The sequence below is a fragment of the Eschrichtius robustus genome, chromosome 6 (genome assembly GCF_028021215.1).
Source record: "Eschrichtius robustus isolate mEscRob2 chromosome 6, mEscRob2.pri, whole genome shotgun sequence".
In the NCBI taxonomy this organism is placed as follows: Eukaryota; Metazoa; Chordata; class Mammalia; order Artiodactyla; family Eschrichtiidae; genus Eschrichtius; species Eschrichtius robustus.
In genome coordinates this window covers 49,989,800-50,116,261 of record NC_090829.1, presented here as the reverse complement: position 1 = coordinate 50,116,261, position 126,462 = coordinate 49,989,800, and the positions used below count along the sequence as shown (strand labels likewise).

General features: G+C 38.8%; 2 protein-coding genes across 3 annotated transcripts; both read right to left on the bottom strand.

Annotated features, from left to right (window-relative positions):
* Nucleotides 1–44,033: 44,033 nt before the first annotated feature.
* Nucleotides 44,034–72,898, bottom strand: SEC62 (SEC62 homolog, preprotein translocation factor). Of its 2 annotated transcripts, XM_068546227.1 has the most exons (9): nucleotides 72,825–72,898; nucleotides 63,934–64,042; nucleotides 62,784–62,889; nucleotides 56,868–57,072; nucleotides 56,530–56,622; nucleotides 53,632–53,692; nucleotides 49,284–49,403; nucleotides 44,953–45,456; nucleotides 44,034–44,399 (listed from the first exon to the last, which is right to left on the bottom strand). In XM_068546227.1, exons 1-8 carry the CDS (start codon nucleotides 72,858–72,860, stop codon nucleotides 44,987–44,989), a joined length of 1,200 nt encoding a protein of 399 aa, XP_068402328.1. In that variant the 5' UTR covers nucleotides 72,861–72,898; the 3' UTR covers nucleotides 44,034–44,399; nucleotides 44,953–44,986. The 2 variants fall into 2 exon arrangements, with proteins under 2 accessions (XP_068402328.1, XP_068402327.1); XM_068546226.1 differs by having other exon boundaries at nucleotides 44,034–45,456.
* Nucleotides 72,899–94,627: 21,729 nt separating this feature from the next.
* SAMD7 (sterile alpha motif domain containing 7) lies at nucleotides 94,628–111,576 on the bottom strand. Its single transcript, XM_068545434.1, has 7 exons — nucleotides 111,476–111,576; nucleotides 110,118–110,242; nucleotides 106,354–106,432; nucleotides 104,623–105,251; nucleotides 103,492–103,613; nucleotides 97,734–97,844; nucleotides 94,628–94,822 (listed from the first exon to the last, which is right to left on the bottom strand). The coding sequence occupies exons 1-7, from the start codon at nucleotides 111,574–111,576 to the stop codon at nucleotides 94,628–94,630; spliced, it is 1,362 nt and encodes a 453-aa protein (XP_068401535.1).
* Between the last annotated feature and the right edge of the window lie 14,886 nt (nucleotides 111,577–126,462).

Here is a 126,462-nt window from a genome sequence, read left to right as displayed (position 1 = left end):
TGTGAGGTGTCTTGCTACTGACAGGGCTGGAGGAGGTGACTCTGAGGAACCAGCCTGCACTTTTAATGGCTCTTTCCAGGCCAATCCAGGAGGCTGAATTATCTTCAGATGTTCTCAGCATCCTCAAGTATCCCCAGGTGCCCACTGCTGTCTCTCCATTCCAAAGCCTGTGTCAACAACTGCCCTCAGACCCCCGCCCGTCTAGAACAGATGCCAGAGTATACGGTTGTGTACACCAGACTCTTTCCCAAGGGGAACTCGGTTTCAGGGGCTGGTGGAGGGACTGTGGAAGAGCCCTTTCTTGTTCCCTAATAGCCATTCTCTCCTTCTTCCATAATAATAGAATTGAAGCTGAGCCCAAGCCTGCTTAGAACAAAGACTACATTTCCCTTCCTCTCTTGCAGCAAAATATCAACACATCAACAGTGGTGCCCAGAGCCCCTAGAATCCATTTGATTCAGCAGTACTTCTGAGGCAGCTGTTTCCTCCCCAACATCTTTGATCTGTCAGATATTTTTCATGGGGCAGACACTGCTTACTGTCTCCTCAATATCCAATCCCCCTTCTTCCTTTCGAAGAGAACTCGGATTTTGTTCCAGGAGGCGATGCGCCGGGCTGAAATGCTCACCTTCCCAGAAGTCCTTGCGGGGCAGTCACATGGCTCGACTGCTGAGGTGGAAGGGGAAGTTGCCTAGAGAGTCCTGAGAAGGTTTTTGCTTTCCTGAAGCGGTCACCACCGCTTTTCTCCTCCTGTTTTATTCTGGCTGTGAGGTTGCTGTGAGCTTGGAGGGCGAGCAACCATTTGATGACCACAGGACAACACACAAGAGAAAAGGAGGAAAAGCACCTGCTGCAGACTGCTGAGCTCCAGACTTCTTATTACATGAGAAAAATAATCCCCTTACTTTTTTTTAATATAAATTTATTTATTTTATTTATTTTTGGCTGCGTTGGGTCTTCGTTGCTGCGCCTGGGCTTTTTCTAGTTGTGGTGAGCAGGGGCTACTCTTCGTTGTGGTGCGCGGGCTTCTCATTGCGGTGGCTTCTCCTGTTGAAGAGCACGGGCTCTAGGCTCATGGGCGTCAGTAATTGTGTGGTGTGGGCTTCAGTAGTTGTGGCGCACAGGCTTACTTGCTCCGCGGCATGTGCGATCTTCCCGGACCAGGGATCCAACCCTTGTCCCCTGCATTAGCAGGTGGATTCTTAACCGCTGCACCACCAGGGAAGTCCCCCCTTACTTGTTTAAAGCACTGTCGGTTAAGGTTTATTGCAAACAGTTGAATGCAATCCTAATGAATACACTATTCTTTCCAAAGAAAAGCCTCAAAAATCAATCCGCCAACCCTACCTAATACAGTGTGATAGCAGAAAGAGGGTGGGATTTGGCGTGAGACAATCTATGAGTTTCAGCTCTTCCACTTATTTAGCTAATGACCTTGGGCAATTTTGTAAAATTAGATTACGTATTGTAAAATTAGAAATTGTCATCAAAATACAAGGCATAGTGCTTCCTGGCATATGGTGAGTGATTAATAAATGATCAGTTTAGAGCCTCCACCAAATGGATGTCTGGCCAATATGTAGATTCAGAATCATATATCCACTTACCAGTTTCACCCCTTAGACAAATCTTTTGTCTATTCAGCTCTTAGATGCTTTGTAATAGCAAAGTCAATCTTAAAGTTTCAGTAAAAACCAGCCCTTGACTAGCATCTGGTTTCCTCATCTCCTAGACAATATACGCTCTACCAAAAATTTTTAAAAGGAAAAGAATAGAAGCATAGACTTTGTAGTGACCAGCCAGGAATTACTGGTACACTAGTTTAGCAGGTACATATGCATATTTCTGTTTGACTCTCGTTTTTTAAATAAGAAACTCTAATTTCAATGCTTTGAGGTTTGTATTTTTAATTACCAAGCAAGATGTTTTAATGGTCCAAAAAATATGCATTTGTTGAAACTACAACTTATCCCTTTATGCTGAAATTGAATAACATTAAAAATTACTATCATTCACTTTGGCTTTTTTTTTTTTTTTAATTTATTTATTTTTGTCCGCGTTGGGTCTTTTGTTGCTGCGCGTGGGCTTTCTCTAGTTGCAGCAAGCGGGGGCTACTCTTCGTTGCCGTGCTTGGGCGTCTCATTGCGGTGGCTTCTCTTGTTGCGGAGCACGGGCTCCAGGCGCCCGGGCTTCAGCAGTTGTGCCTCATGGGCTCCAGAGCGCAGGCTCAGTAGTTGTGGTGCATGGGCCCAGTTGTTCTGCGGCATGTGGGATCCTCCCGGACCTGGGATCGAACCCATGTCCCCTGCATTGGCAGGTTGACTCCTAACCACTGTGCCACCAGGGAAGCCCTTGGCTTTTAATTTTAAAAATAATACATTCTTTCAATCACTACAGAAGTTTTTAAGTTAAAAAAAAAAAAGTACCATAATTTATTTAACCTGCCTTCTATAATGGACATTTAGGTTATCTCTAGTTTATCTCAGTTACAAATGACATTGCCTTGAACATCTTTGACCCTACACTTTTGTGCATTTGTGTAATCTGACCACATCTCTCCACTTCACAGCTTGCTCCCCAGGTCCAAGCCCCCATCCATCTCTTGACTGGATTGTTGGAATAGCCTCCTGAATGGTTCCCGTTTTTGTCCATGTCCTCCTTCAACCCATCTGCAACGCAGCAGCTGGAATAGTCTTTTTTTTTTTTTGGCCGCGCTGCACGACTTGCGGGATCTTAGTTCCTCGACCAGGGATTGACCCACAGCAGTGAAAGTGCGGAGTCCTAACCACCAGACCGCCAGGGAATTCCCTGGAATAGTCATTTTAGAATGTAGGTCAGATATTGTCCCTCTCTGGTCAAAACTTTCCAGTGGCTTCCCTCCCATTCAGAGTCAAAGTCAAAGTCCTTCATATACCCTGAGAAAACCATAATTCAAAAAGAGTCATGTAGCAAAATGTTCATTGCAGCTCTATTTACAATAACCAGGACATGGAAGCAACCTAAGTGTCCATCAACAGATGAATGGATAAAGAAGATGTGGCACATATATACAATGGAATATTACTCAGCCATAAAAAGGAATGAAACTGAGTTATTTGTAGTGAGGTGGATGGACCTAGAGTCTGTCATACAGAGTGAAGTAAATCAGAAAGAGAAAAACAAATACTGTATGCTAACACATATATATGGAATCTAAAAAAAGAGAAAGAAAAAAAAATGGTCAGAAGAACCTAGGGGCAAGACGGGAATAAAGATGCAGACCTACTAGAGAATGGACTTGAGGATACGGGGAGGGGGAAGGGTAAGCTGGGACAAAGTGAGACAGTGGCATGGACATACATACACTATCAAACATAAAATAGATAGCTAGTGGGAAGCAGCCGCATAGCACAGGGAGATCAGCTCGGTGCTTTGTGACCACCTAGAGGGGTGGGATAGGGAGTGTGGGAGGGAGGGAGATGCAAGAGGGAAGAGATATGGGGACATATGTATATGTATAACTGATTCACTTTGTTATAAAGCAGAAACTAACACACCATTGTAAAGCAATTATACTCCAATAAAGATGTTAAAAAAAACACACAAAACCAAAGTCCTTACAATGGCCTATAGAGCTACACTGTCAGCCCCCATTGCCGTTACCTCTCTGTACCATCCCCTTCCATACTCCCCTCTCTGCTACAGCCAGATCAGGAGCTTCCTTGGTGGTTTGTTTGTTTTTCTGTTTTAATATGCCAGGTAGACTTCTGCCTCAGGGCCTTTACACTTGCTATCTCTTTTTGGAACTCTCTTCCTCCAAATAACACATGACTTAATCCTTCACCTTTTTCAGGTCTTTACTTATTTTTGTTTTTAATAGTTAACAATTATGGAGAGGTTAACATGGCGAGGCATCTGGTCCTAAGTGTTTTACATGTATTACTTCATTTAATCATTACAACCACCCTAAATTTTATGATCCCCATTTTATAGATGAGGAACTTGAGGCACAGAGAGATGAAAGAATTTGTCCAAGACACACAGCTCGTAAAGAACAGAACCAGGATTTGAGTATTCAAAGCCACTACACTTTACCATACTTGTGGTAAACGCAGAACCTCTCAGGAGCTGCTAACGTCCTTTCTGCTCAAGAATCTTGCTCAAGCAGGGCTTCCCTGGTGGTGCAGTGGTTGAGAGTCTGCCTGCCAATGCAAGAGACACGGGTTCGAGCCCTGGTCTGGGAAGATCCCACATGCCGCGGAGCAGCTGGGCCTGTGAGCCACAACTACTGAGCCTGCGCGTCTGGAGCCTGTGCTCCGCAGCAAGAGAGGCCGCGATAGTGAGAGGCCCGCGCACCGCGATGAAGAGTGGCCCCCGCTTGCCACAACTAGAGAAAGCCCTCGCACAGAAAAACGAAGACCCAACACAGCCAAAAATAAATAAATAAATAAAAATAAAAAATGACTAATACTCTTAAAAAAAAAAAAAAAAAGAATCTTGCTCAAGATCTGAAGAGCCACATTTCTTCGTCGCCTGGGTTTTGGAGGTTGTAGTTATTTCCTTGCTTATATAGATGGACTTGTCTAAGCTTTTATTGTTGTTTTCTCTCGTTCATTTCAGTATATTTCCTGGAGAAGCCCAGCATTACACACTGTACTTCAACTTTACCAGAAATCTTTAGTAGCATTATTTTCAAGAAAATTGCAAAGTAGCTACTGACTCCCCTACCCTGGGCCCTGTCCAATTCAGTAGCCACTAGTCACTTATGACTATGAATTAAGTCCTTAAAATATTAGTAGTCCAAATTGAGATATGCTGGAACTATAAAATACACATTGTATTTCAAAGACTTAGCACAAAAGAAAGAATGTAAAATATCTGGATAATAATTGTTTATATTGATAACCGTGTTGGAATGATAATATTTTGTATACACTAGGTTAAATGAAATATAATATTAAAATTAATTTCATTTGTTTCTTCTTTTTATAAGGTGGCTACTAAAAAAATGTAAAATTAATACGTGTGGCTCACATTATATTTCGATTGGGCATTGCTGCCCTAGGGTTTCCTTTCCTACAGCTATGGTTTAGGCAAGCAGGGGGAGGGCAACATAGACGCACAAAAAAGTGATTTAATTATACTGGCGGAGAACTTGCTGAGAGGGAAACAAAAGGCAGAGGTAGTATGCTCGAGACACAGGACAGACCCATCACATTCCCTCAAAACTTTCCCCACGTGGGCGCTTTGCTTGCCTGTGCCAATGCCGGCCGTAGTCCATGCTAGTCCTCCTGTCTTTTCTGTGGTCAAACCACACAGCCTATTCTTCTTTCTGGTTCCTGTGTCCCCAGGGACCTTGCTGACCAAGTCATAGTTATTTATTCTATTGATTCCATATATTCTTTACCAACAGAACACAACATTCAAAATATCCCCAAACATGTTAGCTTCAAAGTAAAACCGGGGTGGGGGAGGGGAGGGGGTAGAAGTCGATGGCAATATAAATGAAACAGATTGGCTATGAGCTGATCATTGTGGAAGCAAGGAGATGGGTACATGGGGGTTTGTTGTTACACTATTTGGTCTACTTTGGTATATGACTGAAATTTTCCTTAATAAAAAGTTGAAAACAAATTCCCAAATATGCATAATTAATACAAAATCTCTTTTCATGGTTCAGGGTCCACACATGTAATTTACCCTAACAATTTCTCCCTTTTAAAATGTAATAAATTTCCTTTTGGTCGGAAACCATCTGCAGGAGGTAAGCAGACAAGATACGGTGTACAAGGAAGGGAGCAATGCAGAGCTTTCAGTTTGGCTGAGAAGACAGACTAAGTTCATGGCAGGCAGTAGCTTCACAACTTGAAAGTTTCCTGTTTATATTTTTTAAAGGAAATCTTTGGTACAAAGTCCAGATTCAGTGGCTAGTGCCTTGGGCCCAGGTTCCTGATAAGGAACCTGGCCTTATCAGTAACAGGTTTTTCAACAGCTGCTGTTTTCCCATGAAAGTGTGCCCACATCGCTTCTGAAACCAGGACATCAAGTGGAAAGCACTGATGAATTGGAAAGCGTTCTTTACTGTATGTTTCCTGCAGCACCACTCAGCCCCAGCATAGAGTGTAGGGGTGTTCCCTCTGAAGTTAGACTCCCCGGTTTCAAATCCTGGGTGACTGAGGGTTGCCTAAGTTTTTAATGCCTTGGTGGCTTTTAAGGTAAATCTGTAAAATGGGAATAATAAGGCATATCTCAAAGGGTGTTGTAAGGATTAAATGAAATCATGTGTGAAATAATGCTTTATACCATACCTGGCCCAAAGGAAGGACCCAGTAAATGGTAGCTGTTGTTTTTATAGCAAACTCCTGTTTATTCTTAGCTGTTTGACACTTTACAAATTGTCTAACTAATTAAATATTCTGGTTCCTATATATAAAACATGAGAAATTACCAATTTTTAAATAGTTAAATGACTGTCTTTTCCACTAGACTCGGCTCTCTGAGGGTAGGATCCATGTATTATTCAGTTTGAACCCTCAGTGTCTAGCATAATGCAGCTCATAATCTTTGAAAGACATCACATTGAATATAACAAAATACACTTACAATTTAAGGTCTAAGCATTGCTCTTACGGTTATAAAATGTTTAGGACACTGGTTTATAAGCAATTTATAACATGAAGTGGATGTGGCTTTTGTGTTTACCTTTCTTGGGGACCTCATTCAACAAATATTTATTGAGTGCCTCCTGTAAGGAAGAGATCGTGTGCCAGGTGCCTCATTAAGGAAGAAGGCAGACACAACTCTTATGCCTGGAATTCATTTTTAACAGGGGAGACACCTTTGCATGACCACTTACAAAATTACGTATGTATAATTGGAGGAGAAGCACAGGGGACTGAGAGAGCAGACAAGGGGGCACTGAGCCTTAGCGTGGGGACCTCTTGAGAAGTGATGTGCAGGGTGATGGCAGAGCAGGAGTAGCTGAAGCTGAGCAAAGAGGGTGAAAGAGGATAAAGAATGGACTTTCTGGGCCCTGAATACAGTCCAGCCTGAAGGCCTCAGGGTCATAAGGAGACAACATAAAATGCTGGAGGAACTGAGAGAGGCTGGTATGACTGGGTCTGAGGAGGGGGAATAGCAAATTGTGATCTGAATTTGGAGGAGTCAGCAGGGATCAGATCATGGCAGTTCACTGGAAGATTTAGAATTTCCTTCTGAATGCATGAAAAGATCCTCCCTAAAAGCTATGACTTCTGGAATTCGCTTCAAATAACCCAAGAACATTGGAGAAAGTAGGTGGGGTATATATGAAATGAAATTGGCCATTCATTGATTTGTTGAAACTGTGTGATGGGTATATGGAAGTTTATTATACTCTATTTTTGTGAATATTTAAATTTTTCTATAATTAAAAAAAAAAAAAGAAATCCCTCCAGCTACAATAAAGAGAAAGGATTAAGAACAGATGTGAGGAGACCTGACTTTGCTATAGACCAGGTGAAAAAGAAGACAGTCTTGAACTAAGGTGGTAGCAGTAGGATTTGAGGGAAGTGAATAGATTCTAGTGATAATCGAGAACTCTAATAGATGGAGTTTGGTGATTGATTAGATGTGAGGGAGGGAGAGTGGGAGCTATCATGAATGGGTCCTTGTTTTCTGCTTTGAGCAATTAGGTAGAGAAGCTCTCCTGAGGATGAGTTGCCTGCAAAGGGAAGATTCTGGTAGAGTCTTAATATTTCCTCCCATTAACTCCATCTACCTTCTCAAGGTTTAATGTAATTCAACAAACATTTGCTGCATTCCACGTGTTAGGCACTATACTGGGAGGTGTGGAGTGGGGTAAAGAGGAATATGCAATTATAAAAACAATAAGCTACCATTAACTGAGTATCTGTGATGAGAGAGGCATTTTACACACGTATCCCATAATCCTCACAGCATCCCTGCAAAGCAGATATTATTAGGCCCATTGTACAGATGAGGAAACTGAGGTCTGGAGAGCTTATATAACTTGCCCAAATTCACAGCAGGAGTGAGATGGAAGTCAAGTCAACTTTTTTGGGTCCAAAGCCTGTGGTCTTTCCACTACATAATACTGCCTCATGGGAGTGCTGAAAAGGCAGCTGGAGACGTTCCAAAGACAATTCTATCCACATCACAGTTGTTTTTCTCAGACTTGTACAGTTTCATGATTCAAAGGGATTACAATGCTAATATGCTGCCTGGAAATTAGTGTATGAAAATTCTGAGATAGGTCAAGCCAGTTCATCACCTCCATCATAAAGAATCCACAATGATCTCTTAATCAAGTTCCACTATCTTTTCCCAGATGATATCTTTAGCCCTTTGAATCCAGTTACTGGAATAATGTTCCAGAGTTTTATGTGTTTCTTCCCTGGGGGACGGGACAATTATTGTTTCAAGATGAGCAGCAGGCAAGATATCTAGTACTTTCTCTTCCCTGCTGTGACTTCAGAGACTGTACAAAATGTTTGTCAAATGTTCCTATGCCTGCATTTATTTATTTTTTAAGTCTAGGCAATTATTTAGGCAGCAAAATATATGCAAAAGTTAAGTTTGTTTCAGTGACATAAGGCAAAATGTGGAGCCTTTTTACCTCTTAACTTTTTTTTATTATGGAAAATTTTAAACAGGCCAAAAAATAGAAGATTATAGTGAACCCCCATGTTCCCGTCACCCAGTTTCAACAATGATTAACTCACGGCCACGCTTGTTTCATCCGTACCCACCCACTTCCTCCCACATGCTTGTTCAGAAGCAAATCCCTGACTTGGTATCATTTCATCTGTAGATGTTTCAGTACGTACCTTTAAGAGATAAGAACTCTTTGGGGGCTGAGTGTTTTGTCGAGCATTTCCTGAGACTGGTTTGTGGGAACATTTGCCAAGAAAGGGCTCAGATGTTTTCCAGAAAGCTGCACTGGGAGAGGTGGGGAGCGAGGTCAGAGGAGATGGCTGGTGGGCAGGGAGGCTTCAGGGGAATGTGGGAGCAGCCAGGGCAGCACCGGGGCCCCCTCAGGGAGAGTCACTTCTTCAGCTCTCGGCCTCCACTGTTCATTGTTAGCTCTCTCCATGTTTGGTGAATTTATTGATGTTTCCTCCTGAGTCTTAGTTAGTGGTTTAATGACTCCCATGGGAGAAACTCAGCAGAGGTGACAATTCAGTAACTGCCTTTTGAAGTACCTGTCTCATCTGCATTGTCCTTTCAGTATGGCCAGCTTGCTTTAATGGGACCAGTAACATGGCTCTCCAGGAAAGCCGACTGTAAACTCCCTGAGGGTAGAGTCTGGATACACAGTTTTCTCCCCATAGTACCTGGCAGACTGTTTAGCACGTAGTGAGTGCACAGAAAATGGTTCGCCAATAAAGGAAGGGAGGAAGGAAGGCCTGAACAACTAACTGAAAGAATGCCAAAGTTTTAGAAATGGCTAAAGGTGACAATAAACCAAGCAGCAAGAAAAAAAAAAAAGAAAATCTATGGACAGTGTGGTAGGCAGAATCATGGCCCCCTCAAAGGTGTCCACATCCCAATCCCCAGAACCTGGGAATACGTTGCCTTATTCAGCAAGAGGGACTGTGTAGATGTGAAAGGTTAAGGATCTCAAGGTGGGGAGATTATCTTGGATTATCTGGGTGGGCCCCATGTAATCACCAGGGTCCTTAAAAGGAAAGAAGGAGGCAAGAGAGTCAGAGGAGATGTGACAACGGAAGCAGAAGTTGGAGTGAGGTGAGTACTGGCTTTGAAGATGGAGGAGACAGGCAGCCTCTGGAAGCTGGAAAAGGCAAGGAAACAGATGCTCCCCCAGAACCTCCAGAAAACAGCCCTGCTGACCCCTTGATTTTAGCCCCCAAGGCCCATGTCAGACTTCCGACCTCCAGAACTGTGACCTGTTTAGAATATGTTCCTAAGGCAATCCTGTTGTCTCTACATTAAAAACATATTCTGAATCTGCCCCGTTTCCCGTCTCCACGCTGTCCCCTAATGCACACCACCCTCCTCTCCTGTGCTACAGCCTCCTGACCGCAGTCCACTCTCCACAGAGCTGCTGGGGTGAGGGTGAGGCTTTCCACCAGCGCATAGACTCGTCTGCACCTGGCAAACAGAGCCCTTCGCCGGCCTCTCCCACCTCACCCATACCACGCTCACCTCACTCACAATGCCGCATTCTGAGCAAAGTTCCTTCCTGCCTGCGGGCCTTGGCACTGCTGGTCCCCTGTCTGGAGCCATTTCCCAGGATCTTTGCGTGACTGGACCCGATTAGGTGTCTATTTAAATGTCACTTCCTCCAAGGGACCTTCCCGAAGCCTGATCTGAAGTACTGGCCTCGCCCTCCTCCTGCTCTCTGTGCAATCTTAATTTCTTCAAGAACACATTGCTCTCTAAAATCATTGTTTGTATGCTTGTTTACTGTCTATTTCACCTCACTGAAAAATAGGCTTCTAAGGGCCTGGGGGCCTTGTCTGTCTTGTACTCGCTGTACCCACAGTTCTTGGAATTGCCTGTCTCATTTGTATTTATCAGCGATTTATATTGACTGAACAATGGACAGATGGATGGATGGATGGATGGATGGATAGATGATTGGCTAGTAGGGCTGAAAGTGGACCAGAGATGAAGATCCTCATGTGACCGGGTAGCCTTTCGAGGGTACCTGATGAGCAAGGAACTCATCATGCACACAATACCTGGGTGGACACTGGTGTCAGGGAGAGTGTTGGATGCGTCCCTACCAGTGCCGCTCACCTCACCTTCCAGACCAACCTACCAGGTGCCTGGTGTCCCCTTCCTGTAAAAAGAAGATGGCTTATGAAACAGAGTCTGTTGGTGACAACTGACTGAACCGGAGAGAAGGAGGTTCCCAGGGGTGGAGCAGTGACAGCTGGAGCCAGGCAGAAGGGCAGCCAGGGCAAGACAACGTGACATCAGGAGGGTGACGACAGGGGCAGGAACTACGGCAGGAAGGGTGACAGCTGCATAGCAAGGAAGGGATGGGTATAGAGCGTGGGTGGTCCCTGAGCACGGGTGAGGGGTGCAGGGAGCATGTCAGGGTCACAGAAGGACCACTGTGGCCACTGGGGAGCATTTGTAAGCTACCTTAGGGAGTCCCTGAACAAAAATGAAGGATCTGGGGTTGGGGTCCAGGTAGTTTTGGTGATTGAGTCTGCACCAGACCCTATCTGCACTATGATTGTGATTTTAGCCCTGGAATGAGAAATGGGGTGGAAGAGGGGGTCCAAAAACCAAGCACAAAGGCTTTTGTAGTGGGGCTATTTGTCATGTCAGAAATCTAAGCTGGTTCTGAGCTTTTGGTTACTGAAGTGGATGCTGTAATTTTGTGAGCTAGGACTGTTTGATCAGGAGGGTTGTGATCTCTTATTGCTTGGAGGAGAGGGTGACTTAAAAACAACAAATCCTTCAATGTGGGACATGTCGTAAGCCAGCTTGTCTTCCATCTGAACATCCAAAGTCTTAGAGGTGACTACGTGTTTTTTCCCCCAAAGACAGGAAGTTACTATTTCAGAGTGAGAGACCCAGCTGTTTGAATTTTCTGCAGCAATTAAAGACACTGGCTTGGGACAACACCGGTTCAACCCAAGTCACCTCCAGTATACTTGCTTTTGTTGGCAGCAACCCTGGAGGAATCATCTCTGGCTTACAAGAAACCAGTTTACTTGAGATCTGAGCTACTATCCAAAACCGCGCTACTATCCAAAACCGCACTAAGGCAGCTAATGCAGGCCAGCTACGCTAAGGAATCCTGCAGCTAGGCAGCTCTTCAAACATTGATCCTGTCATTTTGGAGAAGTCTCATAGCTGGTGCTCTCAGACCTCCACCTGAGTTGAGCAGCAGGCCCTGTGGATATCAGTCATTTCCTTATTAATTAGGTACTTCCTATGTGCTCAGGACTGTGCTAGATGCTCTGGGTAGAAGTATAGTGAAAAAAGCATTAGAATGGGAGTTGCGTAACCTGGGTACTATCCCTCTGGCTCCCCCATTAGCTAGTAGCATGACCTTTGGGAAATCCATGTAACCTGTCTGTGCAAATGTTTCTTCACGTGTAAAATGAGAGAAGCAGACTCTGTCCCTTTAAAATCTCCTCCAGTTCTTCAATTCTATATTCTAAGAAGTAGAAAAATCATATCTAGAGATTTTAATTGAATACCCACTAAGTGCAGGAGACTGTGAAAATGTTAGATTCCTCCAATTCCTTGGTTAAAACAGTAGGTAATATTGTTTGTGAGGTTATAACATAAAAGGGACTTCCAAATTATGTGACTTAATTAACAAAATGTTCCACCCGGAAGAGACTTGACACAGGAGTTAGGTGTTGTGTCATTCTAGGACCGCTGCTAAAGTGAAGCAGAGGGCTGAGAGTCCCCACAGCTGTCCTGCCCATGTCTTGGAAGTCATATCTCATGGATAATTCAGTCTTAAATCTCTGGATTCATTTAAAAAAATCAATAACCAACTCAAGTTGAGTTAAGCAAGAAGGTGAAATACTTTGGCACATGACACTGAAATGTCAAAGGATTGGCAGGGTCTGGCATAGTTTGATCCAGGAATTCAGTGATGTCCCCAGGACTTGGCTTCTCTCTATCTCTCTTGTCTGCTCCTCTCCACGTTGGCGTCATTTTCAGGCTCCATATGTTGGCAAGATGGTGCCAGGAGCTCCAGCCTCAGTCAGTCTGCACTAATAGCTGCCACACAGGTCCTGGAATTCACCCTGGTTAGACTAAGTTGGGAATGACTTAAAATAAGAAGTGACATTTGAGCTGGAACTTAAGTGAACTGTGAGAACTTATGGGTCATTGGTGGGACAGAGAAAACAGTCCAGGCAAAGGCAGAAGAATATATGAAAGCTTGGTGTGTTTAGGGAAATCCAAAACTCCAGTTCATCAGAAGCATGTGTGGTGGGCCTTAGGGGAAGTGAACAGTGACGTGCCCAATTTTTATCCAGAATTTTAGACAGCATCCATACCCAATTCCTTTCCTTCTGATCTACCTACATCACTTGAATTATTTTTATGAGTTGAAAACGTCACCGAATAAACTACAAAAGCTTGACTGAAAAAGACTGCCACCCCCAGGGTTAACAAGTTATATTAAGTTTTTAGGAAAAGTAGGCAATGAGCTCACATTTCCAGTCCAAACCCTTGGTCCTTTTTGAAAGGGAGAGTTTCATTGGAAGTTTCCATCCTGTTGGACCTGGGAGTGATATTTGCCTTTAAACCTATTAAGGCCCTGATTGATTTTCTGTCTTGTCTTTGGCTCCCCTGGAAGCAGGCCCTGAGATAAGGACTTGAGTGTATGTAGTTCATTGGGCAGTGATCTCAGGAAACACCAACTGGGGAGTAGGAAAGACAAAGAAGGTGCTATGCGTTGAATTGTATTTCCCCAAAATTCATATGTTGAAGTCCTAACCCCTCCATACCTCAAAATGCGACCTTATTTGGGAACAGGATATTGCACATGTAATTAGTTAAGTTAGGATGAGGTCATATGAGGTAGAGTGGGCCCTAATCCAATATAACTGATGTCTTTATCAAAAGGGGAAATTTGGACACAGACATGCACACAGGTAGAACACCATGTGAACATGAAAGCAGAGATTGGGGTGATGCTTCTACAAGCCAAGGAACACCAAAGATTTCATGCAAACCACCAGAATATAGGTTAAAGGGATGGAACAGATTTTTTTTTTTTTTTTCTTACAGCCTTCAGAAGGAACCAACACTGTTGACATTTTGATCTTGGACTTCTAGCCTCCAGAACTGTGAGACAATACATTTCTGTTGTTTAATCCACCCAGTCTGTGGAACTTTATTATGGCAGTCCTAGCAGACTAATACAGAAGGCAAGATGCCAATAAAGGATGTGTTATCAGGCAAGTTACCAGTGTGACCAAATGGAGAAAGAACTCTGCAGACAGTGTAGAACTCAAAATTATCCTGCCAGATACAACTCAACAATAAAAGGACAACTCAATTTAAAAATGGGCAAGGATAGATATTTCTCCAAAAAATACATGCAAATGGCCAGTAAAGTACAAGAAAAGATGTTTAACATCTGTCTTAGTCTGTTCCAGCTGCTATGACAGAATACTATAGACTGGGTGGCTTAAATAACAGACGTTTATTTTTCACAGGTCTAGAGGCTAGAAGCCCAAGATCAGGGTGCCGGCATGATCAGGTTCTTGGAGAGGACCCTCTTCCTGGTTTACAGATGACTGTCTTCTTGTATCTCATATGGAGGAGAGAGAGGGGGCTAGCTCTCTTCCTCTTCTAATAAGGACGTTAATCCCATCATGGGACCCCACCCTCATGACCTAATTACCTCTCAAAGTCCCCACCTCCAAATACCATCATACTAAGGCTTCAGTATATGGATTCTGGGGAACACAAACATTCAGTCCATAGCAACATCATTAGTCATTAAGGAAATGCAAATCAAAACAGCAATGAGATACCACTTCACACCCACTAGGATGGCTAATGATAAAAAACATGGCAAGGACTTCCCTGGTGGCGCAGTGGATAAGAATCTGCCTGCCAATGCAGGGGACACAGTTTCGATCCCTGGTCCGGGAAGATCCCACATGCCTCGGAGCAACTAAGCCCGTGTGCCACAACTACTGAGCCTGCACTCTAGGGCCCGCGAACCACAACTACTGAAGCCCGTGCGCCTAGAGCCCGTGCTCTTCAACAAGAGAAGCCACCGCAATGAGAAGCCTGCGCATCGCAACGAAGAGTAGTCCCCGCTTGCTGCAACTAGAGAAAGCCCGCGTGCAGCAACAAAGACCCAATGCAGCCATAAATAAATAAATAAATAAAAATTTAAAAAAAAAAAAAGAATCTGCCTGCCAATGCAGGGGACACGGGTTCGAGCCCTGGTCCGGGAAGATCCCACATGCCATGGAGCAACTAAACCCGTGTGCCACAACTACTGAGCCTGCACTCTAGAGCCCATGAGCTACAACTACTGAGCCTGCGTGCCACAACTCCTGAAGCCCACGCGCCTAGAGCTTGTGCTCTGCAACAAGAGAAGCCACCGCAATGAGAAGCCTGTGCATCGCAACAAAGAGTAGTCCCTGCTTGCCGCAACTAGAGAAAGCCTGCACACAGCAACGAAGACCCAACACAGCCATAAATAAATAAATAAATAAATAAATAAAATTTATTTTTAAAAAAGTTTATTCTTAAAAAAATATGGCAATAACAAGTGTTAGGATATAGAGAAATTGGAATCCTCATATATTGCTGGTGAAACTTTTAGTGCAGCTGCTTTGGAAAACCAGTTTACCAGTTTCTCAAAAAGTTAAACACAGAGTTATCATATGACCTAGCCATTCCACTCCTAGGTATTTACCCAAGAGAATCAAAAACATATGTCCACACAAAAACACGAATGCTTATAGCAGCATTATTCATAATAGCCAAAAGTGAAAACAACCCAAATGTCCATCAATTGATAAATGGATAAACAAAATGTGGTATATTCATAAAATGGAATATTATTGAGCAATAAAAAGAATGAAATACTAGTATGTGCTCAACATGAATGAATCTTGAAAAAACGTTAAGTGAAGGAAGCCAGGCGCAAAAGGCTTCATACTGTATGATTCCATTTATATGAAATTCCCCAAAAGACAAATCCATAGAGACCAAAAGTAGATTAGTGATTGCTAGGGGCTGGAGAGAGGATGGGATGAGGAATGAGTGTTACCAGGTACTGAGTTTCTTTTTGGAGTGATGAAAATGTTCTGGAATTAAATAAGAGTAATGGTTGCACAACTGTATGATTATACTAAAAACTACTAAATTGTACACTTTAAAGTATGAGTTTTGGGACTTCCCTGGTGGCGCAGTGGTTAAGAATCTGCCTGCCAATGCAGGAGACACAGGTTAGAGCCCTGGTCCCTGAAGATCCCACATGCCGCAGAGCAACTAAGACGGCAAGCCACAACTACTGAGCCTTCATGCCACAACTACTGAAACCCGCACGCTTAGAGCCCGAGCTCTGCAAAAAGAGAAGCCACCGCAATGAGAAGCCCACACACCGCAACGAAGAGTAGCCCCCACTTGCCGCAACTAGAGAAAAGCCCGCGCTCAGCAACAAAGACCCAACGCGTGCAAAAATAAATAAATAAAATTTAAAAAGAAGTATGAGTTTTATGATGTGTAATTTATATCTTGATTAAAAAAATGAGAGATAAGATCTTTAAAAATACCGTCCTGCCTGAGGGAGGAGGGAGCTGGAATATTTATCTACCTGCTCCCAGGAGTCATCGGTTGAAGTCTGCCCCTGGGATGTATTTAACTCCCTGAAACTTGTGGCCTGATTCATATGTGGACTCCAGGAGCCAGAGAGAGCCTGTGCAAGAGTTGCCACTTGGAAGTTGGGCCTAAATATTTTTAGGAACTATCCATTCCGAAAGTGTGGAGAGTTCCCTATGGGCTCACCGGCCAATGCTACTTGCCTTCCAGGGTTATACAGTATTGACTTCTTCCTGCTCTGTCCTCACACAAGTCAAAAGTAGTCCCTCAACTTGGAAGATGAAGTGTTATGTAGTGAGGGCTTTCCATGAAGTATTTACGATTTAATTCATTTTGAGATTATCCACAGTCGTTTTAGCTGCGAACAATGGAAACCAACCCAGGCTAGGATGGCTGTACAGCAGTAACAACAGATGGACAGCAGCAAGTGTTAAGGAGGTCATGGAAGGTTGGAACCCTCATTTGTAAAAGAAGATGAAGTGATTGTTAAAGTCTGAGTGGCTCTGAGACTTACTGGAAACACTGGAGGATAAGGCTCAAGCAGTGAGCTGCAGCCAGAGAAGCCACGCGTTGGAGCCAGGGCCAAAGTCACGGAATTTTGCTTTGCTTCCAAGGCACACACTTTCAGCAGGTCAAGCTTGAAATGGTTAAGATCACACAGCGATTTCTAGAGGAAGGCAGGATTAGACAGGATTGTGAGTCCAGGGCTCCCTGAATCCAAAGTCCCCCGTTCTTCCTTCTGCAAGTTTGCAATTTCTTCATAAGTAAAAGGACTGATGATGGCAGAAAGGTAGCCGTGAATAATGATGCTACCGGGACCTGGGCAGTGTCCCTCTGTGCCAGATGCAATTTAAATGGGATTGTTATTAAATGCAGCCACAATCTGCACTCATACATGTGTCTCAAACAACTAATTGCTGAAGGTGCCTGGCAGTTTTGTTTGCTGGGTGCAACTGGTCCACGCCGAGCAGGTAAATGATTTACACCCCAGAGACAATCTCCTCAGGGCTTTTAACCCTCCTCCATTTTGTGTAAATCTCCAGCTTGGATTTTCTGGTCCTATTCTGTTTGCCTCCATTTCTAAAGCCCTTCCTTCATCCTTTTTTTTTTTTTAAAACCCACATGATTCTGTGTGTCATCAAACCCTCTTTATTTTCAGTCATGTTAGTCCAAGGCCTTTAAATGCTAAGCTGCTCTGGAATAGCAGCTCTCACACCTATTGGTCTCTAGAGTCCTTAAATACTCTTTTCACAATTATTGAGGATGCTAAAAAGCTTTTTTTGTGGATTATTTGTCAGTATTTTACTACATTAGAAATTTAAAAAACAAAAATTTAAAAAATAGTTATTAATTAATTTAAAAATAACGATGAAAGAGATTACAGGTTAACATAAAATGTTATCATGAAAAATATATTTTTCAAAACAAAAAATTTGTGAGGAGTGACTATTTTACATTTTAAACAAATCTCTTGAATGTCTGGGTTAATAGAAGAAACTTGGGTCTTATATCTGCCTCTGCATTTATTCTGTTGCCAAATCACACTGGAAAATTCCACTATACACTGTGAGAGAACGGGCATGAAAAGGCAATAACTTCTTACTTAGCATTATTATGAAAATAATTTGACTTTGCAGATCTCCTGGAAGGGGACAACCAGGAGTTCCCCTGGACCATACGTTGAGAACTGCTGCCATTTTTGGAGCTCATCATTCCTTTGTGTAGATCCATACTTCCATCTGGCATCTTTTCATCCCATGTGAATAATAACTTCCTTTTACATTTCTTGCAGTGTGGGTTTATTGGTAATGAATCCTTTCAACTTTTTGTATGTTTGAAAAAGTGTATTTTGTCTTAGTTTTTGAAAAATATTTTCACTGGGGTAGTAGAATTCTAAGTTGACAGTGTTTTATTTCAGTATTGTAAAGATGTTGCCCTACTGTCTTTTCACTAGCATTGTTTCTTTTTTTTAATTAAGGTATATTTGACACGGATCATTACATTAGTTTCAGGTGTACAAATTAATGATTTGATATTTGTATATATTGTGAAATGATCACCACAATAAGTCTAGTTAATGTCCATCATCATACATAGCCACATTTTTTTTTCTTGTGATAAGAACTTTTAAGATCTACTTACTTAGCAACATTCAAATATTCATTACAGTGTTATTAACTATACTCATCATGCTGTTTGATAATAGCCATTCCAACAGGTGTGAGATGATCTCTCACTGTGGTTTTTTTTTTTTTCACTGTGGTTGTGATTTGCATTTCCCTGATGATTGGTGATGTTGAACACCTTTTCATGTACCTGTTGGCCATCTGTATGTCTTCTTTGGAAAAATGGCTATTCCGATTCTCTGCCCATTTTTAATCGGATTGTTTATTTATTTATTTATTTTTTCTATTGAGTTGTAATCGTTCTTTGTATATTTTGGATACTAACCCCTTATTAGATATATTATTTGCAAATATTTTCTCCCATTTGGTGGGTTGCCTTTTCATTTTATTGATGGTTTCCTTTCCTGTGCAGAAGCTTTTTAGTTTGATATAGTTCCACTTGTTTATTTTTGTTTTTGTCTTCATTTTCATTGTTTCTGATGAGAAATCCGATGTCACCTTTATCTTTGTTTCTCTGTATGCAATGTGTCTTTTTCTCTTTCTACATTTACGATTTTCTCTTTATCCCAGGTTTTGAGCAATTTGATTATGATGCACCTTGGTGTAATTTGTGTTTTCATGTTTCTTGTGCTTGGTGTTTGTTGGAATTTTTGGATCTGTAAGTTTAAAGTTTTCATCAAATTGGGAAAAATTTGGCCATTATTTCTTCTAATGCTTTCAGCTCTCCCTCTGCAGTCCCATTCAGGGATTCCAATTGCACATATATTTGGCTCCCTGAGGTTGTTCCACAGCTCGCTAGTGCTCAGTTCATTTTTTAAAAAATTATTTTAAACTAAGTATAGTCTCATGGGAAGTTGCAAAAACATACATAGAGTCCCTGTACTCTTCTTCCAGTTTCTCCCAGTGGTATAACTGTAGAGCAGTATCAAATCTGAGAAAGTAACATTGGTACAATTCTGTTAATTTACCAATTATCTGTATCTGTTAAAATACAGATAAGGTTTCGTTTTCACCATTTTTAACATACATTCATTTGTGTTTGTGTGTATAGTTCTATGTATTTTATCTTATGCATAGATTCATGTAACCACCACCACAATAAAGATATAAAACTGTTTCATCACCACAAAAGAACTCCCTTGTGCTACCCTTTTATATTCAACCACCATCCCTGTCTCCTGGTAACCATTAAACCATTCTCCATTTCTGTACTTTTGCATTTTGAGAATATCACATAAATGGAATCATTATGTAGATAACATTTTCAGATTTACCAGTGAAACCATCTGAACCTGGAACTTTCTTTGTGAGAAGGTTTTAAAATACAAATTTAGTTTTTAAAAATGGATATAACAGTATTCAGGTTATCTATTTCTTCTTTTTTTTAAATAGATCTTTATTGGAGTATAATTGCTTCACAATACCATTTAGTTTCTTTTGCACAACAAAGTGAATCAGCCATATGCATACACATGTCCCCATATCCCCTCCCTCTTGAGCCTCCCTCCCATCCTCACTATCCCACCCATCTAGGTCATCGCAAAGGACTGAGCCGATCTCCCTGTGCTATGCTGCTGCTTCCCACCAGCCAACTATTTTACATTCGGTAGTGTATATATGTCAATGCTACTCTCACTTCGCCCCAGCTTTGCCCTCCCACCCCATGTCATCATGTCCATTCTCTGTGCCTACCTCTTTATTCCTGCCCTGCAACTAGGTTCATCAGTACCATTTTTTTGTTGTTAGATTCCATATATATGCGTTAGCATACGGTATTTGTTTTTCTCTTTCTGACTTACTTCACTCTGTATGACAGACTCTAGGTCCATCCACCTCACTACAAATAACTCAATTTCATTTCTTTTTATGGCTGAGTAATATTCCATTGTATATATGTGCCACATCTTCTTTATCCATTCATCTCTTGATGGACATTTAGGTTGGTTCCATGTCCTGGCTATTGTAAATAGTGCTGCAATGAACATTGTGGTGGATGTCTCTTTTTGAATTATGGTTTTCTCAGGGTATATGCCCAGGAGTGGGATTGCTGGGTCATATGGTAGTTCTATTTTTAGTTTTTAAAGGAACATCCATACTGTTTTCCATAGTGGTTGTATCAATTTACATTCCCACCAAGAGTGTGGGAGGGTTCCCTTTTCACCACACCGTTTCCAGCATTTATTGTTTCTAGCTTTTTTGATAATGGCCATTCTGACTGGCGTGAGGTGATACCTCATTGTAGTTTTGATTTGCATTTCTCTAATAATTAGTGATGTTGAGCATCTTTTCATGTGCCTCTTGGCCATCTGCATGTCTTCCTTGGTGAAATGTCTATTTAGGTCTTCTGCCCATTTTTTAACTGGATTGTTTGTTTTTTTGTTATTGAACTCCATGAGCTGTTCGTATATTTTGGAGACTAATCCTTTGTCTGTTGTTTCATTTGCAAATATTTTCTCCCATTCTGAGGGTTGTCTTTTTGTCTTGTTTATGCTTTCCTCTGCTGTGCAAAAGCTTTTAAGTTTAGTTAAATCCCATTTGTTTACCTTTGTTTTTATTTCTGTTACTGTAGGAGGTGGGTCAAAAAAGATCTTGCTGTGGTTTATGTCAAAGAGTGTTTTTCCTATGTTTTCCTCTAAAAGTTTTATAGTGTCTGGTCTTACATTTAAGTCTTTAATCCACTTAGAGTTTATCTTTGTGTATGGTGTTAGGTAGTGTTCTAATTTCATTCTTTTACATGTAGCTGTCCAGTTTTCCCAGCACCACTTATTGAAGAGGCTGTCTTTTCTCCATTGTATGTTCTTGCCTCCTTTGTCGTAAATTAGGTGCCCATATGTGCATGGATTTATCTCTGGGCATTCTGTCCTGTATCATTAATCTATATTTCTGTTTTTGTGCCAGTACTATATTGTCTTGATTACTGTAGCTTTGTGGTATAGTTTGAAGTCAGGGAGCCTGATTCCTCCAACTCTGTTTTTCTTTCTCAAGATTGCTTTGGCTATTCATGGTCTTCTGTGTTTCCATATGAATTGTAAGATTTTTTGTTCTAATTCTGTGAAGAAACCCATTGGTAGTTTGATAGGGATTGCATTGAATCTGTAGATTGCTTTGGGTAGTGTAGTCATTTTTCACAATATTGATTCTTCCAATCCAAGAACATGGTATATTTCTCCATCTGTTTATGTCATCTTTGATTTCTTTCATCAGTGTTTTATAGTTTTTTGAGTACAACTCTTTCACCTCCTTAGGCAGGTTAATTCCTAGGTATTTTATTCTTTTTGTTGCAGTGGTAAATGGGAGTGTTTCCTTAATTTCTTTTTCTGATTTTTCGTTGTTGGTGTATAGGCATGCCAGAGATTTCTGTGCATTAATTTTGTATCCTGCAACCTAACAAAATTCATTGTTTAGTTCTAGTAGTTTTCTGGTGGCATCTTTAGGATTTTCTATGTATAGTATCATGTCATTGGCAAATAGTGACAGTTTTACTTCTTCTTTTCCACTTTGTATTCCTTTCATTTCTTTTTCTTCTCTGATTGCTGTGGCTAGGACTTCCAAAACTATGTTGAATAAGAATAGTGAGAGTGGACATCCTTGCCTTGTTCCTGGTCCTAGTGGAAATGCTTTCAGTTTTTCACCATTGAGTATGATGCTTGCTGTGTGTTTGTCATATATGGCCTTTATTATGTTGAGGTAGTTTCCCTCTGTGCCCATTTTCTGGAGAGTTTTTATCATAAATAGGTGTTGAATTTTGTCAAAAGCTTTTTCTGCATCTATTGAGATGATCATATGGTTTTTATTCCTTGATTTGTTAATGTGGTGTATCACATTTATTGATTTGTGTATACTGAAGAATGCTTGCATCCCTGGGATAAATCCCACTTGATCATGGTGTATGATCCTTTTAATGTGCTGTTGGATTCTGTTTGCTCAACAAAATGTTGAGGATTTTTGCATCTATGGTCATCAGTGATATTGGTCTATAATTTTTTTTGTGATATCTTTTTCTGGTTTTGGTATCAGGGTGATGGTGGCTATGTAGAATGAATTTGGGAGTGTTTCTCTCTCTGCAATTTTTTGGAAGAGTTTGAGAAGGATCGGTGTTAGCTCTTCTCTAAATGTTTGATAGAATTCGCCTGTGAAGCCATCTAGTCCTGGACTTTTGTTTATTGGAAGATTTTAAGATATGGTGTCAATTTCATTACTTGTGATAGGTCTGTTTATATTTTCTAATTCTTCCTCATTCAGTCTTGGAAAATTGTACCTTTCCAAGAATTTGTTCATTTCTTCGTGGTTGTCCATTTTATTGTCATATAGTTGTTTGTACTAGTCTCTTATAATCCTTTGTATTTCTGCAGTGTCAGTTGTGATTTCTCCTTTTTCATTTCTAATTTTATTGATTTGCATCCTCTCCCTTTTTTTCTTGATGAGTCTGGCTAAGGGTTTATCAATTTTGTTCATCTTCTCAAAGAACCACCTTTTAGTTTTATTGATCTTTGCTACTGTTTTCTTTGTTTCTATTTCATTTATTTCTGCTCTGATCTTTATGATTTCTTTCCTTCTACTGACTTTGGGTTTTGTTCTTCTTTCTCTAGTTGTTTTAAGTGTTGGGTTAGATTGTTTATTTGAGATTTTTCTTGTTTCTTGAGGTGAGATTGAATTGCTATAAACTTCCCTCTTAGAACTGCTTTTGCTGTGTCCCATAGGTTTTGGGTCATAGTATTTTCATTGTCATTTGTTTCTATGCATTTTTAAATTTCTTCTTTGATTTCTTCAGTGATTTCTTGGTTATTTAGTAGTGCACTGTTTAGCCTCCATATATTTTTGTTTTTTACAGCTTTTTTCCTGTAATTGATTTCCAATCTCATAGCATTGTGGTCAGAAAAGATGCTTGATATGATTTCAATTTTCTTAAGTTTTCAGAGGCTTGATTTGTGACCCAAGATGTGATCTATCCTGGAGAATGTTCCATGTGCACTTGAGAAGAAAGTGTATTCTGCCACTTTTGGGTGGAATGTTCTATAAATATCAATTAGATCTATCTGACCTATTGTGTCATTTAAAGCTTGTGTTTCCTTATTTATTTTCTGTGTGGATGATCTGCCCATTGGTGTAAGAGGGGGTGTTTTAAAGTCCCCTACTATTATTGTGTTACTGTCGATTTCTCCTTTCATGGTTGTTAGCATTTGCCTTATGTATTGAGGTGCTCCTATGTTGGGTGCATGAACATTTATAATTGTTTTATTTTCTTCTTGGATTGATTCTTTGATCATTATGTAGTGTCCCTCCTTATCTCTTGAAACAGTCTTTAATTTAAAGTTTATTTTATCTGACATGAGTATTGCTACTCCAGCTTTCTTTGATTTGCATGGAATATCTTTTTCCATCCCTTCACTTTCAGTCTGTATGTGTCCCTAGGTCTGAAGCGGGTCTCTTGTAGACAGCATATATATGGGTCTTTTTTTTGTATCCATTCAGCCAGTCTGTGTCTTTTGGTTGGGGCATTTAATCCATTTACATTCAAGGTTATTATTGATATGTATGTTCCTATTACCATCTTCTTAATTGTTTTGGGTTTGTGTTTGTGTGTCTTTTTCTTCTCTTGTATTTCCCCGCTTAGAGAAGTTTCTTTAGCATTTGTTGTAAAGCTGGTTTGGTGGCGCTGAATTCTCTTAGCTTTTGTTTGTCTGAAAAGCTTTTGTCTTCTCCATTGAATCTGAATGAGATCCTTGCTGGGTAGAGTAATCTTGGTTGTAGGTTTTTTCTCTTTCGTCACTTTAAGTATATACTGCCACTGCCTTCTGGCCTGCAGAGTTTCCACTGAAAAATCAGCTGATAACCTTATGGGGATTCCTTTGTATGTTATTTTTTGTTTTTCCCTTGCTGCTTTTAATATTTTTTCTTTGAATTTAATTTTTGTTAGTTTGATTAATATGTGTCTTGGTGTGTTTTTCCTAGGATTTATCCTGTATGGGACTCTGTGCTTCCTGGACTTGGGTGACAATTTCCTTTCCCATGTTAGGGAAGTTTGCCACCATAATCTCTTCAAATATTTTCTCAGACCCTTTCTTGTTCTCTTTGTCTTCCGGGACCCCTATAATTCAAATGTTGGTGCATTTAGTGTTGTCCCAGAGGTCCCTGAGATTGTCTTCTTTTCATTCTTTTTTCTTTATTCTGCTTCTTGGCAGTTATTTCCACCATTTTGTCTTCCAGCTCACTTATTCGTTCTTCTGCCTCCATTATTCTGTTATTGGTTCCTTCTAGTGTATTTTTCATTTCAGTTATTATGTTGTTCACTTCTGTTTGTTTGTGCTTTAGTTCTTCTAGATCTTTGTTAAACATTTCTTTTATTTCCTCAGTCTGTGCTTCCATTCTATTTCTGAGATTCTGGATCATCTTTACTATCATTACTCTGAATTCTTTTTCAGGAAGATTGCCTATTTCCTCTTCATTTATTTGGTCTTGTAGGTTTTTACCTTGCTCCTTCATCTGTGACATATTTTTTGTTGTCTCATTTTTTTTTTTAATGAGTGGGAATGTGTTCCTGTTTTACTGGTTGTTTGGCCTGAGGCTTCCAACACTGGAGTTTGTAGACTATTGTGTAGAGCTGGGTCTTGGTGCTGAGATGAGGAACTCTGTGAGACCTCACTCCAATGAATATTCCCTGGGGTCTGAGGTTCTCTGTTAGTCCAGTGGTTCAGACTCAGAGCTCCCACTGCAGGAGCTTCCACACGACCCCGGATTGCAAATCAAGATCCCACAAGCCACGTGGGGTGGCAAAAAAAACAAAGTAAAAAATAAAATTAGACTAGGAAACTAACAGATATGTTAGAAAGAATGTAAAAATAAAAATATAGATGAATCAACAACTGGAAGGTACATTGGTGCCACAGTAGTAAAAAAGAGGAAGGAAAAAAAAATGCGGTGGGGGGGAAGGCCTTGGCTGTGGAGAGCAGGGCCTAAGCAAGGGTGAGGTTTGGGCAGTGGGCTGGGCCAGTGCTCAGGACCCACAGGGCTGGAAAAGACCATGGGGGCTGTGGGGGTGGGGCTTAGGCTCAAGGAACAGAAGGGGCCCAGGCGTGCCCCCCACCCCTGGTCTCAGAGGGCAGGGAACCTCACCTGGGAGCCCAGCAGGCTTCCTGGGCTCGAGTGGGTGGGCCAAACACCCTCCTCTCCTGCTCCTCGGGTCTGGGGTCTGGGAGGGCCCCTCCCTCCTGCCTCTCCTGATCTCCCTGGCCTCCCTCCTATGCCCCCAGGACCAATGTGGGTGGGGGTGGGGTGGGAGGGGGCACCTTGGAGGGCAGGGGACTAGCTTGGGAGCTCAGCAGGCTCCCCGGGCTGAGTGGGTGGGGCAATCACCCTCCATTCCTCTCCCACTCCTCCCCGAGGGCCCCTCCCACCTGCATCTCCTGATCTCCCCTGCTTCAGGGGAGATCCTTGGTGGTCAGAGTTCGCCACCAGTCAGTGGCAGTTGTGGGGAGACGCTAACTCCACGTCTTCCCACACCGCCATCTTGACTCCTCCCTATCTATTTCTTTTTGAGTGGGCTTTGATCATTTGCATCTTTCAAAGAATCTGTCCATTTCATCTAATTTATCCAATTTATTATATAAAACAATTTAAAAATTACTATCTGTTTAATGTCTGTAGGCTCTCATATTTGTAATTTGTGTCTTTTTTCTTTCTCTTGATGAGTTTGGCTAGAGGTATACCCTTTTAAAATATTTTCAGAGAACTTTGGTTTCATTGATTTTGCTCTGTCCTTTTCATTGATATCACTTTTTCTATTTATGGTTTCCTTCTGCTTGCTTTGGACTTAGTTTATTTGTTTGTTTCTAGTTTCTTAAGGTAGCAGCTTAGGTTCTTAATTTGAAAACCTTCTCTTTTTCTAATGTAAACATTTAGTGCTATAAATTTCTCTCTAAGCACTGCTTTGGCTATATGCCCAAATTTCCCATATGTTTTGTCATTATTTTCATTTGATTCAAAATACTTTCTGATTGTCTATTTGACACCCTCTTAGGCCCATAGGTTATTTAGAAACATGTTGTTTAATTTCCAAACATTTGGGGATTTATCAGATACCTTCTATTTTATATTTACGTTTTAACTGTTGTGATCAGAAAATTTTGTACAATTTCAATTCTTTAAAACATTTTTTATGGCCTAGGATATGGTGTATCTTGGCGAATGTTTCATGTGCACTTGAAAAGAATATGTACTCTGATGTGATTGGGTAGCACGTTCTATAAATGGAAATTAGGTCAAAAAGATTGATAGTGTAATTCACTTTTATATCCTTTTTGATTTTTCTGTCTACTTGTCCTGAGACAATAGTGTTAAAGTCTCTAATTGTGTTTGTAGAACAGTCTATTTCTCCTATCAGTTCTAATAGTTTTTGCTTCTTGTATTTTGAAACTGTGTTCTTAGGTGCATACACATTTGGGATTATGTTTTCTTGATGAATTAATGCCTCTATCATCATGTAATGTCCCTCTTTATTGTTGTCCACTTTGTTATAATAAAGCCACTACAGCTTTCTTTTGATTTTCACTCGCATGGTATATCTTTTTCCATCCTTTTCTTTTTAGCCTATCTATACCTTCATTTTTATCCAATTTGGCAACCTCTGACTTTTACTTGGGGGTGGTTCTTAGACCACTTACTCTTAGTGTTAGCCTTAAACATACCATCTTTCTGGTTGCTTTCTGTTTGTCTGATCTGTTCTTAATTCATTTCCCCTTCTTTCCCTGCCTTTTAATTTAATCAATTGAGTATTTATTATGTTTTTATTTAATCTTCACTAGACTTATTAATCATGCATTTAAAATTTTTTTTTGGTGGATGCCCTAAAGTTTACAATATAGATCTTTAACTTAACACAGTGTACTTTCAAATAATATTATGGCTTTTTTGTTGCTGCTGCTATTGGTCTGCAATCAGATGAGGTTTGCAACAGAATATAAATCAACTGTATCACTAAGCACATTGTTTAGTACCTGACTTTTTTTCAGATCAAGACTTTCTTGATGAAGTAAGCAGTATGTTGACTACATTCTTGCACAAGCTTTCTTTGTTTTTGTGGTCTAGTAATAAAACCGTCACAGCCCAGCACCACTCCTCAGACCACACTTTGAGTAGCACACTGGTCTAAGCCATAGGCAAGAGTATCTTTAAGGATAAGGAGGCATATGTCTTCTTCTACCAGTGCCTGATGCATGATCTAGAGCCCAGTACCTTCAAGGAAGGAGCAGTCCATTCTTTTCTCAATTATCTCAAAGTACATAAAAGATATCAAAGTAAATAGCCCATTGCACCTTTGACTAAAGACTTCTTTTCTCAGATACGTGCACCCCTATGTTCACTGCAGCACTATTCACAATAGCCAAGACATGGAAAAAACCTAAATGTCCATCAACAGATGAATGGATAAAGAAGATGTGGTACATATATACAATGGAATACTACTCAGACATAAAAAAGAACAAAATAATGCCATTTGCAGCAACATGGATGCAGCTAGAGACAGATAAACAACAAGATCCTACTGCATAACACAGAGAAATATATTCAGCATCCTATGATAAACCATAATGGAAAAGAATATAAAAATAGAATGTATATATATATATATATATATATATATATAACTCAATCTCTTTGCTGTACAGCAGAAATTAACATAACATTGTAAATCAACTACACTTCAATTTAAAAAAAGACTTCTCATATTCTCTAACTCTCCACAATTTTTGTTTTTGCTTTACTTTTTATTGAAGTATAATCTACATATAGAAAAGTGCACATATCATAAATGTACAGCTCAATGAATTTTCAGAAACTGATTATACTAGGGTAACCAGCACACAGATTGAAAAACAGAACACCACCAGCACCAAAGAAGACCTCCTTGAGCCCCCCGCCCTTTCAGTCACTGTCCCCTCATCAAGGGTACCACTATTCTGACCTCTAACAGTGTACCTTAGTGTTGCTTGTTTTGGATACTTATATGAATGGAACTGTACTCTTTTGTGTCTGGTTTCTTTTGCTCAACCATTATGTTCATGAGATTTATCCATATTGCTGCCTGTAGTTTTAGTTCATTCATTCTCACTGCTGCAGCGTTCCATTGTGTGAATATCTCACAATGTGTATATCCAATCCACTGTTGATGGACATTTGTATTGGTTCCAGTTTTTAGCTATCACAAATAATGCTGCTTGCATTCATCTTAAAAAAGAATTTGTAAACATCTTTTGATGCATTTCTGTTTGGTATATTCCTAGGAGTGGAATGGTTATGTCATAGAATTGGCATGTGTTCGGCTTTAGAAGATATTGCCAAACAGCTTTCTGAAATTATTATATCTATTTATTCTCCTGCTGACAAGGCATGAAAATTCCATTTGCTTCACAACTTCACCAACACTTGAATTTTCTGTCTTTTATCTTAGCCATTCGAGTGGTTATGTAGTGGTGTCACACTGTGGTTTTAATTTGATGACTACTGATATTGAGGATGTTTGCACATGTTTATTTGAGAAACATTTCATATGCTTACTTGAGAAATGCTTGTTCAAATCTTTTGCTTACTTTTTATTTGGGTTATCTGCTTTTTTCTTACTGATTCATAAGAGTTCCTTATATATTCTGGATATAAGTCAGATATAAGTACTATATATATCTTCACTTACTCTGTGTCTTATTTTTTCACCTTCTTAATGGTATCTTTTGATAAACAGAAGTTTTTACTTTTACTGTAGCTAAATTTATCTTTTTTTTTTCCCGTTATGGTCTGCATGCTTTTGGTGACCTGTTTAAGAAATTTTTACATACCCAAGGTCATGAAGATATACTCCTCTCTTTTCTTCATAAACCTTTATTATTCTACTTTTCATATTTAGACCTTTAGTCATCTGGAATTCATTTTTGTGCATGACATGATGTAGGGGGTCAATATATTTTTTTCCATATAGATATCCAATTGACTCACATTCACTCCCCACCAGACTAAAGGATCACCTTTATTGTAAATCAAGTGAATATAAACATATGAGTATTAATCTTTTTCAAGGATGTCTTGGCTATTTTTGGCCCTTATATTTCCATCTACATTTTAGAATCAGCCTATCAATTTCTATTTAAAAAATCCCTGTTGGGATACCGATTAGAACTTAACACATAAATCAATTTGAGGAGAACTGAAATCTTTATAATATTGTCATAATTCAGGAACATGTTATATATTAATCCATTTGTGTCTTCTTAATATGTCTTAGTTCATCTTAATATTTTCAGTTTTCAGTGTAGAGAAGTGTTATTTCAGCACAGTAACATTTTGTGCACATTTTGTTAGATTTAATCCTAGGTAATTTACATTTTTTGATGCTATTGTAAATGGTATCATTTAAATCAATTTCTACTTGTTTGTTGTTTGTATATAGAAATTCCATTGAGTTTTTAATCTATGTTAACCTTTATCCAGTAGCTTTCCTAGTTCCAGTGGCTTGTCTGTAAATTCTTTTGTATTTTCTTTGTATATAATCATGTCATACAATTTCTTTCTTTCCAATTCTTATGCCCTTTATTCCTTTTTCTTTCCTTATTGCATCAGCTGGTACTTCTAGTATGATATTGGATAGGAGGCCCTCTTGTTTCATTCCCAGTCTTAGTGGCAAAGTTTTCAGTAATTCATCTTTAAATGTGATGTTTGTAACAGACTTTTGTAGGTACTCTCTATCGAATTTAGAAAAATTTCTTCTATTTGTAGTTTGCTTCTGCTGATTATATTTCAAGTCAATCACTTCAAGTCATCAGTCTAGGAAGTGAGAGAGAGTTAATGTCTAGAGCTCAGCTCTGCACTTCTGGAGGACACCAGATCCACCTCTGCATTTGCCTTTAGCCAATGGTGACATTTTCCTTTTGCTACACCTGAATCAGCCATTCCATCCCAGTCCTCCAAACTCCCAAGTTTCTGACCACTATCAGTTTTGTAGGTCTGCTGATTTCCTGCTGTTAACCCCCAAACAGATTTTTCTACACTTTTGCCACTCTACCCCCAACAGGCATTTATTCTGAAAAGTGGCAGCATCCTGTTTTCTCATGTGGAGAAATAATCTTTGATGTGTGTTTAAATTTCAGTTATTCTTATAGCTGATTTGGAATAGAGAAAAGATGAGAACTGGTTAATATTTCCAGCAAATTGCTCTCAAACCTGCTGTACTCAAAAAATGAAGCACCTAAAGAATATACAATGGAGAAAAGACATCTCTTCAGCAAGAGGTGCTGGGAAAGTTGGACAGCTGCAGTAAATCAATGAGGTTAGAACACACCCTCACACCATATGCAAAAATAAACTCAAAATGGCTTAAAGACTTAACCATAAGACATGACACCATAAAACTCCTAGAAGAGAACACAGGCAAAACATTCTCTGACGTAAATCATACCGATGTTTTCTTAGGTCAGTCTCCCAAGGCAATAGAAATAAAAGCAAAAATAAACAAATGGGACCTAATCAAACTTACAAGCTTTTGTACAGCAAAGGAAACCATAAACAAAATGAAAAGACAATTTACAGAATGGGAGAAAATATTTGCAAATGATGCAACCAACAAGGGCTTAATTTCCAAAATATACAAATAGCTCATACAACTCAACAATAAAAAAACAAACAACCCAATAGGAAATGGGCAGAAGACCTAAATAAACATTTCTCCAAAGATGACATACAGATGGCCAACAGGCACATGAAAAGATGCTCAATATCACTAATTATTAGAGAAATGCAAATCAAAATTACAATGAGGTACCACCTCACACCAGTCAGAATGGCCATCATTAAAAAGTCTACAAATAACAAATGCTGGAGAGGGTGTGGAGAAAAAGTAACCCTCCTACTTGTTGGTGGGAATGTAAGTTGGTAAAGGCACTATTGAAAACAGTATAGAGGTTCCTCAAAAAACTAAAAATAGAGTTGCCAATATGATCCAGTGATCCCACTCCTGTGCATATATCTGGACAAAACTATAATTCAAAAGATACATGAACCCCTATGTTCATAGCAGCACTATTCACAATAGCCAAGACATGGAAACAACCTAAATGTCCATTGACAGATGAATGGATAAAGAAGATGTGGCACATATATATTATACAATGAAACATTACTCAGCCATAAAAAGAATGAAATGATGCCCTCTGCAGCAACATGGATGGACCTAGAGATTGTCATACTAAGTGAAGTAAGTCAGACAAAGACAAATACCATATGGTATCACTTGTATGTGGAATCTAAAATATTCACAAGTGAACTTATCTACGAAACAGAAACAGACTCACAGACACAGAGAACAGACTTGTGGTTGCCAAGGGGAAGGGGGGGGTGGGGGAGGGATGGACTGGGAATTTGGGTTTAGCAGATGCAAACTATTATATATAGAATGGATAAACAACAAGGTCCTACTGTATAGTACAGGAAACTATATTCAATATCCTGTGATAAGGCATAGTGGAAAAGAATGTAAGAAAGAATGTGTATATATATATATATATATATAAATATATATATATATAAATAACTGAATCACTTTGCTGTAGAGCAGAAATTAACACAACATTGTAAATCATCTATACTGCAATTAAAAAAATGTAGTGCCTAAATATTATGGTTGATGGGCAATTCAACCAGACTGAATGAAAAGACACGTATAATAAACTTTTCAGGCATTTATGACACCAGCATGTTAGGAAAATACTCTTAAAATAAGGCAACTCTCTTATCATATGATCCAGCAATCCCACTCCTGGGCATATATCCGGAGAAAACCATAATTCAAAAAGATACATGCATGGGACTTTCCTGGTGGCGCAGTGGTTAAGAAAACGTCTCCCAGTGCAGGGGGCATGGGTTCGAGCCCTGGTCTGGGAAGATCCCACATGCCGCGGAGCAACGAAGCCTGTGCGCCACAACTCCTGAGCCTGAGCTCTAGAGCCCATGATCCACAACTACTGAGCCCATGTGCTGCAACTACTGAAGCCCGCGTGCCTAGAGCCCGTGCTCCGCAACGAGAAGCCACCGCAATGAGAAGCCTGCGCACTGCAACGAAGAGTAGCCCCCGCTCGCCACAACTAGAGAAAGCCCACCTGCAGCAACGAAGACCCAACACAGCCATAAATAAATAAACAAACAAACAAATAAATAAATAAATTTATTTTTTTAAAAAAAGGTACATGCACCCCAATGTTCATTGCAGCACTGTTTACAGTAGCCAAGACATGGAAACAACCTAAATGTCCACTGACAGAGGAATGGATAAAGATGTGGTACAAATATACAATGGAATATTAGCCATTAAAAAGAATGAAATAATGCCATTTGTAGCAACGTGGATGGACCTGGAGATTATCATACTAAGTGAAGTAATTCAGACAGAGAAAGACAAATATATGATATCACTTATATGGGGAATCTAAAAAATTTGATACAAACGAACTTATTTACAAAACAGAAACAGACTCACAGACTTAGAAAACAAACTTATGGTTACCAAAGGGGAAAGGTTGGGGGAGGGATAAATTGGGAGATTAGGATTCACACATACACACTACTGTATATAAAATAGATAACCAACCAGGACCTACTGTATAGCACAGGGAACTCTGCTCAATACTCTGTAATAACCTATATGGGAAAAGAATCTGAAAAAGAATAGATACATGTATATGTATAAATGAATCACTTTGCGGTATACCTGAAGCTAATATAACATTGTAAATCAACTATACTCCTATATAAAATAAAAATTAAAAAAATAAGGCAGCTCTCTACTATCCAATGATATGGAAAGTTTTACCAGAACATGTTTGTTAAGTGGCAAAAAGTAAGATACAGAAGAGAGGATATAGTGTGTGCCTTTAGGGTAAAAACAAAGGGTAGGAGGGAGTGAAAATAAGAACTTTTATTCATACTTTATTATATATGCATAAAGAAACTCTGGAAGGATATCTATAGGGGAGGGGTTGGAGTGGGACGAGAAAATGGGCAAAGTTAAGAGAGAGATTTTGTATACCCTTTATAACTTATGATTTTTGAACCAGGTGAATATAATACAAAATTAAACTTTAAAAAGAGAGAAGAAAAAGAAGATGCTCTTGAAGACCCTGAAGTATAGAAGCTGGTGAGCTCCCACATAGGGCTCCCTTTTCCCCTTCTGTCTCTCTAGGCTGTGGCTCCAGCAGTCAAACCCAGTCCAGATCTTCGATGCTAATCAGGAAGCAGAATGGCAGTCAAGAGACCTTTTAAATATTTCAGTAAGTAAAGGGACACTTTTGAAATAGAATGGACAGAATTTGGTGGCTGACTATATATGGGGACTGTGGATGACTGGATTTCTAGTTGGGCCAATTGTGACTTGAGGCCAGTAAGGGGTGCAGCCCTGAAGTTCCATTTGGGACACACTGATATTGAGGTGTCTATGGGACTTAAGCCCAGAATGAGAATCAAGGGTGGAGCAAAAAATTTAGGGTCACATTTGGAGCCAAGGATATAAATGTAATTTCCCGAGGGAGTGTATATAAGGAGCGAGGACAAGGAAGGGATTTTGGGAGCCTCAACACTGAAGAGACAGATAGAGGAGTAGTGGCCTGAAGCAGAGAAGAACCAGGAAAAAGCCATATCCTGGATGCTGAAGGAAGAGGGAAGTTTAAGAAGGTGGGAGGTGGAGGACTGGTGGCTGATGGTGATGAATGATGCAGAGATAAAGTGGAATGAACGCTCAAAAGAGGCTGTTTGGCTTAGCAGTTGGGAGAGGTTGCACTTATTCAAATAGCTTACTATTTTGGAAACTCTGCCTCTCACTAAAAAGCTGATAAGGGTAAATAGTTCTCCTCCCTGACTCCTGGGTGAGAGGCCAGACCCCTGACCCAAGGTCAGCCAGAAGGATGCTCCCACCCAGGACCTTGACCCTTGAAAGAGTGATGCAAAGAGTTGGGGCGGTCAGATCAGTCAAGCAGAGGTGTGATAGGAGGATTCAATGGCATGGAGACCTGAGTAGCCTGTTCTGGTGGCTGGGTTCTAGGTTGCCAGATATTTCTTTGTTCCTTCCTGTTTTCTAAGCATACTTTTCCAGTTTTCCCTTCAATCTTGGGAGCCACTCAATATCCTTCCCTGTAAATCCCATTTCTCCTTCCTCTAGCCAGAGCTGGTTCAGTTCTTTACAACCAAGAACTCTGAGACATACAAAGATCTCAGCAATAGTTAATTTTGGAAGAATGTTCGATAGAAACCAGCTGGCAGTGGGTTAAACTGAAGTGGAGAATAAGACTCTTAAAAAGGACGAGGAGTGAAGGGAGGAATAAAGATACTTAGGAGAGAGGAAAAGTGGGCAGAAGTTGTTAGAAAAGGGAAGTCTGAGCACCCTTGTAGGCTGAAGGGCAGAAGCCAGTGGAAAAAGCCACTGGAATAAATTCCTTCCTTACCTTGACATCTAAGGCCTCCTGCAAAATGATTTCCTCCTGGCTTTCAAGACTCAATTCCTGATAAACAACAAGGTCCTACCGTATAGCACAGAGAACTATATTCAATAAACCATAATGTAAAAGAATATTAAAAAAGAATGTGTATATATATGTATAACTGAATCACTTTGCTGTACAGCAGTGATTAACACAACACTATAAATCAACTATACTTTAAAAAAAACCCTCAATTCCCAATATTCCCTATGATTAAGACAACTGGGTCACTTACTACTCTCCACAAAGTGATCCTTATCTGTCTTTGTTTTTTGTTTTTACTCAGCATATAGCCTTGGCCTGGAGTCTTTCCACAGATCATCCTATTGATCCCATTGGGCCTCCAAGTCTTGAACACCATTGCCAAGTCTTTTTCTGATCCCTGAGTGTGATTTCCTCCGACTTTAAAACTCCCAAAGTACCTTGTATTTCTCTTATCACCTCTAATCCGATTGAGCCCTTGAATGATAGTTACTGGTGTACTGTCTCATTGCTCCCATTGCATCTTCTTGGGATTGTTATCCCTGCAGCATTCACACAGCACAGGGATTTACACATGGGGTGGGGGGGGCTCAGCAAATACTAGTTGAACTCACAGTGAAGGGAACAGAAGAATTCTTAATAGGGACTGAGGTTTAATGGTCAGAGGGTTCTCAGGAAACTGCTCTCCCAGCCAGGAATCCACCCGCAGTGGATAGTGGTGGCTCTGTGCGTCCAGTGTTAGCCTGCGGAGACGAGGCAATGGCACAGCACTTGGAGTCCCAGTCTGAGGGAAACCTCCACTCATCTGTGTGGTTCTCTCTCCCATCCAGGAGGTGACTAATCATCTGTGCAAAGTGACGCAACTGTTGCTACATACAATATGGATCTCCCAACGTTGAAAAGTCCAGCATAAAAGAGTACATAAGATAGTTCCATTTTATATGATGTTAAAAACAGGCAGAAGTGAGCATGGTGGGGAAGGGAAGAGTCAGGTGGCTGGGGGCGGCACGGGGGTTTCTGGGTGCTGGTGTTCTACTTCTTGGTCTGACTGATGTCACGTGGGTGTGTTCACTGTGACAATTCACTGAGCCATACACTTAGGATTTGTATACTTTTCTTTAGGTATGTTACACTTTATTTCAAAATTTTATTTAAAAAGATTTCCTGTGCATGTGTGCATTTCTTAATTATCCAATTGAGCTGTTCCAGCAAGAGAACGTTAAAAGGCAACAGGAAGTTGGTCACACACAACATTAAAGCAAACCCCCTTCTCTAAATGCACCATTCTTGGCTGCCTTGATCTGCAGGGGGATCTTATGTTGCTGCAGTAGAGACTGAATTTTATAGTACACATCTGTTTGAAAAAAATGCCCCTAATTACATGTTGCATCAAGAAAAATAAAATCAGCCAACAGGAAGGAAATGGAATTGTTCTCAGCAGCACAGAACAATGTCTTGGGTTGCTTCCTCTTTGTAGTGCAGCATAGGGTAAACAAAATGAGCATCCTGGTGGATTTTATTTTAAGCAGGTTTAACTATGATAAGCACAAGATACTTAAGAAATAAGTGGAATGCTTGTTTGACATTGTCCCAGATGTTAAGGCTGTGTACTGGAAGCCTCCATCACAGAGGCCCAAGGAGTTATTCTTTTGTTCCTTTCCTTTCTACTCCAACAGTTTGCGGTTATTTTTCACTTGGATTTGTAAACTCCTGGAGGGCAATATTCCCAATTCTGGAAAACATCTGTTGATGGTAAAAAGGAAGCACAGGGAATGAGTGATTGCAGCGGTAAAACCCTTGCTTGTTGCAGAAGCGCTACCCCAACCGTCTTCCTTTTTTGCCTCCCCAGTCTTTCCTTCATGATCTAAGCCCCACAGCACCAATGTTTTGTCTCCATGGCACACAGGGTTTGACTCTGTATTTGCCTTATCTTCCCCCACAAGGCTGGAAACTTTCAGGTGGCAGAGACTGTGCTCTTAGGGTAGAGGATGGATCTCCTTCTGCACCGTGTTTGCTCTTGTATGGGCAGAGGCTTGCTGCATGCCCCTTCCCTGGGCTGTGAGCTGCTTGGGGGCAGGGGCTACAGGTTCCTCATGTTGTATCTTCCTTGTTTGGTACATAGTAGGGGCTCAGTTGGCCGAACGAAGAAAAGAAGGGAAGGTGGATCGGGTCTCCCAGTTTCAAGATTCTTCAGATGACCATCTTCCTGAGTGCTGCAGAAAACTGTAATTGCCTCGTAGAAAAGCAGTCTATGGTCTATATCGGGAGTCTAAATGGCATTCCTTCTGTCCCTACTGGTCACCACACTCCTCTTAATCTGTATAGGGTGGAATAAAGACTGTGAGTTGTGGGAATTCCCTGGCGGTCCAGTGGTTAGGACTCAGCACTTTCACTGCCTGGTAGGGGAACTAAGATCTCGCAAGCCATGGGGCATGGCCAGACAAAAAAAAGAATGTGAGTAGGCAACGGGGCTGAAAATTTGAGCTTATTTCCTAGGAATTGGTCCCCTTGCTATAGGGAAACTGTTTATAATTGTGCCTTGGCATTGATGGAAACTTTAAAACAAACATTCCATGCTGCCTTCCAGTACTGTTATTTAATAAGTCACTTTGGTTGGAGCCTGAGGGAATCACTAGACATCTTCAGAGTCCTTGCATATGCTGTTTTTAAGAAATAAAATTTACAATCTGTCCTTAGGAAAGAGACTGAATTGGAGGCAGGCTGGAAGATGAGGTAGAAGCAAATGTATAGGAGTTTGAGAAGTGGAGAACTCTGAGGGTTCTATTAAACAGTGAGAACAAAGTTATTAAGAATAAGAGTTTCAATCTTGTAAACCTTGCAGAGTATATGCAACTAGAGAGCAGGGATGGAGATGTGATCTGTCTTACTTATGTAGCATCTAATAGCTCTTTCTAGTCGTGAAGTCTGACAGATATTGTATAGACGATATATTCAATAAATGCAGACCAGTTTCTACATACTCATTGCTATTTTCTTCAGTTGTAGACTAATTTGTTTGTTAGTAATCTTTACTTTTTCTTTGCAGTACAAACTGCTATAATTGTAAGAGGTAAAGATATGGGTAAGTTAACCATTAAATCTTCCTCATCTAAATCCCTCTTATGTTCATCATCAAACACATCCTAATGTGAAATCTTTGTAACATGCATTTGGCATATACTTAGTCTCAGGTTAACATTAAGTTCACAATTTGAAGCTTGAAGTTGATGAACAGAAATACAATTTAAAATCATAAGCTGGTCAATGATTTGTTCTTCTGGAAAAAATGCTAAGTCTGTAGTTTTGCACATGTTCTTTTTCCAGATCAGCAATTTTTGCATATTCTAAGTGCAAGGTACTTGCACTTATTTAATACATTTTCCCACCTCAGTGAACTCACAGTTACACAGGTAAGAGTTTAGAAGTATAAACGTTAAGTTTTAACAGTGGTTGTCCCTGCAGGGTAGATTTGGGGGTTTTCTGTTTCCTTATTTTTGCTTTTAAGTATTTTCTGAGTTTTCTGTAATAAGAAAATAATCTCTATTTTAAAACAAGAGGGAAGTTTTGGTTAGAACACGTAAATTTAAGAACTATTAGAAATATTCAGAGAATCTGATGGTCGCTCCAAGAGCCACATCTTCTCCTTCCCTCTAGACTTGCCCCTCATGAGCCCATTTCCATGTGGTTAGTATAGTCTAAGATGCAAATTTGATTGTGGCATTTCCCCACTTTGAGTTAATTCCCTCCAACAGAACTTCAGTGTCACTGTTCATACTTATTATCCCGTGTAAGTCAGTCATCTTTCAGTTCCAAGGGATAGAGCCCCACAAAATAGTTTAAGCAAAAATGAGGAATTCATTCACTCATGTAACTGAAAAATCCAGGCAGGGCTAGATCTAGGAGTTCCAAGATGGCATTATGTCTTGTCTCTCCTGGTTCTGCTTTTTTCACATTGGTTTTATTTCTAGGCAGGCTTGGTCCACCTGAAGGAAACACAGCCATTGGTGCCTCCAGGCCCACTTGGTCCTTAGAACTCTAGATCCTGAAGAGAGGACTTGGATTGGTCTGGGTTGGGTCATGTGCTCTTCCATGGGGCCAGTCACCCTAGAATGGAATGAGGAGACTACAGAAGAGGAAGGAGTGTTCCCCAAAGGAAGAGCTTTTAAGCAAACCATGACCGGGCTCCAGAACCATCACTTCCGCAGGGGTGCGTAATTGAGCAGCTTCTCGGTCAGGTCCGTGTGGGCCAGCGGCACGCAGCACTGCAGGGAGCCCTCCTGGGTGTACGCGGCTTGCAGCAGCCCCAGGCAGGCGGCCCACTTGTTGCTGACGATCCTGCTACACGTGAAGCAGTGCACAGGTATGATCGTGGCAACAGCACAGCATCTGGCTGGTCCCGAAGGCTGTCCCACCATGGAGCTTGCTAAATATGTGTTAATGAAGTAGACATGAGCTGTGAATCACATTAAATACTAAATTATGCTAAATTAAGTATCACTGGCCTTTGAATATAATGTTATAGTCTCACTTGATATTGGTGTATCTGATTAGCTAGGTAAAGGGGTCTTACCTTGGAGTCCACAGACCTCTAAGGGATTTGATAGAATTCAGAGGATATGTGAACTTGGATGGGAAAAAAATTACTTTTTTTTCACTAGACTGTAACTGAAATTTAGTATTTCCTTTGATTATAAATGCATACAACAATCCAGAGTTGTTTTAGGCAGTAACGTGACTTCGTCACTAATGGAAATCAGGTCTTTTGATATCACATTACAGTTGCAGAGATCTCAATATATTGTTCATGCTACTTCAATGTCATAGCAGTTATTAAACTCTCTGCTAGATCTGGCTATTAAATGAACATATATTACTGTATCACACATGTACATATTTTGATAACTTACACTTCAACATAATTGGTTTTGTAATGCTATGCATTTTATTTTCTGAACTTAAAAACATTATTCTGAGAAAGGATCCATGGCACAAAAAGTTGAAGTGATCTAGGTATTCACTTAAAACAAGATGAGACCAAAGTGTGATGATTTGACTCCAGAGAACCTTAGCCCACTCTACTCTTTCGACTGCCATGCTGAAATAGAGATGACGAGCCTTTTGGACAATCCAAAAACTACAGACCTATGTGTGATTTACTTTAGTTTCAGAGGGTCTCTGGGCTAGGTTAGAAGAGTGGAGTAAATGCATTTGGACCTACTCAAAAACTTATAACTAAATGCTGCAGACATTGGCTTAGGAGCTTGCTAAAGAAGACAAATTTGTTTCTTTGTGTGGTTATCTGCATAGGTATCTACCAGAATAGGATTTTGGTTATCAAAACTCTTAGGGCAGAAAATCTACAAACAACAAATGATGGAGAGCGTGTGGAGAAAAGGGAACCCTCTTGCACTGTTGGTGGGAAAGTAAATTGATACAGCCACTATGGCGAACAGTATGGAGGTTCCTTAAAAAACTAAAAATAGAATTACCATATGACCCAGCAATCCCACTACTGGGCATATACCCAGAGAAAACCATAATTCAAAAAGACACATGCACCCCAATGTTCACTGCAGCACTATTTACAATAGCCAGGTCATGGAAACAACCTAAATGCCCATCGACAGACAAATGGGTAAAGAAGATGTGGTACATATATACAATGGAATATTACTCAGCCATAAAAAGGAACGAAATTGGGTCATTTGTAGAGACGTGGATGGACCTAGAGATTGTCATACAGAGTGAAGTAAGTCAGAAAGAGAAAAACAAGTATCGTATATTAACTCATATATGTGGAATCTAGAGAAATGGTACAGATGAACCAGTTTGCAAGGCAGAAATAGAGACACAGATGTAGAGAACAAACGTATGGACACCAATGGGGGGAAAGGGGGGGCGGGGGTGGTGGTGGTGGGATGAATTGGGAGGTTGGGATTGACATATAGACACTAATATGTATAAAATAGATAACTAATAAGAACCTGCTGTATAAAAAATAAATAAAATAAAATTCAAAAAAATCCCCCCAGAAAACAAAAACAAAAACAAAACTCTTAGGGCATGCTCTGTAAGGTTGTGAGATACTTTCTAATAATGTCTGGGGACAAGGACCCATCAAAGAGGTAAACTCTTCATCAGAATTGTTCTCTAGGAATTTCTCTGGTTTACTGGTCTTGCTTCCCAATAGGAAGCAGATGGTTCTTAAATTAAGATACTTTGAGGAGATACTAACAAAGATGTGGGGTGTAGGGGAGCCACAAGAGGAGGCACAATAGCTTCAACAGCTCCAGGCTAGTATCAGCAGAGCTGACATCACCCCTTGGCCAGAAGGGAAGAGAACAGGAAGTGGCAACTCGAAGGAAAGGAGTGAAGAAAAGTTTAGAGGAAGTGGTAACCTTTGACTATTGAGGCAGCCCATAGTGGGAGAGCAGAGAGGTTACCCTGACCATCCTCAGATCTCCAGCTAGGACACTCCTTAGCCACACCCACCCAGAAGCCAGGAGGTGAAGCAGCCCACTGCCGTGGTCCACTCATAAGTCTCTTGAGGGCAGAGAGCAGAGTGGAACTGGAGAGGTAGAGATATTCAGCACATTTGGCAAATCCCTACCATAGCACTTTTCACACTATCTGATGGTCCAAGAGGGCAAAACTTTTTTTAAAATTCATGGCTACACCTAAAATTCTGGCATGTTGTGTTTGGTATTACTGAACAAATGGACAAAGAACTGAAATACTGCTAAAACAAAGAGTAAAAGGAAACTACTACATACAATTAGGAACTAAGTATTTACTTTCAGACAGAATGGATATTTAAAATGTTATGGAAATACTGGAGCATGATTCAGCAATAAATCCTATTCTGTAGATCAGACAGATATGTCACAGCTTTATAATACAGTTAAGTACAGTTGATCCTTATTTGTGGATTCTGTATTTGTAAATTTGCCTGTTGTTTAATACTTTTGTGGTGCTTTCACAATCATGCATAGAGAGGTGAAAAATTTGACTTGCCCAATGCATATGTTCCCAGTTGAGGGTGACAAGTTGACATGCTGTCTCCTTGGTTCAGCTCTCTTAAACAAGCATCCTTTGCTCTATTTAGTGCATTGTTTTTTGCATTTTTGTGCTTTTTTACCAGTGATTTTACTGTTTAAAATGGCCCTCAAATGTAGTGCTGAAATGCTGTCTAGTGTTCCTAAGTACTCGAAGGCTGTAAGAGACCATATGGAGAAAGCACGTGTGTTAGATAAGCTTGGGTCGGGCATGAAGTTATGGTGCTGTTGACCATGAGTTCAATGTTAGTTAACTCAACAAAACAGAAAGACACCTAAAACAAATTTATGTATTGATTAGTTGGTGAAAATGTGGCCAGAAGCTCACACAATAACCCCAGTATTTCCCCTAGGAGCAATGATTCAGTATTTGTTAATTCCGTGTTGGTGGTGACTTTACAGAACCTAACTACACGAATAATGATGATCAACTGTACTTATTGTTTTCCAATTCCTCATAAAGATTCAAAAAAGAAAATTCAATTTACAAAAGACACAAGATGATTCTTCTATAGTTAGCAGCTAATTGGTACTCATAATGTAAAACCAGAAGGGGGGAAAACATTAAAACCCATCACCACTGCATAATTTTAATGTGATATATTAAAATTTATTACTTTTTGATAGTATTTGGCTAAATCCAAATTATTTCAATTAAAGTCATCTAGAAGGCCATATAGTTTGAAAATTAAAGAAATCAGTGGGATGGAAAAGGAGAAACAACCTATTTAATACATTGACTTTACAATCACAAATGCATTATTATTATTATCTGGACTCAGTTCGTTAATTCAATCCTGCTTATTAGTTAAGTCAATTTATACCCACTCCACAGTAAATCCTACATTATCCAAAAGCTTCATGCTTCTATTTACAGTAGCATAGCAAACCTGAAGTTTTTTTTTTTTTTTAAATCACGATTCCAATGACTAATGTAAACAATTTTCCATGTTCTGGCATAAGAATATTTAATGTTAGTCAACAAAGACAGCCATCTATTATTCTGAGAAATATAACCAGTGGCAGTCTTTTGATTTTTTGTTTAAAGTATACAACCTTGAATAGTAAAAGAGCTGAAATTTCGAACTTGCTTTCTAACCATAGTAAGAATGACATTTTCCCCCAGGGACCACCTAATATTTATAAAAATTTGTACTAACATTCTTTAAGAATCCACACATATCGGTAAGAAGCTGACTTTCCTGCCATGCTCCAAATGTCTTAAAGGTTAGACATAGTACATATATTATAAAGAGCTTAAGGATAAATATTGAGTGCCTGGGCATTATCACAACAGTAAAGGTTAAATCATTTTTATTTCTGAAAGACACTTTTGGTACCATTATCATATCCCAAAATAGGTATTAATGCTACTGGTAATTAAGAAGCTCAGAAGTTATAATTACACATCCCTTTTGGGGAAATAAAGCAGAAGAGCTCTGAAAATGTGAGGGGAAAACACCCAGGCACTTAAACCAATGAACATTTGCTAGGAGGAAACTTAAACTGATTGACTGCAGCCTTGATAAAGTTGCATTAACATCAAATAGCCACATTTCTGTCCACTTAACAAGGAATACTATAAAGAAGCAAACAAGCCATGTTTAACAAAATGTGTCAGTATACAGACAGTGTACTTTTTCACAATTAGGAAAATTTAACATCTTTAGTCTAACACTTAGGTGGGAAACTGCCTAAAGAAAAACGAAGACCTATACACACCACCTATTTCAACTACAAAGCAAACTGCTCTCACTGTGACTGAAGGAAAATAATTTAATATTCATTATCATTTTATAAGAGTATAACTCCAAGGAATGATTATGCTCATAGGTAAACACATGATTTTTCCTAAAGATTTGTAACTAAGGTTTGCAAGACATGAAATCAAACTGCAAAACTAGTTTAAAGCAATTAGAGTCCAATGGTTCTCTTATGTTTTCTTTTAAGTTCTTTATTTTAAATTGATATTTTAGAACAGTAAATTATCTTTCATAGCAGTCCTCCTGGTCTGATAATACAGCACCCCATTTCTGAATGTAGATATTTAAGATAAATCAAAATGAACATTAAGGCGTACAAACAGCTACTTTAAGTCTGCTCTTATTTAATAAGGATCATTTTAATTCATATTCAAATACATGGAATGTTGGCACAAAACTGAAGCTGCTGCAGAAAGATCACAGATGTTTTCTGGGTTATTGAAACTTCCGTTTCTCTAAAAACATACGCTTAAATCGTCTTAATTTTACAAATTTAAGTGTTGAGAAAATGTCTAAATAAGAAGTCAATTAAAATAAAATGTTTATTTGTAAATTATGTACAGAATACATTTAACTTTATGACAAGGAAATGGGAAGAAGAGCCATCACCTTCCAACCAATGTTGCTTGCTTCCTCTGTTGGAGATGACCACCTTACTCTGACTCGGTCGTACAAATCAGTTTGGATTTCCTAAGTTGGAAAAGGAGAATTTGTAGTTAAACTAAAAGTGTTGCTGCATTATTACTAGTTGGCTTGTTTCCACAAAATGCTTTTGAACCCTGCTAACTCAGAATCTTGGAAATTTTCTGGTATGATTTTATAATCAACAAAAGCTAAACTATCAAGAACAATAATTTAAGCATTTCACCTTAAAGAAACTGTGAAATGGCTACCTAACTATGCATAATCTGAAACGTTGGTGTTTGTTTTTATCCCTTTTAGTTATTTTGATTAGTCTAACAGTAAAAAGCCATACAACTATCAAAAACTGTCATTAATGTAAATGTCACTGTGGAAAGTGCACCTTTGATAACTATCAAAATAAATGAGACCTATTTACTGTAAAATTATCAAATAGATAAAACTTACAAATGGCTTTAGACTGTACCAATAATAGTATTACATGAAATGAGGGGCTGAATATAACTGCTTGGATGTCAAATCCACTTCAGTAAATGGATTTAAAGAATGCTACAAATGTCATGTGTACATTATGATGATCAGCCAACCTAGAAAATCCAACCTCTTGCACTTCTTTAGTCCCCAAATTAGTCAGATTATGATTTTTCATGTGAAGATTTAGTTGTTTCTCCATCATTGTCTTCTTCTTCCTCCTCTTCACAATCCCCATCTGTTTGCTGTTCCAGTTCCTCTTTTGTGATCATTTCAAAATCATTCCCATTTCCACTACTGTGTTGGGATCGGTCATCTTCTCGCCTGTCACTGTCTGTGTCTGAATGCCGTTCTCCACCTGAGCCTTCTGTTCCATGATTTCCTGGTCCTACTTTTCCTTCCTCATCTTCCTTTTTCTCACTGTCTGACTTTTCCTCACTGTCGGACTTCTGCTGCTTTTTGGTTTCAGACTTCTCATCTTTCTTTAAGTCTGCTTTTGGTCCTTTATATTCATGTGTGTACAGAGGCCTGAAGGAGTCAATGAAGCCCACGTCAGCAGTCAGATTTGGCAAGAACCAAAAATGGTGCCTTCCTCCAGTTATGAGCCAAATGATGAGAAATAGAATGCAACGAGCTGTGGGAGAAAAATTTCTCTAATTGAATAATTCAAGCATTGACTCAGAAAGCACAGAATATTTGTTAATGAAAAAGTGGGAAAACATTCAGAGTTTTATTATTTGCATATTACATGCACCTTAAGTATAAACAATTAAATCCTAGTTTAGCAGCTATCAACAGTATTCTAGGCACAGAGCATTCTTCTCTGAACTTGAGGGCATAATGCTACAATGCCATTCAAAAAATTGCTTTTATAGTTTTTTAATTCGGGTGCTGTTTCATGGATATACTTATGATTTATGCACTTTGCTATGTTATAGTTCAATAAGCACAGCTGCCAGTTGGACCCTGAAGCACACATGAGACCACGGTAGAAGAAAAAGGAAACAAATGCAGGATGAAGGATACCTTAAGCAGCCTTAAAAAGGAGAAAGCAGGGCTGCACCATGACTTCCCTAGACCCCAGACACTTTTGCCTTTGTAAGGCAATTCCTTCATTAAAAAATATTAAAAATTCTGCTTTTCCGACCATACTGGTACAAATACAAATATAATCCTGTGCAGGTTCACTATGATATACATGTGTATATATTATTACTTTTGATTTTAAAAGAAATGAAAATGAAACAATTTCCGTGGGCCCCTAAATGTATCATGAGTTCAAGGCATGTGCCTACCCTGCCTAAAGGATAAGTCTTCTAAGAAAAAATACTTTTGAACAATATGATAATGTTTTACTAAAAGTTATGAGTTTCTTAAATAAGCATATAATTTCTGTTTATTTTGAGGACCAACCTTCTCTCAATATTAGGAAACATACAATGCTAATGAAAGCCAAATTGCTTCAACAAATAGGTTTGAAGTTACTCTTTTAGAGCAATATATGACAAAACTGGTTTAGATAATGGAAGAAATTGAGAATTTTAAAGTTTATAGTAATGAGCTATCACAAACACAAACCCCAATATTTCATATAGTTTTCTCTTATTTATCAAACATATAGAAGAGCTGAGTGAGTGATTTGCCTGGTTTTTCTTTTTCTTTTTTTTAAGGTCATGATTATGTGAATGTTATGGACTAATCAATTATGACAGGTTTTTTAGTTTTATTTTAGTTCTTGTTTTCTTTACTGATAATTATATCATTGTTTTCAAATAAGACCTGAGAAAAGCTCATCTATGTTTCTTCCATTATATTGCTTTGGACAAATAAAATGGTTATAGCTCCCTTGACTTTTATAAAGCAGTAATTTCTATTTTCACAAAAGAACATAAATATTCTGAAAGACTGTGTGTGTATACATCAGTATCTTTTGTGGTACAAACAGAAAAGGCAAATATGCTTTGAAATTATGGAATAATCAGTGAATAAACCCCACTGATAAAAATAAATAATGAACATCTCTTAAGGAGGCTGCATATTTTTCCCTCCAAATAGAATTATGATGTTATGATAGGCTTTGAAGGGTTGTAAGACAGACAGTTCATAATATGAAATCTTGCCTCAAATCCAAGAAAGAGCAATATCGAAATGGCAAATAAAATCTAAATTCTAATGTCATATATAAACTGGGTGTAGCAGAATTCTAACATTTTTTACAGTTTTTCTCTATGTGGCAGTAGATTATCAGGGGCAAAAGGAGAGGAATCATGAGAAAACCGCTGTGATATGTATTGTCATACCATTTCTATACTAAAAGTGACATATTTAGAAAATCGGCAAAGATCTTATTTTAAATGGCAATACTAAGAATATGTATTCAAAGTAGCACCAAATATAATTTTGACCAACATATAATACTTCATGAGATAATATTAAAAAAATCTCCAATTTATAAGTGGGGTACAGATCAAAACTATCTGAAAGTATATTTGGAATCTTCCAAGAGAAACAACATTTTCTAAGAGAAGCAACGAAAACGTTGGGTTTATTTTCTGATTTGATTCACAAGACTATTTAATGCACAATGCTATTTAAATCCATGGTGTATTTAAAATGAAAAATTATAGAAAACATTACTGAAGAAACAATACTTTAAAAAGCAAAACAAGATAATAACCATAAATTACCATGAATATTGGTTTAAATAAAAGATAACCAAGTGGGTTAATTCTATTCAGTGGAGTTAAACCTTTGCTGAAAAATTTCAAAGAGCTTCTAAATTTTCAGAGATTTGGGAACCAGAAGACACCAACTTGATTCGTATATCTAATGGCAGATAAAAGTTTATGGCTTCTCATTCTTGATGCAGGTAGTACACTACCACGAATTACCTGCTTCACACTCTTAGATATTATTTCTTGGCCTACAAGTGTGCTGTTACATGCAGAAACTTCAGGGGCTATTTTCAAGGTGACTAAGCTAGAGGAAGGAAAAACTGAAAGGTGGATGAAAAAGGCTTCACACACAGTCAGAGATCCCAGAAAAAAATGGAGGCCCATAAACAAGATGAATTGAATGAAAATACTCAATGAATTCCTGGGTCCATGGGTGGTGGCACCAACTCAGGACACTTTGATGTCCAGGGTGAAGGGATGTGCAGAGGGGAACTGCTTAGGGCTATAGCAGTAATGTTTTATAAACATAAGAATCTATTACATTATATATCATAGAATCTCAGAATAACACACACCCTCCTCAGATAATCTTGGTCAAATCATGTCCTCTAAAAACAGATATTAAATCATTAATGTGGATATTTAAAAACATTTCTATAAAGAAGTACTCCTATATGTCGTAGTGGAAAAGCTTGTCATTTGAGGAAAACGATCAGAACTTAGTACCATATACCAACATAAACTCTCGATGGTTCAAAGAATTATATGTAACGTTAAAAAAAAAAAATCACTAAAGAGCTTTAGACAAGCATAAAAAAATTCCTGTTTCTTTCCCAAAATGAAAGACTAAATTAGACCAGTTTACCCTATACAGGAAAATCTTCAAAGACTAGAATTTTAAGCAAAATAATACTTGTTTTTTCTCATAGTAACATGTTCATTGTAAAAAATACAGACAAGTGTAAAGAAGAACATTAAAATCATTCAAAACTACCACCACCATTTATATTTAGGCATATTTCCTTATAGTCAAACCCTCCTTGGCACTATTTCCATTTCAAACAAAACAAAACAAAAAAACAAAAAAAAGTTCCTAATTATATAAGTAAAAAATACCTCATTATCTTAATTTTATCATTTGATAACTAGTGATGAGCATTTTTCATATATTTATTAATCAATTGTTTTGAATTTCCTCTTTTGAATTGGGTTATTTTTATACTGTTATTTTTAACTATGAAAGACCCCAATCAACCAGAAACATAAAATAACATTATTTACATTTTCTTGTTGATTTTTAAAAAGCATTTTACAACCTGTTAATGCATCAAGAATTTATCTTGGTACATGGTACAAACTGATTTTTACTAAAAATGGCAAATCAATTGTTTACAATCATTTACTGTATAAAATGTAATGTTTAAAATAAATTTCATTTGTCTTAAGTAAAAAAAAAAAAAGTGTTTACTGAAAGTATTATGTCTAATAAATGATCAACCACTGTAAAAATACTGAAGTCCTTGTGGTAGTTAAATCTTAAAGCATAACTATTTGCAGATTGAGACATATTAAATCCTTTCATCACAACAGACCAAATCTAATCAAGCACATATACTACTTCAAGCCTGAGTCAGTTTTGGGATATGACCCAAAAAGTAGGCCCATATACTTCTTGATTCACTTACATTAATTTTGCTGTTAAACTTTACTGAAGCTCCAGATTACAGTCCAAACTGCTCAATATCTACCTCTTACCGAGGTCAGTCTTACTAATAACAATACTTACCAACAGCAAGGAGAAGAATGCTGGCTACAAAACAGCCTGCACCCACACTGAGGTAATAAACACCTACTCTCATTTCTGCTGGCCAAAGAGGGAAGAGGGTGGCTGCTATCACTGCAATCACTGGAACAAGAAATGAAAAAGTTACATACATAACCTTTAGGTTAAAATTTTAAATGGCTTAGCTGCCATAACAGTGAATATACTCCTAGGGGGAGAAATAAAACATAACCATATTGAAACATATAAAATTGCCATTTTTACAGGTAAAAAATGGTCGATTATCAACCATTTCATAGTTCAACCTAATAGTTTAACTACTATTTTTAAATCAGATTAGGATTTTTCTAGTATAAATTATATGTGATTAGAAAAAAGTGTTGTCTAAAAATGTGAGACTGTTAGCTCCTTAAATGATCAACTGCTGCTGCTGTCAACCTTATTTTTGACTATATCTGTCTATCAAATAGGGAAGCTTAAAGAAACAACAACCAAACAATAGAAATAACCAAAAATGATTCCAAAGATCCCTCCCTGCAGATTGGTTCTGGGGTGAAGCTCTGACATCTACCAAATGAAATGCTCACCAGGAAATTCTGATACAGATCATTTTTGGTAGTTAGGGAAGCTGTATACAAGCATCTCCAGTTTTTTTCTAAGTACAGTGGGACCACATGGAATAATCAAAAGAAAGACCTGGTTTTTAGGTATTTACAGCAAAAGAGATCAGGATTCAAATTCAAATTCTAGCTATTTCATTTATAAGCTAAGGATTGGATTTATTATTTTGAATGGGGTCCTATGATCATATTGATCAAACTTGTTTAACTATTTTTTCTACTTGTTAAATCATTCCCTCCCTCTGCTCTATACCCTCCCCTCCCCCCCACCAAATTTACAGGAATAACACATACCTATGGTAACAAAACAAGCAAAAAAACCCCAAAACAAACAAACAAACAAAAACCCAAAACAGTAAAGAAAAAACAATAAAAAACCAAAAGGTATAACGTGAAGTCTTCATCCAATTCTTGGTCCATTCCCCAGAGGTTAATTACTATGATTTATTTGTACTCCCAGAGACTGCCTATATACAATTAAAACTAGCTACATAGAATTTTTTTTTTTTTTTACAAAAATGAGCTTATAATACTCTTACTCTTTTACAGTGTTCATTTAATCTATTCTAGATATCTTTCCGTGAGTACTAATAAGAATTAGTCTTATCTAATTCTTTAAAAGCTGCATGATATTCTGGCACGCAGTTGTACTGCAATTTATTTTACCATACTCCTACTGAGGGACTTGATCTGTTTCCAGTTTTATCCTATTATAGACAAGAGGGCAACAAATACCAATGTACATGTACATGTGTGCAATTGTGATTACAGCACAGGATAAATTCCTTGAAGTGTAACTATTAGGTCAAAGGGTAAAGGCATTTAAAACTTGAAAGATGTTTGCAGGTGACATGATACTATACGTAGAGAATCCTAAAGATGCCACCAGAAAACTACTAGAGCTAATCAATGAATTTGGTAAAGTTGCAGGATATAAAATTAATGCACAGAAATCTCTTGCATTCCTATACACTAATGATGAAAAAATCTGAAAGAGAAATGAAGGAAACACTCCCATTTACCAGTGCAACAAAAAGAATAAAATACCTAGGAATAAACCTACCTAGGGAGACAAAAGACCTGTATGCAGAAAATTGTAAGACACTGATGAAAGAAGTTAAAGATGATACCAACGGATAGAGAGATATACCATGTTCTTGGATTGGAAGAATCAATATTGTGAAAATGACTATACTACCCAAAGCAATCTACAGATTCAATGCAATCCCTATCAAATTACCAATGGCATTTTTTATGGAACTAGAACAAAAAATCTTAAAATTTGTATGGAGACACAAAAGACCCTGAATAGCCAAAGCAGCCTTGAGGGAAAAAAACGGAGCTGGAGGAATCAGACTCCCTGACTTCAGACTATACTACAAAGCTACAGTAATCAAGACAATATGGTACTGGCACAAAAACAGAAACATAGATCAATGGAACAAGATAGAAAGCCCAGAGATAAACCCATGCATCTATGGTCAACTAATCTATGACAAAGGAGGCAAGGATATACAATGGAGAAAAGACAGTTTCTTCAATAAGTGGTGCTGGGAAAACTGGACAGCTACATGTAAAAGAATGAAATTAGAACACTCCCTAACACCATACACAAAAACAAACTCAAAATGGATTCAAGACCTAAATGTAAGACTGGACACTATAAAACTCTTAGAGGAAAACATAGGAAGAACACTCTTGGACATAAATCACAGAAAGATCTTTTTTGATCCACCTCCTAGAGGAATGGAAATAAAAACAAAAATAAACAAATGGGACCTAATGAAACTTCAAAGCTTTTGCACAGCAAAGGAAACCATAAGCAAGATGAAAAGACAACCCTCAGAATGGGAGAAAATATTTGCAAACAAATCAACGGACAAAGGATTAACCTCCAAACTATATAAACAGCTCATGCAGCTCAATATTAAAGAAACAAACACCCCAATCCAAAAATAGGCAGAAGACCTAAATAGACATTTCTCCAAAGAAGACATACAGATGGCCAAGAAGCATATGAAAAGCTGCTCAACATCACTAATTATTAGAGAAATGCAAATCAAAACTACAATGAGGTATCACCTCACACCAGTTAGAATGGGCATCATCAGAAAATCTACAAACAACAAATGCTGGAGAGGGTGTGGAGAAAAGGGAACCCTCTTGCACCGTTGGCTGGGAATGTAAATTGATACAGCCACTATGGAGAACAGTATGGAGGTTCCTTAAAAAACTAAAAATAGAATTACCATATGACCCAGCAATCCCACTACTGGGCATATACCCTGAGAAAACCATAATTCAAAAAGACACATGCACCCCAATGTTCACTGCAGCACTATTTACAATAGCCAGGTCATGGAAGCAACCTAAATGCCCATCGACAGACAATTGGATAAAGAAGTTGTGGTACATATATACAATGGAATATTACTCAGCCATAAAAAGGAACGAAATTGAGTCATTTGTTGAGACGTGGATGGATCTAGAGACTGTCATACAGAGTGAAGTAAGTCAGAAAGAGAAAAACAAATATCGTATATTAACGCATGTACGTTCAACCTAGAAAAATGGTACAGATGAACTGGTTTGCAGGGCAGAAATAGAGACACAGATGTAGAGAACAAACGTATGGATACCAAGGGGGGAAAACCACGGCAGGGTGGGGATGGTGGTGTGCTGAATTGGGCAATTGGGATTGACATGTATACACTGATGTGTATAAAACTGATGACTAATAACCTGCTGTATAAAAAAATAAATAAAATTAAATTTAAAAACTAAAAAAAGAAAAAAAACTTGAAAGATATTTGCTAATGGCCCTCCTAAATATAGTCTGAGGGATATGGATTAGAATAAAGTGTCAATGCATATTTCTGAATAGATACTTTGTGCAACTGTGTTAGGAACAGCCATGAGATAAATTCCTAGAAGTAGAATAGTTGAGTCAGTGTGTACACATTTAAAATTTGGAAGATATTGCCAAACTGCCCTCCATAAAAAATGAAACAACGGACATATCATCAATTATTGGAGAGTATTGGTTTTTCTTAAGTGTTGGACCTTCACTAAGAGTAGGTACTATTAAACTTTATAATTCTCTTGATAATCACTGTTACTTTAATTTGTAACTAATATGAGTGTGATTAAGTATCACTCACAATTATTGGTCACTGTATTTCTTTTTTTAAAATAAATTTATTTATATTTTATTTTTGGCTGCGTAGGGTCTTCGTTGCTGCATGCGGCTTTCTCTGGTCATGGTGAGCAGGGGTTACTCTTCGTGTGGTGAGTGGGCTTCTCATTGCAGTGGCTTCTCTTGTTGTGGAGCATGGGCTCTAGGCGCGTGGGCTCAGTAGTTGTGGCTCACAGGCTCCAGAGCACAGGCTCAGCAGTTGTGGCGCACAGGCTTAGTTGCTCCGTGGCATGTGGGATCTTCCCGGACCAGGGCTTGAACCCATGTTCCCTGCATTGGCAGGCGGATTCTTAACCACTGCGCCACCAGGGAAGTCCGGTCACTGTATTTCTTTATCTGTGAGTTACCTTTACCATTTTTCTAGCAGGTTGTTAATCTCTTAAAGATGTAGTGCAAATATTCTCCTCAGTTTATCATTTATCTTCTGGCTTTATTTAAAATGTACTTAAAAAAAATAACTATTTTATGTTAAACATTTTCTTTCTGGCTTCTGCATTGTTTATATTCCTTTCTAAATTTTAGAGATTGTACTTACCAAGAATTAATCCCATGACAAATGTTTTAAAGTGAACTGGGTCATAGATCCACACAAATACCTAGAAGAATCAAGAAACCTCAGTGCTTAAAGTTCTAAGGTTACATTAGAACAACAGTTACTTCCAACCTCTTAACATATAAGAACTTCCTTTAAAGGTTAACAAATTCCAAAGACTGTTCCTTTAGTAGCAGTGTTTCCTTTGGTATCCATTCAGTTAGAAAACTATTTTAAAAACTATAAATTACCTAACGCAGTTAAGTACATTTCTATGTACCTGCATGCTTTTAACAGTTTACTCCTGTGTGCAAACCATTACTTAACCATTACTTATTCAACCTAAAGACCAGCAATTGTACAGCCTTTTTGCCCCTAATGTAATGATGTATACTGGCATGAGTAGAGTAGAACCAACCAGTCTAAGAGCACAGTTATGATAGATTCCAGTCAGGCCCTATTAAAGATCCAGCAGCTCTCAATTCCACCCAACTGATGAGAAGCAAAGAACCATTATTAAAGATCTCGCTCAGTGAACATAAAGATTCTATGACTCCCTGCAATAATTTCATTGTCAGCTCCCCACGGAGGGTCTGTAGCCGCAAAGCTGGGAACCACTGCTTTAAAGCTTACTTTATAAAACAGAAATTTACTTCATTTAGAATAATCAGAACTCTGTTCATCATCCATAAAACTCTTAGTTTTATCTCTTAGTTTCTATAAATAACAGTACTCTTCCATTTCCTGGTTCTATTTTGACTAGCACTCTTGGTTACTGCTTTTTGATTTGCTTCTATTTCTAACATTCCTCTTTTTTAATGCTGCACATTTATCCTGGAAATCGGATCCACAGACATCACTTCTGCCATTTAGCATTCTAAAGTAACAAGTTTTTAAAGACGTTTCCCATCTTTAAAAGTTTCAAAGCCTGCTTCTTTCTGCAGAATAAAATCTTAGCCTTTTTGGGAATGCAAGCACCCATGCTTTTGCTCAGGAAAAAGCTTCCTTTGTCTAACAGACCTATAACTCCTTTGCAGTGTACCTGGCAATCTACCAGTCATCCTTCAAGGCTCAGGTCAAGTGTCCAGAATCTCCAGACCCTCCTTATCCTCTCTTGATTAAATTACCTATCCCTAATTGGTATTCTCCCATCATAATACTCACCATGCTGTAATATAGTACAGGCATGTACTATATTATACTGTACTATATAATATATACAGTGTACCTCAGAGGTATTTCCAGTTCAGCTCCAGATCACCGCAATAATGCATTTTTTGGGGGGTTTCCCAGTGCATGTAAAAGTTATGTTTACACTATACTATAGTCTATTAAGTGTGCAATAGCATTATGTCTAAGAAAACAATGTACATACCCTAAGTAAAAAATACTTTATTGCTAAAAAATGCTAACCATCACCTGAGCCTTTGGTGAGTCTTAATTTTTTTGCTAGAGGAGGGTTTGAAATATTGTGAAAAATACTAAAACGGGACAGACACAAAGTGATCAAATGCTGTTGGAAAAACAGAGCTGATAGACTTAATGCAGGGTTGCTGTAAACCTTCAATTTGCTGAAAACAAAAAAACAAACAAAAAACTTTATCTCTGAAGCACAATAAAGAGAAGTACAATAAAATGAGGTATGCCCATACCATGTTTAAACGCTTGTATGCTTGCTAGACTGTAAGAGCTTCCAAGAAGATAATTTTATCCTATTTATCATGTTATTCCCAACACCTATAAAAACGACTTCGCATATAGCCAATGCTTGATGTTTAACTGAAGGTATCTGAGCTTTCACATTAAGAAAGACCTGTGGTCTTCTATTACATTGGTTCTTAAGCAGGGGTTCACATCAGAATCACCCAGGGATACATTATACAACACACACACACACATCCATACACACACTCACTTACTATAGATTCCACCCTAGAGATCCTCATGCAAGTATGCCTGGAATGAGCCTAGTGCACATGTTTTGTGAAAAGCCTTCCCAGATTTTCAAGCTCATAGCTCCAGGAAACACTGCTTTCTATTTATACTACTTTTGTATTAGGTATAGCAAGAAATTCACAACTCAATGGCCAGTATATAAGTAAATGTTTTTGTATTGGTTAAATGATTAAATTAAGTGGTCTTCACGGAAGGCTACAACCATACAAATAAGCCACTAAATAAATAAAAATGATCTCCTTGAGTAAAGCATCAAGTAATGTTGAAAATTTTAGACCCTTATAGTCGTGTGTCTAACTAGAAGAGGCAGAAACCTGTAGGTGTCCCTCCTTAACCATTGTACTTTTTTTCCTTTGATTCTAATGGAAATCTTATATTTTACTGGGCAAATGACCATCCAGTATAAAAAGCATATTTCTAAGACTTTACTGCAGGTAGGCATGACCATATGAGTAGGTTCTGGCCAATGGAATCCATGCAGAAATAAAATCGCCAGCTTCCTGGAAAGTATCCTTAAAAAGGAAGCATGTCTCTCATTCTCCTTCCCTCCTCTGGATGCAGATATAAGGCTGGCAGTCATTTTGCACCATGAGGTAATCTTTACTAACTGCCTCACACAGGCGGAAAAGTTCAGATCCACCATGGAGCTGTCGTATCTGCTTACCCTCCGATTTCATTAATGAGAGAGAAACAAGTATCTGTTTTGTTTTAAGCCACTGTTATTTCATGTTTCCTATCTATCATAGACAGCTGAACCCGATTCGGATTGATTTAAAAAATTTTTTATAAATCTAAATTCAGAGACATTCACTTTTAAAAAGTAGATTTTGTATCTACATGGTTAAATTTATCTAAATTACTTCTTTTCTTAGTGAAGGCATCAAAGATAATTCTAAAAACTCCTATGGAAAATTGGATTTCTACTTATAAGCTAGATACTCTCACCTCATTTCCATCCAGAAAAACTTGATCATCATGTGGCTCAAGCTTGAATTTTTTCTTAGTTTCCTTCTTTTTGGGAGTTCCAGGAGTTTCCTCCTATTAAAAAACAAGTTGAATAGAAGAAAACACATTTGCAAACAAGCAAAAAGCAATGTAACATCCGTACAGTCAAAGTTTCACTATATGAGACACAGAAATCAAAATTCTCAACCACGGTATTTGTAAGAACCCTAATGCGGTTTAAGTGGTTGTTGCGCAATATTTTAAAGTGCTGATACACCAGTAGTGCTAATGTGCAAGTAATAATTTTTTGATTTTTACTTAATTTTAGTTGAAATCACCTTTTTGGATTCTTCCTTTTCACCATCTTTCTTTTTTTCTTTTTCCTTTTTTGTCTTTTCATCCTTTAGATTTTCTTTCTTGCTCTTTTTATCTTCTTCTTTTCCACTTTCAGCTTTTCCTTTCTCTTTTTCTTTTTTTATGTCTTTCTCATACTTCATTTTCATTACTTTTAGTGCCCGATGAAAAAACTGTTTCTTTAAAAGCCTTTGAAAACAAAGATATGACATTACATTCCCTATACGTTATATAGATACAGACTAAAAAGCAAAAATATCAAGACCTGAATAAAATGAGCAAAGGAAGACATACACTGGCAACTCACAAGAGAAATTACAACTAGTAAGCCCACTGAAGAACAATCAAAAATGTCTAACTGAAAACCTGTGCAGCCAATTTGATTATATGAAAGTTGTCAACCTAATTTTCATTTTTTAACTGTATAATTTAATGAGATTATAGGTTTGGAATTATCCTTAAGTTTTTCTCTAGGTTCATTAGGAGTAATCAAGACTCTATTTAAAGTTAAGTCTCAAATTCAAGAGCAGACATAAGTGGTTTATAAATATATGGGGAAAATAAATATAACAGTTTAAGAAATGTTAGCAGATTAAAAATGTGCCCATGATCTGACTGATCCAAATCGTGTCTTCAGCTGTCCTTCTTGATGTATTTTTCTTCTCTCCATGTACTTCACTATTCAGCCTGTCACTACAATGAAATATCTCCAATTAACTAATGAATAATTAAATATGCTAAGGTGAGATTTCTGGACTCTGAAAACAACTCTTCACAGTATCAAGTTGAAAACTGTACAATATATGTAGCAAAACAACACCATGTGTTCCTTGCTTCACTAATTTCTCTCAATAAACTGATCTTTCTTCTATTTAGCAGGGGTTTTTTTTGTTTTTTTTTTTGTTTTAATATTCCTACTTCAGGGCATTTCCACTGGCTATTCCCTTTACCTAGAATGCTCCTCCCCCAAACAAGCATGTCCTTTTGGTCTACTTCCTCACTTCTTTCAAGTCTTCCCTCAAATGTTACCCTCTCTACTAAGCCTACCCTGTTTAAAATTATAAATCTATCACCCATCCTTCCTCCTGTTTCCTGTTATCCTATCCACAGCATTTATTCTTTTAGTTTCATATACAATTTATAACATGCTTGTTTGCCTCCTTCACTAGACTGTAAACTTCTTAAGAGTAATATCCTTGCTTTATTCACGTCTTTATCTGATGAATTTAGAAGCTCAGCTGACCCCAAATTAAGTCAACCTTGGCTGACTCAATCTTTTCTAATCCTACTCAAGAAACTGGTTTACCCTTACCTTTGTCATCTAAAAGCCATCTTTTCAAATCTTATGTTCCAGTTTCAGAGTTCCTGATTTCTTTATTCCTGCCTTGATAAAGTACAACTACCAAAACACAACTAGAAGCTAGGTCTCACTGCCACCATCTGTGCCTGTTAATGTTAACTATCCACCTTTCTATTCAATACCTTCACTGGTGCCTACTCCAGCACATCATACCACTTGCTAACTAGATGCCTCCTTCTTGCCTAAAGACCACTTATTTCTGATCATTATCTTGTGCCCACCTGTGTTTTGACCTGCTTGGCTGGGCTTCTTTCTGCTGCTCAATTAGGTCCACCCTATGAACATCTCCACAAAGCTAACTTCTAGGTCTCCTCATTTGGACTTTTACTTGTTCATAAGATCTATACAGCATATATAATTATGCCACTGTCTGAAACGCCCCCAAAGAATCCATCATTAATATCTGCTACACATATACATATATATATAAACAAGCAAAAATCTGAAATGAGACCCTTAATAATTAACTACTTATGAGTATAAAGTGAGACTTAAAGAGTAGTGGTGGGTATTTGAATATGAAGGGGGATCTTTAATTTTTACTCTACTTCAGAACTTCTTACAAAAATTTATAATGAAAATATTCTAATCTCTTTATTTTTGCACTTAGATGATTTCCAGATTTTCTATCAGGATCATTCATTACAACTTCACACATTACTGACCGCAGATGTATTAACACCACAGGCATTAGTTTCCGCAAAACCCCCCACCCCAGTCAATAATGTGTTAATATGAAAACAAAACTACATCTTATTCACTGTATGTTAATTGAAAACCAGCATTTCATACTACAGTTCATATTATAGCTCTCCATATATTAAGAGTACATGTGCACACACACAGATACTTGAGTATATAGTCTCAAATGGTAATATAATTATCCATGAGGCAACATTATTAGTAATTTGGATTTTCTTCATTTTCTTCATCATTTTCAAAATTTTCTCAAATTTACTTTAGTGAAAATAAATGTTCTTAATAAAATAAACAGTTAAAAAAAATAAACCACAGAACTTTAGGAGAAAAAAAAAATCCTTCCCTTGACCAGCAGATACAGAAGAGCACAGAATCAGCAGGAACACCTGCTTCTGTTACTCCTCCTGTACAGCTGCCCCAACCCCCTGAGAGAAAAGAAGACTATTAACCAATCAAATTGGTCTTGAGAAGTTCACATTCAGGTAGATGGGTTCAAATATCACCTCTACCACTTAACGAGCTATGTAGTATTGGGTAAGTTACTTAATTTTAGTGTATTTCTAAAATGGGGTATAAATGAGAAGCATGTAGATTGTTTAGTGCGGTGCCTGGCATGCATGTTCTCAATGTTAGCCATTACTACTGCTGTAGCAAAATCCTGAATTTCATTTAATATTGATAGTTATGGAAAACACAAACACATTTGGTTTTATAAATAGTTACATTATACCCTCATTCCATTCATTAATAAGTAGAATCATTCACTTATTCCTTGACAGTTCCTTAGAGAATGTCTACTTCAATTCATTCTATGCCTCAAAAAATGAGATGACATTTACTATTGCAATAAAATCAGTGCCTCCATTTATTTAGCTTTAAACACACTGTACAGTACAGATCATCTACATAAACTCTGACATTTTCACAGACTACTCATACTTTCCTATCTCAGTATGTTCTGTGCCCTCTGCCAGGATCAAATGTCCACTCTCCTATTGTTTGCTGGGTAATCACCTATTTCTGTTTCAAAATTTGATTAAAACATTTTCCCTGAGAGGCCATTCTTGAAGTTTCCCCATTTCTGTGTTTCTTACAGAACATACTGTATTGTAAGTAGTCACAAATCTTCTCTAACAGATGATAATATGTGCTTTGGAGGCAGGAACCAAGTCACAGTTATCTCTGTATTCCTGAGGCCTGGCCTATAATAGATATTTGATAAGTATTTCTAGAATAAATGAATGGATTAAAAGCAGCTTGTAAAAAGTTATTAAATTGCTTATTATTTTTCTTCACCTCTTAATTTTTTTTACCAGGTTTAATAAACGTTTATTAAATGCCAGACATATGTTTAGGACTTTCACTTATCTGACAATGGTGAATGCCCGCATTGTGCTAATTGCTGTGGAGTTACAATAAAGTATAAAACAGTCCTCCAATTGCCTTCAGATTTAGCGGGCAAGAAATTTAGAAAAACTAACACACATGCAACAATTCTATTTAAATAGTTAAGGACTAAACTGTATGCTATTACCTTTATAAATTCTGTAGAACATTAGATTAATGTGGGCTAGAGGATCTGGGGAATACTAAATGGTAGAGATGGAATTTGAGAGATATTTATATTGAGAGGCAGGCAGGATAGAGCAAGAACTGTTTGCGGAAAGTGGCAGGTTATTATCAAAGAAAGACCAGAGGAGAGAATGAGTATGGTATATGAATGAGAGTGAGAAGGACACTACTGGACTGGGGGGTTGGAGATGCAAAGTCACTAGGAGGGTTAGGATGATGCTAGATAAAAGGTTGAAGAGTCTGTACTTGAAATAGGCCATAAAGAGGCACATCCTACAGTTTCCTGTTTTCTTTTGTTTTTCCTTAGACTCCCTCAAGACCACTTCAGAAAATGAGACAGGACAACTGTCCCTTTGTGGTTTTGCCTGTAGTCAGGCAGGAACCCATGAGGGCTGGCCATCATGAGGTCACCATGGTTATTATTAGAAGTGGCTTTGAAAACTTTAGGTAGTTATGCTTCTCTATCTTAGTGCAAAAAGGACACAAAAAGCTTGATATGAATGGGAATAACATATACAACAGAAAGTGAGTGTATTGCTAGGACAATCTCTGTACTCAGGTTTTTTTGGCTTTTCATATAACGAAGTATCAAGTCTCCTAAAAGGCCAAGTGAAGTGTATTAATACTGGCTGCTCTCCTCAGAGACTTGGGCTCAGATTTAATATTCAAATAGTATTGACAGGTTAATCCTTCATCTTAATTTTTGCTTCATTAAATGCATCATCATTTTGGAGGAGATAGTATAGTGCAGTGGTTAAGAGCATGGACTATGAAGTCAGATTGTTGGATTTAGAATTCTGGCTCAGCACTTACTAGCTGTGTGACCTTGGGTAAGTGATTTAACTTCTCTGTTTCTGCATTTATAGCATCTTTTAATTTTTACACTATTATATAAAAAATAAAGTCTGTTTTGAGGCAGGCAGGGAAATTTGCACTTTGGAGTTCTAATACACAGATGGCTGTAAAGGAAAATACCGACTACACCACTGTTAGCTAATCCCTGCCCCGACAATGAAATTTCCATTGTTTCTGAAAGGTCCATTAGTGACTCTAGTTTACGGCAGCTAAGAATTTTTTTTTTGGCTGTGCAATGTGGCTTGTGGGATCTTAGTTCCCCGACCAGGGATCAAACCTGGGCCCGTGGCAGTGCAAGCGCGGAGTCTTAACCACTGGACTGCCAGGCAAGTCCCTGGCAGCTAAGAATTTTAAGAAATAGTTAATAATTCTTCAACTTTACAGCTTTAGAAACCAGGTTGTAAAATAGTGGTTTTTAAGAGGGGTCTCATGTGGCTGATACTTTAAATGCCATTAAGCAATATATTAGTAAATGCTATGTGCATCTCCCTGCTAAGCATATAAAATAATCTAAAATGTCAAATTCCCACCAATTATAAAATTTAGTGTCACAAAAACAAAATTTGATTTACTAACATCTTAATAAATATGTTTAAGTAGTAAATAAACCAAGGGAAAAATAAGAGGAAAAAAAACAAAAAACAAAAAACCCAGCATACTTCTTTCCAAGAGAAAAGTGATTTTCTTTTTGGCTGCGCCGTGCAGCATGTGGGATCTTAGTTCCCTGACCAGGGATCGAACCTGTGCTCCCTGCAGTGGAAGCGAGGAGTCCTAACCACTGGACCACCAGGGAATTCCCCAGAAAAGTGATTTTTTTGTACACCATTCACCATGAAAAGTTTTTTCCAAAGGAGAAGTACTTATTATAAAAAACATGGATATGTTACTGAACTGTCTATACTTCATCTTGGAATGAAGAAAAGACAGATGTTTCAGCTGCCTTGATTTCACAAGGAATATATTAGCAATCACAAACAAAATAGGGAAGGGTACCTGGCTAATGGCTCAGTAGGCACTGAAAAAACAAAACAAAACAGGGACAACGGGTCTATTAGGAATCCCTGACAAAGTTTTGGAAAAGATTCCCCAACTTTTGCTCTAGAAAAGAAAGAACTTTTTGTTCACGACAGGCACTGGTATATGATTTTTATTGCTGATCCTTCAGTTCAGTCAGCCTGGCAAATATACAAATGTAACAGAACACAAATAAATGTTATAAAAATATGATAGCCTAACACCAAATAAATGCATTTCCAGAGGTACTGAAGAAATCCAGATTACATGTAAAAGCTATACTTGAGCTATGCTGTAACAGCACTATACTTAATGATGAAATAGGGAAGGAGCTTCAGGACCATGGAGAATATTTTTAAATTACTATTCATATTATCCTTCACTAAGAAATAAAAACTACCTGTTGCAGTAGTCAACCACAGACTCCCTCGTTGTAAATAAAGCTTCCTCTCCTTTCTTGGCCTTCGCCCACTTTGAATCCAAAAGGCAATCCACTGCTTTTGAAGCTAAAGAAGAAATTTATTATTTTAAATTTAGTATACAGCAGAATTTGTGTCTATCTAAACAATATTCTATAAGGCAAATTTCAACATTCTGGCATTGGAAAATAAAACCAAGTTCAACAGAAAATTTAAGTCTGACATAATCATAACAAATAGTTCCTCAAAACCTCAATTTGTGAAACATACTGATTAAGCATCTTTCTTAAAGTAATGCTGTGAAATAAATGACATTCAAAAATATTAACTAAAGCAAGATAAATTAATGAGAAAATGTTCTTTAAAAAATTCAAAATAAATGTAAATAACACTCTTATCAAATAATCATAATATAGGATAAACAAACCAAAAATCTTCCTCTACCACAGTAACAGAAATTCTGTCACCAAGCTTTATTGTAACCCACCGAGGAATAAGCTCTGTGAAACGAACTACCGTCACTGGAAGAAGCTAAATATATGAGATGTGAAAAAAACAGCATGTCTATTTTTATAAACTTTTAAGGACTATCAAAATCATTAATCATAACACTGAAGAGAAGATAAATAAATTTCTTCCCAATAATGGTAATTCAACCTTAATTGATCAGACAGGCAAACTCAACAACTATTGATTTATAAGCTATGGGGCAATATTACAGATAATATTAGCTTATTATGAAGTTGTTTCGATTATGTGAAGAACAAACACTCCTAAGTTGGTTCTGACACACTTGTTTCACACTGAATTCTATGCCAGAGTTCTACAAAGAGTATCGTTAAGTACATGTACTATCTGAATAATAAGTGTTAGTACTGAAAATAAATGTTAGTACTGAAAATAAATCCTATTTTAAAAATTTCCAAGAAACGTTACTAAAAAGCACTTTCTTTTATTTTTATTGACATTTTCAATCATAAAAGGAAAGAACAGGATAATCAATTGTCATATGCTCATCACCTAGCTTCACCAATCATGCTTGGAGAGCATTTAAAAAATATCTACCTATCCCCAAATTAGGTATCTTCATAAGATATGTACACAAATATAATTTTATTGATGTAATCCTACCAATAAAATAATCAACCCGGTGACCCATCATATTGGTGGACTTTGTTGGACAGTTGAATCGAAGAAACTTGGCTACAGCCTTCTCTTCTTTAGATGGTTCACCAACTTCCTGCAAAGTAAGAATATTAATTTAACGTAATCATTTACTTGTGACATTGATACACTGAAGAATAATTTACAGATCTCTTCTGAAAATCTTTTTAAGTTTACTACAGGCCTTTCTTTCAAGCTTTTTCTGGAGCAGACCTGGTAATGTATACAGAAGACAGAATGGAGATTTTTAAAATCACGTTTTTCAAATACAAGTTGATAGGGCCCAAACCTGTCTGCCTCTTGGCCTCAGCTACAAGGCATTTATTTTCAGTTGTTTTTCCAGTATGGTAATCATTTTGTACCAGTTCACCTTCACTCTTGCCTGGTCTCTTTTTATTTTTTTTAAAAAATTTTTATTGATTTGTTTTTGTTGTTGTTTGTTTCTAGCTTTTTTTAAAAAAATTATTTATTTATTTCTGGCTGTGTTGGGTCTTCGTTTCTGTGCGAGGGCTTTCTCCAGTTGCGGCGAGTGGGGGCCACTCTTCATCGCGGTGCGCGGGCCTCTCACTATCGTGGCCTCTTGTTGCGGAGCACAGGCTCCAGAGGCGCAGGCTCAGCAGTTGTGGCGCACGGGCTTAGTTGCTCCGCGGCATGCGGGATCTTCCCAGACCAGGGCTCGAACCCGTGTCCCCTGCATCGGCAGGCAGATTCTCAACCACTGCGCCACCAGGGAAGCCCACCTGGTCTCTTTTTAAAAGCCGCAAGGCAATAATTCAAAACTTTAAGAGGTTGTCAATAGTGAGTGCCCAAATGTCAAAGTAAGTAGAAACAGGTGCCATAAATAAATGTTAAATAACAGCCAAAGCCATGTACCTTGAACAATGGACAACAGATTGCAGGAGGAGTTCTCAAATTAACCAAAGACAGCTGTCCCAGTGTGGTCCCAGATACAAACTACTATCAGAGATGCTGAAGATTTGTATTCCCTTCCCTTTCCCCTGTGGTTACAGATTCTAGATACTGTCAGGGAATCTTTTCTCACCTTGCCTTTCTTCTTTTCTTTCTGAACGGGGTAGAGCAAAAATAAAAATGCAATAGACAAATAAATTACAATCTCATTTAAGAACTGATTAATGGAAGGGCACAAAGAGTTTTGGAAAGGCTGCTTTGATCCTTCCTTGTTTTCTTTTTTCCATTCCCTCCTCCAAACTTTCTACCACCTTCATTGTTTATCATTCCCCATCTTGCTTTTATTTCCTTACATTCTAAACTTATGTTCCTGTATACTTATTCTCCCCACTCATATACTGAAGAAAATGAGGTCAGTCTATGTTTGCATATATCTTTTATATATATACTTTTAGTTGTCTTATTGCTGTAAGCTCTCGTAATAAAAGTACTATCTTTAATTACATGTTTAAGCACAGTACATAGAGCACTCAAGCAATATTTCTAGCAATATACAATTTAAATGTGAATGATTTCAGGAAGGTCTATTTCTTAAGATGAATAAAGTGCCAAATAATAGTAAAGAATTATCTGCCAAGAATCTAGTCTGCTGAGAAAAATTAATGCTGAAGACAGTTATGTTTTAGGCAAGACATTCTAATAACACAAAACAGGAAAAATAAACTCTCTAAATCATCTATCTTTACGTCAGTTTTCCCACAAATTTCAAGTTAGTTTGCATTCAGTTATGTTTGTTGAAAATAAGGGACAACTAACAAATCAAAGTTTCAGCTTTAATTTTATTCTGAAGAGGAGTAATTTGTGAGATGAAGTGAAAATCTGTGTCGTGGTTGCTGGGTCACCTGGCAGCTACTTCTCGTATTTCCTTCTTTGCACTTCCCAACTTCTCTACTTCCAACAGCCAATTAACAATGCATGATTCTTGTACTCTCTTACTACCCCATTTGTGGGTTACTATTTGTGACAATAAAAATTAAAAGCCTGCACAACATTGTATATCAACTATACTCCAATATGCAATAAAAATTTTAAAAAAGAAAAAAAAAAGCCCAAACCATTCAATCCAATGAAGACTATAGTAAAAACCAAATATTTATGTGAATAAAAAAGCTTTAGTTTTATATATAAAAACACATATCACAAAAAAATAGAATCTTAAAAAACTGTAAATTCAAAATTTAACACTCCAAGTTCAGTAACATCTACAATGTTCATAATTATTTAATCTGGGTCCTAGTCACAAAATATAGTTTCTGACAAACTAAAAAGTAAAAATTCTATATTTCAGTTTTTGAAATCACACTAAAATTATTAACATATATGTTAGTATACGTTAAACAATAGCATTTAATTATGTCTGTGTAACGCACTGCATTTCTAGGAGCCTTATCTATTAGTAAATAATATCCTATATATTCACGTACAGCCAAAAAAGTAGTACTATATAAATAGTTGGAAATAATGAGATACTATAATTGGCTTTATAGAAACCAATTCTATTTTATAATCACACCCATATATGTTCAATTTTTCCCTCAGTTGATACAACTGTTGCCAATTTAAAGATTTATCCAATTAACTGATAACTTGTTACTGGGATATGCTTGATTAAAAATGGTATGTGGGGGAGAAGTCTCAATAAACATAAATTGTTCAAATACATACTTACTGAGTGTTTACCCTATAATAACTTTGGGTGCTACCTTTAATACCAAAAATTTGTTAAGGCATGATACCTACACCGTTACAACCTTCCAAAACAACAACTGTTATTTTCCAAAATGAGTGGTAGAAAAAATATTTTAGGAGTACAAAAGGAGTGAGATTATCAATGTGGATGAGAATAGCTATGAAAGACCTCTTGGAAGAGGGACCTGGATTTTGAAAGATGAACAAATTTGGGATAAGCTGAATGAATAGCATAAAAATACTGTGGCTAAAAGAGCATAAAATTTGGCTCTAGTAGAGACAAGTTAAGAAGAATTGTGAGGTTAAGTATGTATAATAGGGCTAAACAGTATTCAAGGCAGTCTAAGAAATTTCAAATTTACTCCTTAAGTCACAGAAACTAGTTTTTGAATAGAAGGAGGACATAATGAGAAAAAAAAATGACTTAAACACTATTTTGGAGCCTGTATGTAGAATGAACTGGGGGAAAAAAGCACAAGGCAGGGAAACTACTTAGTATTCAAGTAAGATGTGATGTGATACTAGACTAGGAATGGGAAGGATTTTGACGTTTGAAACATTTCAAATGTAGAACAGATAGGACTCAATGATAAAAGATGAATGAAATGGCTTAGTAAAAGATGTTAGATTTCTAATTTGATCAACTGAAAGGACAGTTTTTCAATTAACAGAAATTTGGGAGGAAGGTGATTCTGGGGGAAAAACAATCACATCAACTTTAGGCATGACAAGTCTACACTCATACTAACACTCAAACAACTTACTGAACACAGGCATACAGGTACTAATCTACTGATTGTTGATAAGAGGCATCAGACGTAAAATCTATTAGAATACCCAAGAAACTGAAAAGTCAGTTCTATTATGATATAATACGGAATCTGATAATACATGAATCCACATCTTAAAATCTCATTTTAACAATTAACTTCAAGTTCACCAAACTCTTTTCCACAACTGCAAAAACAGACTCAAGTATTCTATTTGCATTCCCTTCCCCTCCTTGGTAAAGGCACTACAAAGCAAGAATGAAGAGAACAGACCCACAAAACATGGACTTGGATAATCTCTCCCAACCAGACACAGAGTTACTTATTCATTGATACTTTCTTAAAGTATCAGTTAACTTCCCTTAAACATCTGACTAGAAAAGTAGTGAATTCCATCAACATATTGGTACAACAGAACTGATTCCTTCCTTGCTCCTCCTTCAAGTTCAAATCCTTAAAAAGTTTCTATTATCCTCTGTGAAATATTATGAAATATTCATTATACCACATATAAGTCATACATACTGTAGACTGCCTCTAACAGTACAGGATTTGTGCCCTCTGCTGGGGCTTTAAAGCCAGAAAGAAAGATTGCTACAGAAGAGCACCAAGAGAATATGACCTGGGGAAGCTAGTAATATAGAAGAGCCTGCCAAGGAATCTTCATTCTCACTGCTCCCCTGCTGCAGGCTAAAACAGTCTTATCCTCTTCCTGTTTATACATTAGACTATAGTACCTCCCCTCTTTGTTCCCTTTTGATGTGAAGAAATCTTCAGAATATTTTCCTAACTTTTCTAGAAACCTTCTGACAAAAAGTGAAGGCCTTTTGCGAATAGCATCACCCACTAATAAAGAGAAACCAGCTCATCAAGCCTTGAATAAAGAGAACTTTGTAGCTCAATGAATGAGCTCAAATGTCTTAGAATGAGGAAGCAAAGAACCAGTACGTTTTGAGGCTGGACTGCCAACCGAAACACCAAGATGCCGGGTGTTGCAACTCTTAATCCAAAATTACAAAAATTGAAAGTTTGGGTAGAACATTCTTTTTAAATTATTTAACAAATACTATTTTTATTTTAGAATACTTCAACACTCAAATACTACAATGAAACTGGGGTTACCATTTCTAACTATATATTATTTTTGGTACTTAAGATAATCTTTTTGAGAATAAAAAATATTAGATCAAGAGTCAGTAAGCCATGGACTTCAATCTTACAGAATTTTTGACTTAGAATTTTTTTCCCCATCCTCCCACCCCCAAAAACAACTAGAATTTTTAAAAACTGCTATATTCAATAGAAATAAGCTTAGGTAATAAATAAGCTTGTTGAATGAATTGAGCAAAAGAAAAAGATTAGTTCACCAACTGTCAATTTGTATCTTTATACAAACAGTATAAAATATTTGTGAAAATGCAAATAGGTTAACAGGTTAAAATCTGAAAGCTGGAGATCTTAGATAAATCATTTGCTTAAAGTCACACAGTATGTTACTCATAGAGCTTTACAAGAGTCTCTGTATCTTGTCTTGGGCAATGCCCTTCTAAAATCCCCCACCCCCTGCCATTGTAAGCCCTTCATTAAGCCTCTGGGGGGAGTTTTCACTTAGGACTGGCTTCCTGGGTTCCATCTCTTTCCTTCAGAAAGTCCCAGAGTCAGAGCGCATAATCCTAAACTTTCCCTTTTCTGAAATTAAGCATATTGGTTCGTAATATGTCAGGGTTTTACTGACAGGGAGACAGATGGGTGCAACAAAGTTAATTGAGATGCAGGTATTATAAAATTTCTAGGAATGAATAAGCCATTTCAATGTCCCAAAACTCAACTAGATACCTTACACGTAAGCAGAATACTAAATGGGATGAGTCTCTTTAGCAGGGACAAGTCTCGTTAAGTCTTTGTTGTACAATTTAATATAAAGATTGCAAGATTAAAGTATGTCAAAACAATTTATTTTTATTTTTTATTTTATCAATGGTGCGGTGGAATGAACATTCAACTGGAATTAGAAGACTTGGTCTAAATCTGGTTTTACTATCTTGATGAGTGACCCTGGGTCAAGCCACATAACCTCACTGAACCTCAGTGTATCTGTAAAATGATGTTAATGGTTTAGATCAATATGTTTTATACCTAGTAATACTTTTAGATCTAGGTCCTAAAAGTAGCTTAAGGATGAGGAATAATGGTAGTGAAGTAGTGGGGTACTGAGGTGATAGGGCTTTGGGCCCACCCCTCTGCTTTTACATAAGAGCTGCATTTGTGCAAAAGGATTCCAAAAACCCCTACTATTTGAAAATCGTTTTCAACTCTAAAATTTTATGGTACTAGGATTCTCAATTAACCCTTCTAGTAAGCAGCACTTTGTTAACCTATAAGCACTGATTTTAATGTTCTTAAAAACTTACATAATTGCATTTCTTAGAAAACTTACAATTATTTACTTTCAAATGTTTTATTAATTTGAATTGAGATCACTCTCACTTGAGAATCTCAATCATGAAAACTTCGCAATATAACGTCAGTGAACACGTAGCTCACTTTTGGTTTTCAGTGACCAGTAAAGTGAACCCAAGAAGGAAATGTGACAAAATAGTCTTCTTGCTTCCAACTTTGATGGAATACCAGAATCTAAAATTAGGCTACATTAGAAAAAGCATACAGGGCTTCCCTGGTGGCGCAGTGGTTAAGAATCCGCCTGCCGATGCAGGGGACATGGTTCGAGCCCTGGTCCGGGAAGATTCCACATGCCGCAGAGCAACTAAGCCCGCGTGCCACAACTACTGAGCCTGTGAGCCACAACTACTGAAGCCTGCATACCTAGAGCCCATGCTCCGCAACGAGAAGCCACCACAATGAGAAGCCCGCGCACCACAATGAAGAGTAGCCCCCGCTCACCGCTAGAGAAAGCCCGCGCGCAGCAACGAAGACCCAACATAGCCAAAAATAAATAAAATAAATTAAAAAAAAAAAAAGAAAAAGCATACAAATTAACTACTTTTTAAAACCCTGAACTTGTTTGTTTGTATCAATCATTTCCCCCAATATACAAATTACAATTCAAGGTCAGTAAATCTACTAAACATAAAAATCTTTTCTAAACATGAAACATCAAGTAGCAACAGGAAACTGAGTTAATATTACAGATCTTTTTGCCCAGAGTCTCACAATAGAATTTTTTCTGTAACTTCAACTCTGAACTTGGTCATTATGTTTGATCTTTTTGTCTAAAGTAATGCCAATATCATAGAGTTTCTGATTCTCTGGAGGGAAAAAAAACCAAGGAGTTTTATAAGATATTGTACACTTTTATTAATTTGTTGACACTGCACAGTAGTAGTCCAGGTAGCACTCCCAAGATCTCCACAACATTTTACATAGCACAGCTATGTAGAGAACTTGGAGGAGGTGAAAAATGTTATTTATTTTCACTTAGCAGTATAGCAACTTGATTTTTAACAATCAGATCCTCACACACTTATCTAATCCTCAACTAAACAACAGTAAGTAAATAGCCATTCTTTACGGAACTCACAACTCAAAGGTTTATTTACTGAATAGATAACTGTTAATCTTTCTTCAGCATATCAGAGTGCTTAACAAAAACCAAAACAAATTATCCTAAAGCCTTCATCCTTGGGGAAGGGGAAAAAGGAGTTATGTGCTAAGCACTCTTTTAATAGCTTTTATAACCTTTAATAACAAGTCACCCACGCACCTATTTTTTCCACAACAACCCAATGAGGATATTTAAGGTAAATATTCCTTCTTATGGATTTGGAAATAGAGGAAAAAAGTTAAGTAACTTGACCAAAGTTACACGGCCAATAATTATTGACACTGGGGTACAAACAGGCACAAGTTTTAGCTCCCAGTCACTACCACTACTATACAGGTTTTTGAATCTATCTTTCTGCTTAATATGAGATCACAATTGAAATAGAGCAGCTACTCAAAGTGAATTAGGATCACCTTTACAACAATATTAAAGAACAGTTGAAACTGTAAAAACAATGTTTATTTAAGGCCATAAAATGTACCATGTGTGTAAATGTAAGTCCAGTAAGTCCTAATTTGACAACTTCAATACAAATTCTAATAAAAGTATATTTTGTATCCATACCTGACCAATAACACTAAATTCTGAAAGACTAGAAATAGTATAATTAGAAACTTCTTCCATAATAACCTTAAGCCTTGGTTTTATGACCTGTCTGAACTTGGGGGGCAATTGTCTCTGGTCCCCTTCTGCACTCTTTTTGAAACTACTTTCTTATTTCTGCCTAATTCTAAAATTCCAAATTTACTGATCACCGGCATCGGTTTTTTCCCTAGTACTTCAAAGTTTTCAGGAGAATTAACTCGCATAGCTCAAATCACCTGTGGTGTCAGTCAGTTAAGTGATAAAAATGGGGGAAAAAAACATTAGAAAGTCATCTAAGCAATGAAATAGTAAGGAACAGAAAGACAATGACGAGTGTAACAATTTGTGATTAGTATATTAACAGTTTACAACACGCCATCAATTTATGACGACATATGAAGGTTTCTAGGCACAGGAACTAATAAGGAGACAACAAAACATCCTGAGTCTAAGATGTTCCCCATATTTAATCCTCTCGGCAAAGAGCAAGAACAACAGGGGGGAAATTGCAAGGAAGAAATACACAGATGACATGCATGTGGAATGAGGGAGGGATGCTATGTAGGTTATGAGGATGACACACTGGCATGTGAAAGGTTTCTGGGCGGGACCCGCTCGTTGCAGTACCAAGGGAGTTTTGTTTATTTACACTGTGTCGCTGAAAGAAAGCCGGAAAGCTTCAGTTGGACGCTTAAGTTAATAACTGTGAGGAGAAAGGAGGCTGCACGCAAACGAACATCTGGATACGCAGATCGCCGCCTGGGCCCCTGGGGCAGCTGACCAAACCCCGATCACTCCCCCCTCTTACGGTCCTTCAATCTGCGCACAAAGAACGGGCAGCTTTAGGTCAGTCCTCCGCCTCCTTCTACCCTAATTATCGCGGCCTTAATTTCGGGACAGCTAAGGCGAAAGGATGGCGTGGAGAAGGGAGGGGAGGAGGCCGGGGAGGGTCGGTGTCTGCGTTCGGAGGACGCGGACCTCCCAGCACAGGCCCAGGCCGGCAACGCCGCCGCCGCCGCCGCCACCGCCGCCACCGCCACCGCCACCCTGGGCTGGCGGCCACTCCTCCCGCCTTCCGCCGCTGCCCCAGCACCTCCGCCTCAGTCTCCGCCGTCGCCAACACCGCCCTTCCTCAGGCCCCTCACAACGACTCAGCCCGCAACCGGCGACCTCGCGGGGGAACCCCACCCCACCTCGTCCTCGATTTCGCCCGCCCTTCCCGGGAGCTTTCCCTGCGTCTTCCACTTCCGAGAGTCCCCTATCCCAGGACTCGGCTTTGCTACCTGAATCCGCTTCTTGTGTCGCCTGCGTTCCGCCATGTTGGCCGCTCCGCCCGGTTCCCTCTGACGTGGAGGTAGGCGGGGGCAGTGGAAATATCGCGAGAGCGCGCCGCGGGGCTGTTATGTAACCTACCGGCTAGCGCCGGAGCGGGGAGGCTGGCAAGAGGCCGGTACGAGGAGGGCTCGGCGGGTGTTGGCTGCGCTTTCTCTCCCCTCTTTCCTTGGCTCCTTTTGCTGCAGGAACTGGAAATCTCTGGGACCAGAAGGAAGTTGAGAAGTGGATCAAAGAACAGGAGGACTGGAAAGAGTCCTTGGTTCTCAAACCTGACTGGGCATCTGAATCACCTGGGAAGCTATTAAAATACAGATTCCGGGGGCCCCACGCCCCTCGGAGACAGTAGGTTTGGGGTGGAGCCTTTTACAGACGATTTCCTGAGACCTATGGAATTCTAGACATCTCTAACTGTGGCACCCCTTTTCTTGCCAGTGAGCCCTGCATCATCTATTCCCCACGTGTAAATTCTCCTAATCCCATTTTGAAGATGGGAAAGCCGAGACAGCTGAGGTGCAGCGATATGAACAGATTTATCTAAGGCTCCACAGTTGGTAGATGGCACAGACGAGACCAAAGCCAAATTATCTCCCCGTACAATATAGGGGGTAGTCGGGCTCATCTGAAACAAACTTTGGATTCCCCATTCCATTCTCCACGTTGCTTCTCGAAACGCACCTTTAGAATCCGAGTCAGAGAGAACTCAGGGAAGTACAAGCAACTAATACGATGAATAAGGAGAGAGATTCTAAGAAGTTGGAATTAAGAAGACTGCAGGGTACTTGGAGTCTGGTGAATTACTATTATAACTATTGTTATTTTAGAGCTACCCAGATCAAAGAGAATGGGCTTAAATTGCTAGTTAGTGTTTTTAGATAGAAATTACCATGACTTTAATGGAGATTCTAAATAATAGAAAATTGGGAATTTACAGAGAAGATGAAGGAAATAAAAATCCCTAACGCTACCGTCCAAAGATCTGTTAACAGTTTATTTTCTTCTAGTATTTATTCATACTTTGTGTGTATATATTTCCCCCTTTCCCCCTAATTGAGATCATATTGCATAATATGCCTTTTTCACTTAAATGTTATGCTGAGCATATATTATATCTTTAAAAAATTCTTCATTTCCCATATATATGTAACCTAATAGCAATTAAATATGTAATTAAGGCAAATAGTGGCATCTTGATGCCTAGTCTTTTATAAAGTAACAGCTAAAGTTCATTTTTGGACTATGCAATTCTGCAGTCTGGGGACAGGATCAGCAAGTCATTTGGTTCCTTTTCCTTCTATAATCTACAATCAGGGTGTGTGTAGTCAGAGAGGGGTGAGAGAAAATGATGATTCTTACCAATTAACCCAAAACATAACACAGAATATGAAATGTGTTTATTTCCTTCAGTCCTCCCCATTCAAAATGAGGGTAGATCTGTTTTGTACTGTTTTATTTGGAGAACACTGGATTCTCTTCATAGGAAAGCTAGTTTATAAATGAAAATATTATTGCATTTAATAGATGTTGAGTGCCTACTAGATGCAAAATGCTAGGTTAGGACTATGATGGGGAATGAAAGCCCTTCGTGGAAAATAACTACCTCTCTAGCTACTGCCCTACCACCTTTTTCTTCAGAAGAGGTTTAATTTACGCTCCCCACGTCTCACTGACATTCACTCCTTAGACTACAACAATTTGGTTTCTACCTCTACCATCCATTAATAATTCATGTGAAATTGTAGCATCTTATTAAGGATTTGACAATATTGACCATGCACTTAATTTGTTCTCCTCCTTTGGCATTCATGGTATCAGGTTGTTCCTTCTGATTTCTCTTTGGCTCCTCTCTCTTTACCTAGCTCTTCAATGTTCCTGGCCACCATGCTTCCATTCTCATCTTCTTCCCTTTTCTCCCTGCATTCTGGGGATTCTTATTCATGTTTACAGCTTAATTCCAAAATACTGCATAAATGTTTATTTCTGGTTGTCTTCTGGATATCTCCACTGAATGTCCAACTAGAAATCACCATTCCCCCCCCCCCCACAAAACCTGTCTCTTTTACTGTATTTTTAAACTCTGGTAACTGCATCACTGTTCACTTAATCACTCATGCTAGAAACCTTGGAGGTATCTCAACCATGCCAATCAGTAAGCAATCCTGTTGACTCTGCAACTGAGATGTTTGGAATTCTTCCCTTCCTCATCATTCCTATTGCCATTGCTTTGATTAGGTCTTTATCATTTCCTACCTGAAACGTTGTTGCAAAAGCCTGCTAATCGTTCCACCCCAACTCTACCCTCTCTACGCTCCAGACCATCCTCCACTTCCTTTTTAACCACCCGCCAGGCACCATTGCTCCCCAGAGTGTACAGCAACATTAAGGATGGCTACTGTTTGCACATATAACCCAAACGTCACGTTTCTGGGTCCTCCCTCCATTTAATATTTATATAAAAATAGCTCAAGCACTCTTCTCATCACCCCATTTATATCTTTGATGGTGGTAGTGGGGAGTCTCTCCTGGCCACTTCTTGCTCTGATTTCCTTATGAATTTGCAATCTCATTCCTGTCACTTGACTTTTATTTCTCACCCAATCGAGGCACATTGCCCCTCTCCCTTTCTTTTGCCAAAGCAAAACTTCTGTTTATCCCTGGACTCTGTCACTACTTCTCCCTGGGGCTGAAACTCAGAATTTTTCTTGCCATATAGAGTAGAGAATTTGAGGTCTTTACTCTTTACTGGATTCCTTAGGCTGCATAAATATATAAAAACTCATTACCATGCTGTGCTAAACAAAGGGTTCCCTGATCTGGATCCCCTCGCTTGAGGACTGATGATTAGGTGGGGACTTGAAAAAGTCAGTTTCCTGGGATCTACCATCCCAGTAAGTGGAATAGAATAGTATATAGAAATGTATTCCCATTGATCAGACTTATCCAAACGGGAAACTGATACATTTAGGTTTTTGTTTTAAATAACACTTTCTCTGGGTCCATCTTGTATGTTAAATATATATGTGTGACTAAATTGAAAAGAAAAAAATTGTAGGGAAGTATAGCAAATAATGCCCAGGCCTTTTGGGGCATTATTTTTATAAAAGCACTTTAAAATATGTTAATTGACAATGTCAGTGACTTAATGCTGTTATCACAAAGAAAAAAAATTTAATATAGATATGTTTAATATAAAATAAAATACAGTAAACCTAATTTTATTTAAAATTTCAGTTAGTGTTTTAAATTGAGTTGATTCTTTAGACTTCCACTCAGGAAACAGCATAAATAAGACAACGAGTATGTATTATTGAAAAATGAGTGTAAATATTTTGTTTTGAAAAAAGCACAATACATGAATTTTTAGTACGCTAATATTAGACTAAGAACATTTTTTAAAGTCACTTTGACTTTTTAACCGAAATGGTAATTGTTTTGTCATTCCCCTAATTAAGTCCTTGTTAAAATACACAGATTAGTTTCTCTTTTTTTGCACTGAACCCTAACTAATAGAGCAAAGATAAGGAAATCATGAGTACCGTGTGTGTGAATGAAGATGGTACTACGAATGTTGCTGTTTGTAAAGACTTAATTAGGGGAATTAGATGCTTCCAAAATCATTGAAAGTTTGCAAGAGCGGGATCAAGCCTGGGCCTGTCAGACCCTGCAGAACTAACCACTCAGGGGAATCTCTACTTTGGAGGAGTGAGGAGTCCACAGTAGCAACGCTGAATTCAAGAAATTACCAGATAGCTGTGATCAACCTGCCAGGAAGCCAGGATCAGAAGGTGTTGCCAGCACTGCTGCAACTGCCTCTTAACTCCCACAATCAAGGCTGAACACTGGAGCTGTAGAAGAACCCTGTGTCGCCATGACCTTGCTTGCCAGCAAAGTGAAAGCCAGCCAGCAGCAGAAAGATGGCTTCCTCATCACTTTTGTCCTTCTGATGTACAACCAGTGCATTGAATTAGAACCAGACTCTAGCTGCAAGGGAGTCTGAGAAATGAAGACTTTAGCTTTCTATCCTTTGCCATGTGCCAGCTGACCATATCCAACCATCATCTTCTTCCTTAGAATCACCTGGTTTCTAAGAATCACTCCTTTCCTGCTTCATCTTTAGTACTGTGAGACCACACTTCTCCTCCTACTCCCCCATCCTGCCAAATGCCTTTTCATACCCACATGTTTCCTTTTTTTTTCTTCCCCTTCTCACTTGGCAGATCCTTCAAGGGTCAGGAAACCTAACACTTCCACAGTGAAACCTTCCCTGAATTCTTTCTTCAGTAGAATTAGCTGTTCCTTTTTCTGGGTTTCTGCAAAATTTCATACAATCAGTGCTATAGTATATATAATTTAATATAGTTTTAATATATTTATATGTAAAATAATTATATAAATTATTTTTATATATATATATAATATATATATAATACAATTTAAACAACAAATAGTATAATTTGTTGTTTTTCTTTCTACCAGACTGTGAACCTTTTAAAGGCAGGTACCATGTCTTATTCTGCTGTTCTCAATATCTAGTCCAGTGCCTGGCTTAGTGTGAATGGGTGTCAATGGAGTAAATAACGAATGATGACAATGACATAGTCCTTATCCTCTGCAGCTTTCGTAAATGGAGAGAAATATACTTACAAGATGGACAAAATTATGTTAAGTCTTCATTATATCCATGACCTCTATTATCTCTATAGTCCTCTATGAAATTAGAAGAAACCGGTTTAATAAGCTTCCCTAGATTTGATGGAGGAAGCACTTCCTTGTGCAAGACGAGAGACTCTAGCTTTCAGTCACTGTGCTTGGTTTCCTGTATAATAGTAGTCTTACCTGAGAACAGAGACATGTAAGGATCCACCTTCTCAACCTACCTCCAACCCAGCAATTTGAGAGAAAATACAGGGTTTGACAAAGCAAAAAATCCCCCACATTAAAACCTTTTGGACAAGGAAAGAAAGCTAAACCTCGTAGGTTATTAATATACCTAGAGCTTGTTTTCTGTCCAAACCCAACATCTATGAAGATGGGAAGAGAGGAGAGGGATGGCAAGGGTGAGAACAGAAGTTCAATTGGCACAGAATTCATGGAACCTGAAGTCAGGAGGGCCAAGAAAACCAGGGCATCTAGACCTGGACCTCACATGCAGATTGGGAGAAAAATCCTAACATTTTTTCTTCTTGTTGATTAAATAAAATTCATATTTTATGTCAAGACAAGAAAAACTTAAACATAAAAATTTTTCTTTGCCTGTTTGGGCCTCCTACCTTCCCTTTAGTGTGTACTGTGGATCTGCATTATTAACCAGCCCTCCTTAGGAAATAACATTCCTTCTTAATCTTGTAACGAACATGGGGCTTCCCTGGTGGCGCAGTGGTTAAGAATCTGCCTGCCAATGCAGGGACACGGGTTCGAGCCCTGGCGCAGGAAGATCCCACATGCCGTGGAGCAACTAAGCCCATGCGCCACAACTACTGAGCCTGCACACTAGAGCCCACGAGCCACAACTACTGAGACCATGTGCCACAACTACTGAAGCCTGTGCGCCTAGAGCCTGTGCTCCGCAACAAGAGAAGCCACCACAATGAGAAGCCCACGCACCACAACGAAGAGTAGCCCCCACTCACCACAACTAGAGAAAGCCCATGTGCAGCAACGAAGACCCAATGCAGCCAAAAAAAAATTTTTAAAAAACAAAAAACAAAAAAAGTTAGCATGACCACTACTTGCTTTGTATGTGTAGATCTGGATTATGTAGATTGTCAATAGTCATTTGACATATAACCCTTTGTCTCAAAAACGTATATAACTGTGTTTTGATCTCTAATGGGCAGAACAGTCTTCAGAGCTTTCTGAAAGACTGTCTCCTTGGTTATAATCCTCAGTTTGGCTCGAATAAAATTTTCCATTTCTTTTTTAGATCAACTATTGATTAATATTTTGTTCACATTATATTGGCCTCAGAAAATTTTCAGACAGCACTTGTGCTCAAGAACTGGTCCAGTAATGCTGATTTCTCCGAAATGAAAAGAACAAAAGGCCAGTAAATCTTACGGAGTAGATATGTTAACTTTTAGGTAATTATCTAAATAATCTGGTGGAGGCTGTGGTAATTATGGGTCTACCCCCCGTAGTTATTCAATTTTTTTGTATATCTATATAAGAAACTACTAACTATAACATTTTATATTCCTATGTGACATGTAAAATCTTCTGCTTCCCATGACTGCACTTGCCTTTCTTTTTATTCCCCTACAGGTTGCTTCTGAGTTATGCAGGGTCACCCCTACCCCCACTGGAAATGAACTCAGTGCATTTAAAGTGCTATATTTCAGAGCAAACAGCAAAAAAGTACTAGGCTCTTTTCCTAAGCTCTACTTCCTAAGGAGAGGGATTTGGGGGTCTTGATTTTTCATCTGCCAAATGGAAAACTTTCTTCTTCTATACATCCAGGAATTGCTGACCTGAAGATTAGTGAATTTAGTGCTCGGTTGTCATAATAAAACAGTTCCCAGCAGAGGTCTATTGATATTGTAACAAGGACAGACCAAGATTATCTAAGTACTTTTACATACAGTTGCTATACTGAACTTCAACTTTTGGTAATAAAGTATATGCTGAGAGTTTAGAGTGTGATTTTAAGAAATGCCTGAATAATTCTACACATGACTAATCAAAGAAAAAGCTTTCTTGTCTAGTCTTAAACTCAAGAGTGAAGATATTTCTTTTAATTAATATGTATTTTTTACTCTGTCCACAAACCAATATTATAAGTGAATTTTTCTCAACCATGTTTTTTAGAATTTATTTTTAATTTTTTCAACTATTCATTTTGAAATACTTTCAGACTTATGAGAAAGTTGAAAAAAATAGAAGAATTCACATATACTCTTCACCCAGCTTCTACAAATGTTAACATCTTGTGTAACCACAGTACCATTTTCAATACAGGAAATTAACTTGACAGAGTACTACTAAGTAATCTGCAGACCTTTTCAAATTTTGTCATGTCCTACTACTTTTTTTGCTCAGGATTCAATCCCAGATCTTAAGACTGCATTTAGTTTTCATGCTCTGTTAGTCTTTAATCTGGGCCGGTCCTCAGTTTTTCTTTGTCTTTCATGACAATGAAACAGTAGTTTTTCTTTGTCTTTCTTTGACTCTTTGAAGAGTATTGGCCAGTTATTTTGTAAAATGTTGCTCATTTAGGTTTGTCTGATGTTTCCTCATGATTATATTCAGGTTATGAATTTTTGGCAAGAATGTCACAGAAGTGACATCGTGCCCTGCTCAGTACATTCTATCAGGAGGAATATAGTTGATGTGTTCCATCACTGGTGATGCTAACCTTGATCACTTAGTTAAGGCGGCATCTGCCAGGTTTCACTACTGTCAAGTTACAGTTCTTCCCTTTGAAATTAATTAGCATCTAGTAGAGGATACTTTATGTAAATATCCTGCTTTTCATCATACTTTTGCCCACTCATTTTAGCACTCATTAATTATCTTTGCCTGAAATAATTATTTCTGTTGCTAAATGCTGATTTTCTATTGTCAACGTTCCTTCTACATATATTAATTGGGATAATATTGTAAGAAATAGTTTATTCATTCATTTATTATTTGTTTATTTTAACATCTTTATTGGAGTATAATTGCTTTACAATGTTGTGTTAGTTTCTGCTGTATAACAAAGTGAATCAGCTGTACATATACATATATCCCCATATCCCCTCCCTTTTGCGTCTCCCTCCCATCCTCCCTATCCCAACCCTCTAGGTGGGCACAAAGCACTGAGCTGATCTCCCTGTGCTATGCAGCTGCTTCCCACTAGCTATCTATTTTACATTTGATAGTGTATGTATGTCAATGCTACTCTCTCAATCCCAGTTTACCCTTCCCCCTCCCGGTATCCTCAAGTCCATTCTCTATGTCTGCGTCTTTACTCCTGTCCTGCCCCTAGGTTCTTCAGAACCTTTTTTTTTTAGATTCCATATATATGTTTTAGCATACGGTATTTGTTTTTCTCCTTCTGACTTGCTTCACTCCGTATGACAGACTCTAGGTCCATCCACCTCACTACAGATAACCCAATTTCGTTTCTTTTTATGGCTGAGTAATATTCCATTGTATATATGTGCCACATCTTCTTTATCCATTCATCTGTTGATGGACACTTAGGTTGCTTCCATGTCCTGGCTATTGTAAATAGTGCTGCAGTGAACATTGTGGTACATTTCTCTCTTTGAATTATGGTTTTCTCGGGGTATATGCCCAGGAGTGGAACTGCTGGATCATCTGGTAGTTCTATTTTTAGTTTTTAAGGAACCTCCATATTGTTCTGCATAGTGGCTGTATCAAAAAAATCTACAAACAATAAATGCTGGAGAGGGTGTGGAGAAAAGGGAACCCTCTTGCACTATTGTTGGGAATGTAAATTGATACAGCCACTATTTATTTACTTTTAAAATTATCAGTTTGGCTTGACTCTCTAGAGACCAGCGGTTAGGAATGGTTTGTGAATGAGAATTAATATGACCTTTGGGTACTGTAATCTCCATTCCGCCCCCCACCCCCCCAAGAACTGCTTCCTTTTGTGATATCTGAGGAGCTGATTTTTTTTTTTTTAATTGGGGCTGATCTGGAAAAGAACTTGTATGGTTTTCTAGAGAGGATCATAGAGAAGATTCATCTCTCACTATGAATCTGTTTGCATCCATGGATCTGCACTGGGGCTGAACATCTTTCCAAGAAAAAGACCTTGAACTCTGTGAAGGCATACACAACATGTGTGATGGATGTGGTCCTCATGGGGACCAGAGTTTTGGAAGGAACAATGTGGGGCATGAGAGCAATGGGAGCTCCTGATAAGAGAAAAAGGAGCCTCATCTGGTAAGTCAGACCCAAACAGAGTGCTAGCTTCAGAGGAGGTATAGATTTTAGATCACTGATGTAGCACTTACCTCTGCTGTAGAACACAGACCTCTGGCTTTAGTGTGACCATTGGTAAAAGTCGCTTAGTGTATTAATGAAAATAACTGTGTGTGTGGGATGGGTAAATTAGGACTCTGGGATTAAAATATACATGCTATTACATATAAAATGGATTACCAACACGGACTTACTGTATAGCACAGGGAACTACACTCATTATCTTGTAATAACCTATAATGGGAAAGAAGCTAAAAAAGAATATATATCTAAAAAAGAATATATATATGAAACCCAATCACTTTGCTGTACACCTGAAACTAACACAACATTGTAAATCAGCTGTATTTCAACTTAAAAAAAAAAAAAAGCTGTTGAGAGCTGGAATAACAGGCACTCGCTCATTGCTGGCAACAGTGTAATATTCTGTTACATGAAAAAAAAACCCTCTCAAATGTAGCATGTTAACATTTGCATAAAAAGAGGGTGAAAAAATAGATGTACATTTTTGCTTGTTACAGGAGGGCAATTAGTGGCTGGAGGAAGGATGGAACCGAGGTTTTTCATGGTTTACCCTCTTGAGCCATGTGACCCTATGCACTACTTTTCTTTTTTTTTTGCACTACTTTTCTTAAACTAAAAAATTTAAGTTTCAAAAGCAAAAGAAGGAGGAAGAGGAGCAGCATTTATTAGCCAAGGTGGAAGCAGCACTGGCTCCCCACCATGGCAGGGATAGGAGGGCCCAGGTGTTAAGCACACCTCCCATTTGGGGGCCACAGCAGTGATAGCTGGGTCAGCAAGGCCTGGCCTAGACCCTAGGAATCAAAGACAACACTTCCAGCCAGTCTTAGCACGGTGGTGCTACAAGCATAGGGGCAGAATGTCCCAAGCTAGAGGAAATGAGTAAGAATTGAGTGCATTTCACCTGTATTAGGAATGAACAAACTTTTTCCGATTGATCATTTGGAAAAAGCAAACACTCTGGAGGTGGTGAGTTCCAAAAGCCTCGGTGCGCTTGCATGGACAAACTTCTAGCAGCAGGGTTTTCCAAGTATGGTTCCCTCTGGTCCCCTCCACCATGCTTAACATCCCCTCTGCTTAGGCAGAGTGAAGAGGCACATGTGGGGAGGAGCCCTCAGCATCAGCCAGAACATGTTGGAAACACATCATTTCTTAAATGCTCTCAGGAACTGGTATGGGGTTTTAAAATGGCTCCGAGCTTGACGGGAAGGAATGGGTAGGTGGTGATAGTTCATACTCCCTTTCCACCCAGACACTTGAGTTACTAATCATTTTCCTGTCTCAACCTGTTTTGATATTAGGATTTCTTTTGCTTCAGTTGTCAAGTTCTCTTACCAAACAGAGCTCATTGTTCACAGATCAGTGAAGAGCTATTCTCTGCTTGTAACCTTGGAAATGGGGGGAGGGAGTATTTTGAAAATGACACAACAGAGTGTAAAGCTATGAAACAAGAAAGGGAGCCTCAGACAGAATACAACAATCATCTGAGAATCTGAGAATTAACAAAAGCCACATGTAGAGAGATGCTTTCATTATTTTCTATTTTTCTTTTTGGTTTTCATGCTTTTGATTTTCCCAATTTAGCCACAGAGAGTGTTTGTGGGCATGGAAAAGCATGTTGGCTGGGTTTCCTATAAGGCTTTCAGTTTTTACAAAACAGGCAAACAAAACCAGATTTTGTCATACTAGCACCTCAAGGCCTAGCACCTGGGTCCTTTCTTCACTAAAAAAAATTTTTAAAATATATACACACAAACATGTATGTATGTTTGGTTGGATGGATAAATAGATAGACAGACATATATAGATAACATAGAGCATTAACTGCTAGGGATCCTATACATCATAGGTCAATGCCTTCATTTCACAGATTAGAAGATGGAGGCTTAAAGAAGTAAAAGGAGAAATAAAATGACCAGTTGTAATTCAAACTTACATCTTCTAGCTCCAAGTTAAGGGCTCTCTCACTTGTGAAGCACTCCTTTTAAGGAGGGGTTTTCTAGTGGAGTTAGCAAATACTGTGATTTCTTGATGGTTTCAGATAAGTCCCAATACCTGGTCCTCCTTTGGCAGGCACATGGGAACAGAGTGGTGCAGGAGTTGCTAGATTAACCTCCAGCAGCATATGAAAAGAAGGAGCTGATTTGGACATTCAGCCATTCATCCTTTTATTGAATACCTCCTCATGCAGGACTGTGTTAGGTTCTGTGAGGAATAAAAGATGAATAAAATTAATGGCATATAAAGATATTCAAAAGGATATTTATAGTAAAATCCCAGAGAGAGAGGGAGACAAGGAGTGAGTGAGCTTTGCGTATACACCAAAATGTTAACCATGGTCATTCCTAAGAGGGGTAATTAAAGGCTACTCTCTCCCACCTTCTTCTTTCTTTCCTTTTTTGTTAATCTTAAATGTTTACATTCTTCATAATAAACATGCATTGCTTTTGGAATAGGGAAAAAAGTTATTTTTAATTTAAAAAATTGACTAAGACATGCTGTGTGGGTTCTTCAGAGAGCCAAGTGGGCTATGGTTGAAGTGTCCTTGGTGGTCTCTCACCTCCCCCAAAGGTCTGGCTTCTGGGAAGCCCTGGCTGGGTGGGAGCATGGACGAGGAGGGCATTGTTCCTGTATTCCCATGGCCCTATCTTACCCCAGCTACTGCCTCTTGGGCAGCAAGTGCTTTGCATTAATTCTCATTCCTCTCTTGATTGTTATACTTCTCCATGCTAAATAAGGGACAAACTGCTGTCATTGGCATAGCATGGAACAACAGAGACACACTCACTGGTTACCTAAAAAAGAAAGAAATGAAAGAATCAAAAACATTTAAATAATCTTTTCCTAACTTAGAAAGTGTAAAAGATGAATTTTTTTTTTTTTTTTTGAGAGAAAGTCAGCTGTGTTAAACCTCATACAAGTATTTCAGTTTAAAGGCACAATTGTCCATTGTTCACAGGGAAAAACAAAGTGCTTGAAACAACGGGAAACTTTTAAGCATACTTTATGTTATCTTGTTCTTTAACTTTGACATTATAGTGTTATTGGAAATCTTGTGTACAGAGTGAAAGTCTTTTTATTTGAAAAAATTAAAACTAGTGTATGTTTCACTGTCCTTGGTTCCTATAAATCATTTACTAGTAGTGCCCTTGGTCTTCCGCAGCCTCTCCATTATACGAAATCGGCAGGAATGGCCAGCAAGTGTTTGGGAACAGAGAGGTGCATCAGTTGCTATACCATCTCCAGCATCACGTGAGAGAGAAGAGCTAGTCGCTACTTTCCATCATCCATCAGCTTACTGAACCTACCCTGTAAGGACCGTGTCAGGTACTATGAATAAAAGAGATAATGATGTGCAAAAATAAAAATGATGAAGCAATTATTTTTCCTTTAGGTTCCGTATAGTTCTGTGGAGTTAGTTTTGCTTTTGGCCTCTGAAAGTTCTCATTTATTTATCTCAGATGTTTACAGAGTGCTAACATAGGATTCAGAAACAACTGGGCCAGTAAACTATTTTCCTTATTCTTTAGTGCAAAACGGAGCAAAAAACCCTTAAAAAACAAAACAAAACAAAACAAACCCTTCCTTTCATCCCTCCTGCACACAAATTTAATTATATTATAATCAAGATAACAATCTGATTAATAAAGTTTCTTCCAGTTCTAATTGCCTTGATGCCGTCATTTGAGCCACTGCACTGACTTGAAGCAAGACATCTTTTTTTTTTAGCTGCATGATTCAATAAATTCCATTGATGATTTAAGGCAGTTTGAGTTTAATTTTCTAATAGTGTGTGTGTAAGTCAGGATGCTGGCAGGACACAAATGGCACACTTAAACCAGATAATTGAGGAGAGTTTAATGAAGGACCAATTACACAGGTGTGAGTGGGGTTAAGGGAAACCAACAAGAACTAGCAATAGCAGGAAACCTTTTCATCCCCCCGCCTGAAATGACAAGAGGAGGGGCTGGTTTCCCACAATCCAGAACTTAGGAAGGGCCATAGCTGTTGTTTCTAGAGAGGGCTGCCTGACAGGAGCTGTGGGCTTTATGAGGAAAGCAGACTTGCAGGAAAGTAACCCAAGGAATAAATAAACACTCTAACTTATCTTTCCTCCCACTCCCAATGGAGAACATTCGTCATCCTGTGACTCTAACATATTTTTTACAAAGTATTTTGGGACGCTAGAGACAGTGCATAAATAAAAGAATGATCATTATGATCACTGCTACATATAATTCAGTTCCATTTGTTGAGCATTCATTGTTGTGGGTACTTTGAAATAGTGCAAGAAATTTAGATTCCATAGTTGCTTTCAAGGGGCTAATACCCAAAAGAGTGAGATGAGATATTACAAATGAAAAACAAAATTAAGGAGCTAAAATATATGTACAAATTCAGGCTTTAGGGACGAACCAATCTGTATCCAGCTCATAGGTATTGGGCACAGGAGCCAAAGGAATCAATGAAACTGAGTGACTCCCAGGAGTTTGAATCTATTAGAAGAGACATGCTCTTCCTTTCTATCCTGTGATTTGAGAATATTAGGTCTTGACTGCTAGAGGCATTTCACTATCAAGAGAAGAGGCCCTGGAACTGCTCAGAAGCCACTTCTGTAGAACTTAACATTGGAGTCAAAGGAAGGCAGCACAAAGAGAAACTGGATCCTTGGTGACATCATTTGAACCACTGGATAAGCCTCGCCTGAAGCCGAACATTTAGACTTTTTAGTTACAAGATCCGACAAGCTCCTTTTTATAGTTTAAGCCAGTGTGAATTGGGTTTTCTGTCATTTGCATCATAGAGTATCCTAATTGATACACCACCCTAAAATAATTGAAAAACTATTATCTCAAATTAAAGATTTCAAACATGAAAAGTGAGTCTTCACAAGAATGCTTGCATTTTATTGTTATTCTTCATCCTAAATTTTAAAAGCAAGCCCTGATTTATGAATTAACAAGTGTTTTAGGAATAGTAATTATAAGAGGTAACCTAGGGCTTCCCTGGTGGCACAGTGGTTAAGAGTCCGCCTGCCAATGCAGGGGACTGGGTTCGAGCCCTGGTCCGGGAAGATCCCACATGCCGCGGAGCAACTAGGCCCGTGTGCCACAACTACTGAGCCTGCGCTCTAGAGCCCGCGAGCCACAACTACTGAGCCCACATGCCACAACAACTGAAGCCCATGCTCCGCAACAAGACAGGCTGCCGCGATGAGAAGCCCACGCACCGCAACGAAGGGTGGCCCCTGCTCACCGCAACTAGAGAAAGCCCGCGCGCAGCAACAAAGACCCAGTGCAGCCAAAAATAAATAAATAAATTTATTAAAAAAAAGAGGTAACCTAATCAGACCATTCACTTTGGAAAGTTCTCTGTGAGGGAAGCAATGCTTAGAATCTATTCTGTACATGATTTACCTAAAGAGTTGGTGAGTGTAGACAAAGGCTGGTGAATAATGATTTTTTTATGCCTCTCGCATGGGAGCAGTCATCAGGCCTGGAAAAAAGACTTTTTTTCATATTCTCCCAGTACTAAAAATGTTGCCTTTTATAGATTTATTCTTTGGAATTGTTGATATCTTTCTTATATACAGCCTATACAACCAGATTTTGGATGGTTCATTCTGATTCCTGTGCTGTGAATATTTATTTGCTTACTCAATTAAATGAGTGGTTTTAGTGGTAGCCACCGGTGTTAAAAGCACAAAGAGCCAAGATGATAATTTAGGAAAAGCTGAGTGTTAAAGGATTCTAAACCAACTATTAGACTACAATAATAACTCCAATCTCATTAACACAGTGAACCACCTGATCATCTAACTCATAACATGGACCAAATTTCTTTCTGCAGCTTGGAATGAAGCTGTTTCTATTTATTCAGTGTCTGGGGACCTAAATGTATGAAAAAGATGTTGCCATAGTAGAGGTCTGCAACTGAAGTTTTGAAAATATCAGGGAACTGTTTCCCACTATTTATTAAATTATACAAATTCTTTTCATAAACACTTATCATACCTGTTTTGAAAGTTTTAAAAAAAACTGCAGCAGAGTTCTGTTACCAAGGCAAAACACAGCACTGCATTTGACATAACTCCAACAAATATTGTGCTTCCTTCATAAAACTGGTTGGATTAGTCTCACAAATGTCAAAAAACAAGTTGAGCGTTCAGCAAATTATCTACCTGGCCCATATAGAAAGCACTGAAATTTCTAGCTTCCACAGGACATTCTGCAGCATTCAAAGAGCAGTTGAAAGGCATTTCTAGTCTGTGATTCAAGGCAGTTTGTGGCCCAGCCTATTAGGAGGGAAATATCCTTTTTGAAGTGAAATTAGCTCTTCTCTATATAGGAGTGGAACTGTGAAAAAAAAGTTCAGAAATTTGGCTATTTCCCCTACCCCAAAAAGACACAGAAGGGCATCTGAGATTGCTGAATAATTTTTTAGACATAAAGAACCCAAGAATGTTGAGAGAAGACTAACAGAAAATGGGCCTGTGAAGGTGTTATAGACTGAATGTGTTCCTCCAAAATTCATGTTGAAATCCTAACCCCCAGTGTGATGGTATGAGGAGGCAGGGCCTTTGGGAGGTGATGAGGTCATGAAGGTAGAGCCCTCAAGAATGGGATTAATGCCCTTCTAAGAAGGGTCGTAAGAGTTTGCTCCGGCTTTCTGAGTTCTACCATGTGAGGGTACAACGAGAAGTCAGCAGTCTGCAACCTGGAAGAGGACTCTCACCAGAACCTGACCATGCTGGCACCCTGATCTTGGATTTCCAGCTTCCAGAACTGTGAGAAATACACTTCTGTTGTTTATAGGCCACCCAGTCTACAGTATTTTATTATAGCAGCCTGAACTAAGACAAAAGGTGATCAATTTGTTTACAGTAACAAGGTATTTGAGATCCTTGCTTTTGGTTTTATGTTTTTTATAAATTTATGTATGTATTTATTTATTTTTGGCTGCGTTGGGTCTTCGTTGCTGCACGCGGGCTTCCTCTAGTTGCAGCGAGCGGAGGCTACTCTTGGTTGTGGTGCACGGTCTTCTCATTGCAGTGGCTTTTTTTTTTTTTAACATCTTTATTGGAGCATAATTGATTTACAATGTTGTGTTTCTGCTGTATAACAAACTGAATCAGCTTTATGTATACATATATCCCCATATCCCCTCTCTCTTGCGTCTCCCTCCCACCCTCCTTATCCCAGCCCTCTAGGTGGTCACAAAGCACCCAGCTGATCTCCCTGTGCTATGCAGCTGCTTTCCACTAGCTATCTATTTTACATTTGGTAGTGTATGTATGTCAGTGCTACTCTCTCAATTCGTCCCAGCTTACCCTTCCCCATGTTCTCAAGTCCATTCTCTACGTCTGCGTCTTTATTCCTGTCCTGCCCCTAGGTTCATGAGAACCAATTTTTTTCTCTTTTTTTTTTTTAGATTCCATATATATGTGTTAGCATACGGTATTTGTTTTTCTCTTTCTGACTTCACTCTATATGACAGACTTTAGGTCCATGCAGTGGCTTCTCTTGTTGCAGAGCATGGGCTCTAGGCGTGCGGGCTTCAGCTGTGGTACGCAGGCTCAGTAGTTGTGGCTCACGGGCTCTAGAGCACAGGCTCAGTAGTTGTGGTGCACGGGCTTAGTTGTTCTGCAACATGTGGGATCTTCCCGGACCAGGGCTCGAACCCGTGTCCCCTGCATTGGCAGGCGGATTCTTAACCACTGTGCCACCAGGGAAGTCCCTGCTTTTGTTTTATTTGATGAGAATAACTTCTTAGCAAAATGAAAGAAATAATAATCTAATTCAATTAAACAATCAGTAAACTTTTTGTCACTCTAACTAGCAAAATAAAATCCACCCCTTAGGGAATGAGCCATTCCTTAGGGAATGAGGGTGGTAGTGGTGAAATACATTAGAAGTTTAGTTTAAAAAAATACATATGCACAACCTAAAAGCATTCCGATTTTTTTCAAAATGGCACCCAATGATGTTCAAGTGAACTCTTACCTTTCCTGGGGAGATTAACTTTTCACAGCTGCACAATGACATCTCAGGATTCTTCGCAGATACATCGAAGACCTTGGACCTCATGTTGTTGGCTTATGTGAAGAGACATTCATTTGGCAGAGGACAGGCTGGAAAAGTACAGTAAATTGACTACAACTCTCTATAAAACAGACCTTTCATATATTTGTAATGAGATGACAATGTATATATTTACCATAATGAGGAATGGCATTTGCTTGAAGTATATTCTTAGTATTATTGGGCAGAACAAAATATTCCATAAATTAAAAATAACAAATATGTATTTTTGCATATTCTATTTTATTAAAAAATATTGGAATCCATACATATTGTATAAGATAACTCTTTAGTAAACAGATTTTTCAAAAACTTTTATTGTGGAAATGTTCAAACATATACAAAAAAACAGTGAATAGTACAGTGGACCTTATATACTCATATATACTCACAACCCAGCTTCAACAAGTATCGACTCAGGGCCAAACTTGTTTCACTATACTCCCACTGACTTACCAAACCCTCATTTCTCAATGGATTTTTTGAAGCAAATTCATGTCATGATATTGTGGGGAGAGATAATCTTCTTTGGGCCTCTTATGTTCCTACAGATCTTGCTGGATGGACCAAGATGGCAAGGCCCTGACTGCTTTTACCAGGCCCATTTCTCAAGGTTGATTGTGTACTCAGTAACTTTAAGAAATGAGGTAACATCTCCTCCCCACCCCTCCACCCTCCACTCCCACCCCTGGACAAAGAGTAGGTCTTTGCTCTTGCTCTTACTGTTTGCAATAAGACTAGTGAGTTCCCCAAACACAGCTGTTCCACAGCTGTGAAGCAACCCACTGCATGTGCAGCCGTCCATCTGTGTTACCCCGGTGGCACAGAGAGCAAGGGGAACCAACACAGATATGCTGATGTTTGTGCTGCTTATTGTGTCATGAGTGATAAATTTCTTTGTCTCTGACCCAAGGGTCTTGAGTATTCTGCCAGGCTCCATAAAATAATATACATCTCTAAGAGATAAGAACTCAAAAAAAAAAAAACTTAGGTAAGATGACTAAGTTCTAGAGATCTGCTACACAACATTGCGCCTTAACCATATGGTATCGTGCACATAAATATTTGTTAAGAGGAAAGATTTCGCGTTAAATGTTCTTACCACAATAAAAAAGTCACTATTATTGCATCTAAAAAACAGACAATAATTCTTTAATAGAAGTGAATATCACCAATCATGTTCAAATTTCCCCAATTATTTCTTTTTTTAATAATATATTCAATAGGCATCCAAATAATTGTATTGGTGATATGAATCTTTAAAAAATTTATTGTGGTAAAATATATATAACATAAAAGTTGTGATTTTAGCCAATTTTAAGTGTATGGTTCAGTGGCAATAATAACATTCACAATGTAGCACCACCATCATCACCGTCTGTTTCTAAAACTTTTACATCTGGGTGATGTAAATCTTTAGTATCTTTTGATCTACTGGTTTCCCTTTTCCCTTTCTCTGTTTTTCCTTGCAACTTATTTGTTGAAGAAACTCAGGTCATTTCTACTATACAGTTTCCCCCAGTTTGGATTTTGCTACATTCATAACAGTTTTATAAGCTTCCATGAGGAGGCATACAATGTCTGGTTGTTTCTCTTTTTGTGGTGTTAATAGTCATTTATGATCACTGTTTAGGTCCTTTAGTTTTTAGGGGTGCAAAGTGGTGATATTTGAATTCTATTATTGCTTTTTAATAGCTGTTTAATACTTCCATAGAGGAACAGTTGCATAGTACTCCATTGTATGGATGTTTATTCCCCTTGTCTAAACAGAATGTTTCATAAGTCAGAAGAGCCTATTTAGCAAACATTTTATTGTGATTGTTTTTCAAACATGAGAGAGAATTTTGTTGTTGTTTTTGCTGTTCTTTATTTTATTCTCCCAAAGGGTACACAGTACAATCAAGACTAAAGTTGAATTTGCAGAAGAGTTAAAAACTATTTCTATATGATAATGAGTAAAATTTTCACCCTTCAAAATAATTCTGATTACTAAAGTGGGTCTTTTGTTAAAAGGTACCCTAGAGTCATGAATCTGGAAAGAATAATCTTCGTGTGGACAAGCAACTTCAGTCTCCTTTTCTTCCAAAGAAGAGTGCTGAGAGCTGGGTAGAGCCTCCTTTACATGGTTCTCTTTCTATGCATGGTTCTAAAATTAAGCACAGTGCTTTTTTTGGTGACAGTACATGCCAGGATGGCATAAGAGCATTTTCCTTAGAGCAACATTGAGACACATCGGTTCAAGTGAATCAGTTACCAACTCAACTGACTCATTTAGCAGGGAAAAGAAATTCAAAAGCCATCATATGGATTGAATCCCATGATCCCTTTGCCACTAGAAGTGTTAATTAAACTTTCTTTTTATCCCGCACCATAACATCCGTTAACTCACGTTTGGCACCTTGTGAAACTTTTATATGCTGGGAATTACAGCAGGTGAAAGGTCATGTGACAAAATAGTTCTTAAAATTTTGAAATTTGAAAGGATTATTTCTCTCTCTGGGCCTTTCTCTCTCTCTCTTTCTCTCCCCTCAAAGTTACCAATACTCCCTCTTTGGTCCACAAGCATGTTTGATAGTATAATATAATTTTATGTTAGGAAAAAACCCTGTTGTTTTCACATTAAAAATGAAAGAAAGCAAAGATCAACTAAATTAGCATGGCTTGTGGGGAAATGACTTCAAAAGCCCATCTTCCAAATCAAAAAGTGAACACGGGAAGCACGCTATCTATGTTTATCAATGCAATTTGTTTGTTTGTTTTAGGAATCTATGGCTACAAAACAAATTATTCCATTAGTGGCTGGAAACAACACATACTTATTATCCCCCGGTTTCTGTGGGTCAGGAACCCAGGAGCGGCTTAGCTGGGGGCCTCTGCCTCAGGGTCAGCCACAAGGCTGCCATCAAGCTGTGGGCAGGAGCTGGTAGTCATCTCAAGGCTTGACTTGGGGAAGAGTCACGTGGCTATTGGCAGGCCTCAGAAGATCTACTGCCAGGTTCAGTCACACCGTCCTCTCCACAGGTCCGCCTGGAGACATAGAAAAGCTGGCTTCCTCCAGAGCGAGCAATCCAAAGAGAATGAGAGAGAGGACCTGAGACAGAAGCCACAGAAGTGACACCCCGTCATGTCTTCCATATTCTATCCCTTAGAAAGGAGTCGTAACTGCAGCCCACCCCAAAGGGGAGGGGAATCACACAAGGTATGAACACCAGGAAGCAGGGGTAATTGGCGTCCATCTGAGAAGCTGCCTACCACAGTTTATATTTTTATTTTTTCTATTTTTTTGGCCGCACCCCACGGCATGGGGGATCTTAGTTCCCTGACCAGGGATTGAACCCGTGCCCCATGCAGTGGAAGCTCAGAGTCTTAACCACTGGACCACCAGGGAAGTCCCAGTTTGTTTATTTTTAAATATAAATTTTAAAAACAGAAAATACATTCTCATAGTTAAAAATTTAAAATGTACCAGAGGATATACAGTAAGAAGTCTCCCTCACACCACTGTCACCCAATGCCCTCCTTGAGCGAACGCTTATCAGCTTCCTGCGGATCCGTTCACAGTCTTTCTGTTAAATGTGAAGTTGAAAGAGTGGGATTCCACGGGGTACAAGAAGAAAGCTGCTGTCGTCTCCCCTCGATCTTGCCAGTTCAGTACTGCTTTGAGGAGGTAACTCTTCCCCACCTCTCGGGTGAAACAGGAGGTGGTCACTATGCCCTTTCCTCTCCCTCTCAGGCCATAAGGAGTCCTCCAGTTGTTTTCAGCCATAACGTGGTTCCATATCAGAAGGAAAATGCTGAGTAACAGTCGAACTCTGAACTTTAAGGTTAGAGCTTCTGCCCGATCCTTTCTCCAGCTTCCTTCAGGCTGAAAGCCTGCAATGAGAAAAGGCGGGGCCTTGTGCTCAGCTCCTCTGCTTCTCTATTTCGTACTTCACTTTCTCTTCTTCCTCCTTCTGGCTCCACTGGGTTGCCTCTGTCTCTCTCCGGGCTGGGGGATGGGAAGCCAGCGAAGACAGGTTAGGAGCTCTGTTTTTCAGTGTCAGCTCTTCTGGCTTCTGCACAGATATCCTCGTGGAAACATCCAACTATAGCTTTCTTTTTTTTTTTGAAAATCAGAAATAGACCTCTTTAATGAAGGTCATCAAAGGGTACAAACTTCCAGCTGTAAGATAAATAAGTACTAGGGATGCAATGTACCACATGATAAATAGAATGAACACTGCTGTACGTTATATATGAAAGCTGTTAAGTGAGTAAATCCTAAGAGTTCTCATCACAAGGAAAAACTTTGTTTCTTTCATTTTGCATCTATAAGAGATGACGGATATTCACTAAACTTATTGTGATAGCTGTTTCATGATGTATTTAAGTCATATCATTATGTGGTACACCTGAAACTTATGCAGTGCTGTTATGTCAATAGTATCGCAATAAAACTGGAAGAAAAAGAAAAGAAATAGACCTCTTTATATATACAAATTTGATGTTTGCAAATTCTATCCTTCATTTAGCATTTGCTTCCAAGGATACGCCTCCAGCCACTTTGTGATGAGGTCACTTCGGGAAGCCTGGGCAAGGCCTCCTCCCAGAGAGCTCAGGAGGGTGGGCTTTCTCTCCCTCTGAGCCGCCATCTGGTCCTGGGAAACCCCCGCACACCCTTCAGAATATCCCGGACTTTTCAGAAAACCGATTAAGACTGTTCTTGCTCCATGAGGGTTCTAATTTCTCATAGTATCTCGCTCAGTTCTTTTAGGAATGATCATATCCTGGGAACAAGGAATGTCCAGTGTATCACTCCAGGAATTAAAATCCAAAAGAGGGTTTGTATCTGTTGGTTGATCGAATGCTTGTTTCGTGTGGGTAGGAAGTGAAAGACTTTTCTTGTAGAATATACTTTCCATATGCTGAGATACCTTAGAAGACAAAATATAGTAATTAAATCTATGAATTCTTTCAATAACTCAGCATACTCTGCTAAGCCACAGGTGGCAGGGAGGCTGAGGTAATTTCAGGCATGGGACATCTAGAAGGACACAATTCTAGGATGTGGTGGGCTTTTTCTTTTAGAATCATAGTGTTTACATTGTAAAACTGGATATCAAGGTGGTAGGAGCTTACCAGTTCCTGTTCTTGGTTCTGCTGTGGTTCATGTGCACACACAATTATTTCACTCTGAGTTCACTCTACCTCTTCCTTTCCCAATGGTCCCACAAGGGTTCCCACAGACACCCTACTTCACCTTGACCAACACCCAGCCCATCCTCCTCCAGGTGAGGCTGGAATTCTTTAGAACCTTAGCACACAACTGGCCTTCAGTGGGCTTAGTGTTGAGACATAAATAAGGCTGCGCTGCCTTATGTACTAGTACTAACCAGCGGGCTCCTACACAAACCTGATGCCGAGTGGGACCCAGGAGATTTCTATATTGTTCACGTTGTTACAGCTCAAACCCCCAGCTCCCTCCATTCTAATAATATCTTTCTCAAATTCCAGTAACTTTTTCTTCTCCTACCCCTTTCCTTGTGTGCTCAGTCCAGGTCTACCTTCTACGTTTCTGTTCTGGAGGGTAGGTTTCCTTCTTCTTAGCAGTTCTTGCTGTAATGGAATTTTGCCCTTGATTCCCATTTTGGAGATTGAGATTTTGTTATCCACTGATGAACTCCTGCCTGCTCACCTTCTGGGACTTTCAGATGTTACTCAGAACCTTCCAATTTTCCTGCTTCAATTAGACCCCTGGAAATTCCCAATCCCAAGGACTCTACAACTATTCTGCTTGGTTGAACATCTGGCATCAGCTGGACCTTCCCCCTCCACCTCCCCCCAACCCCCAGCTTCTGTGGGAGTCCTGTCCTGTTATGCTGGCAGATGGGGGCTGGGATATAATAGCTCAGCTGGGCTGCACGGAAGCACTTATATATATCAGATAGGAGCATCAGAATGCTAACAGCAAGTGAGGAGAAGATTAAGAATGACTTGGGGTTGGCCACATTGTAAGGACAAAGCAGAACAAAAAGTGCAACGGAAGTGATAAACCAAAGCCAAAGAAAATCAGATTTGAGAAAAAACTGCAGTGTTATTGTAAGTATTCCAAGAGGTATAGTATCCTCACTAAAGAAAAATAAATCATTTAAAAGTGAATATTATATTGTACCAATGTTAATTTCTTAGTTTTGACAAATGTGCCCTGTATCTAAAGTTATTCCAAAATAAGAAGTTGAAAAAAAGAACATCAATGGAAACACTGAAGTATTTGCATTAGAAATAAAGAACTTCTTTACCCTGAAAAGTTTAGGAAAAAAAAAAGGTTTTTGAAGGACATTCTGGAAACTCAGCTCCTGGTCTAAGCATGTATTGTGAATAAGTAAAGTACTGTATAAATTCTGAAAGAATTAGTTGAGGCTTCTTGGTTTGACTTTTACGAAACTCACTCTTTCAACAAATAACTATTGACCTATTATGGGTTTTGCATGTTCTAAGGTTATATCTGTCAACAAAACAGATAAAGATCTCTGCTCTAATGGAGCTTACATTCTAGTGGGGGCAGAGGGAAATCAAAAATAAATATAAATATAACAAATAAATAAATTATATCGTGTGATTGAACGTGATGGGTGCTATGGGGAAAAGGAGAAGACCAGAAAAAGGGATAGCAGTAGTCTGTATGGGGGCTGGGCCGTGTGCAATGTTAAGTAAGGTGAACCAAGCAAACCTCATTGAGATGGTATGGTGGAGCAAAGATGAAGGAGATGAGGGAGCAAAGCATGAGGATGTTGGGGGAAGAGCATCGCAGGCAGAGGGAACAGTGTGAAGGTGGAACCTGTCTAGATGTTCAAACAGCATCCAGAGGTGAGTTGACAAAAGCAGTAACTGGCAGGGAGAGACTTAGAAGATGAGGTCAGGAAGGCAAGGGTGGTGATGGGTGGGGAGGAGTGCAAATAATATAGGACTCTGACTTGGACTTTGAAAGAAATGGGGAGCTACTGCAGACATTTGAGCAGAAGAGTGACATGATGTGTCTCATGTATTAGAAGAATCATTCTTTGCTGCTGTGTGAACAGGCTCTGGGTGGGCAAGGGCAGAGCAGGGAGAAGAGTTAGAAGGCTAATGCAGTAATCCAACGAGAGAAGATAGTGCCTTAGACCAGAATGAAGCAGTGGAGGGAGGTGGTGATGAGAAGCGGTGCTCTGGAGCTGGCTTGTTCCAGCTCTTGAGACCAATTGTTATATTTTTAGGAAATTTGCAAGCTGATTGCTAAAAATGCCATTATTAAAAATTAAATTATATAAAGTTACAATTAGATATATTATATTGCAAACTAAAGTATTAAATGCCCCAAACTTATCACTTAATTATTTTTACCTACTTATTTTACTGTAATTGTTTATTATTATCTCTGCTCTTGAGGTTGTTTACACTTGTGCTATCCACATGGTGAAGACAGTCTGAAATGGGGAGCTGCGGTGCATCTCTTCCCAATTCTGTATTCAGTGACGCTGCATGTCGAGTTTGTCAGCCATGGTGGGAGTATTGACACCACAGGAAATGACAAATGCTACGAATCGGGGTTCATTTTTAAAGACAGCAGGTTGTTAAACACTGGCCAGCACACCACTGCTTTGTGCCTTCCCAACCAAAACTAGGAATGTGTACCAATGCCCCGTCCAAAGTTTTCAGGTTCCCTCACTTCTATCATGTCCCCAACCACAGAGGGAAAAAGCTTAATAAAGAGGTTAAATAGGTATTGTTAATGTTACAAGATAAAGGTAACATATTTCTCTTAAGCTTCATACCATTAACACGTTTAGTTACGAAAAATCACCCTACCTGCGATTGGATCTTTAGTGCCGGCCCCAGCTTTAAGCCCATAGTGCTTCGAAGATGCCCCTCTGTGAGTAATGGCAAAGTTTCTCCATCAATTGCATGATCTTTAAACACCTTATTAAACACAAAAGATGTCAGCTTTGTTTAAATGTCTTTTTTTTAAGACCTTGTTTTATATATAGATTTTTAGCTTTGGAGGAAACATTAAGACTGCTTGAGGATGACACAAAGAATCATAACATTTCTTATTTTCAGTTACCCTCTTTTCTGTGCTCCAATAGCATGTTGTTTGTACTCTTTAACAACCCTTGGAGTACATTGTAATTCTCTGTATATAGAATGCAATTCCAACCTGGAATAGTTATTATTTGAGGGCAAGCCCATGTTTTACTCACCAATGTACCTGTAATGCAGTGCCTGGCCCATTACAGAAGATATGCAATAATCCTTGCTGGACAAATCAACGAATGGACAAACAGTATGAGTGAAGGGATGTGGGTAAAAACCATTTCAGGCAAATTTCAGACTCTCACATTTACAGACTCAGTGCCTCTGTCCACTGCCTTAGATGAGAGGTAAAGGGAGAAGAGGAAAACTCAGATGAGAGCTGTCACGCTGGACATATTTGTTCTGATTGTGTAGTGGATGTCACCATGCCTTCCATTCTTCCAGAAACTAGGAAGGCTGCTGGTGGACAAAGTTTCCAGGCAGATAAGGAGATGGGCCGAAAAAACTAGGCTGACTGGTAGTACTGTAACATTATGGTCTCCAACTTCAAACTGCCTGGCAATCTTACATACATTGATGAGCTTTCTTTTCTTTCTATTTCAAGCTTTCTTCACACTCAACCTTTAGACCCCACAGAATCCCCCCTCATTTTCAGCAGATCATGTAACTTCCTAATTAAAACAAACAAACAAACAAACCAGTAGATAAGAACTTCCTCTAATTCTGCCCAAACCAACCTAAAAGCTTACATTTTCTTCCTCTGTACTGATACAGGGGGAGAGTGGTCCCTCACTCTTTAAAGGCACTCTCTCCACATAGGCTAAGTGTCTGCACCCTTCCCACCTCCAGGCCCCGAACAATAGATACTCCCCTGTCTGATCGTCAGTCTCTTCTCTTTGGCTGGCTCTTTCCCAGTGGAATTTAAGCAAGTCTCCACCATCATTATACAAGCAATAATGATGAAAACGCAGAAACACTTCCTCACTCCATCTCTATATCCTGCCCCAGGTCTCTCATCCCCTTCACAGCCCAATTTCTCAAGAGTTTTGATGCTCCCTGTTTCCATGTTCTTACTTCACAGTCATTCCTCAGTCTCAAGGAGTCTGACTTCCACCCTCACAAGTCCATTAAACCTGCTCTCCTCTGGGTCCCTGGTGATTCTATCAAACATGTAGGTATTTTTCAGTCCTCTTATTTCTTACACTCCTGGCTGCATTTGACATTGTTGACTACTCCTTCAAGAAAATGCACTTGCCTTGCCTTCCTGAGGCTTCTCCCTCCTGGGTACCCTCTGCCCTCTCTTTTGCTGTCACCTTTGTGACTACTGTTTCTTTGTCCATCCTTATGTGTTAGAGTCCCTTAGGCTTCTGACCCAGGTCCTCTTTGGTCTTCCGGATTCATCTCAGTCTCTCTCTTGGCTTCAGTGAGTGTCTCTGTATACTGAAGGCTCCCTAATGTATATCTTTAACTTAGAAGCTGAATCGTGCCAATTCTGCCTCTCAGGCAGAATTCTTATCTGTCCACCCCACTGCTTCTACCCTGGATCCAACTCCATTATTGTTCATCCGAGAAGGCTTCCCCACTAGTCTTGCCTCTTTTAACCTATTTTCATAAAAGCAACTTGAGCGACCTTTCTGAAACATAAAGCTAAGCACGCCACTCCTCCTTAAAACCTAGACTGTTTCCGGGATGAAGTCACAATCCTTCAAGTCTCTGTGGCCTGGCCCCTTCTCTCTCTTCAGTCCACTATCCTGCCATCCTCACCTTGGCCCTGGCCCTCTGGCCACTAAAAATTATTCTCAAATCCCAACCATGTTCAGTTCTCTCTGGCTTCTGGTCCTCACCTGGAAATTCCTCCTTTGCCTCCCTCTCACCTTGTTCCCCCTCAGGTGGTAAACTCCTCACTGTCAGGTCTCACTTTCAATGCCTCTTCCTCTAGGAAACCATAAGGCCCTCCTATGTGTTCCTACCATGCCCTGTAGCTGCCCTCTCCAGCATGGTCATGCTGATGTGGAATCCCTTACGGTGCCCCTCTTCTGGACTACAAGCTCCGTGAGAAGAGGAACCATATTTGTCCCATTTCCACTGTGTGTTTCGTGCCTTGGAGGGCATGCCTCAGGACCAGCAGAAAATTAGATTCTTCTTGGGAAACTTCTGTACCAGGAACTTTGTGTTCTAACAGATTTTAGTTATTTACAAACTATATTTATTAAGTAATTATTTCTTTTCCTATTTTAACTGATCAAATTGTAGAATGGCTAATATAAATAACTTAATTTGGGCCAAAGCAGAAAAGTGGACAGTTTGGGTTAGTCTATGTAGCCTTATATTGGGGAAATTTATGGTATTTCTTAGGTTGTTTGTTGTTTTGAAATATCTTGAATAACTTAAGCATACCTTCTACCACCTTTGAGAATTCCTAGGGCCCCAGGTACCCTTGGCCGAAAATCATATGGCCCAATATCCTCAATGTAGAGTAATTATAACGGAAAGAGCTAGATTTGTAGTCACACACACATTTTTTTAAGCAGTCCTCTAGCCACCTTGAAGTTCAGCTTTACTCAGCTGCAAAATAGAGTTAATATCTCCTTTGCAGAAGTATGGTGTAGATTAAATTTAAGAGACAATCTAAATAATTTACTTAGTACTGTGCCTGGCACATAGTCTGTTGCCAATAAAGAGTAGGCGCTATTACTATGATTTTTTATAAATGAGAGAACCAACATAGAAAAGGTTAAGTGAGTTGCCAAAAAGCATGGCTTGCCTGTTAGAGAACTTGTAAAATAATGTAGAGTTCATGATTCTGATCCAGAATTTCCCCTGCTTAACCCCACTGCCAATCAGAAAAAGGAGTGCTGATGAAAATAGTTACCTATATTTATGGTAGAAAGTTTACCTAATTTCTCTTTCCTTTGTAGGGATTCCAGTGAGCAGTGAAGGGACCATGAGAGAGCATCCAAAGAAGGAGAAATCACAGAGATAAATTTTCACACAAAGGTAGGTTGGCACCCAGGGCCTGAAATGCATGAGGGACTAACCTTCAGTCATGGTGGATGGACCCTGGGCCTGAGGCAAAGATGCAGAACATGCCTCTGTCACTCAGAAGATATCCTCACTTCATTCTCATGAGAGCAGTTTGGGCCAAGTGCATGATATAAATATGCATGTATTTTTAATAATTTCAGTTATTTTTAGAGAGAATACTTTAACTGCTGACTTATTTGAACTAGACATTGACTTTCAACACAAAAAATGTGTTACAGGGTACCCTGGATGTCCCTAAATGGCTGAACCACCCATCCTCTCTTCACATCTATTTAAAAGATTTCATTTGCAAGGGGCTTTGGGTTTTCACTGCGGTTATTTTTTCCTGAATTTCCTTTTTCTACCTGCAGAAGGTGGGTGGTTGGAGGCTGCTGCACCTAAGGCAGAGGTGAGGAAGAAGAGGACAGAGAAGGGGACAGGGGTGTGGTCCTGAGTAGTCCCAGGGGCTGTGAGTAAAAGCGGATGGCACATTGCAGACAAGGGTTCCTGTGAGAGTTGTGCACAAGCAGTGCTGCTTCAGAGCTTGCTGTGCTCAGACGGCCCCCAGCTGCGTCCAGGGGGGTTCTCCCCATTTCTGTACAGAACACCGTCACTGAGCACAGCCTGGTCATGCCCAGCAGAGTAGTGGCATCCTTGCTGTTGAGTCACCAGCAATTGCTAGGAGGGGAACTGACTTTAGTGAGGAAACAAGAGCAGGACTTGATCCTAAACACATTTGAGAAACACCTAGAAATAACTGTACCACTTCTTGGGGTGGGGAAGGAAGCACCCACATCCTGTTGGTAAGAGATAATGAGTCAGCAAAGTTTGGGGTCTTCGTGTTTATGTGACTTCTTTATACCCATAAGGGGACATTTGGGATTATAAAGTATGAAGTGCATGTAACATTATTTATTACAAGAGTGGTTATTATAAACTGCACTTTTATGACTGTGAATCACTGACTGATTAAAAATAGTGAGTTCAAACAGATTCAATCCATCAGAAGTCAGTAATCAAATGTTCGTTATACACGGGGTTGCTTCTTTCTGGTTATCAGGATTTGGTAACTTCATTGTACCACTTGAAAAGTGGCATAGATACATTTAAAAAGTGACTTACTCATTGTTAATGACTAGTAATAAAATAATAAGGTTATACTCATTGAATAGGAAAAAATAGAACAAATTTTTTTAGCAGGTATGCAAAAAGACAAAGTAGGTGACGTGAAGAATACAACTTGCCTCATAAGTAACTTGAGATTCTGCTTTCTCTAGAAGCCTCTGAGGTAATGATGAAATTAGAATCTACTGAGTGCCAGGCACTCATTTATGCTTACAACAATCCTTTGAAAATGTATTATACTATTATCCTCATTTTACAGATGAAAAAACTGAGACACCAAGGAGGGAGGCAATTTGTCCTAGGTCACATGTCCAGAAAGTGGAAAAGCCAGGATTTGAACTTGTACTTTCTGGTTTCATAAGCCATACTCTTAATCACTACTCTATATGACTTTTCCATTGGTCCAATAAAAAGAACAAAGGAAGAAAAAGAGAAAGGAAAAGAAAGAAAGAAAGGAAGGAAGGAAGGAAGAAAGAAATGAAAATTTAAAAAAAATTAACAGCATTACACTGAAGAAAATATCACAAAATGAGATCTGAAAAGAATTATCTCTAACATCAGTTAATTATGATGTAGTTAAATCATAATGTCCTTTTCTTGCTTTCTTTTACTTTAAAATATAAACCAAAGATAGTGATACCAGATTTAGTAGGCACATTGTTGCTTGGAATTGTGTTATTAAATCACCTGAAAAAGTAAACTATATGCATGAAAATGTAGCACTGACATAAACTTCAAAAACTTGGCAACCCACCATTTTTATCTCCAATTTTCCCATATAAGTGAGGCTAGTTTTACTTTTCAACTGTCCTGATAGTTCATTATAATTTAAAAAATAGTATTTATCTACCAGATTAAATTATGTGTTTAGGCATTTTTATATATTGCCCCAGCATAAAAATGGAATTCTAAAATAGTTAATTTCCTACTTTTCAGATGTATATCCTTCTTGTCCTTTTTAGAATAAAGTATATATTTCTGTTATGTATGATGAGTAGCCTAAAACTTCTGATACAGAAGTACATGCCTCCAAATGTTTGCTAAGTGGATGAGTAGGGAATATAGTAGACATCTCTCATTCTTCTTGGATGTTTGGCTTCTGAACCTCCTAATTTTGGGAGAATTCCACATCTCAGGAGCCTTGATGGGACAGAAACTAAAGCCAGACACTGGCTTTCCCAGCCTCCCCTGAGGCTGGGGTGTGGGCCCATGACCCAGGCTCCACCAATCAGAGGCTTCTGCTCCAGAGGAACCAATGACATACAAAGGGAGAGATTATTAGGAATGCTCTCTGGGGTCAAAATCAAGTTCGACAGAACTCATTATGAAGGAATTATATATCAGAGTGTCTAACTTTTAAGAAAATACTTAAATGTTGCATCACCTGAGCATAGTCTGAACAACCTGGAAGGCCACTAACGAAGTTGTACACGTCATTCACGGTCCATTTCTGAATATCTTCATCCAAAGATAGATTTTCCTTGATTGTAAGAAGCACATGTGTTCCTTCAAAACAGAAAGAAAATTATTTTGTGGGAAAAGGGAAAGGGGGAAGCTAAGAGTACAGTTTTATGTATAGTTACATTAATTTCCTCATGTTCTATTACCATAGAGCAGCCCCTTTACATAGATCTACAAGTAACCCCCTTCAAAGATAGAGTTACTGAGAGATGATTTCTAAAAAAGCTTAGCTACCTCCTTTCTTTTCTTCCTCTAAAGGATCTTTAATGACAACCTTATCATAAATAAAAACAAAGTTCCAGCTTCTCTCAGATTCCAATAGAAATACCCTGTGGATTTCATTCTCCAGATTAATACTACCATGTTCTATGATGTTACATGATTCATCATGCTCTCTAAGCCATGTGAGAATTTAGCTACATCTTCATCAAAATGGCAAATTACTATTTTGTCAGGGAAGCAGTTGGTATGGTGGCTAGATTACACATACCCAAATCCCTGTGTTTTAAAATATCTTTATCTAAAGAAGTTCCAGTTCTAAAATATTTTTTACCTAAAGAAGTTCTTGAAAACTATTCAGTGTGTCTTTTTGGGGCGGGGGGTAGTGTGTTAATAGTTTTAGGTTAGAGAGTATCATAGCAGTAGTGAGCACTGAAAGAGCTTCTGTTTAATTGTTTATTTTTTCTACACTTAAATACAGGGGAGATTGAATTCATACTTTTAAGCAAGAAGCCCTTCTGTTTTGTGTTGAAGAGATTAGATTAAATTAAAATAAAATTTTAATTAAAAATTCTGGTAGGCTTTCCCATCCTTCCTCATATTTACCTTCCTAGCCTTTGCTGAAAATTCTCTATATAGCAATATATAAACAGAGATACATTGCACTGCTATGGCTGATTGGAACTAATGTAATAAATGTTTCGAGAGGAGCTAATTCTAAGTAGGATTAAGGAAAAGGAGGATAAAAAGAAATACAGTGGTTACAGCTCACTATGTAATAACTTCAGGGACTTGATGACCTGCGGTTCATGAGGATTAGCTCCTGGACACCTACCTGGCAGAGATGGTTGAGGAACTGGAGCGTAAACCCCATTCTTTTCACCACAGGCTGCCAGAACCTGCTCTGAAGCCTTCTCTTTCCCACTGTCCCAGGCCTTTTCTTCCAGGGGAGTGCCACGAGCTCCCCAGGGTTTTCTATGGCTGCGCTCCAGCTCTCCAAAGGTGTGAGCAAGAGCTGTAGATGGCTTTTCTTTGGTTTCACCCAACTTGTGGTTGTTGAGAGTGTCTGTTTCTGGGTCTTTTGCATACTCATTCTCTTCACAGGGAATTGCATGGGTTTGGCATAGGGGCTTTTCTTCTACTCGACTTTTAGAACTCTCAGTGTCACTGTCTAGAACTTTCTGATTCCCTGTACCTCTCCTGAGACGACGACATTTCTGCCCCCAGCTGTCTAGAAAGCGCGGACCAGTTGCCACTAGCATGGGGTTTCCCTGAAGCTTTCTCAGGGCGCTTCTGTGAGCACGCAGGTCACTGGCAGGGAGCACGCTCCTGCCATGGTTGGTGGCTGGGCCAGCTGGGATACTGAAGCCACAGAGGAATGGTATCCCTAGGCCTGCTAGGCCCTTGCAATTAACTTTTTCTGTTCTCCTTTGTTGGTAAATGGCATGCATTTCCATTTCCATCCTAAAAACAAAACAATATATTTTATAAACCCAAGAGAACCATTAGAAATATCATTTTAATGGCCCTCTGCCTTCCCTATTGTAGCACCTCTGCTTTTCTTGTGAGTCCTTATGCTACTTATCTGAAGTCTGTTAGGTGTAAACACGAATCCCCCAGAGAGCCACTGGGAAGGAGAGTTTGGAGTAAGATTAGAGGTGAAGGGTTTGGCTGAATCTCACAATGGAAGTCCGAGGCCAGTCTTTAGAGCGTTGTCTCTAATGGATATGGCAATCTTAGCAGGGATGGGGAGAATGCAGCACAGCATAGTTTCTTACCAGAGATTAACCCTCAAAGAAATTAAAGTTTTGGGAAGAAGTTTTTAAACCTTAACAGTACAATTTTAGTGACACTCAAGAAACACAGAAGTCTCAACTGTTAAAATTAATGCCAGTGGTAAGGGTGGGGGAAGGGAGGAGGGGGGAAGACTTGCTGGTGTTTTTGCTTACTTTACTTTGCTTATTGGTCATCACCTGGACCCCTTAATGTTCAGCGATGAAAAAGTTGACTGATGCTTTCTCTTGCCCACAGCAATACCCTAGTCATCATTGCTGTGTTTCTTTCTCCTGGCTGTTGAAGGCCACTTTTAGGTTGACATGGGGCTGTCTGGGCTCTAATGGCATAGTTTGAAGTGGGATTGGCAAGCTTGGCTCCTATCTTTGGGCAGAACTGAAGTCATTTAAGCCAGAAATGCCAGTATGAATTTCAAAGGAATCACAGCTAGGCATTTTAATTATGAGACATTGACAAGCTACTGTGATCTGTAGACTTAGCTTCACTGTGTAATTTCTAATCTTGTTTTTATCCTTAAACAACCTGTGTACATGTTTGTATATGTTTCTTTTTGTAATATTCCTGGAATACTTTTTGAAAGTAATCAGTGTGTGTGTATACATATATATATATATATATATATAAAATCAGTGAATACATATACACAAATATAACAATATATACAAAAACAATACACAAATACAATAAATGAATATATAAAAAAGTATATATATAACAAATGAATAAACAAACAAGTGAATGAATAGAAAATAAAACAACATTGTTACATTACCTGGCAGTATGCTGCCTTTGAATCATTTCATTCCTTCTAGCCATTGCCTTTATGGATTCAGGTGGCAAAATGCCCCAACCTTAAACAAGAAAACCACCATCCCACCCCACAAACAAATTAACAATATCCACTTGAAAATAATAAAAGAAAATATAATGATTTAAAACAGTATCTGCAAAACACCACCACCTGAGTACAGTGTTGGAAATGGTATCAGTTCATGGCTGTTCAGAATCTTAGAGTCACTTTGGTGATGGCACGATAACACCAGATAATTTTTTTATTTTTTATGGCTGCGCCTTGCGGCTTGCAGGATCTTATTTCCCTGACCAGGGATTGACCCCAGGGCCCTGGCAGTGAAAGCACCGAGTTCAAACCACTGGACTGCCAGGGAATTCCCCAGATAATTTTTTTCCTTTAAGTATGGGTCTCATGACTGGCAGTGTTTCCCTACCATACTTCAAAAGGAAAAAGATGAAATTAACTGTGGATCCCTTGATCGCTTGCTTTTTAAGTAAATATTGATAACATTTTTTTTTGGAAGAAAAGAATTAGCTGACCTTAAAAAAAAAAGTAACTAAGTGCTTCTTTATGCACTGAAATCCCTGGAAATAAATACAGTGATTTAAGTGGATAAAATATGAAGTTCTCTACGTGGACTTTTGGGTGTAGCTGAGGAAAATACTTTTTACAAAACAATTTCAATGGAGTTGAACAGCAATTACATTCTTGTGTCAACTTTCGAATATGTCTTAAGATAATGACAGCATCGTCAGAATTCAAGGCTCTATTCTTGCCTGGTAACTTCATGCTTATATTGATTTTTTCTTTCTCTGGACTCCTAATGCACTTAGAGTTTATGCTGGTGCTTCTCAAACCATCCCTTGGTGAAGGACTATTTTTTTCTTTTAAAATTTCCAACCCATCATGGACCAATACTTTCAAAAAATACATAAAATGACATTTTAGAAAATTGAAATGAAAGCAAGAACAAGTACAAGCACAATTTAAAATGATTAGATTAATAGACATAAAATTACCCTGTCAAGTTGCTGTGAAAGTTTCTAAGCCTTACTCTCTGTTTATGCATTTATTTGTACAAACACTTCTCAGACCAGCATAGGTCTACAGACCACACTATAACAATAACAGATACACAAATTATACTTATTACACAGAGTTTTGTTCAATGATAGTTTTACATGTGTAAATCTGTTCTCCCCAACAAGTATCATGAAGGCTAGAACTGTTTTTATACTTGCCTTGTACCAAGCTAGCAGAGCTCGTTAAACTCCTATTAATAATAACCTATCTTGAAATACACCATACTATATCTATTTTTATGAGATTCTCTCTCAGTTGTAAAATTCAGAGGTTAGATGACATGACCTCTAAAAATCCTTCTGACTCTAAAGCTCCATGTTTTTATAGTTGAGGGCCTTTCAGATATTCTCCTTGAGACAGCTGGTATGCATAAGACTGCCAACCCATGGGGTAATGCCCAAGGATGCAGAGAATGTCCACGTGAGAAGACCAGTGTAGAGGGCACAATTCTCATTACCTGGATTTTAGCACCCTATGAAATGTGGACTCATCAAACCTATTTCAAGTTTCTTTCTCTTTCCCAAATAGTTGACATCAAACTTAGTGCTAGTCCTGTTGTAATAATCCACTCCCTACCTAACATCCCAAGTTTTGAAACAGATCCCTGTCTTAATTCCTATTTTGCTAACTTACTTAGTAGCTCAGTTTCTATAGGACTGAGGCCCTACTTTACCCTTGCTTACTCTCTTACATGTCAGCCTTGAGGTGGGAGACTGACCTCTGTTCCTGGGACAGGTTGTCAACCTGCCTGTTTGTATCCAACTATTGGCAGTTTCTGGATTCTTCATCACTAAGAAGCTCTTTCTGAGTCAGCAATGCAGCTATTTCACTGGTCTGCTTAATTGCTGCCTGTAACTTCGAGCTATAGATTTACCGGGTTCTTGCTGCCAGATGGGGCTACCATCCAGGTTCAGCTGATGGGCCTGTCACACTCCAGTGGGTGTGTCTAGTTTCAGACCTGGCCCCTGCTCAATCTCATCGAAGTGGATCCACATGCACTGTGGCAGACAACATGCCTAAATCCAGGCAGGCTGGTGTCTTCACTGGCCCTGGCACCCATCATATTTCTTTCTGTCTCAGGCTTTTCACTCACATTGTTCATATCTAGTGGGTTGGTCAAAAAGTTCATTTGGGTTTTCCTGTAACATGGAAAACTCGAATGAACTTTTCGGCTAACTCAATATTAAGAGTTGTTGGAAGAGTTGTTGGAATTGGAATATTAAGAGTTGTTGGAATTGTCAAAAAGTTCATTTGGGTTTTCCTGTGACATGGAAAACTCGAATGAACTTTTCGGCTAACTCAATATTAAGAGTTGTTGGAATTGGGGAGCAGGGACAAACAGAAACTCACTGAATATAGTTTTGGGGAGATAAGATGCATCAATCTGATCTTCAATATTGTGAGGAAATTATCACCTCTTATTCCCTCTGGAGCCCCTACACTCATGTTTTTACTGACACCACTCTGCTGAAATTGCTCTTATCGAGATCATCAATGACCTCCACAAAGCTATATCTAATCATATATTCTTGGTCCTCATCTTACTTGATCTTTGAGTGGCATACTTGACACAGTTGCTCACTCTTTCCTTAAAACACTTTCTTCCCTTGGTTTCCAGGCCTCCGTCCTCTCCTGGGTTTCCTCCCACCTCAGTGGTTGCTTTTTCTGTATCTCCGTTCATCTTCTGGACCCTGTTGGTATGTCCCAGGGATCATCCTTTTAACTTCTAACTCATCCTTTTAACTCACTCTATGGATGATCTCATCTAGTCTCATATATCCCGATGACTTCCAAAATTATATCTCCAGGTTGTCTCCAGAAGTCCTCCCTGGACTTCAGCTGCCTTCCAGACATCCCCCATTGATTGTCTATTAGGCATCTCAAATGCCTATGATATCTCTCCCGCCCCAAGAACTCTTGCTTTCATGGTCTTCCTCAACTCAGTGAAGAGCAACTCCACCTTTCCCATTTCTCAGCCAAAATTCTTGATGTCATCCTTAACACCTCTCCTCTTTTTACATCTCATATCTAAACTCTGAGAAAATCTTGTTGTTTCTACCTTCAAAGTATTTACAGAATCCAGCCACTTCTTACTATTCCTACTGTCACCACGCAGGGCCAATCCATCATAATCTTTTGACTATTCCAATAGCCCATTAACTCCCATCAGTTTAACTCCAGAACTTTAATCCTATCAAGTTTGTCCCCAACACAGCAGCCAGAGTGATCCTGGTAAAATGTAAGTCAGACCATGTCATTCCTTTGCTCAAACTCCTCAAAAGCTTTCCCTCTTCCCCAGAATAAAAGGCAGGTCCTCACTATGACCTATCAGGCCATATGTAAACTGCCCCAGGGCCTTTAACTCTCAGACCTCATCTCCTCATGACCTCATCAGTTCCTGCGTGTAAGATAAGACAGATAGTAATTGCAGATTTTCATGTTATTCATCAGTAAATTGATGGTTGGAGGAGTTAAGCGACTTACACTTGGTTACACAGTGGTGGAACCATGATTTAAACCTAGGTAGTAATTGTAGAAACCACAAGTATAATCACCATACAGTTTTGCCTCTAAAATTTGGCAGTAAATTTGATGGCAAGCTTAATGCAGCAATCCAGTTCACAGCGGCTCCACAGACGAGAGCCATCTGTTGCTCATACCTGAGTAGACACGACTGGACAGCACGTTCGGCATATTTGCATTTGGTAGAGCAGAGGATCCAAACTGGGAAGGAACACAAAACTGTCTTGGGTCAGTTGGAGCTACAGTGGGAGGCAATAAATCTCTAGGGAAAAAGATACAAATTAGGTAAAATGAAAATGGAATTGTACAAAATTTCCATTGCATAGGCAGTGAGATTTTTTTTTTATTGCCATATGGGATTCTATCATCTCTTCCCAAAATGAAGTACAAAAGTCCTGCAGTCTCTATTGGCTTAAGTAGAAATATGATGAGAAAGCTTAGGAGGAAGGGCTCTACTAAGGAAGGACTAACTCAGCTGCCAACACAACAGAGAAAGCAGGAAAGGGAAGTTTTAGGGATGTCAGGGAAAAAAAAAAGATCCAATCAAATCAGTACCAATGTCTGATTTTCCATTCTTGACCACAAGATTCTTTTCTCATTTGATAAACATAGTGTGGCTTGAGTTTTGCCATCTGGGATCAGTGACTACCTGGGCGGACAATTTATTTCTCCAAACTTCAGTGGTCTCTAGAAGTCCAACTCTATTGTTCATGCTCCATGAACAAGCATAAATACTGAATTTTTCTTTCTCCTCGGAATGTCAGACTATATCAATATATTCAAAAGAAGGGAAGACAGGAAACTGCCAGAGTGTGCAACCAAAATACGGATAACTTCACTTTTATTGCAAAGAAAGAACTGCTCTATCACAGGAAATCCAGGATACCCAGTTGTTATGGACTGAATTGTGTTCCTAACCCCTGCCCTGCCATGTGATTGTCTTTGGAGCTAGGGCCTTTAAGGGGGTAGTTAAAGTTAAATGAAGTCATAAGGGTGGGGCCCCAGTAGGACTGGTGTTCTTATAAGAAGAGGAAGAGACACCAGAAGTGCTTGCACACAGAGAAAAAAGCATGTGAAGACACAGAGAAAAAGGCAGCCAAGTCTGCAAGCCAAGGAGAGAAGCCTCAGGAGAAACAGAACCTGCCAGTACCCTGATCTAGGACCTTCAGCCTCCAGAACTGTGAGAAATAAAATTAAGCCACCCAGTCTGTGGTATTTTGCTACCGCAGCCCTAGCAGACTACATCCACGTTTGCACCTATGCAATGCCTGTCACATAGAAAGTGCTCGTTAGCTATTTGCTGAGTGAGGATGTCAAGCAGGCCTCAAAGGGGAAGTGATGAGAAGTTTGTTGAAGATGTGGCCGGCAGATTTACTGCACCACAGTTCCCTGAAATAACATTAGACAATAAAACAATACTGGGGTTAACAGCATTTGAAACCCTCATAATATCCATTTTCTCCTTTGACTGGAATATCATATTGAAGAGAAATGCCTATCCACACTTGGAGGTTCAAATGGTGAGGGAACCAGTGGAATCCTCTGATGCCCTGATGCTGTCAATAAAGGGTTCACGGCCATCACTGGATTTATCATCAATATTTCTCGCCACTGATGGAGTTCTAAAAAAAAAACCGGATAGATATGTCAACAAATACCTCTACTTTTTGTGAACTATTTGAATTCTTCTTGAACACGATGAACGCCTTTTGTATTTTCCCAACACGTGGGAAGACTAACTACAGCAAGATTTCAGTTACAGAAAAACCCCTCCATTGTAAGTACCCAGATACAACTGCAGAACTCCGTGTGCCTTTGGAATTTGTTGGAGAGTCCACAGGTAATACCGTACCACACTACAAGCAACACTAATAAAATTAAACCAGTTTTGCAAGATTCCAGAAATACCATCTTCTTTTATTACAACTTATTTTGATGTTTATATTTCCAGAAGTACAAATACATGTATGCTCCCATATGTTAAAGTTTTGGAAAAATATTCCTATTTAGTTGATAAGATTAAAACAGAAAAGAGGAGGAAAATCTTCCTAATGGCCCAAAATACATCTAATTAAAGTGAATACGGGCTGACTGGATGTGTCTAATTAGAACAAGTGACCAAGTTATATCCAAACATACATTAAACACAAGCATTCATAACTTTATCTAGAACCTAGTGATCAGAAAAAGGGACCATTATAAAAGGGGTAAAATTTTGTCTAATATTTTCTTATTAACATCTTTTGAATAATTTTAAATATTAAATGAGTGTTAGTCAAACAGGTCACTTCAGCTTCTTCATCCTCAATAGTTACTTTAAAAAAAAATTGAGATAACTACAACTATGTTTGAAAAAAAAAAAAAGGAAATCAGGAAGGAAATGTTCTGCTTTTCAAAGTCGTGATTTTTTTTCTTTCTCATGTGCATATTTGATTTAATTTTTAAAAGAGTTAATACATTCCTATGGTTCCAAAACTAAAAATATAATGGTATTTAAATAAGCAGTCACTTCTTTAACTTCTTTTCCAGGCCTAAAGCTACTGATCAACTTCGAAATTCAAGTCCGCAGGTCACCTATCACTGGCTTTCACCATTCATATACATTTTCTTACAGTTTTTAATGTGGACTTATTTTCACTATTTCTCTGAGGTCAATATAATTTCCTCTCTGATAGTGGCCTCAGAGTAGTGACCAGTCAGAATCAGGATAAACATATTTGCCAGATGCCTGCCAGCCAGGGTGAGCTGCCAAGAAAGAACTCAGGCCAGGTGTGTCAGCTGTGGGCTTGCATCTCTGGCGAGGACACTGCTCCTTGGCTTCTAGAACCTCAGGCCCTCCGCACCTGAGATTTGGCACACAGCCACCTTTTTTCACCTCGTCCATTACACAACAGAACAGTGTGGGACACAACGTGGTGTTTCCTTTTGAAACACTGTTGACCTTTGATTTGTGTCATGAATCGACAGTGTCTGGTAGAAGTTTGAACTTACCTATGAGTGAGAGAGAATCTTTGAAGCTGTGACATATAGTGCTCATCTTGCATTTTATGTGATGCCTGAAACAAATCTGGAGGAAGGAGAAGGAAGAAAAGGAGTAGTGCAGAATCCCTCCAGAGCAAGCACTGCCTAGAGGCTGACCACCCCGCTACTTCACACATGTCACCATAGGGAAGTGCCATGGAGATTACTCACCAAAAGTGGATGAGACTATCTTACTTTGGGATTCCTCCAAAGCAGGCCTGAGACAAGGACTTGAATGAAGGTAATTGATTTGAGAGGTGATCCCACGAAGCCCACGTGAGGGAGTGGGTGAGACCAGGAAGGGAAAAAAGCCAATAAGGGGTGAGCTAATCTGTGAGTTACCACTATGGACAACCTTCTGAGGACCCTCTAAGAAAACTTGTAGTACACACCTCATAATTGTCCCAGTGAAAGACACAGAGCTGGCCACTTACCCATTGATTTCTGTCAGCCACTGGTGGAGGGCACAGTTCTCCCTTGCATCTGGGTTATGCCGGAGCTAGATCCAACAAGCTCCTACGGTGCGGGAGAAAGCCTTCAGTCTGAAGCAGAGAAATGCAGGTGCTTGAGATGGGAAATGACCTCTATGGTTGCAGGTGAACTCAGAAAGGGGATATGGGTAAGGCAGCAAGAACTGTTGAGGCCACGTGATTACTTTCTAACGTCATTCCACTAGATAATCGACACAAATGCCTTTCTTCTGGACCACCAGGTTTGCCAGGCATAGGCATATTTCTACGAGGCTCTGTAGGGTCCATGGTCTGCAACAACACAGCTGGATATTTTTCACTGTTATTCACGTGTTCAGTGAAATGAGTGGGGGACTTAAGTCTATTGGGCCAATGGAGTTGAAGAAATGAGGCATCGGAGACAAGTCTCATCTAATTTACCATTAAAGCCCTCCTTGGTACCATACCTGTTCTGGATTCCATGGCGCTTGAATCTGGCTTTCTTTCTTTTTGCAATGCCAGAGAGATTGAATGTAATGTATAAAATTTTGTTACACTTCTGACATGGTAATTTATTATTTTTAATCAAAAGAATTTATTATTTTTAGTTTAGTCTACCAAATTTTTACCTAAAATGTAAATTATTCCCAAGTCTACAGAAATGTCCCTATGTCATGAAGGTCCCTGGGGAGGACCATGAGTCATTGGCATCTACCACACCTGAATGTTACAGTTCTGGGCTCCACTTGGCTTCCCTAGTTTCTTTTCATCTTTACACCTGTGAGAAAGTGCTTATTTACTTATCACGACACCTATTAGTGCCCAAATTTTCTTACCAAAAAATTATAGCCCGGTGCTATAGACTGAGTGTCTCCCCTCAAAATTCGTATGTTGAAACCTAATCCCCAAAGCGATGGTATTTGGAGGTGGGGCGTTTTGGAGGTGATTTAGGTCATGAGTGTGGAGCCCTCGTGTATGGAATTAGTACCCTTAGAATAGAGACCTCAGAGAGCTCCCTCAGCCTTTCCTCCACATAGGACACAGTGAGACGAAGGCCATCTATGAACCAGGAAGCAAGTCCTCACCAGACACTGAATCTGCTAGTGCCTTGATCTTGAACTTCCCTGCCTCCAGAATTGTGAGAAATAAATTTCTGTTTATAAGCCACCCAGATTATAGTATTCTGTTATAGCAGCCTGAATGGATGAAGGCAATTTTTAATGTTGTGCCTGTTATCTTTTGAATGTCCCAAATTTTATATATGTATATTTTCTAATTATATATATATATATTAAACATCTTTATTGAAGTATAATTGCTTTACAATGGTGTGTTAGTTTCTGCTTTATAACAAAGTGAATCAGCTGTACATATACATATATCCCCATATCTCTTCCCTATCCCACTCCTCTAGGTGGTCACAAAGCACCGAGCTGATCTCCCTGTGCTATGCGGCTGCTTCTCACTAGCTATCTATTTTACATTTGGTATTATTATATAAGTCCATGCCACTCTCTCACTTTGTCCCAGCTTACCCTTCCCCCTACCCGTGTCCTCAAGTCCATTCTCTACATCTGTGTCTTTATTCCTGTCCTGCCCCTAGGTTCTTCAGAACATTTTTTTTTTTTTTTTTAGATTCCATATATATGTGTTAGCATACGGTATTTGTTTTTCTTCTTCTGACTTGCTTCACTCCATATGACAGACTCTAGGTCCATCCACCTCACTACAAATAACTCAATTTCGTTTCTTTTTATGGCTGAGTAATATTCCATTGTATATATGTGCCACAACTTCTTTATCCATTCATCTGTCGATGGACACTTAGGTTGCTTCCATGTCCTGGCTATTGTAAATAGAGCTGCAACGAACATTGTGGCACATGACTCTTTTTTAATTATGGTTTTCTCAGGGTATATGCCCAGTAGTGAGATTGCTGGGTCGTATGGTAGTTCTATTTTTAGTTTTTTAGGGAACCTCCATACTGTTCTTATTTTTTTTTAATAGACTTTATTTTTTAGAGCAATTTTATGTTCACAGCAAAACTGAGTAGACAGTACAAAGAATTCACATATACCTCTCCCACACACATGCATAGCCTCCCCACTATCAACATCCTGCACCAGAGTCTCACATTTGTTACAATGAGGAACCTACACTGACACCTCACTATTACTGAAAGGCCACGGGTTACCTTAGGGTTGGTTCACTTCTTTGTGTTTTACATTCTTTGGGTTTTGACAAATGTATAGTGACATGTACCCACCATTACAGTCTCATACAGAATAGTTTCACTGCCCTAAACCAAATTATATTTTAAAGCAAATATAATCAGACACTTCCAAGGAAGTATTCTGGGGTTGACCAGACCTTTCACTTTACCAGCTAGGTAGATAAATACTTGAAGCTCCAAATGTATGTTTCTACAAACTCACCGTTTTGGAGTTCCTCGGTCATGGATCAACCCATGAGTCTTTAAACATTAACTTTCACATTTTCAGGGTATCCTCTTCTACATATTTAGAAACATGTAGACAATTTTTGAACCAAGGTCACTTTGCTGTGGCAGATGAAATGCTCCTGAGTCAAAGCGTAGACTGGGATATCCGTTCTGAATGCAGAGCGTGTCTGGTGATCCCCAATGCAGGAATGCACTCGTGCTTAGGTTTGCATTCAGGCTGGATTTCTTTGACCTAGGGCTCTGATCCTGGATGCCCAGCACTTTAGGAGGATGAAGACTCCTTAATCTCTGTCTTCAGACTCTTACCCTCAACAAACCCTTCCAGGCAGCGCACAGAAGATTTAGTTAGTGCTAATTCTGTCTCAACTGATTAGGGCAATAGTAGTAAGACATGAACTCCATGAACTTGCCGAACCATGAACCAAAGCCCTTGCCGAATCAGCAGATACTTACTGAGTACTGCTACTATGGAGAACGCTTGCCTGCCTTGTGCATCGCAGCCAGGTACCAATTCCACTACATTTCTTTACATGGCTTTACTATGACCATTCATTAAAGTCAGTACAATTTGAGTTTGGCCAACCCTGAATTTAAGCAATTATATATAGAATACTTATTGCACGTACGCTGCATGAATTCTGGGATTATATTAAGATAAATTAATTTTTACATAACTGCTGTATTTGGTAAGTTTTTACATTTGAAAGGTAGATCAATAGAATTAAATATTTCTATAATTCTGAGAAAAACATATAAATTCTTAAAACTAGAGGGAGATATTCTTAGAGGTTTTTAAGTTATAAAACAATCCTTAGTAGCTTCACGTATTCACTGTTCTAAGTATCCTGTATTAATGTGAGTGCTGAAAAGCATGTTAATGCTGAAGTGTAATTCACTTGTCCTTAAGTATATTTTCAGTGTTTTAAAATAATAAATGGGAAATCTTTTTTTAAATTAGGAAGGCCAAGAGAGCTGCCCCAAAGCATTTCATGATCAAATACTTTTAGCAGAAAAACTAGCTGTGAGAAGAGACATCACGGCAATTTTTCATTGCTATAGTTAGAAGCGTGAAAAAAGTCTGTTTTTATATCCTATAAGAAAAAAGTTTTTTTAAATAATTATATAAATGTTAATTGTATAAAATAAAAATAATTGTATTGATATTCAAAATATATTTGTTAATTGAAATAAAGTTTAAGGTAAGACTAGATGCATAACTGGAATAAAATATTTGACTGTTTCTAATTGTAGATACATGTATTTCCTGAGAAGATTACACGGGAATTCTAAAATTATCCAAGCACTTATCTCAAGTGGAAGAAATAGTTACACTTAAAATATCTTCAACCCAAATGTGCAGCATGGTCATTTATAACAGGACAAATGACATTACTCCTTAAAATCTGAGCAGCTGATATCACCTTCAGCCCCTATCCCACATCTTCTACAAGGCTCTGCCCAATCCTGGGGATTTCACCTTCGTGGGTGCTCGGGTTCAGAGTTTACGCCACTGTGGGGCTCCCAGTCTACTCCCTTAAGCTTTTCCCTCCTCTCTGCTCTACACTGACTCAGAATGCAGTCCACTTCCCTCGATATCCACTTAAAACCACTAACACAAGGACACGTGTGTGTAGCTGACTTTACCAAGGTCTTGGCCGACTGGGGAAGGTGTGTGTCAAATACATCTTAAAATTGAACATCAGACTTTTCCATTGTGAAACAGTCCTTTGGGCAATTTTGACAATGCAAGCTCTGGCTTCTTGCTCTTTTTTTTAAAACCTTCTCTCAGCTGCTACCCCAATTCTTCCCACTTTATTTTGCAGAGACCACTCTAGCCCCTCTCCCTGAGTCTGCTCTTAGCCTTTCCTCAGTGGGCCTTTGACTCTAGTCTCTTCATATCTTCCTCCCCAACTCATCTTTGCTGAGGGTAGGGGAGTTTAGAGATTTCTACTTGTTTGAATTATACCACTAACATCTCACTTTAGAAGGCAGCTAGACTTGATTTTGGTTTTAAATAACAATAAGCACTTTCTCTGTTATACAAGCACATTATAAATGAGTTAGCACTATAGTGGCAAGTAGTATTGACAACAAAGACCGTTAATACCGAAGCACTTGGTAGTGGCCCTAAAATATATTTCACTTTTACTGAAGGCATATACTTTAGCACTCTTCTAAATGCATCTAAATGCACATTCCCTAGAAAGTGTTGCTGATGACAGATGGCTTGCTTCCCTCACCTCCTATTTCTTTTCACTGTGGAAGCTCATGGTCGTCAGATCCACCCATGTCTTCTTGAAATGAAAAGTTCTAGGTCTATCTGCAAGTATTATAATGAAAAGGGATAAGCCTTTGTCATCATTAAGCAAGTAGAAATTATGTAATTTTCTTCTTGAAATCAACATAATTTAAGTGCTACCACAGTTTGTATACATTGTGTTCCCTTTCTTCCAAAGATTGTGAAGCAAAACCCATTATATATAAATCTGTACATAGACTAAAGTGAAATTCTAGCAGTGCTCAATTGAACCGAATTTTAGATATTTCATTTAGATCTTTTTAAAGAGAGAGTGAAGAAATATTAAAATGAGATTTTTTCATGATTATCATTGATTGTTCCTCAATTTTTTTCCCCCAAATTTTCTACTCTGTCATTTCATGGTCCATACCTCGTGACAATTTTTTTGCATATAGTTATCTGCAGTAATGGGAGGCCATTAAATTAAGAATGGGGAGTAAATGTATATCTGTAACACACAGAAGCAGGTACTTAATCTATTTAAAGATAATGAAACACTTAATAAATTTATATAACAACTTTGAAATGACTATTTCAAATAAACTTCCTTTTACTTTTACTTAAAAAAACAAACTAAAGCAAGGCAGTATTTACTTATTTATTTGGCAAATAAATCTTTACTTTACTGCCAAATAAATCTTTACTCTTTAGTAACTTAAGCCAAATAAGAATTTATTAGCTAACATACTGTTAGTAATGAAGCCAATAAAATTTATAGATAAGTCTAAGTATTTCTTTATACATATTTATTTTTCCCAAGTGTATCATGTTTTATAGTATACCCAGTGGTTTGGGGAGGAATGCTGTTGATGGTATTTACACAAGAATAATACAAGAATATTTCCTTACGTCTTCATTTTTCATTAGACCCATACAGAACCGTATTCCTTTTAAGATAAAATTGTCCCTTTATTTTTATGTGCAAACATGTTTTCTGAAAGTAACTAGCCTCAGTTTGGACTAACCAATGTGTAGATTTGTGTACTTACATCCAATGTGAAGACGTCTTGGTTTAGACATTGCTCATAGAAGAACCATCCAAACTTTCTTTCAATTGCAGAAGCTTCTCTGAATGCAGGCTGAAAAACACATCTGACAACTGTGTCAGACTGTCTTAATTAATTCACCTTGCCTTAAATACGAACTCAACTAAGTTGATTAGTCCTATTTCATGACAGAAACGCTGCCCTCTATATCCTCTACAGATAGGAGAAAAGACGTTAAGCCCCAGGAAAGTGCACCACAGTGTACATAAACCTGTCTCAGAGTTTAGCCTTTACTTTAATCCTTCCTTAGCCTTTAAGATGCTTTGTGGGCATTCAGTTAATGCCACTCTTCAATTTGACACAAAAGTAAAATACTCTGCGTATAAGTAATAAGGTTTTCTTTGATAGAAATAGAACTATTTTATATTTCCAACAGGTTTTGAGTGGAAAAGTTCCTTTTGCAAGTAGGAAAAAAAAAGTTGTTTTCCACAGAGCTGCAAAATTAAACAAAAGATGGCACTATATTTAAGGAAGAAGCTTCTAGAATTGACAACTGTACTTTAATTCCTATAGACAGTGAAAAAAACCTTTCATAGTCTGTGCAAGAGCTGTGAACCATATAAAAGAGAAAATATGGAATTTTGAAATAGACCTGTTCTATTTACTAAAGAAACAGTTGAAACCTTGAAAAAGAATATCCATATTTTTCTATTTCTAACAATTTTACTGGTGGAAAGTACGAAATAAGAATACAGTATGAAAAAACTACAGTTGAGTTACAAGTAATGCTTTCAGCTCCTAGTGTGACGATAACTTGCTGCTTTGTTGACACACATTTTTAGCATTGGATATTGAGGTCATTATAAAAAATACCACATGGGACGTATTGATTGCATTTTAGGGTGATTGTTCATGAAGCAGTCATCAACAGCAGGGACTTAAAATGACTAACTAACAGACCCAGTCAAGTCCCAGGCCCACCGTGTATGAACTGTACGACCGGGCCAAGGTATTAAACTTCTCTGAGCTTCAGTTTCCTTATCTCGGAAGGGCCTCATAGCGTTTTTCTGAGATGTGAAGGTGACAAAATAGACAAACTACCTGGATAGTTCCTGCTGAGCGTTAGCCATTGTATTAGATAACTACATGACATGAAGTCCTCTGTTGAGGATCCACGGGAGACAATTTTCTCAGCCCACAGTACTAGGAATAATTGAGTTTTTCCCTGAGAAATCCGGCCAAAACAAAATCTCAAGAATCACGTAACTAGTGATTTATTTTTTGCATTAACTGCTAGGAAGCTCAGGGCCAAATTTGTGGCCTGCTTTTAAGCATGCATTTTAAAACTAGAAATTATCTATGGCTTCATCTTGTTTTTCCTAACATCATTTTCCTTTTGCCTTGATTTCTTTACTGAAGTGTTTTCTTATTGTATTATATGCATATTTTGAAGTTTCTGCCAACAATAATAAATGCATATAGATTTTCATCACTCTGGTAGTCTTAAAATTAGAAGAGGGACTTCCCTGGTGGCGCACTGGTTAAGAATCTGCCTGCCAGTGCAGGGCACATGGGTTCAAGCCCTGGTCTGGGAAGATCCCACATGCCATGGAGCAACAAAGCCCGTGCGCCACAACTACTGAGCCTGCGCTCTAGAGCCCGCAAGCCACAACTACTGAGCCCGTGTGCCACAACTACTGAAGCCCCCGAGCCTAGAGCCCGTGCTCCACAACAAGAGAAGCCACCGCAATGAGAAGCCCTCACACCACAACGAAGAGTAGCCCCCGCTCGCCGCAACAAGAGAAAGCCCGCACGCAGCAACAAAGACCCAATGCAGCCAAAAACAAATAAATAAATTTTTAAAAAAATTAGAAGAGCTTGTGCCTGAAAGGCTTGTTTACACGTTGTTCAGTGGGAACTTATAAATGCTTTGCTTCTATACATGCAACTTCCTAAAGGGTAATTAGGCTCCCAGCCAAGGCATAAGCACCTGTCTAACAGTGTAATAGCAGTGCTTGTTTCAATACGGAGTTACCATTTATAATTCTTTTTTTCCGGTAGCTTAGTCTCTTCCAAGTTCAATGGTCTCCTTCTGATTTCTTCTTTTTTTCTTCTTTGAGATGGCATGGGAGTCCGGGGGTGGACAGCTTGCAGTGTCCTTGCGGTGGAGGAGTTGGGGGAGGGATCTTGGAGGGTACTAAGGGGCCACATACTGTCCTTTGGTTCTCCTGATGCCGCTTCAGGCTGGAGGCTCTGTTGGCTTCCCATGTGGACGCCAGTCCTATGATCTGCTCACCCAGAGTCCCCACCTGCTCACTCAACATCTGACACAGCAGAGCCCCTGAGGTTTGGCTGTCCCTTCCCTGGCTTAGGTGGCCCTCACTATAGCCCTTGACCACAGAGTTATTTTTGCCCTGGCATTGGTGACCCACCCTAACAAGCTTCCCAGGCAGAGTCTCTGCTACTCTAATGTTGCCTAAGGGGATGCAGGCACCTCCTTCCACACCACTATGGGTTCCTCAGGAAAGCTAACTCAGGCTCTCTCTCTGCCTGGCCTCTTGGCACTCTGAGGTTGTTCCAGGGCACCTTGCTGGGAAGTCTTCTTCCAGGAAACCACACGAGATGCGTGGAAAGCGTGCTTCTGTGTATAGCTTCCCCTCTACTCATCTAACACTGTTCTCCTCTCCTGGACCCTAGAGTACTCTGGGCGCTCCTGGAATCAAAAGCTAGGCCACTCTCTTCCTGCCTTGCTGGGACTTTCCTGATGTACAACTGTGAGCAGGTCCTCCAGTCCTGGCTCTTGTTATGCTAACCAACAGAGATGATCTGGAATTAAGTTATCCATTCTCTCTCCACAAAGTCTAGTTTTAAGGATAAAAGTCTCAACTAAGTAGATGAAAAAAAGGAAGTGTGGGACTCAAAGCCAGACCACCCCAGCCTCTTTGGTGATGGGAGTTCTCACACACGTTCCATTCCTGTGGCCATGAGCCTCATGACTCTGCTGCTGAGGGGTCATAAGTGGCTGCTGGCTTTATAGCTTCACATTTTTGTATCATCTCCATCTATTTAAAAAAATAGGGGGCTTCCGTGGTGGCACAGTGGTTGAGAATTTGCCTGCCAATGCAGGGGACACGGGTTAGAGCCCTGGTCTGGGAAGATCCCACATGCCGCGGAGCAACTAAGCCCATGAGCCACAACTACTGAGCCTGCGCGCCTGGAACCTGTGCTCCGCAACAAGAGAGGCCGCGATAGTGAGAGGCCCGCGCACCGCGATGAAGAGTGGCCCCCGCTTGCCACAACTAGAGAAAGCCCTCGCACAGAAACGAAGACCCAGCACAGCCAAAAAAAATAAAATCAATTAATTAATTAAAAAATATATATATATATAAAGTTAGCTTTCAGGTTTTATTACTAAAGTTCTTACTGACTTACTGTCAGTGACTTATCTAATTGTGGTGAGGATACACTGAAAAATAAAGATTGCTTTAGAACTATTTTATATCCTCACTTGTTTTGATGCTGACACACTTCTGATCCACCATGCACTTGAAATTATTTTCTCCTGTAGTGCTGAGAGATCTTTTTCCATAAGATAAGCATGTAAGCATAGAAACAGAATGTAATGTGATTAATTTCAAGAACACTTTTTCCATGTAAACAAAACACTTATAAAGAAAGAATAGGAGGGCTTCCCTGGTGGCGCAGTGGTTGAGAGTCCGCCTGCCAATGCAGGGGACACGGGTTCGAGCCCTGGTCTGGGAAGATCCCACATGCCGCGGAGCAACTGGGCCCGTGCGCCACAACTGCTGAGCCTGCGCGTCTGGAGCCTGTGCTCCGCAACGGGAGAGGCCGCGACAGTGAGAGGCCCGCGCACCGCGATGAAGAGTGGCCCCCGCTCGCTGCAACTAGAGAAAGCCCTCACACAGAAACGAAGACCCAACACAGCCATAAATAAATTAATTTAAAAAAAAAAGAAAGAATAGGAAATATTCCTTCTTCATCTGTTCTTCCCTTTCTTTGTCCAGAACGTCTATGGTGATTATTTCATGATCTAAGGAAATTGTGAAAACTTCACATCTACTGAGTTTGTAAAAAATTGGAACCTCTAGCTTAATAAGATTGTGATTCTTTGTTAAAAATATGGAGACTTGGGACTTCCCTGGTGGTCCAGTGGGTAAGACTCCATGCTCCCAATGCAGGAGGCCCGCGTTCGATCGATCCCTGGTCAGGAAACTAGATCCCACACGCATGCCGCAACTAAGATCTCACATGCCACAACTAAAGATCCCATGTGCCAAAACGAAGACCTGGCACAGCCAAATTAAAAAAAAAAAAAAAAGATAGCATTAAAAAAAAAATGATAGCATTAGATACGTTCTTCTGAAATTGTTATGTGCTATTTTATAATGCTTCTAACAATTAATAGAATACTGTATTTGGTATAAGCTTTGAACAAATGAAAGTATTTGCTTCTGGAAATAATTGAGTTGGAAATAACAAACATATTTTCCATCAATTTGCATATATTCATATCAATAAAGTATATTATTTTTATAATGGCAATTTCATTCAATCAGTGAGCTTTGGTTCATCTCTTGCTCATGTATATCATACAAGTGGACAACAGTTTGGAAATGGTACGATAAGAAAGACAATCAGCAGAGGTTTTTGTTTCTTTCAATACTAGCTTTAATTGTTAGTTTCCTTAATTTCCCTAATTTTATTTTATTTTTTTAAAGATCTTCTTGATGTGGACAATTTTTAAAGTCTTTATTGAATTTGTTACAATATTGCTTCTGTTTTATGTTTTGGTTTTTTGGACGTGAGGCATGTGGGATCTTAGCTCCCCGACCAGGGATCAAACCTGTACCCCCCTGCATTGGAAGGCAAAGTCTTAACCACTGGACCACCAGGGAAGTCCCAATTTCCCTAATTTTAGAAAGTCTCAATTTCCTTAATATTCCCATTCAAAAATAAGATTACTTATTATCTTATTACATAAAATCTTACTAAGATTTAGAAAGCCATGAACCCTGAAAATAAAAATAATACTAAAAAATTATTTCCTGCATTGCAAAGTACCTTAAAAATATCATTTGATCTTAAATAGTGATTTTTAATGGCCATAAAATGCCAAGCACGATGAGAATTGTATGCTGGAAACATGGCTCTTGCTTCTGGCTTATAATCTATGACTTTTTTTTTTTTTTTTTCCAAAAGACCCTTGTTTTCTGCTACATGAGTCCTCTGTTACCCCCTCCTCACTACTGATATAGCATAAGAACAAGAATGACAAATAACTGACAAGGTATAGGAAAGAAAGCAGTCTAGGAAACAGAAAGAAATGGCATTTCATCTTCAAACAGGAAAATTAATTTAAAAGGATCATTAAAACAATTGCACTTGTTTGTTGATGGTGATACTTTCTTTGGTACCAAGAACACAGGATAAAAACTCCTCCAGGGAATTTGAATCTAGATTACTTGACCATACCACAAACGCTTCTGGAATTGAACACATCTTTGTTATGTGGATATTAATTGTAATGAAATTCGATCCCCCCAAATTATTTGCATTTCTCTAAATAATAAAAGTATTTCCAACAAAAAATGACCATGAAAAATAAGAACTACAGTTCCTGTGCTCTTATAGCTTTATTTATAAAATGTTGAGCTCTTGTGCTGAGTGTCACCATGATTCACGGGTAATATATTTTTACTGCCATTAGAACACTTGCAAAATTAAGGTAGAATTACCTCAGTTGACTGCTATTAGCCAAAGCTCCAGGATCCAGTGCCAAAAATAAATCCCCGTAATGATAGACTTCAAAAGTTGGACAAAGCAGGCTTTTAAAGATCGGTTTCCGGAAACTAAATATTACTTGCTGTGACAAAGGGCCTATCATTAATAGATATCTAGCACAGACCATTAAATGGACAGATTCCTTTTAACAATGTAACAATGTTTATAGAATTAGCATAATAACACTAGTGATACTTTTTTTTCTTAAAGTCTTCTTCTTGGTAAAGAGCCTCTGTAGTTTTACAAATATTACCCCATTCATACTTAAAACATCTAGTTTTTTTTTTAGAAGGCAGTAAGAACATTTGATCAAATCCTCCAAAGGTGCAGTAACTGTATTTCACACATGGCGTATCGTTGATGAAACCAGAAGTGGTCTCGGGTTCCCTGACTCCCCTCCAGTTTAGTGCTCCGACTCCTGGCCTGAGCAGTACCCTGTTTCAAAGCAATCTCAGATGTCAATATTTTATCCTGTTTCAAAGCAATCTCAGATGTCAATAATGAACCAGTTTTATGAGTGCCACATGGCATGAAATATCTTTTTTTGAATTGTGGTTTAATACACATAACATAAAATCTACCATCTTAACCATCTTTATGTATACAGTTCAGTAGCAACTTTATTCACATTGTTGTGCAACCAGTCTCCAGAACTCCTTTCATCTTGCAAAACGGAAACTCTATACACATTAAACAACAACTCTCCATTCCCCTTCCCCCACCTCCTGGCAATCACCATTCTACTTTCTGTTTCTAGCATTTTGACTATTCTGGGCACCTCATATAAGTAGAATCATACTGTATTTGTTCTTTTGTGATTGGCTTATTTCACTTGGCATAATGTCCTCTAGGTTCATCTATGTTGTGGCATGTATCAGAATTTCCTTCCTTTTTAAGGCTGAATAAAATTCCATTGTATGTATATACGATCTTTTGTTTATTCATTCATCCACTGAGGGACACTTGGGTTACTTCTATCTTTTGGCTATTTCGAATAATGCAACTGTGAAAATGGGTGTGCAAATATCTCTTTAAGACTCTGCTTTCAATTCTTTTGGAAATATACCCAGGAGTGGGATTTCTGGATCATACGGTAATTCTATTTTTACTTTTTTTGAGGAAATTTTATACCTCAATAAAGCTGAAAAAACATTTATAAATACTGAAAGAATATTCCCTCAATTTTTTATTCTATTCTCTAAGCAATGGCTTAGAGACATGATGCACTTTTATTAAAGTTTTCGTCTGGATTATTAACATTTTCTCCATCATCTTATTAAGTCTACAATCAACAAAACATATCGAGCACTGGTACAAAGCATTTTCTGATTTCCACAGCGTTCATACTCTCACCACCACTGATTTCAAGCCACACCATCGCTGAAGGGGCACACAGCAGCATTATACATTGCTTCCACCATTCTGATAAGTAGATGTAAACAACCTCAAAAGCATAGAAAATAG

What these genes read in the sequence shown, in the direction of transcription:
- SAMD7 (XM_068545434.1), bottom strand. Translation starts at nt 111,576, where the DNA reads ATGATAAATCCAGTGATGGCCGTGAACCCTTTATTGACAGCATCAGGG. An exon ending in CAAAGGCAGCATACTGCCAG is followed by an intron (nt 105,252 to 106,353) that starts GTAATGTAACAA and finishes TTTTGTTTTTAG; the next exon opens with GATGGAAATGGAAATGCATG. An exon ending in GTTGTTCAGACTATGCTCAG is followed by an intron (nt 97,845 to 103,491) that starts GTGATGCAACAT and finishes GTGTTTAATAAG; the next exon opens with GTGTTTAAAGATCATGCAAT.
- SEC62 (XM_068546226.1), bottom strand. Translation starts at nt 72,860, where the DNA reads ATGGCGGAACGCAGGCGACACAAGAAGCGGATTCAG. An exon ending in TTTTTCTGGATGGAAATGAG is followed by an intron (nt 53,693 to 56,529) that starts GTGAGAGTATCT and finishes TGATTCTTCTAG; the next exon opens with GTATTTGTGTGGATCTATGA. An exon ending in TGTCATGGGATTAATTCTTG is followed by an intron (nt 49,404 to 53,631) that starts GTAAGTACAATC and finishes TTCTTGTTCCAG; the next exon opens with TGATTGCAGTGATAGCAGCC.